General features: G+C 44.3%; 3 protein-coding genes across 5 annotated transcripts in view; all 3 read left to right on the top strand.

The window, feature by feature from the left end:
* Nucleotides 1-16,576: 16,576 nt before the first annotated feature.
* On the top strand, nucleotides 16,577-66,943 carry pik3c2g (phosphatidylinositol-4-phosphate 3-kinase catalytic subunit type 2 gamma; the record flags this gene model as incomplete). The annotated part of the gene is made up of 33 exons (XM_079501210.1): nucleotides 16,577-16,654; nucleotides 18,176-18,400; nucleotides 22,034-22,119; nucleotides 22,704-22,864; nucleotides 24,858-24,972; nucleotides 26,063-26,174; nucleotides 29,093-29,163; nucleotides 29,463-29,526; nucleotides 32,192-32,317; nucleotides 32,616-32,646; nucleotides 34,767-34,950; nucleotides 35,573-35,698; nucleotides 37,921-38,049; nucleotides 38,634-38,748; nucleotides 39,318-39,451; nucleotides 39,596-39,784; nucleotides 41,234-41,327; nucleotides 42,002-42,096; nucleotides 42,607-42,787; nucleotides 43,450-43,557; nucleotides 46,381-46,473; nucleotides 46,998-47,127; nucleotides 48,300-48,436; nucleotides 49,604-49,773; nucleotides 59,789-59,945; nucleotides 60,508-60,617; nucleotides 62,077-62,245; nucleotides 63,863-63,981; nucleotides 64,552-64,651; nucleotides 65,209-65,272; nucleotides 65,442-65,521; nucleotides 65,977-66,102; nucleotides 66,719-66,943. The coding sequence occupies 33 exons, from the start codon at nucleotides 16,577-16,579 to the stop codon at nucleotides 66,869-66,871; spliced, it is 4,032 nt and encodes a 1,343-aa protein (XP_079357336.1). The 3' UTR covers nucleotides 66,872-66,943.
* Nucleotides 66,944-77,489: 10,546 nt separating this feature from the next.
* LOC306923884 (vomeronasal type-2 receptor 26-like) lies at nucleotides 77,490-81,570 on the top strand (the record flags this gene model as incomplete). Its single annotated transcript, XM_079502228.1, has 4 exons — nucleotides 77,490-77,507; nucleotides 78,046-78,315; nucleotides 80,437-80,560; nucleotides 80,657-81,570. The coding sequence occupies 4 exons, from the start codon at nucleotides 77,490-77,492 to the stop codon at nucleotides 81,568-81,570; spliced, it is 1,326 nt and encodes a 441-aa protein (XP_079358354.1).
* Nucleotides 81,571-98,604: 17,034 nt separating this feature from the next.
* LOC306923418 (pleckstrin homology domain-containing family A member 5-like) overlaps nucleotides 98,605-122,500 on the top strand; it is a 123,050-nt gene continuing 99,154 nt past the window's right edge. For 2 of the 3 annotated variants that reach the window (XM_079501500.1, XM_079501499.1), the window contains exons 1-3: nucleotides 98,605-98,803; nucleotides 98,923-98,999; nucleotides 106,972-107,029. In XM_079501500.1, the coding sequence (XP_079357626.1) occupies nucleotides 98,703-98,803; nucleotides 98,923-98,999; nucleotides 106,972-107,029 (236 nt within the window). In that variant the 5' untranslated portion in view covers nucleotides 98,605-98,702. The remainder of the gene's footprint in view (nucleotides 98,804-98,922; nucleotides 99,000-106,971; nucleotides 107,030-122,500) is intronic. The other variant, XM_079501502.1, reaches the window with a different exon arrangement.

Here is a 122,500-nt window from a genome sequence, read left to right as displayed (position 1 = left end):
TATGACACTTTCCCAAAGTTACGTAAAAAATAATCAATCAATATTCTACATAATAATTAAAAACTAAATATAAGATATTATAACAAAAATATGTTCATATTATGTTCTTTGAAATGTTTTTCTGTCTCATGCAATGATGATGATTGCTGGGTAAGTTATAGTACAATATGTTAAGTAGTTGTTTTATCATGTGATAAGACACTGCACTGTGATTGATGGGGCCAGTTTGTCTACACAGCATTGGTTCTCAAAGTGGGGTCCAGGGACCTTGCAGGGGTCCTTGGGGGGTTTCCAGGGGATCCCCAGCTAAATGTGTTAATACAGCATCACAATAATGTTGACCACTGTATCCCTATGTGTTTCTTATTCAAACATCACACCTGTGTGAAGTGAGGGGCGCTAATATATTAAAGTCTAACTCATGTTGATTATAGGTGATGTAATGGTGCAAACTCAAACATTAAACGCCATTCATTGTCTCCACCAGGCCGAAGGCATGGGGAGAGAGTATGTTTTGCACTCCGTCCGTGTGTGTGTGTGTGTGTGTCCATCCGTGTGTGTGTCCGTCCGTGTGTGTGTCCTTCCGTCCGTCCGTTACCAGCTAATCTCCGGCACCGTTAACCCGGTCGATGCCAAACTTTGCACACACACTCCCTGGATGCCAACGATGAACCTCTGCCCCGCATTTTCCAGAGCGGCCTGTTATAGCGCCACCATGAGGCAGCTTTTCACATTTTTTACCTAAAACTGCACCGAACTGCGTGAAACGTTGCATGCACACTCCCTAGAGACCAAGGACAAACCTTTGACCTGCATTTTCCGCATCCGCCTTTTATAGCGCCAGCAGGAGGCCGACTTTTGTAAAACACATTTTTTGATATTACTCCTCCAGATTCTGTCCAAAAAATCTCCCAAATCGTTACACAGTATCTCTATGGTCATGTGCTCAAGTCGGATCTGTCCGATATTTCATATTCCATCCTAATTGGCTATAATTGGCTTTCACAGTTTGCAAGCCCCGTTTTGAACAAAAGCCTCAAATCATGAACGCAGCATGCAATTTACATGAAATCTTTCACACATTTTCTTACTAGGCTGAGGAATATATCCCACCCTTTTCACATTGGCCTGTTATAGCGCCACCAACAGGTTGATTTTTGCAAAACACATTTTTGGAACAAAATGCCTCAAATCATCCAATTGCCATCAAAGGCAAACATGTTTATATTACTCCTAAACATTTTGCCAAACATCTCACACAGTCCTATCCTCCTGGTGGAGACCTGTGCCCAGAAGGGCACTTTTTCTAGTTAACAATAAAGAGACAATATGACGTAATGAGTTACATTATGACTTAAAATTTCCCTTCATTGTCAATGGCGTTTACAAAACAAACATTGAACTAAAGACATCATCATGACGTAAGAAATACACTATGACGTAAAATTCTCCATTGTCAATGGGAATTGCACAATCCCAGGATTGCACATACACCAAAAGCTGGACATAGGAGGGCCCCTCATAAATGGCAGATCTACAAGCTCACAGTGTGTCACTGAACATCCGCTACTGCATTGTTGTTACTATATTGCTATATGTATTTTTTTAATACACATTTTATGAGCTTAAAGGGATAGTTCAGATTTTTTTAACTTAAGTTGTATGAAATACTTGCCATTAATATAGTGGTTGCAACTGTATTAATTGATTGCCCGAGTCCCATGGTGGGAGTTCTGCTCTGGTTTTGGTCAATATTAAGTAGTTCCGGTCATTTTGTGGGGGGCACTGGGGCCACGCAGTAAAAGTAAATGAATCCACAAAACGAACGTAATTTGTATTGTTGACCTATTTCTAAAATATTAGCGCAACTTTCGTTCAACTTTGACCCCTCTATCACATGGAACTATTTTTTGGGCGTAGTGATATGGACACAAAAAACATAGTTCTGTGTGATAGAGGGGTAAAAAAAGAACGGAAGTTGCACTAATATTTTAGAAATAGGTCAACAATACAAATTACGTTAGTTTTGTGGATTAATTTACTTTTACTGCGTGGCCCCCAGTGCCCCCCACAAAATGACCGGAACTACTTGATATTTCACCAAAACCAGAGCAGCACTCCCACCACAGGACTCGGGCAATCAATTAATACAGTTGCAACCACTATATTAATGTCAAGTATTTCATACAACTTAAGTTAAAAAAATCTGAACTATCCCTTTAATACAGTCTTATGTAACTATAGAGCAGTGAAAACGCTTTTTTTGAGTTTTAATGATAATAACATCAATATTTTAAAATAGTTGTGAAAGATTTTTCTGTGATTAACTATAGAAAGGAGGTGTCATTTACTGCCGACATTTTCCTTTGTATCCTATACATATTATAGTTATTATAGTTATTTGTTGATATGTATCACCGTGTTATTTCCGAGGGGCCCTCGGCCCTCCAATGCATGTGTAACCCATTCATTGTAATTAATTTACGTTCCCCAAATGCATACATTTGTAGACGCTCCCTGAGCACAAGAGAGACGCTCCCTGAGCACGATCCCTGAGCACGCTCCCTACCCTAGAAACAGGAAGGAACTTTTACTTTTACTTTCGGTTTTGCATTTCCACCGAAGCAAGAGGCTCACATGACACAGCAGATTTAATGACAGAGCTCAGTGAGATTTATTAGATACTGAAAGGAGTGAGGTGAATAACTTCTGTAACTAGTTTTGCCAGAGAGAGAGAGAGAGAGACAGACAGACAGACAGACAGACAGACAGAGAGAGAGAGAGAGCCATTGGTGTTTTTTCTCTCAAAGTGATTTGCATATCCTGGTGAGTTGACTGACAATGTCAACATTGACATTGTTTTTTAATTGCATTTAGTAACATTTGTTTTAATGCTGCTGCTACTATGAAATATAACATGAAGTAAAAAACAGTCCCAAGACTAGAAAAAGTGCCCTTCTGGGCACAGGTCTCCACCAGGAGGATAGGACTGTGTGAGATGTTTGGCAAAATGTTTAGGATTAATATAAACATGTTTTTGAGGCATTTTGTTCCAAAAATGTGTTTTGCAAAAATCAACCTGTTGGTGGCGCTATAACAGGCCAATGTGAAAAGGGTGGGATATATTCCTCAGCCTAGTAAGAAAATGTGTGAAAGATTTCACGTAAATTGCATGCTGCGTTCATGATTTGAGGCTTTTGTTCAAAACGGGGCAATCTTGCAAACTGTGAAAGCTAATTATAGCCAATTAGGATGGAATATGAAATATCGGACAGATCCGACTTGAGCACATGACCATAGAGATAGTGTGTAACGCAGGCCTGTCGAACTCAACTTGGGGTGAGGGCCGCATTGGTCAAAAGGTCACTTGATGGGGGCCACAGCCAGTTGCGGACGCGCGCTCGATGTCTCAGTCAGTCACTGCTATAACTACATATATGTCTCTTCTTGTTGTTCGGCAGCATATTGAATCTGAATCACAGCAGCAGTGTCTTCTCAGCAGTTGTCAGTGGTGTCTGTCAGGTAGCTTTCAGGTGAATGAATGCTGCAACTGTATTACCTGGACTCTTATTTATGGTGCATGGGGCCATTATAATGTTAATGAGGCATGATCATGGATGGCTTCAAATGGCTCACTTAGTTTTTCTTCCCACAATAGGCCTATATATCAATTTATAAATTGTGTGTTTTTTAGAATAGTAGCTACTATCATTATTGACTTTCAGTATTATATTATTATAATTTGAGAGATGCTAGTTTTGTTGAAGAATCAAACATCTGTATTTATAGCACGTTTAAAACAGAAGCTGACCAAAGTGTTGTAGCCTCAGGCATATAGCAAACAGAGCATATAAATATAAAACCCATGACACAATCAGAAGCACCAATAAACCATTTGAATATAGAATAATTCAATCACCAGAATCATCTTTAATATTGTCACATCACAGTTCTACAAGTAAAACAGTAGGTGCAATCGTTTTTGTGCATAGTTCCCATCATGTTATTTTGTTCGAGTGGGTCGAGTGATCAAGACAATAAAAATAAAGATACATTAAGCTCGTTCCACACAGCACACATTTGCCAAATACTGCCTTCACTTTAAATTTGTAAATGGCTACTACAACCTTTTATTTTATGATTTATAATACAATGAGATTCTAAGCTTGGACCATTTCCTACAACACATGCGTTATCATGGAATGGATCCCATCGCAGTTTTAGGAAAACCCCGATGTGATTGGCCAGTAGTCGCTGTGATTGACAGGGAGAGGGAGAGGGGGGGGGGGGGAGAGAGAGGGGTTTGTGTTCTTGTGAGAGAGAGAGAGAGAGAGAGAGAGAATTGAATTGAGAGAGAGAGGTGTGTGTCTTATGGTACTTCACGCTTCAGTGAGCTCACCAGACAGAGCAATTGGGAGAGAGACCTAGGCTGCATTCCACAAATTCTTGATACTTAACCCCACACAGCTGGAGCAATTAAGGCACTCGGCAAAGAGAAGCAAGGGAGGGGGGGGGGGGCTCCCCCCTCCCTTGCTTCTGTAGCTGCTCAGCCTCAGAGCATTGGCTAAGTCGCTAAAAGGTAGTGTTAAATCAGAAAATCCACCACGGCTCCGCGGGCCGCATTGGGCCGCACTGGCCGCATCGCCAGTTTGACACCCCTGGTGTAACGATTTGTGAGATTTTTGGACAGAATCTGGAGGAGTAATATCAAAAAAAATATTTTACAAAAGTCGGCCTCCTGGTGGCGCTATAAAAGGCAGATGCGGAAAATGCAGGTCAACGGTTTGTCCTTGGCCTCTAGGGAGTGTGCATGCAACGTTTCACGCAGATCGGTGCAGTTTTAGGTAAAACATGTGAAAAGCTGCCTCATGGTGGCGCTATAACAGGCCGTTCTGGAAAATGTGGGGCAGAGGTTCATCGTTGGCATCCAGGGAGTGTGTGTGCAAAGTTTGGCATCGACCGGGTTAACGGTGCCGGAGATTAGCTGGTAACGGACGGACGGAAGGACACACACGCGGACGGACACACACACGGACAGACACACACACACACACACGGACGGAGTGCAAAACATACTCTCTCCCCATGCCTTCGGCCTGGTGGAGACAATAATACCCTAGGCTGATTTTCTAGTTTGTTTTCAACTTCAGGTTAAAAACTACAGCATTCTTTTTTCTTTTTTCCAACAATTAGTTTTTTGTTGCATTTTCAACATACACAGATAACAAAATGTACACTCCAACATACTTCCCTCCCCCGAACAGATACTCAATTAAAGTCATGGCAGACTAGTTGGCAACACAGCTGCACCAAACAAATTATTAATGAATAACTTGAATAAAAAAATGCACGCTAATTAGTCGGGCCGGGCCGAGCCTCGGGCTCTGTGATTTTCCGTGATTTTTATTTTTTATTATAACAAAAATAACAATTCTGTTGTTTGTGTAATGTAGCCTATTTATTTAATATGAAGAGGGCTGAGCTGGTGAATGTTGGCGATTAACTTTTACAGTTTAGGCGATATACTATATGTGACTGAAGGAGGAGGAGGCGATGATCAGCAGCAGCGCAGCGCACTAAAGTGACAGAATAGAACGGTGGTTGTTGAACTTGCTACCGCAGCTGCTGCTGCTTACTGCTCAGCATCAACTATATAACTTAAGTTAACTTGCCATATGCTTAAATGTTTTATAAGACCATCGATTCATCCGCAATAGCTCGTTTTGGAAACGTCGGGGCTTATAACGAGACACTGCTGTCTCGTTGAACCCAGCTGGGTGAATAAGCTAAATTAGGCTACCTAATCAACGTCACCACGGTAAATGCTCCATATAACTATGAAAGCGCCTGCATACACGTAATAGCCTATAGTTACATGATGACCAAGCAATGTTACAGTCACACTGTAGGCTACAGCTATTTGGTTTACAAATCGTATCGCAGCGCGCTGTACAGCTATTTAATTTCCCCATCGCAGCGCAGCGCGCCTCGTGTGCCCACTGCCCAAAATAAAAGATCTGCAAGCTGTCGACAGACTCGACACGCCATCGAGCGGCATGTTGATGGTTTGTATGTCTGTTCTTTTGGTTAGGCAACGCACATTACGTGTGGGTATGTGGGTTTGAGAGGCAATGATTATGTAAACGATGTAACCTAGTAGATTATAGCCAAGTTGACAATTGTCATAATATTGTATAGCTCTGTTCGGGACTGTTGCACAACGATGAATGATGAAAAAGTTGCACTTTGTTAACGGGACAGTAGCCTATTGGACATAATTAACTGCGTCACTTCAGAGGATCGCTGCTACTTTGATTCAGAAGATGTTTACTCACCCCTGGAAATTGCTGGAAACCATTAGAATGTTGGAAATGGAACATTATCAGCCAATTAACGTGAGTTACATAAATCCTTTATTTCGGCGACTAGACTATTAGTGCGTTCTCTGACACGGTCGTCTCAATAATCCATGGCGCCGCGGCCATATAGTGGCATTTTTATTTTTCTCTCTTTTTTTTTACTCGGGCTTTTTCGGGTTTTCGGGTTTTCGGGCCTGACATTATGGTAATTGTTAGGGTCGGGCCGGGCCTCGGGCCGACCCAGTTAGGGTAGGGTAGGGCCGGGCCTTAATTTTCAGGCCCGATGAGAACTCTAGCGCAAATCCACAGGTTCATGTACTTTTTATTTGCATTGTAATCCCCATAGGAGGAGTTTAGAATGCCTCATATAAGAACTGTGTTTGAAAAATAAACAAATCATCCCTGCCGCTTCACTCATATGGATATGAAGAATCAACTGACTGAGAGAAAACGCTATTGTTACTGCTGCTGAATTAGTTACATTTTCGCTAGAAGCAGACTGTATCATATATGAGTGACTGACGGTCGCAAACGATACAGAGACACCTCCCTGACAATAACACAGAGACAGCTTGTTTAGTTTTGGACCACAATGCTTATAGTAGACGATATTAAGATGACCACCTTGTTATTCTCCATAGAGAAATTACTTCCGTGAACCAGAGTAATCGAGGGAATGAGCGAGTGACATCAGGACTTCGGCACTCTATAGGAACGGAGTCCATACAATCTATACAAGCTTGTTATATAGATGCTATACATTTGTTTAACGTATAAAATATGGATAATGGGATTAAAATGATTGTGATGCTCCAATAATACACTTTGCTGTGGACCCCCTAGAACCCCCTCAGCGACAGATGGAGAAGGGTAGACAGACAGACAGACAGACGGAGGGAGAGAGGTAGTCAGACAGACGGGGAGACAGACAGACGGAGGGAGAGAGGTAGTCAGACAGACGGGGAGACAGACAGACGGAGGGAGAGAGAGGTAATAATAATAATAAACTTTATTTATAGAGCACCTTTCATGGCACGCGTGCTTTACAGAAAAAAGTACAAAAAACGAAGCATATCAAACTAATACCGGAGAACTCGCCAGTTTACCAAGTCGCCTACGGCGAAAATTCTTCATCAATGTCTTTATCGTTATGCTAACATTCTGTCTTCATCAGTGTAGTATGACAAACTCACAGATGTTATAGTTAATTTCCAAAGTGATCAAATTATTAAACAACATCAAAATCAAGGCACAGTCAAAGTACATAAAGAACATCAAACAACATTAAAAACAGAGCAAGGTCAATGAAATGCAAAAAACGGAGGCATAAAAGGCATTAAAATAGGCAGAACAGTCGGAATAACAGAGAGATAAAAGCCAAATGAAAAAACATGTAGGTCTTAAACTGTGTTTTAAAAATGTCAAGAGAGGGTGCAAGTCTAAGGTGGATTGGGAGCTTATTCCAGGCCGTCGGTCCATAGAAGCAGAAAGCTGCTTCACCATATTTCTTAAGTGCCATTTTTGGGGGCTTTTCAAGCAGACCAGCAGTGGCGGACCTAAGGGGGTGGTTATGGGATATACCTGGGCAGGCAGTCAAGAAGGTAGGTGGGTGCAAGACCATTTAAAGCTTTATAAACAAGTCAAATAATTTAAAAAATCAATCCTAAAAACAACGTAGGTTACGTAGGTAACCAAGGTTATGTGAGCGATTGGATCACTCCAATATTGATAGTTCCTCCGCCAGGCGGAGCATCGAGCGGACTTACCGATGATCCCGTGCTAAAAGACACGGGAAAATGACGTGCGAGTGAGGCACTGCCTCCGAGGGTACTTTGCCCGTGCACGTCATTTCCCCTACCTCGTACCCTTTCCGAGGCGCGATAGATCTCCGCGACTAGATTGGAGTGATCCAATCGCTCACATAACCTTGGTTACCTACGTAACCTACGTTATGTAGCGCTATAGAGCGTCGCAGTCCCGCCTCCTACCCTGACCCAGGAAATGAAACCCAATGCATTATTCTCATAGACATTTCGTAAAGTATTTATTTAAAGACGGTTACGCCGCGGACAAAGCCAACTCGAGTCGTGACAACTCATGACAACACAAACAATATTTTGGACCAAACAAATAATTAGAAAGAAGAAAAAAACGGCAGGTTACAACACTTTCTTTGTTGTTTTTCTTCTTTGTAATTATTTGTTTGGTCCAAAATATTGTTTGTGTTGTCATGAGTTGTCACGACTCGAGTTGGCTTTGTCCGCGGCGTAACCGTCTTTAAATAAATACTTTACGAAATGTCTATGAGAATAATGCATTGGGTTTCATTTCCTGGGTCAGGGTAGGAGGCGGGACTGCGACGCTCTATATTGGATCACTCCAATATTGATAGTACACTACCAGATCAGTCGGAGACCTATCAAAGAGAACCAGAGCCAGGCCCTCCCTGTGGAAGCGGCCAGCCCCAGCTCAATCACAGAGAGGGGCCCACTGTCTCCGAAGGAGCAGAGGCAACCCTCAAGACGGATTCACATGTCCCACAGACAGAACCTTCGGCAGAAAGGAGGAATTGGGTCGCAACGTAACACTCGAGTTACCAGGACCCATCTGGAGACACTCCGCGCTCATCGAGAGCGCATGGAGCTCACCAACCCTCTTTGCGGAGGTGACTGCCAAGAGAAACGCAGCCTTCCATGAAAGGTGCTGAAGAGAGGCAGTATCCAGGGGCTCGAAGGGAGGCTTCCCGAGTGCTGAGAGCACCAAGCCAAGGTCCCAAGTGGGGACCTGAAGAGCCTTCACTAGGCGGAGGCGCCTTGCTCCTTTCATAAGGCGGGACAGCAATGGATGCTTACCCAGCTGTCCGCCAAGGCCATCAGAATGGCATGCAGAGATAGCGGCGACATACACCTTTAGAGTGTTAGCCGCCATGCCCTCATCCAGCAGTGACTGCAGAAAGTGTAGCACAATCTGAACGTCACAGTGTTCCGGGTCAGCACCGCAGATCGCACACAGGGTGCGGAACCGGCGCCAACAACCTGGTATGTTGCAATAGTAGACGGGGCTCTGGAACTCTGCAACGTATGTAGAACTCCCTCTGGGAGACCTAGACCCGACCACCTGCGCCTCTCAGGGGCCAAGCCCATAGCTGGAGGCGATCGGGGCGGGGGTGCCACAGGGCTCCCCGAGCCTGCGAAGGCAGGTCGGGCCTCTGAGGCAACTGCCACGGTGTCCCCGCGACCAGAGACAGTAGCACCTTGATCCAAGGGTGTCTTGGCCAACGTGGGGCTATCAGAAGCAACCGATGACCCTCCATCTCGACCCTGTCCGGCGTCGCCTGGATCAGAGGAAATGGGGGAAGGCATAGAGCCGCGTCAGCGGCCAATCGTGTGTCAAGGCATCCAGGCCCAGGGGCCCTGGAGAACTTACCAGTCAAAGCCAACTGGGGCAGTGAGTGGTCTTCTGGGAGGCAAACAGGTCCACCTGTGCGCTCCAACCCTGGCCCCCGGTAGTTGCATGACCTGAGGGTGGAGACAATCCCCCCCTCTCGGTCCATCTCTGGACAGCCTGTCCGCCGCGGAGTTCTGGACCCCCAGAACATACGCAGCCCGGAGAGATGTGAAGTGAGCATGAGCCCACACTAGAAGCTCCCGCGTCATCTCGTGGAGACGGCGGGACCTCAATCCACCTTGATGGTTGAAGGCCACAACCATAGTGTTGTCTGACCGGACCAGCACATGCCGGCCTTCCAAACAATGGAAAATGCCATAGAGCTAGGTGCACAGCTCTGAGCTCTAGGACATTGACGTGTTGGACAGACCACGGCGAATCCCAGCGGCCGCTGGCCGCCATGCGTCTGTACACTGCACCCCGACCTACCAGAGAGGCATTGGTGCACAACATTTCTCTGCGTGTCACCCCGCTGAGCGAACTCCCTGACTCCCAAAGGAGCGGGCACGCCACTGGGTGAGTTCGAGCACACAGGACATCGTCACCAAGAGATGACAGCGTCTGTGTTGCCGCTGATTCAGCTTTGAACATTGGGGGCATTGAACCAACACTGCAGCGGCCGAGAAGAAGGAGGCCTAAGGGGACCAACGATGAGGCCGCTGTCGGCAGGCCCAGTAGGTGTTGGTTGTCCCTGACGGACACTGTCCGTCCCAGGCGGAACCGGTGGGGAAAGGACAGAATCGCCTTGACTCTCTTGGCGGACAGACTCATGAGAGACGAATCTATAGCCATCCCCGCAAAGACCACCTCTTGCGAAGGGGACAAACAGCTCTCCCCAGAGGATTGCCTCGCCTGGCAGAAGGGCCCCCACGCCCTCTGTTCTGGCGACGCAGGCTCCCACGTGCTACTCTGCCACTGCCCCCGGGGCTGGGCTTGGTACTGATGGAGCCCGGCTTGGGGCCGGCGAGGAGCAAGACCCTCTTCGAGGCGTCGCTGCCAGCCGGCCGAGAGCCTTACAAATATATAAGGCTTTATCACACACCGTTTAGTGGCCCTTGGCTTTATACGGGTGATGGGACAGAAAACCAATATAGTTACTCTCGTAACATATATACAAAGCTTTAATCACGCACCGTGTTAGCACTCGGCTTACACGGGCGATAGAACCAATACAATATATATACGGACACATATATACAGTCCCTGGTGACTGGTTGACTCGTCGCAGGTCTCAGCAACCATTGTTCTTCTCTACGGCGTCTGACAGCCGGAGTGCCCACAGCAGGGAGACCGCCACCGCCGGTGGGGTCTTGCCCATAATCTTCCACACCCGCAGGTGGGAAGCGGCCATCCCGGTGCCGCACCGGCCTCTAGCCGGGATGCATAGAGCGAGCCAATAGAGCCCGTCTCAGATCGCAGGCTCGACAGCGCATGGGGAAAGGTTGGACTACCCAGTCACAACACTTGGACTACTAAGTCACGCCTAAATGTCGTCGGGATCGGACTCGAACCCGCGACACGCTGTCAGGCCGGGATACCAGCCTAGATGCCTGGACCCCAAGGCCGGCCCAGGCCAGAGTCCTGCCACCACTGGGTGTGCATGCTCTAGACCCAGACAACAAAGCAGACACAGTGCCCATCCCCGATGGGCTGTGGCCAGCCCTAAGCTAACAAGCAGCGAAGGCTATGGCCAAAGCTAGACTGTATAAACCTGTATCACACGTCGTATATCAGCCTTTGGCTTATACGGGCGACAGGACAGAAATATAACATGTACAGTTACCCGTGCACGTATATTATATATAAAGCTTTATCGCACTTATTCAGGCGATAGGACAGAAAGTATAATATACACCGTCACTTGTGTATTAATATACTGGTAACAAAAGGCATCACACACCGTACCTTGGCTGTTGGCACATACGGGTGATAGAATACAAACAACAGTTTAACTGTGCAACGTATAAATATATAAGGCTGTATCACATGCCGTATATCCGCCTTTGGCTTATACGGGCGACAGGCCAAAAAATATAATATACACAGTCACCGATGTAACATACATATATGCCTCAGACTTTATCACACACCGTATAGTAGCCCTGGGCTTATACGGGCGATAAGACAGAAATCAATACACAGATACTTCACTCACCTGTGTAGCGTATAACGTAAATAACTTCATCACACACCGTATATTAGCCTTTGGCTTGTACGGGCGATAGGATAGAAGTATAATACATAGTTACTGTGTAACGTGCAATATACTGGTAAATAAACCTCAGCACCCACCGTATATTGGCCCTTGGCCTATACGGGTGATAGTCTACAACCAACAGTCACCTGTCAGCTGTGCAACGCACGAACACACAAAGCTGTATCACGCACCGTACATTAGCCTGTGGCTTATACGGGTGAGAAGATATTATATACCCGGTTACCCATGTAACGTATATAATATACAATATATGCTATATCACACACCATATATTGGCCTAGCTTTAGCTCATATGGGTGACAGCACAGAAAGAGTTAAATATACAGATAAACAGTTACTATTGAACTTACAACTGTATAAAGCTTTATCACACCGTACATTAGCCTGTGGCTTATACGGGTGACAAGACAGAGAATATTATATACCCGGTTACCCATGTAACGTATATCATATACAATATATGCTATATCACACACCATATATTGGCCTAGCTTTAGCTCATATGGGTGACAGCACAGAAAGAGTTAAATATACAGATAAACAGTTACTATTGAACTTACAACTGTATAAAGCTTTATCACACCGTACATTAGCCCGTGGCTTATACGGGTGACAAGACAGAGAATATTATATACCCAGTTACCCGTGTAACGTATATAATATACAATATACCCTATATCACACACCATATATTGGCCTAGCTTTAGCTCATATGGGTGACAGCACAGAAGAGTTAAATATGTAGCATGCAACGCAGCAATACATGTAACGTATAAATATACCAGGCTGTGTCACACACCGTATATTGGCCCACGGCCCATACGGGTGACAGCACAGAAATAATTAAATATGTAGCCCGTGTACGTATAGAATATACAATATAACCATATCACACACCGTATACTGGCGCTTGGCTCATACGGGTGATAGAATACCAACAAGAGTCAACTGTGCAACGTATAAATATACGAGGCTGTATCACACCGTATATTGGCCCTTGGCTCATACTGGTGACAGCACAGAAGATATTATATACGCAGACCCGTGTACGTATAGAATATACAATATAACTATATCACACACCGTATACTGGCGCTTAGCTCATACGGGTGATAGAATACCCACACGAGTCAACTGTGCAAAGTATAAATATACAAGGCTGTATCACACGCCGTACCTTAGCCTGTGGCTTACGGGTGACAAGCCAGAAAATATTATATACCCGGTTACCCGTGTAATGTATATAATATACAATATATGCTATATCACACACCATATATTGGCCTAGCTTTAGCTCATATGGGTGACAGCACAGAAAGAGTTAAATGTACAGTTTCCATGTAAACACAATATGTGTAAATGAGTATAATATACAGTCACTTGTGCAATGTATAGTATAGAGAAACTGTATCACACCACTTAGTAGCCTTGGGCTTTACAGGGGCGACAGAATACAAATAACCAGTTGCTTGTGAACTTACAAATGTACGAAGCTTTATCACACACCGTGTGTTAGCCCTCGGCTTACACGGGCGTTTAGAAGCCATATAATATATACAGACACTTGTGTTAATATAGTATGTGGAAGACCTTATCACCCACCGTTTATTAGCCTTTGGCTTTATACGGAGGGACAAGACAGGACAAAATAACAGTACCTTGTTTAGTCACTGTAGTGATTGTGCAACTGAAATGTGAATTAGCACCGCAGCCAACTGAGCTTTAGAACTCAGCCGCATGTGTGCTTGGTGTACTGTGAACGGTCGATTTAATACCCGCGCTATTCTGATGGATTTAAATCACCACAGCTCCTCACGGAGAGCGAGTAACGAGGCGGGGGAAGCGGAGAACGCGTGGCGTCTCCTTCTTCCCCTGGGAGAAGAGTCACTAGCTGCCCAGCGGCCTAGCGAGACACGCTCCGCAGCAGTCTAGGGAAGGCGTCCGTTCCCGAAAGTAAGAGCCGGGAGGGACCGGCAACACAGACAGACAGTACAGTACAACGAAAGACAGCTAGTCAACAAGGGCAACCTCCTGACGCCGCGGCACGAGCGACCGTCTCGTGCCACCGTAGCACGGTGAAAGGGGGTGTTTAGCTTTAAACACACAGACAGACCCCGAGTCGAAAAGGCACAGCAGCCAATCGAGTCGGGGCGACAAGGAAGGCAACTCAGAGAGGGGCCAGCAAGCCGGCTACTCAGAGGGAGTTATACCTTCCTACGGTAAACAAATAGTCCTTACCAACCGACGACGCCGAGGAAAGAAAAGAGGTAGGGGAAATGACGTGCACGGGCAAAGTACCCTCGGAGGCAGTGCCTCACTCGCACGTCATTTTCCCGTGTCTTTTAGCACGGGATCATCGGTAAGTCCGCTCGATGCTCCGCCTGGCGGAGGAACTATCAATATTGGAGTGATCCAATATAGCGCTACATAACTGGGAGCCAGTGTAAAGAGGCTAAAACTGGAGTGATATGTTCTCTCATCTTAGTTTTAGTTACAAGTTGTAACTTGTTGTGACTTGTGAAGAATGCTGCAGCCAGAGTTGTAACTTACAACTCTGGCTGCAGCATTCTTCACAAGTTGTAACCAATTGTTTTCTTTGGCAGGCCAGAGAAACCAGAGGTAGAAAACAGAGGTAGTGAAACAGACAGAGAGAGGGAGGGAGGGAGAGAGAGAGAGAGACAGACAGACAGACAGACAGACAGGATGATGGGAAGTCATATATTTCAGGTCTAACAGGTTCCACAATGTCATTCGTTCAGTCAGTGTTCAGAACACAACATCAATCACAGACTGCCTGCCTCCCTGCCTGGTGAGTTCATATTTGCTTTACCTATGAATGGGAACAAAATATATTTTAAACCCATTAAGACCTGAGGGCCGGTTCTACAAAATGCCTTTGTCGTGTATTACTAAACCCAGTAAACTCACTAAACTAGAGAGAAATGAACTAGACTAAAGCAAACTGTAGAGTAGTGAAAAACCTTGTCCTCAGAGTATCAGAATCTCAGATGATCAGACGAAGAAACAGGCAGAGAGGTGAACTGAAGATCCCAGAGTTGACCATTTATTTCAGACCAAAGACACAGAGCTTCGCCGTGGGCCAGGCCAGCCCAGGAGAGCACACGGACTGCCTGACCGCTGGACGCGGCCAGTCTACTACTAACTTTAACATTGACAACATGACAAGATATATACGTTTACATTGAATTCTGGGTGTTGTTAAGATTTACATACTTAATCAACATATAGGAGATAACCAAGTGGTCTCTCAGAAACATCTTGAAGGTTTCTTGAGACAAAATAATGCAAAATTTCTCTCACACCTGGCACACAGCTTCAAACAGTAAAGCACAATGCCTGGCCACAGGGTACTTGGGCTGAGTGATTGCTCTCCAGACCAAGCTCTTCTGACTAGACAATGTGTCTCACTTAACCTGCATCAAATTAGCACAGTGACCAAAATGTATAGTCTAATTATTGACATAGAATATTGCAAATATTGGCTATGGACTATATTCACGAGACCACACCTTCTATCTAATCAGTAGTTCTCAAGCTTTTTCGTAATTCAAAATCATTCAACATTTTCAAGACACTTTCAGAACGTTTTTCAACTTTTTCCCCCAAAAATAGCAGATGTACAAGCTCGCAGCGTTTGCGCCGTGCTGTGAGCTTGTACATCTGCTATTTTTGAATAGCCAATGTATACAATCTAAAATGACAGAGAGAGACCAAATGGACCCTTACTGGTCTGTAACTCTGATAGTGTAACACATGGAACCCAATGGATCCTTTATATTGGTCTGAAACTCGGAGAGAGTATGGAACCAAACGGACCCTTACAGGTCTAACTGAGTGTGCACATGCGGAACCAAATGGACCCTTACTGGTCTGTAACTCTGGGTGAATTCCATTCCATTCCATAGTCTAGGTACATGTTTACACATGGCATACTGTATTGTATGATAGATGATGGTTTTATTGTTCCTTTGATCAATAAGCTCATAATAAATGTATGTGTAAAGTGTAATGTATGTGAGGGTTTAAATGAAAGCTTTGACATTTATTATTATTGTTCTTGAGTTTAATGTGTACACTGGAAACATGGAAGTGCCGTGCTCATGTTATGGTCATAGTGATACACACACACACACTCCCCCTACTTTCTAATTTGTCCGTCTCTCCCTCTCACACACACACACACACACACACACACACACACACACACACACACACACACACAGAGAGAGAGAGACAGACAGACAGACATGCACACGCCCCTGTTACCTTTTGAAAAGCAGTTAATAATTAGACCAACTGAAGTGAAATCCCGCAGTCTTCATGGTCAGAGAGCGTGTGGCAACGTAGCGACTGCAAGCTGAATGAAAACACAACTTTAACACCACAACATTCTCACTGCTTTTTAAAAAAAAATAGTGTAAGCCTACAACACAACACCACGGTGGACTGAGCCGGGTCCCTAGTGAGGAGAAGACACTAGTGGTGCCTGGAGTTTTAACCCCTTGCCACACACCTGACTGTACATGTCATGATGGACCCGCCCGGTGGACATTACGACCAGACGCTGGGCCGACCGGCCAGGCACAGCTTCCTGCATGATTACCTGGAGGTCAGTGCTGGACGAAAGTATACTTTGCTATATTTACTTTTAAAACCCATTTAGACCTGGGAACGATTCTACAAAAAGTCTTCTAACTCCTGACAGTTTCCTGAAAAACCTATGTTTCTATGTCAGTGATTTTCAAACTATTTCATGTCAAGGACCCACAGAATTATATGTATTTGGCCGCCGACTCCCAAAATATGTTGTTCCCCAGAAGCAAATATTCGAGGTGAACACATGCATAGAATGCAGTTCCTCAAGAAACTAGGGTGGCAGGTAAAACAAGAACGTAGAATCTGTCTAAAACAATATATCTAAATCAGTGGTTCCCAAACCTTTTAGCTCAAGCCCAAATTAGACGTTTTAGAATCAGACAAATTACTATTAGTAGTGAAAATAGACAATCTACAAGCTCACAACCATGTAGTCGCTTCGTGTGGAGAGCTAGTAGTTGAACATTTGTTTTCCAATTAATGGAAATTCTTAGAATTTGTATGTATTTATTTATTTACTTATTTTGAAAAGTCGTTGCATTTGTTTTTAATTATTGTTTTTCTTTTTTTAAAAGAACAATAATTAAAATGAAGGGATACTTAACTTTAATAACTTGTGATCCATAAAAATTGCTCCGCGACCCACCAATGGGTCCTGAGTGACCCAGCTTTTGGGAAGCAGTGATCTAAATAATATAGTGTACATTTGAAACTAGCAGGTAAACAATAAAACTCATTGTAACTCCAAACTCCATTTTAACCATGTCCTGACTGACTACCTGTCAGTGGGGAGTGTTGGCTGGGAGGAGGAGTAGGACTAAGGCCCTATACGTCCTCTCTGGGGGGGGGGGGGGGTGCTACCTGTCAGTGGGGAGTGTTGGCTGATGAATGAATATCAACATCCTAATACTGGGGGGTCAAATTATGACAGGCAATTCCTGCTGTCAAAATATGACCCCCCAGTCAAAAAACACTTTGTTTGAAATAAACACTCATGCTTTCCAAGGTGTGATTTGGGGTCCTAAGGATGAATACAAAATGAATATCAACATCTTAAAACCTTGGCTCTGGCAACTGATATCGTCGTTCTAATGTGTGAGGGGGACGTTTTTCTGATAATAATTATACATAATTTAAAATAAAACAGTCACCAGAACCTATAGGACATGTGTTTTCAATTAATCTAAACGCTTAAAATGAAGTTACAATGGGAAGGGTCTGATCAAATGTAGCCTATCTCAAATTTCTGAATACTTGAGCAATTGTCTGAGGTTGAACACAAGAGACAGAGACTTTATATAAAGTTTATATACTTCAGATATTTGAAAATAGCCGAGGTTGTCGATCTGCTACTTTCCAAAGATTTCTATACATTTAGACAATTTGTGAAATGGGAGGTGGGGCATTCTGCCTAACGAATACTTTTCATTTTGGTACTTCTACTTGGGTGCATTCTGAATACCAGACTTTTATAGTAGTATCTACCTTGTGGTATTGATACTTCTACTTAAGTAAAAAACACTTGTTGCCAAAGGTGTTCAGTGAAGACGAGGGTGTGTACGAGTCCTTGGGTGATTTGAACCAACAACAGCGGACCGATGAGCCCAACGGTGCCGCACAACAACAACCCAACCGGTCCGGCAACCTTCCCCCTCCCGTCCCGCCCCGGACGCGGCCCCCCCTCATCTCCCATTTCAGCTGTGACCTCACGGTGCCGGTGAACAAACTGAACCGAAGCAACACTGTAGTCGGCGGTCAGGTGAGTGTCAGTGTTACTTTTGTCGACTGACTAAGCCCCTTATCCCTAAACTTCTTTGCCTTTTTTTTTTTTTTTTTTTTTACTATTTTGCAAAACATTTTTGAATAGTTCAAATGGCCAGTCTACAAGCTCACAACGTGTCAATGTATAGTTGAACTATTCAAAAATGTTTTTCAAAATAGTAAAAAAAAAAAGGCAAAGAAGTTTAGGGATAAGGGGTTTAGCGGTGACGGAAATGGAGCCCCTTATCCCCTCATCTGGTCCATGGTCTGCCAGGGGGTCTCCTCCCAGCGAGGACCTCCCTATAGGGAGACACATGGGAGGCATCTGTACTAGATACCCTAATGCTGCCTCCTATCCAAATCAAAGAGCTGCGGCTCTACTCCGAGTCTCTCACGGATGACTGAACTTCTCACCCTATCTCTATTAGGGAGAGAAAACCCATTCCGGACGCTTTATATATCCGCAAATGTTATTCTTTCGTTCATACAGCTAAATATAAATTATTGGAAATTTCGCCAACAAATAAAAACGACTAAGATGTTAGAGAGAGAGAGAGAGAGAGTCGAGAGACTATAGTGGAGAAGAGATCCAGCAGAACTAAAGCCCTATAAACCACACCAAAGGGTCAAGGCGGTTTTAGCGTTGTCCTTGCGGTGTGATGTCCTGTTGCACGTTGACCCACGTTGACCCTAGTGATTCAACGCATGGACTTCAATGACCCTTTGGATGTTTTAATTGTGTTTGTGCTATACTTTAGTTATTGGAAAATAGCAGATCTACAAGCTCATAGGAGAGCTTGTAGGTCTGCTATTTTTGAAAAATCGTGAAAATGTAGTGCAAATCTTTGAATATACTGTATATTCTTTCAGAGCGAACGTTTTTAACTCAAATCTTTGCTTCTGGTGAGGTCCTTGGAACAACATATTTTCAGATGGGGGTCGGCGGCCGATTACATATATTTTTGGGGGTCCTTGACATGAAAATGTATGAAAACTGTCAGGATTTAGAAGGCATTTGTAGAATCGTCCTCAGGTCGAAATGGGTTAAGACATAATTTTAAATGCTTATAGTTGCGCTCGGGTGTTGCGCTCTGAAAGTAGCAGATCTACAAGCTCACAGTAGATCGGCTATTTTCAGCCTGCAACCAAGTGTAAATCCAGTCCTCAACGAACGAACGGCACCATCGAGGCGACACAATGAACTGTAGCTTTAGTTTTGCTGTCAAAATTAACACTAGTGGGATCCACAACCAGAGGAAGATCCAACATTGAGGAACCAGAATCAGTCATTTTTTTGGGAACCGTTTACGGAACCTTTATTTATTAATTTTTATTATTATTATTAAAAAATATATATCACATTGTCATAGCTAACGTGGACTTCACATCTGCTATACAACAGTGTATAGCAGATGTGAGGAAAACTACATGGAAACTAAATAAAAACTAAGCTATTATGACAAACTATAAGACTAAATATACTGACAATTTCGTCAACATATAAAAACTATATAAAAAAATGTTAGGAAGGAACTAGTGGACAAGAGATCCAGCATACGTCATTTTACACTTGGTTGCATGCTGAAAAAAAATAATATATATATATATGCTATTTTCAGCGAGTGTAAAATCAGTCATTACGATGGCATCAAGGCCCGCCGAAATACATTTTAGTCGACTAAATCAACTGTAGATTTAGTCGACTAAAATCTCATGATATTTAGTCGACTGAAACTAAACTAACACTAAGACATTCCAGGTGACTAAAATGTGACTAAAACTAAATTAAAACTATTCGAGAGACTACGACTCAAACTAAAATCAAAGTTTGCTGCCAAAAGCAACACTGCTGCCGACTCCCACCGGGGTGGACGTCGAGCCTTCGTCCTATACTCCTCCTCGCGCCCAACACTCCCCGTGGACGTCGAGCCTTCGTCCTATACTCCTCCTCGCGCCCAACACTCCCACCGGGGTGGACGTCGAGCCTTCGTCCTATACTCCTCCTCGCGCCCAACACTCCCCGTGGACGTGGAGCCTTCGTCCTGTACTCCTCCTCGCACCCAACACTCCCCGTACCGCTCACAGGCTCCCACCGGGGTAGACGTGGAGCCTTCGTCCTGTACTCCTCCTCGCTCCCAACACTCCCACCGGGGTGGACGTGGAGCCTTGGTCCTGTACTCCTCCTCGCGCCCAACACTCCCACCGGGGTGGACGTGGAGCCTTGGTCCTGTACTCCTCCTCGCGCCCAACACTCCCACCGGGGTGGACGTGGAGCCTTGGTCCTGTACTCCTCCTCGCGCCCAACACTCCCACCGGGGTGGACGTGGAGCCTTCGTCCTATACTCCTCCTCGCGCCCAACACTCCCACCGGGGTGGACGTCGAGCCTTCGTCCTGTACTCCTCCTCGCGCCCAACACTCCCACCGGGGTGGACGTCGAGCCTTCGTCCTATACTCCTCCTCGCGCCCAACACTCCCCGTAGACGTCGAGCCTTCGTCCTATACTCCTCCTCGCGCCCAACACTCCCACCGGGGTGGACGTCGATCCTTCGTCCTGTACTCCTTCTCACGCCCAACACTCCCACCGGGGTGGACGTGGAGCCTTCGTCCTATACTCCTCCTCGTGCCCAACACTCCCCGTGGACGTCGAGCCTTGGTCCTGTACTCCTCCTCGCGCCCAACACTCCCCGTGCCGCTCACAGGCTCCCACCGGGGTGGACGTCGAGCCTTCGTCCTGTACTCCTCCTCGTGCCCAACACTCCCCGTGGACGTCAAGCCTTGGTCCTGTACTCCTCCTCGCGCCCAACACTCCCACCGGGGTGGACGTCGAGCCTTGGTCCTGTACTCCTCCTCGCGCCCAACACTCCCACCGGGGTGGACGTCGAGCCTTCGTCCTATACTCCTCCTCGCGCCCAACACTCCCCGTGCCGCTCACAGGCTCCCACCGGGGTGGACGTCGAGCCTTCGTCCTATACTCCTCCTCGCGCCCAACACTCCCCGTGCCGCTCACAGGCTCCCACCGGGGTGGACGTCGAGCCTTCGTCCTGTACTCCTCCTCGCGCCCAACACTCCCACCGGGGTGGACGTCGAGCCTTGGTCCTATACTCCCCTCGCGCCCAACACTCCCCGTGGACGTCGAGCCTTCGTCCTATACTCCTCCTCGCGCCCAACACTCCCCGTACCTTCGTCCTATACTCCTCCTCGCGCCCAACACTCCCCGTGCCGCTCACAGGCTCCGCCCCATATAGTACTGTCACCAACGTGTTACCAATTCACCCTTTGTCAGCCTTCTGATTGGTCCCTGACTGACTAACCAGCAGGCTCTTTCTGCCTTGTTCCGCCCTGGTTCTGCCTTGTTTATGTTGAATTTGCTAAAACATCATTTTTGGAAAAAAACTAAAAACAAACATGATATGCCCTGCAGTCACCATGCTGCACCTGTGATGTTCCTTTTTACTGACACCAAGTTTAAAATAAGAATTGAGTGCACACAATATCAATATGAAGCAACTGGAAAAACACCTTATTTCAATATAGAGTATACAAAGAGTGAATTAAGGAAGTGAATTGGACCATCGATTGAAAACTTTATTAACACGATTAATTAACAGCACGCGGTGGTTTGATTGACAGGACGATGACTCGTGGAGCATAGACCTGGCCGATGCTCCTCAGGGCAGCACCAAAGACCTGACCTCCCTTTGCACCCTTACCTCCAGGTATACTGTCTGTCTGTCTGTCTGTCTGTCTGTCTGTCTGTCTGTCTGTCTGTCTGTCTGTCTGTCTGTCTGTCTGTCTGTCTGTCTGTCTGTCTGTCTGTCTGTCTATCTGCCTGCCTGTACTGCTGCAATTCGAAACTGGCCCCCGTAAAATCTGAATCCCCCCCCACCGCCCCCCGTCCTTTTCCCCTCACTGTATATGTTTCTTTTCCCTTTTTACCTCCATTATGATGAATTCCTGTACTGTTCTTTGTCTATATAGAAGTGTCTATTTGTACGTCTCTAAATGTTTTTGATGAATTGAACATGGTGGACCATGGTTGTAAACAAGTGTAATGCTTAATTGGGTCGTCCACTCACAGTTAACAGCCTTTGTATTGAGTTTGTGCTTGAAATGTACTGTAATTCTGCAAACTGTTAATACAATTTTCAATCAATCAATCAATCAAAGTACAGTAGGCATATGTATGCATGCATGTCTATCTGTCTGTTTAATTGTGTGTGTGTGTGTGTGTGTGTGTGTGTGTGCGTGTGCGTGTGCGTGTGCGTGTGTGTGTGCGTGTGCGTGTGTGCGCGTGTGCCAGGCTGGTCTCCAGTCTTCCTCACACAGACAGGTGTAATAATTCGGGGGTGGTGCGGAGTCGGATTCTGTCCATCCACCCTGACTTGCTGAAGAGAGCCCAGGCCACCATCACCGTGACGACTGACTGGGACACACACCCGCAGATCCCTTTCCCCACACCCTGTGAGACACGCACGCACGCACATGCACACACACACACACACACACACACACACACACACACACACACACACACACACACACACACACAATTCATCACGTTGATATGTACGATTGTCTAGATGGCGGTTGTAACTCTGACCTCAGAGACTCGGAGACAGGACTTTTGATCGGTCCATCTGGTCCATCTGCTAGGTGCCATCCATCCATCCATCCATCCATCCTTGGCTGTTTTTAAATGTGCTCTATAAATCTCAAGGTGTTCCCACTGCTTCCCAGGCCAGTGTGGAGATATGGGGCTCCAATTTTGTTTCCGACTTTACTCGCAGCGTGGCCCGCAATTCAGTCGCTGCCCGAAAATTACGAATATAGGAGCTTTCTCTGTCCCTTAATGGTATTTTCGTCTATAGCATCACCCGCTATCTTCTTTGCCGACACCGGTATTTGCGCCTAGAGGTGTGGTCATGGGCGTGTTGGCACGCTTTCCCCTAAATTGCTTTTTGGTCACACACATTTGGGAAAGCGATAGTGGCATTTAAAAGCACCCGTAAGCCGTGCCAAATTAGTTTGGTAAAGAGCGGCCACTGCGCGCTTCAATGGAGATGTCCAGGCACAGACTATAGTCAGGCTGCCTCATCTCTCCAATATTCATATTGCATCTCTTTGTTATTTTCCTATAATCAGCTGAAGTGAGTGCCTGCCACTTCCTTGTGTCCATTGTGTTTATATAATTGTATAGTCAAAGAAGTCATTTGTGCCAGCCTGCCAGCCATTGTGCGGCTTGTGCCACGTGCGCGATTCCATTTGCTCTTCAGTTCATCACCAGCGCAGCAAATGGTTTAATCCGACTTGCCGAACTTTCCTTTTCGCTTCATACCGTTCCGTAGAGACGATCTACACGCACAATCTACCAAATGAAAGCCCTAATTTCGTAGTTTACATAGAACTTTGAACATTTAAAAATGGGCTAGATTTGAGTGAGTTGTGACTCAATGAAAAGACGAGTGTTCTTTGCTCTTTGCGTGTGGAAAAAAAAAAGAACGACACGGAGGGGCGGGGGGTGCAGCAAGAGTGAGGCAGCAACGGGCTGAGGCTATGAAGCAATATAGCACTAACGGCCAACGCATAAGGGATCTCTTAAAGGCAATGGGACGTGGACTGGTGATTGGTCTAATTGTGTAACGCCCAAACCACACCTATGCATAATACAACGGGTAACGGAGGTGTTTAAGGGATTTAGACAGGTAACCAAAATACCAACTTTAGTGGGGGAACACCCTTTCCCCACTCCTAAATCCCCAAATAGTGGCTTTAGAAAGATGAACACCGCTAAACACCTTATCCCTAAACTTCTTTGCCTTTTTTACTATTTCGAAAAACATTTTTGAATAGTTCAACTAGCCAATCTACATTGACACGTTGTGAGCTTGTAGACTGGCCATTTTAACTATTCAAAAATGTTTTGCAAAATAGGCAAAAAAGGCAAAGAAGTTTAGGGATAAGGGGTTTAGCGGTGACGAAAATGGAGCCCATAATCCCCTCATCTGGTCCATGGTCTGCCAGGGGGTCTCCTCCCAGTGGGACGTGGGAAGGGAGACACATGGGAGGCATCTGTACTAGATACCCTAATGCTGCCTCCTATCCAAATCAAAGAGCTGCGGCTCGACTCCGAGTCTCTCACGGATGACTGAACTTCTCACCCTATTTCTATTAGGGAGAGGCCGGCCGTCTGAGAAAATTCAGACAGCCGCAAATGTTATTCTTTCGCTCCTCACACTTCATGACAATTAGGTGAGAGTAGGAAAAAAGATTGACCGGTATATCAAGAGCTTTGGCTTCTGGCTCAATTTTTCTTTTTGCGGTACAGTGACTGCAATCCCGCCGGTGTCTTCTTCTGGCTTATTCTTATTTTATTTGTTTTGTGATGTTTGACCTCTCTTCACTCAACTCTGACCTCAAAGCCTGAATGAGTCACCTTTGACCTTTTGACCTCCAGTGAACCAGACAGTGCGGAGCCTGATCGGGACCATATTCAGTCTGATGGACATGGATGTGGCCACCAGTGGGCGCTATGTCCTCAAACTGTGTGACTCCGAGGAGTTCCTGCACAAGTAAGTGTGTGTGTGTGTGTGTGTGTGTGTGTGTGTGTGTGTGTGTGTGTGTGTGTGTGTGTGTGTGTGTGTGTGTGTGTGTGTGTGTGTGTGTGTGTGTGTGTGTGTGTGTGTGTGTGTGTGTAATTAATGCACTTGTGAGGGTCAATATTCCCCACAAGTATAGTATAATTAGAGTAATAGACATTGTGAGGATCATTTTCTTGCTCCTCACAGCCTAAATTGTTGTTTTAATGGTTACAAAAAACATGTTTAAAGATTCAGGTTGGTTGAGGTTAGTCTTAGGATCAGTGGTTATATTATTTTCTGTACCACGGAACGTCACGCGCACGCACGCACACACACGTACGCACGTGCACTCTTGCGTGCCTACATGTGCACATCGCACAGAACAGCTGATATAGGCTAAGCCTAAATTATTAAATCGTGGATGAGTTGTTGTTTTTTTTAGACACACAAACACAAAAGTAGACTTAAAAATAACCAGACAAACGTATTTACTGTGCTCGTGTGCTGCTTAGCGAAACTAAAACGTTTGCTTTGGGACGAATGAATCTGTTCTTTGATGATGGAGGAACACAAGCAGTTAGCCTACTGGAGCCATACTGCTGTGCTATGTTGCTTACCGTGTATGAGAGTGCGCTCAGGTAACAGCTGTTGTTATGCATAGTAGTAGCCTTGAATTCGGCACAGTGCTTGACACAGTGTGAAAACAGGGGGGGTTTTCACAATGTGAAATCAAGACGCACCAAGTGCGTCTTGATTTGATTTGATTTGATTTATTTAGAAAAGCAATCATTCATAATTCATTTTAATCAGCGATTCAAAGATTTCACAGTGAAGTCCTTATTTCCACTGATTGACAGATTGGATGTCAGTTTAACACTGGTTTCCAGGCTGTTCCACTGTGTGGCTCCTATGTAAATGAATGAGCCTTTGCCCACGTTACTTTTTAAAGCAGGGAGCACCACATCTGCAATACTGGCTCTGGTGAGATGGTTGTGTACCTCGTTTACCTGCCTGAAACATGTTCTTAAAACTGTTGGGACCTCTCCGTATTTAATTTTATGGGTTGGTGTTTATTTTACAGTGATGAACAGCTGGGTTTGCACGAGAGCGTTCGGACGTACCACAAGTTCAACATGGTCATCCCCGTTCGCCTGCTGCACGAGGACCGACTTCGACACACGCTGCACAGAGATGTAAGTCACTGATGATGTCACTGATAATGTAATTTCAAACGCGACCTGTCGATCGTTCGCCAGCACCGCTCTCTCCGACAAGCTCCTTCCTGTAGTGTACACGGTCAAATATTATTATTACTTGTGCGAGCAGAGCGTGCAAGTAATAACAGTACTGGCGCCCTGATTGGTGTTGATGACACCCTCGACCAATCAGAGCGCTGCGTGCGTACGTCGGTGACACCCTCGGCCAATCAGGGATTTTATAGAGGGAGGCACAGTAAGTTGACAAGAGTCAAAGATAAGTTGTGTCATTTGGTTCCATGTGTACACTCACTCACTAGCCTGGGATCATTAACAATTTTCAGTTTGTGATCCGGTCTGGAGTGGAAATAATGTTACGTCATCGGGCGGCTGGAACGATTATGACCGGAACCTCCATTGCCGTGCACCTACAAAATGATTCCTTGGTACCTAAAGGTGCTATCTACGTACATGTTCCTTGGTACCTAAAGGTGCTATCTACGTACATGTTCCTTGGTACCTAAAGGTGCTATCTACGTACATGTTCGCAGACAACCGTATAAAGCGGCGACCGTCAATTACCCTTTTAGCATTGCTCCGGTTACTATGGAGAGCCTCCGTCCCCACCAGCTATGGGATTTTTAAATCCATCTTCATTGAGCCTCCATTTATAACAGGATTTTCAAAGCGCTGTATCTCTAGTCTAAAGCTTCGAGTGCTGTCCATGCACGTGAGCCGTCGCGCATCCCGACGATCGTAAATCATTTGTGAGTTTGTATCGCGTCGCTGAGCACATGTAACTGTTTGTAATGATAGCTGGTATGATAGGAGTATGAGCGGGTGGCATTCGTTAGGTGTGCTTATGCTACCACCTAGCGGCAGTAATTGATCTAATGACGCTCTAAAGGTTACTCACTTGCAGTCAGTCAGAGTTATAGATCCATAATAATAAAATAATAATAATCATATCCAGTAAGACGCCCTGAGGGTGAGAAGCGACCGAAAAGGTTGCGTGCACGCATCCGCCTGGGTGATAGCAGACTGCTGGGAGAGCGCTGGCGCTTTGGCATGGGGTGATCAGATCAACATATGGAATTAATTCTGTACTGGCCATATATGGATCGTGTCTTGAGTGTACAGGGTTTGATGAGGTCAGATCAACATATGGAATGTCAGAACTCAGCTCCATATATGGAGATCTAAGGGTGGCAGCGGGGGCAGTGTATTGAGTGTACAGGGTTTAATGCGGTCAGATCAACATATGGCATGTCAGAACAGGTCAGCTCCATATATATCAAGTGAGCACACCTCCACACATTGCGGGGCCAGGACTGTCTGATTCCCAGGCCGACTCGGCTTTGCTCCTTTTGGACCCCCAGTGGTCCCCTGACCCTACACTGAGAGACGGTGTTAACAGTGGTCCCCTGACCCTACACTGAGAGACGGTGTTAACAGTGGTCCCCTGACCCTACACTGAGAGACGGTGTTAACAGTGGTCCCCTGACCCTACACTGAGAGACGGTGTTAACAGTGGTCCCCTGACCCTACACTGAGAGACGGTGTTAACAGTGGTCCCCTGACCCTACACTGAGAGACGGTGTTAACAGTGGTCCCCTGACCCTACACTGAGAGACGGTGTTAACAGTGGTCCCCTACACTGAGAGACGGTGTTAACAGTGGTCCCCTACACTGAGAGACGGTGTTAACAGTGGTCCCCTGACCCTACACTGAGAGACGGTGTTAACAGTGGTCCCCTGACCCTACACTGAGAGACGGTGTTAACAGTGGTCCCCTGACCCTGAGAGACGGTGTTAACAGCGGTCCCCTGACGCTACACTGAGAGACGGTGTTAACAGTGGTCCCCTGACCCTGAGAGACGGTGTTAACAGTGGTCCCCTGACCCTGAGAGACGGTGTTAACAGTGGTCCCCTGACCCTACACTGAGAGACGGTGTTAACAGTGGTCCCCTGACCCTACACTGAGAGACGGTGTTAACAGTGGTCCCCTGACCCTACACTGAGAGACGGTGTTAACAGTGTCTGCAGGTCAAAGCTGATCTGTCGTTATCAGGGCTATAAAACTTTGCTCTGTTTACCAATGACGACATGATCGTTTGACAGCAATAAGGAAACATTCCTTGACTTTACCGTGTGTGTGTGTGTGTGTGTAGGACCATGAATCATGCACGCGCACACGCACGCGCACACACACACACACACACACACACACGTGCGTGTGCGTGTGCGCGTGCGCGCGTGCGCGCGTGCATGATTCGATCATGGTCCTACAGTACATGGGTGTGACCCAGGGAAGCACACTATTTTAGAAAGGTCTGAAAAACCAACATGGTTACACATATGAAATCAATTGTCAGTGAAGCAATTATCTGTTGTCTGTTGATCTAGCAGGGGATCAGATTGAGCTACTGAAGTGATCAAATGAATTGATCATAAACAACCATTATTATTTACTTACTTCTTCTTCTTAGTATTAGTATTATTATGTTTGTTGTGCATATAATCTTTCTCTCCAGAATACCTTTCAGTCTGACTGCTAATATTGATTCACTTCAGTGATGCTTGCGGAACTCTGCTAAATCACTGGTGTGCCAATAATCACGGTAAATCACACCCTCTCGTGTAATATGACTTAAATACAACCCTTGATACTGCCAAGCAGGGATGCATTGGGTACTAGTAGTAGTAGATAGTATTCCGGGGGAATCGAGCCACTGAGCCACTGAGCTGGTGTATTTCCCAGCGTACTGTGTGTGTTTTTTTCAGTACATATTAGACTTATCAAAGGCTTGTATGCCTTTGATCATAGAGCAGTAGTTTGACAGGAAATGGGGAGAGAGAGAGATGGGGAGGCTGTGACACGCAGCAAAAGTCATTAACATTGTGCTTTAATCCCAGGCAGAAGATGCGGCAGCTCCTTGTCATCTCTACCAGCTCCTGGGATCAGCCTGCGCCCTCAACGTCTCAAGGTGACACACCTCGTTTTAGAACATTATTGTTTTCATGGGAAACTATTTTTCATGAAAAGTTCACAACATGTCACGCTGTGGGGATTTTCTACTTTGCAATAGCCGAAGCAATTTATAGAATAGGTATGCTGTTCTGGCTGTCGTCCAGAATATATATATTTGATGGCTTTTCAGAGAGTAGTGCACACCTTCTTGCCTCTGTTAGCCTATTATAATTTGTCTGTGTCTGTCTCTCTGTCTGTGTCTGTGTCTCTCTCTGTCTCTCTGTGTCTCTCTCTCTCTCTCTCTCTCTCTCTCAGGTTGAGCATACAGGATGTTCTGAACAGCTACCGCAGAGAGGTTAAACAGCTCATGAGAAATAAGGTGAGTGAAAGCCAAGCAGCTCTGAATATGATGTCACTTCCTGTCATATCCTGTGGTAAAACCTTACACACCTGGGACTTTAGGAAAAAAAATAATAATAATGATTACAAAGTTAAAAATGTTATTTAGACTTATTACATGGCTTGGTTGAATGCTTGATTCTGATCGGTCAATCGCTTAATTCAGCGGTGAGTTATGTGTTGATAATGACAGCTCCGCTCTATAACAGACCTCTGCCTAATCAAACCCTCTGAGCACCAGCTGCACGGCTGCGCCCCCCTTGATTTACTGCTGTTTCCAACATGACAGCCATGTAAACACACACACACTAGTGATACACAATGCCATTTACAGCTAAACATTGCTCTCAAAATTGTTTTTGAAAACATTTGAGCGAGAAATAGACGAAGCAGTACCCAAAAATAGATTTGATCAACTCACTTCCTTGTTTTCCGACAGTGCTCCAGCCCTGCAGCTGGTCAGACGTATGTTAGGTAGCCATGTAATAAGCGGGATAATATCTGGCTAGGTGGTCATTGTCGGGATATAATTCACCTTCAGGGAGTTAAACTCCCTGTCGAGGCTGTCGGTGAATTATCTCCCGACAAGGACCACCTAGCCAGATATTATCCTTATACTTATATGCTACAGGTTCATTGTTTACCTGGCATCCTATAGGGCGTCCCGCCCCCCGCGAGCGGCCCGGAAGACAATTTGCAATTAATTTTTTCCATAACCGTTTCATAAAGTATTTATTTAAAGGCCTTTAAGCCCGGGGGCACGGTGGCACAGTTGGTAGTGCTGTCGCCTCACAGCTAGAAGGTCCTGGGTTCGATTCCTGCTCGGGACGCTGTGGGTGCTGGCGGCGTGTTTCCTCCTCCGCGTCATCAGTGCCCATACCCGAAGGCGGGGTTGGCGAAAGGGCCTTTCTGTGTGGAGTTTGCATGTTCTCCCTGTGTCCCCTAGGGTAGGTACCCTCACAAAAACATGCAGTAATCCTGGTCTCTAAACTGCCTCCCCCTGGCCAGCCGGGGCGCCTGATGGAGGGGAAAGGAACTGGTTGGAATAACGTGTTCCTTCCACGCGCTACGTCCAACCAGGGAAACTCCCCCCTGTCAGGTGTAAAGGAGCAACTTGGACACTCAGGCATGAAGGAAGCATGAGTTCAAGTCCGTTGCTCTCCCCATGTCCCCCATATATGGGGACTAGGTTGGCGGAGGGTGTGTAGAGCCCAGGATCACATTAGATAATTGACACAGGGGGTGAAAAATTTGTTACAAAATCGTGGGATAAAATAATATATATAAAATAAAATAAAAGGCCTTTAAGCCTCGGACAAAGCCAACTTTGATCATGACAACTCATGACAATAAACACAATATTTTGGGCCGAACAAATAATTAGAAAGAAGAAAAAAAGGGCAGGGTACAACACTTTTTTTTTTTGTTTTTTGTTTTTTCTAATTATATGTTTGGCCCCAAAAAGTATGTTTGCTCGTCGTCATGAAAGGGGGCGGGACTGCAACGCTCTGTATAGGTTCTATTTACATACTATTATGTTAGTGTATTGTTTAGGTTAGATCAGTGCTTTCCAAACGCTTCGGCTGAATCCTGGACCCAAACTAGTGAAAATAGCAGATCTACTACTGTAGCTCGCAACGTGTCACTTCTCTCTACTTCTCTACATTTAGGGAATTCATTTGAAAAAAGTTTGAATTCGTTTTAAACTCATGAAAATGTGTGATTTGTGTGGAACAAAGATTTAGACTGATGCTGGGTTAATTGTTTACGTGGTGTTGAGGCCACTACACTGTCTCTCTGCACAGGGACGTAGCTGACCATTTGGTTGCCCCACTCGTAGGATATTTGTGCTGCCCCCCCTCCCGACGAGAGCACTGCATTTCCTCATTCAGATCGGCTATTTTTGCTGTTTGTGAGGACGCACAAACGGCCGCTCCTTATTACGCAGCGGAGCCGCAGAGAAAATTGTTATTATGATGGTCTGCTTGGCACTTTTTGGCACATTTTGTTGCCCCCCCCCCGGCCTGCCTAATCGCAGTGCGTATTGCGCCTGTACGTAGCGACGGCACTGTCTCTGCATTCATATTGCATGTATATGTTTACCTGGATTATTGTAAGTCAGTCTGGATACGAACTTCGACTAAATGCACACATTGTATACATTGCGATAATGTTGTGGTGGACACGGGTTCACGTTAACATATTTAGACCTGAGGATGATTCTATAAATGCCTTCTAAATCATGACGGTTTTCTGAAAATCCCTGTGTTTCTATGTCAGTGGTTCTCAAACTAGTCAAAACTATGTCAAAAGAGCCCCAGAATTATCTGTAATTGGCCGCCGACCCGGGGGCCCCATCTGAAAATATGTTGTTCCAGGGAACCCCCCTCCGAAAGCAAATATTTGAGTTTAGAAAACGTTTGCTCTGAAAGAATATATATTCAAAGATTTGCACTGCATTTTCACGATTTAAAAAAATACCTACAAGCTCGCTATGAGCTATGAGCTATGAGCTATGAGCTATGAGCTTGTAGATCTGCTATTTTTGTAGATCTGCTATTTTTCAATAGCTAAAGTTTCAATAGCTCTCAAACACCAAAATGGGTTAATGACATGTTAGGGTTGTTTGTATTATTATTCTTCAGACGGGGATGAACATCAAGGTGCTCGTGGACCAGGTGCGGACCCTCAGCAGCCTGATCTGTGGGGTCTCCTCTCAGGAGCTGCAGGAAGCCATCGGCAAACTGAACCGAGTCAAACCCATCGCACTGGTAAGAACGCACACGTGACACACAGTGTTATTTACAGCTAAACAATTGCTCTCAAAAATGTTTTTGAAAATATGGGACACTACAGCAGTGTTTATCAGTGTGATATGAGCCACACCTGTGGTGTTGTTGTGTGATGATGTATGTTACTGTACCTCCTCATTCCATTGAAGCTGCTCTGTGTGTGTGTGTGTGTGTGTGTGTGTGTGTGTGTGTGTGTGTGTGTGTGTGTGTGTGTGTGTGTGTGTGTGTGTGCGTGTGCGTGCGTGCGTGTGCGTGCGTGCGTGTTATTTCCTCGTAGAGTCGTGAGGAGATGTGTGACTGTGAGACCGGTAAGTCTGTTGACATTTCATCTCCTGTATTATTATTATTATTATTATCACTCACAATGCAGATTTTCTCCCCCTTTTTGCGTAAAGAATTCCCCACAGTGATCAATGTATGATGATGTTTTGGATCTCCTCACCTTTTCTGTCAATTAATTTATATATAATTCCCCTCATATTATTTCCCTCGTCTCTGCTGACCCCTACTGGTGTGTTTGTGAGGTACACAGGGGGAACTAGCATCATGAAGACACACTGGTTCAGTGCATAAACTACTACTACTGCAGGCTAGAACAGACAAACAGTATATATTATGTTTTTATTCATATTTGCGATGCGATGCGAGCAACCACACCAGTGTTGTTTTTGGCAGCAAATTTTGATTTTAGTTTTAGTCATAGTCTCTTGAATAGTTTTCATTTAGTTTTAGTCACATTTTAGTCACCTGGAATGGTTTAGTCTGGTTTTAGTCGACTAAATCTGCAGTTGATTTAGTCGGACAAAATTTATTTTGGCGGGCCTTGATGCCGTCGTAAATAGACTATCTACAAGCCCACAATGTGTTGCGCTGCGACACGTTGTGAGCTTGTAGATCGGCTATTTTCAGCATGCAACTAATTGTAAAATTACTTATACTGGATCTCTTGTCCACTAGTCCCTTCCTAACATTTTAGTCTAGTTTTTTATTTGTTGACGAAATTGTCAGTATATATTTTTTTGTTGTCATCATAGCTTAGTTTTCATTTAGTTTCAGCCTTTGTTGATTAAGGAGTTCCTTTAAGATCCCAACTTCCTTGCATTTGGGTCCTACTTGAAAACCACCTCCTGACATGTGTAATTGATACAAAAATAAATAAGTCTCCAAAGCTGTCAGTATGAGACGGAATATTTGGCCTTACAACTCAGATATTCTCCGCGATATTTGGCCTTACAGCCCAGATATTCTCTGCAATATTTGGCCTTACAACCTAGATGTTCTCCGCAATATTTGGCCTTACAACCTAGATGTTCTCCGCAATATTTGGCCTTACAACTCAGAAATCGTTGTGACAGAGATTTAGACATCCCGGTTGGTCTCTCACCGGACACCACTGTGGCGGGTCCTAAACTATAGGACAACCAGCCCTAATTGAGTAGTGTTTTAAACTCCTTTAACCCATTTTGACCTGGGAACGATTCTACAAATGTCTTCTAAGTTTTTCAGTTTTTGGAAAAACCCTATGTTCTCAACATTTTCATGTCAAGGAACCCCAAAAATATATGTAATTGGCCGCCGACCCCCATCTGAAAATATGTTGTTCCAGGGATCCCCCAGAAGCAACGTTTTGAGTTTAAAAACGTTCGCTATGAACGAATATTCAAAGATTTGCACCACAAGCTCGTAGTGCCGCGCTATGAGCTTGTAGATCTGCTATTTTCCAATAGCTAAAGTACAACATAATGCTTAAAACACCAAATGGGGTTCCCGCCCAGAATGGTTTTAAAGACATGGTGGGAAAGGTGAGAGCAGTCAGTCATTATGTTTATATGGCCTTACTGACACATCGGTCACATCTCTGCTGCTCTCACTATCCTGCTGATGCCCTCTGTGTGTGTGTGGTAGCCATGGTGATGACCTTTGCCCTCTGTGTGTGTGGTAGCCATAGACTAGGCTAGATGGCTCAAGGCGGAGTCTCTGACGTAGTTCACCCGGCGGCCATCTTGCTTCGGGACTACAGTACAGTATGTTCAATGGCAGCTCAAACAAAAACATCAAACGTCATAACTCGCTCAAATCTTAACGGGTTGGTTTATTACAAACGTTGTCAACGTGGCTATGATTCAGGACGCTTATCTGTTTCATTTTGTTTTTCATATGAACGTCGTATAAAAGCATATAAGTATGCGGACGTCTCTGACGTTTATAACAAACCAAACCGCTTGAAAATCGCTTGAAAATTTGAGCAAGTTATGGTTATTTAAAAGAACATGCCCCATAGACACAATGTTATGCTGCCCCGAGGTAAGATGGCCGCCACGTAGCAACGGCGCTCTCCATTGGCCAGAGCGCGGGTGAGCCATCTAGCTATATATATATCAATGGTGGTAGCCACGGTGACGACCTTTGCCCTCTGTGTGCGCGGTAGCCATGGTGATGCTGCACCAGGCACTGACGAGGGTGCTGCAGGTCTTCTTCCACAACTTCCAGTCAGACTTCCGTTGTCAGGAGGTCATGCCCCGCCCACCCAGCCGCGACGCTCAACAGAGCCAGGATATCCTGCAATTCAACATCGCCACCCTGTACAAACTGCAGCCCATATGGATTATCAGGTATAACCAATTTGAAAAATTGCGAGAGGGCAACTTGTCTGGCCACGCGAGACTTAAGTTTGTAGTCTCGCGTTACCAGACTGTTGACTCTCGCAATTTCCAAATGCTTCCATCATACAGTCTGGACCAACGGAAGAGCTGTCATGCGTAAGCGATAAAGCAGAAGTGGAGCCTCCTCCCCGCTTCCGTTTCGTCTTTACAGTCGCACAAATTTATTCTAATATAAATAGAAATCATCTAAGCATATATAGCGTGTTGCTTAGCAGAAAAGAAAATACAAAAAATCATACTCCGATTCATACTCCTATTTTACCGCTGTAGTGCCGAAATGATTTCGGCTCGTCAGACATTTTCAGTAGCACCGAAGAGCCGACTTTAGGACGGTACCCGCCCCCCCGAACCTCAAATGACGTCACATTGTAGGCTCTACAGAGCTGAACCGACTTTTATTCTGCTCTAAAATAGGAGTATGAATCGCGCCTTACTCAGCTCATAGCTCATATAGTTCCAGACTCTATATAGCATTCGGAGATTGTGGAATAGTTGGCTGGCTACGCGAGACTACTTAAGTTTGTTGTTTTGACTATAACTTCTCCATTTCCCCGTGTGTTTTATTGTTTAGTTTTGACTACTTCTCCATCTACTGTGAGCTGTCGTTTGGCGGGAAGAAGATCAGCGACACAGCCGTTTCGGAGAACATCTGCAGCGCCCTGCAGTGGCAAGGCAACAAGATCCAGTGCGACCGCATGTAAGGACGGGATGGGCGGAGCCCCTCACAAATATTACCACCTCAATCAACCAGAGTATTGGACTCGAGTCATGATGACTCGACTCGAGTCCGACTCGAGTCATTGATTTGACGACTTGCAACTCGACTTGGACTTCAAGGGTAAAAACTTGAGACTCGACTTGACTTGGAAGACAATGACTCCAGACTCGACTCGACTTGAGACAAGCTGACTCGGACAACTTAGTCCTTTGCAAAGGATGCAAGGCGCATTTGCGCACCAAGAGCTGCGACAGTTATATGTAGAGAATCTGACAGGTATTCAAAAGGAACTCAAATATGATGTTATGTCCTGTAAGTAGACTTAGAAATAAAACTAGTGTTGACTAATCTTTACACGTGACTCTTATTTTGAAGAGGAAGTCAGAGCACAGGAAGTCTGTTTCAGTTGTAAACAAGCTACTATGACACTTTCCCAAAGTTTACGGTGCTCCTGTCATAGTGCTAGTCGCTAAACGCAACCATATTTACAATACAATACAATGTGAAAACCATGCATCTGTCACTTGAACAACACTGGAATTACTTTATTTAAACATGGAACCTGCAGCAGTAGGTGAGTAATTCATTTTATCTGTGTAGGACATTTCAAAATAATTATGTGCAGCGCTGGTTATAAATGCAGGTTTCATGTAATCATGTTGGGTCACGCATGTTTTACACAGTTGAACAATAAGCTTGTCCGTCGGGTGCAAACTTCCTTTCCTACTTTCCTCTTACCTGTCTTGTTTTATTGTTCCAAATAAATTATTCCATTTGAAAAGTCCTTAATTCAGCAACAGCTTCCAACAACAACAACAACAACAACAACACAAGACGCTAACTTAAGATGTGATCATCAAAAAAAAAAGGAAAAGAAAAACATCCACAGCTGAACATGGGGAGTTGACGAGGCGGTCGCGTTGTCTCTCACTCTATCGCCTGTAGTCAATTAAACATCGTTAAGCTTCCCAACGTCTTTAACAAACTACACTACAACAGAACATTTTGATTTCCTATACAGAGCTTAAAATGAACTGAGACAAAATGTGTGGCAGTGAGTGACATGATTTCTTTTTTCCTTAAGATTTAATGCAGACACAGGCCTGTACTTCTGTGTCTGAATGGGAAAGTCTTATTTCTTTATTTTTCCTTTTTAATTGTCATAATAATAATAATAATAATAATAATAATATATTATTATTATTATTATTATTATTATTATTTTATTTTGTATTATTTTTGTACTTGCTTTAGGCCTGTCTGTGCATGGGCAGGGCATCAGTATTATATTCATATAATTAGACTGGATATTGTGATTTTACATATTGTAATTGGCATAAGTTTGATATTGGCATTTTGAGTGGTGCAACCACTATAGACAGCTATGTGTGACTTGTGTGTGTCCCTGTGTCCCTGTATCCGAGCACGGAAATAGCATAATTATTGTCACCACCATCAAGTGTCACTGTTGTGCAGCCTAACACACAGACAGAGGCCAGGGAGGAGAGCTTGTACAGTACAGTACAGTACAGTACAGTACAGTACAGTACAGTACAGTACAGTACTCGACAATCTTGTGACTCGACTTGACTTGACATAACCTTGTGACTCGACCCGACTTGACTCGACAACCTTGTGACTCGACCCGACTTGACTCGACAATCTTGTGACTCGACCCGACTTGACTTGACATAACCTTGTGACTCGACCCGACTTGACTCGACAACCTTGTGACTCGACCCGACTTGACTCGACAACCTTGTGACTCGACCCGACTTGACTTGACATAACCTTGTGACTCGACCCGACTTGACTCGACAACCTTGTGACTCGACCCGACTTGACACAACTTTGTGACTCGACTTGACTTGACTTGCCCACAACAGAAAAACTTGAGACTTGCTTGAGACTTGGACCAAATGACTTGCTACTCGACTCGGACTCGGATCGGAGGGACTCGTGCAATTGTCTGCAATCAACCCCAGCATCCGTATGCCTTCCCCCAAAAAATCGCCCATCTCTCTCTGTGTGTGTGTGTGTGTGTGTGTGTGTGTGTGTGTGTGTGTGTGAGTGTGTGTGTGTGTGTGTGTGTGTGTGTGTGTGTGTGTGTGTGTGTGTGTGTGTGTGTGTGTGTGTGTGTGTGTGTGTGTGTGTGTGTGTGTGTGTGTGTGTGTGTGTGTGTGCGTGTGCGCGTGTTTAAGGATGGTGTTTCCAGTCCCTGTCAATCAGCTTCCATATGAGTCCATGTTGACGTTTCGCCTGATGGCTTCGAAACAGGGCAAGAGTCCTGAACTGCTGCGCTGGGCCGTAATGCCCCTGTACAGTCACAGGTCATAACTTTATTATAATACCACCATACTGTAGGTACAGTCACAGGTCATAACTTTATTATAATACCACCATACTGTAGGTACAGTCACAGGTCATAACTTTATTATAATACCACCATACTGTAGGTACAGTCACAGGTCATAACTTTATTATAATACCATTGCATGTGACGTGTCAAACTTAGGTGTTTTTCATGATTCTGAACCCATTCCAAGCATTAGTTTTGCACGAAAAATGCTGAAAACGGCCTAGCCGTCATCACAAAATGTGATGAGGTCAGCACATTTGGGCACATTTGGGCAAGTGGCTATGGCCGAATTTAGGCCAAGGAGTGTTTTTCAACTAATGCTTGGAATGGGTTCAGAATCATGAGAACCCCCTAGTTTGACATGTCACATAGTACTTAATGCATAATGACATTTGGAAAATGTTGCTTTTATTGGTTGTCTATGGTGTGGTATACCAAAAATGTCCATAACTTTTTTTTCGCGATGTTTCTGGCAGAGCAGGCCTCTCATTCTGTGGACCTTAATGACTTATAGTGGAGTAAAAATACAATGTGTATGTGCGTGTGTGTGATCAGAACTCTGGTGAACGGGACAGTGTTACTCAGTATGTCCATGTTGCCTGACGTGCCTCCATGCCCCGCCCCCGCCTTGACGGACAGCCACAGGCAGCCAACCGAAGTGCTTCTGCAGGTCTGTTTTTTTTTTCACCGCTTCCGATACAAATTTCCAATTTCGCTCTTAACTCATCTGTAGACCTGAGGACGATTCTACAAATGTCTTCTAAATCCTTTTGAAATACCTATGTTTCTATATCAGTGGTGCTCAATATTTCATGTCAAGGACACCCAGAATTCTATGTAATTGGAGGCCAACCCCCATCTGAAAATATATTGTTCCAGGGACCCCACAGATATTTGAGTTAAAAACGTTCTCTCTGAAAGAATGTATTCAAAGATTTGCGCCACAATTTCACGATTTTTCAAAAATAGCAGACCTACAAGCTTGTAGTGCGGCACTCAGTGCCACGCTATGAGCTTGTAGATCATTTTTGTGAGTCACTCACTGCCTCTATTTGTGAGTCACTGCTTCTGTCTGTGAGTTAAGTAAGAGGTTTCTACCTGACGCCGATATATTATACTGCTGGCTCCAGTTTTGGGCTAATATATTACTGTCTTTAGAGACTAATTCTCTGTATGTCTGTGTGCCTGTATCACCACAGATCTAATCTCGTCTCATGCTATATGCCATTTCATCTCCAGCTGGAGTTTCCAGATCAGACTGAGTGGAGATACCAGCGACCTGTGGCTGTCCCAGACTCCACGGTCTTCAGTCCGGCATGTGAAGAGCTCCGCAAGAAGCTGTCGGAGGTCTCCAAGAAGCTCTGCCTCTGCTTGTGAGTCAGTGCTTGCAAAAACGCAGGTCTCATTGAAAATGAGCTATAGGCGTGTTTTATCGGTCCCCGTTTGCAAGGCCATAAACATTGATTAAATCAGGTCTTTCAGCCTATCAGAGAGTGACAATAAACCTTGCCTTTCAGCCTAACGGAGAATGAGAAGGCCTTCCTGTGGGAGAAGCGCCACAACGCAGACATAGGGAACACCTTCCTGCATCTGGTGCTGGGTGGCGCCCCCCGCTGGATGCCTGAGGACCTGATGGAGATCTACACCGTCCTTGAACACTGGCCTCTCCTGCAGCCAGAGGAGGCGCTGTTCCTGCTCACTGACAGGTAGAGATTCTCTCTCACGTCACAGAACAAGAACCATGTTGCTTTATGACATGCGTCCAAAGCAGTGTTGTTTTTGGCAGCACATTTCTATTTTAGTTTTAGTCATAGTCTTTGGAATGCAACTTCATTTAGTTTTAGTCATATTTTAGTCACCTGGAATGTTTTAGTGTTAGTCTAGTTTTAGTTGACTAAATGTCTAGTTTTAGTTGACTAAATGTCATAAATTGTGCCTTTGTACCGCGACGCTGCCGCCATGTAAAAGCTTCTGACGAAAGGTAAACAGTGTGTGCTTCCAATGTGTAGCGAGTGTGTGTGTGTGTGTGAGGGGGGGGGGGGGGACTCCGTCTTTTAAAGTGAACGCGACACATATGGTGGCACTGGGAACTGGGGTTTATGCTAACAGCTAGCCGCAATTATAGAGTTAATGATACTTCCGGCAGTCTTCCGGATGCTTCAAAACGCCACTGAGCAACTTCCATTGAAATTAATAGCGGGGGGGGGCGGGGCTGGTCCTCCGGTCCTCACTCTATCCTTTATACCTCTATGCATGTCCTCAGCGTTACAAATCTTTGTGTAATAGGACGTTTTTTTTTTCATATATATTTTACATTAACCACCACAAGTCTCCTACCGAAGATGTTTTTTTCTTTACATTTTTATCCTGCGATTTTGTAACCCATTTTTCACCCAGTGTCCCAATTATTGCTTAAACTGTAATCCTGGCCGCTATAGAGCGTCGCAGTCCCGCCTCCTACCCGGGACCAGGAAATGAAATCCAATGCATTATTCTCATAGACATTTCGTAAAGTATTTATTTAAAGACGGTTACGCCGCGGACAAAGCCAACTCGAGTCGTGACAACTCATGACAACACAAACAATATTTTGGACCAAACAAATAATTAGAAAGAAGAAAAACAACAAAAAAAGTGTTGTAACCTGACGTTTTTTTCTTCTTTCTAATTATTTGTTTGGTCCAAAATATTGTTTGTGTTGTCATGAGTTGTCACGACTCGAGTTGGCTTTGTCCGCGGCGTAACCGTCTTTAAATAAATACTTTCCGAAATGTCTATGAGAATAATGCATTGGATTTCATTTCCTGGTCCCGGGTAGGAGGCGGGACTGCGACGCTCTATACTCTCCCTCTGCCAACCTGGGGAGAGCCCTGAACTGAGCTCATGCTTCCTTCAACGCATGAGGAGTGAGCAGGCCGCTTCTTATCACCTGACAGGGGGGAGTTTCCCCGGTAGGACGTAGCACGTGGAAGGAAGGTTATTCCAACCAGTTCCTTTCCCCTCAATCAGCCTCAATCAGGCAATATAGAGACCAGGATTACTGCATGTTTTTGGGTATACCTACCCTAGGGGACACGGGGAGAACATGTAAAGAACTCCACACAGAAAGGGATATTGCATTTTGCGTTGACGTCAACGTTGTTTCCGTCTCGCAGTTTCCATGACCATACAGTGAGGGACGCTGCCGTTCAATTCTTTGAGCAGATCAGTGACGGAGACCTGGAAGAGTTCCTGCCGCAGCTGGTCCAGGTAGGGTCCTCAACAGTCATGGTGGTGGAATAGGTACTCATATTTTTGAGGGGCGCTATACATGTATGTTTAATGTTTGTTTTTCCTAAAACAAACATTAAAAAAACGCCATTGACATGGACAGAGTTTAATGTTCGTTTGGTCCATGTTTGTTTTGTCTGATAACTACGTCATAAAAGATGTAAATATACATTGGTAGGACAATATTTCAGAGGCCTGAGATGTAATGGAGTAGAAGTAAAGGTATTTCAAATTGGAAATACTCGCGTAAAGTAGAACATACTTCAAAATTATACTTCCATTCTGGACGGTGTTTTAAGCATTATGTTATGCTTTAGCTATTGAAAAACAGCTAAATCTACAAGCTCATAGCATGGCACCGAGTGCCACGCTACGAGCTTGTAGGTCTGCTATTTTTGAAAAATCTTGAAAATGTGGCGCAACTCTTTGAATATATATTCTTTCAGTGCGAACGTTTTTAACTCAAATCTTTGCTTCTGGCGGGGTCCCTGGAACAACATATTTTCAGATGGGGGTCGGCGGCCAAATACAGATAATTCTTGCGGCCCTTGACATGAAATAGTTTGTGCACCACATGACATAGGAAACATAGGTTTTTAAGTCTTTTTCGGGTCTAAATGGGTAAAGTAGCGTGTCCTGTCCTTGTCCTCCAGGCATTGAAGAACGAGTGGCAGTTGGACGGTCCTCTGGTCAGCCTGCTCTTGACCAGGTCAATGAAGAACTTGAGGATCGGCCAGCAGCTGTACTGGTGAGGAGTGCTGATTCAAATCACCATTTTTCATAGTATCAAAAAGAATATGTGTTGCGGACGGTATCTGTCGCTATATATATTTGGCATATATTTGTCTCTGTCGGGGTGCGAACCTCATTATGTCCCAAAACTGTTGAAAAAAAGGATTCAAATTAAAAAAACAAAAAGGCAAAAGTAGCAGATCTACAAGCGCAAAACATGTCACTTCGAGCCTGCAGATATGGGGAGACAAGTCAACAAAATATATGTACACAATTTATTTATATGTATTGTGTACATGAGGTCTAGACATAAGTGTTTAAAAGTTGCGTGCGTGTGTGTGTGTGTGCATATTGTACTGTGTGTGTGTGTGTGTGTGTGTGTGTGTGTGTGTGTGTGTGTGTGTGTGTGTGTGTGTGTGTGTGTGTGTGTGTGTGTGTGTGTGTGTGTGTGTGTGTGTGTGTGTGTGTGTGCGTATTGTACTGTGTGTGTTTGTGTATGTGTGTGTGTGTATGTGCGTGCGTGCAGGTTGCTACATGACACTCTGGGAGACCCCCGGTACCAGGGCTGGTACAGTAAGGTTCTGGCCGCTCTCAGGCACAGCGCTGGAGGCGCGCTCAGGCAGGAGCTGGAGAACGAGGCCCGCCTGGTGTCCCTGCTCACGCAGACCGCTGAGAAGGTCCATAATGCCGACAAGACCCGACGCAAGGTACACCCCGACCCTAAACCCCTTACCCTCACGCCTTACCCATCCCGAAAACCCCTAGGGGCTCCATTTTCGTCACCGCTAAACCCCTTATCCCTAAACTTCTTTTCCTTTTTTTTTTTTACTATTTTCCAAAACATTTTTGAATTGTTAAAATGGCCAGTCTACAAGCTCACAACGTGTCAATGTAGATTGGCTAGTTGAACTATTCAAAAATGTTTTTTAAAATAGTAAAAAAAGAAAAGGCAAAGAAGTTTAGGGATAAGGTGACGAAAATGGAGCCCCTAACCTTTACCCATACCTAACCCTCACCCCTAAACCCCTTCCCCAAACCTAAACCCCTACCCCAAACCCGACGCAAGACCATTTATCACTTATAAAGTCATTTATATCATTCATCCATTCATACAAAGTAATATCTGGAGTCATTCAAGACCACGTTAATGATGACTAACAACTTGGATGTGTATAGCGCTTTGTCAAAAAATGTTAGTTCTTTACAAAACAAATGGCAGAGCTATAACCATAAAGAGATCAAATAAAGAAATCTGATAAAAAGATAGTCGATAAAAATTAATTAAAGCGAGCATCATCGTTCTTTCATAGCACCGTTGTTATGTGTCATAAATAATAAATGACATCTCACATGTGTTCCGTGTACGCAGGAGGTTTTGAAGGAAGAACAATGTAAGCTGGAGTCTTTCTTCAAAGACGGGATGACGTGCCGCCTGCCCCTGAACCCGGCCGTGCACGTGAAAGCCCTGGACATGGACGTAAGAACAACGTCAAATCACTTTGTCTAAAATCACAGACGACTAAACGCTTCATACAAATTACAATTTACAATTTACAATTTAGGCATTTAGCAGACGCTCTTAATCCAGAGCGACTTACATTAAGCAATAACAAAAGCATGGCATACATCACATATATAAAAAGTAGTTATCATGAATCATGCGTAAACTAAGAACGTAACAGTGGAGTATCTATGTTAACTATACATACTATACTATATAATATATTATACATGTGTACTATAAAGTGCTATGACTACATAAAGTGCAGTTCTAGAGCTGTCTACGTAACACGCTATAAGTCTGTTTAAAATACTATCTAAGTCTACATAATGTGCTATCTAAAGGTCAACATGTTATATTCCAGGTTTAATTTCAGAAGAGCTAGATCAAGCTCACGTGATGGCGTGATCTGTCTCAAAAGACAAGATGTTCTAGGGAAGATTGCACTTATTTACATGGGTAATTATGGGTTGGAACCATGATCTCGATGTCAGTCTAGATGCCATTCCATTAACTTCTGGTTAACAAAAAAATTACAGGCTCGGTGTAATGACATTCTTGGATGCAGGCGCAGGTTTCAAGGATGTTTAAAGGATGTTTAATAAATCCAGGCAAAGGTACAGGGGAATAGGCAAAACTTGTAGTCAAAGGCAACGTTAGAATAAGCAACAAACACTGACAAAAGCTATAAACGGACGGGACCGTGTAGAGTGGCTAGTGTCTAGTGCAGGCAAACAATACTGACTGTAGTGGAGTGGCAGAGGGGGTGATTATATAGGTGTGGTGGACTAATGAGGAGCAGGTGTGTATAGTTAGTAGGTTGGAGATGATGTTCTCTATCGTATCGAGACAGGCCATCTCTCCACCCAACATATTTCATATGTATGGGGAATGACCCCACCTCACTCGTGACGTGGATATCTCTTTAAGACACACCAGTTGTACTGGCACGCACGGGGCCCAGGTGTGCGTGATTACACTGATTTTTTGATCTCCACCGAGCAGTCCAAGACGTGGTCTCCTCGACAGAAGTGCAGAGCAAGTTATCAACAATAACTGCATTTTTAGACATTTTTGGAAAGCAAAGTTACTCACGAGTTCTGGCATCCGGATTAACCCACTGCAGGATGCAGGTTAGAGAGCTGGCATGGATCGCTCCTCTCTGGGTTGCTGTCACACTCGTTTGTAGGTATACAACAAACAAAAACAGGGTAACCGGCCAAAACACCATTACAGGCGCATTGTTGACGTGGCGTTAGCTCACGCGTCCTGTGGTGTATAGCCTGTCTGTCGACCTGAGGGCAGGGACACAGACAGGACAAGTGGCGCGGTAATCCTTGATAAAGGCAGCGGAATAAAGCGCTATACGGGTGTATTATTGGCATAGCGTCAATTCACGCATCCGTGGGGCATATTCCGTGGGCTGGAAAAAATAAATAAATAAACTATAAAACTATAAAATGGGAGAGCACAGCAACACATGATTTAAAAAGGTGTGGGGGGGGGGGGGGTATAGTGTTAAACGGCCAGGGAGAACATGTGTGTTTTTAAACAAGATTTAAAAATGTCCATAGAAGGTGCAGCTTTCAAAACTATAGTGGCAGGGCGTTCCAAAGTCTGGGTGCAGCGAACCGAGAACGCCCGGTCGCCTTTTGATTTCAGGTGAGTGGGAGGGATCTTCAGGGCCATCTGGTCTGCTGATCTGAGTGCCCTATAGTGGAGTCGGGGGGAGTGATGAGGGCAGATATATAGGGAGGGTCCAGACCATGAAGGGCTTTAAAAACAAACATTAAAACCTTAAAATGTATTCTGAATTTCACTGGCAGCCAGTGAAGGGAAGGCTAGGACGGGGGTGATGTGTTGTAGTCTGGAGAGAGAGATGAGGCGGGAATTCCTGAGTAGAGTGAGTTGCATTAGACAAGTCTTGATGAGATGAGGGCATGGATGTCTTTTTCCAAGTCAGGTGTGCATGGAGAGGAAGGGCTTTATTTTGGTGATTTGTCTGAGATGGAAAAAAATGGCCCTTTTACTTTATAGTGAATGTCGAGCGAAGACTAGCTTCCTTCAGCGAGTCAGGTAGCTTGATGGATGTTTATAGCGTTCCATCCATCTTCAACCGCTTATTAGTGACTTCCTCCTGGGGGATTCCGAGACGTTCCAAGGCCAGTGAGTCGATGTGTTTTCTCCAACTGCGCCTTGGTCTGCCCCGGGGTCTCCTCCCAGTGGGACGTCCGTTGAGGACCTCCCTAGGGAGACGCCCGAGAGGCATCCTAACCAGATGCCCGAACCACCTAAGCTGGCCCCATTTCCAGGCAAACGAGCAGCGGTTCTACTCCGAGTCTCTCTCACGTGACTGAACTTCTCACCCTATCTCTAAGTGAGATGCCAGCCATGCACCCGTCGAAGAAAACTAATTTCGTCCGCTTGTATTCGCGACCTTATTCTGTCGGTCATGACCCACACTTCATGACCATATGGTGAGAGTAGGAACGAAGATTGCTTTTCCTTCTGGCTCAACTCTCTTTTCGTAACAACAGTGCGGTACAGCGACTGCTTATAGCGTTGACACAGGTAATGGGACGTAAATGCTACTTTATACCCCTGTTTTATATCACAGTGTACTGGACTATAGCCCAGAAGGTATGCCGTGTGTATATTTTGGGCTGTTACACCGGATTCGACTGTTTTTTTAGTGTCAGACATGGGCTTTGTTGCAAGTGTGTTCATTCATATCATGTGGAACTTGGGGATGCCAGCCATGCACTCTTTACCATGCTCTCTGTCTCTCCCCCCATGCAGGCCTGCATGGTCTACAACTCAAACGCCGCTCCACTGGGGCTCACCTTCATCTGCAGCGACCCCCTAGCCAAGAACATCAGTGTCATCTGCAAGGTCAGGTTTCAATGACCACTTTTAGTCGACTAAATATCATAAGATTTTAGTCGACTAAATCTACAGTTGATTTAGTCAAACAAAATGTATTTTGGCGGGCCTTGATGCCGTCGTAATGCCTGTTTTTTTCATTTGCTGAAAATATCTGATCTACAATTCTATGTTGTGGGCGTTGTAGGCACAATTCTACTTTTTGTGTGTTTTTGTAAATGGAATGAATGTCCCGTATACACCATCATAAAGAGTGTCACACAAAATAAGTAGCGAAAATAACCCATCCTAAAGCTCAGTTTGCTATTTATTTTTAAATAAGTTTAATGTGACAGTGAAAGTTAAACATTGAACCAATGAAAAGCATTAACAAGGACTTGTGACTGTCATTGTACTGTGTGTGTGCGTTTGTGCGTGCGTGTTTACGTGCATGCGTGTTTTGTGTGTTAATGTGTGTGTTTTGTGTGTGTGTGTGCGTGTGTGTGTGTGTGTGTGTGTGTGTGTGTGTGTGTGTGCGTGCGTGCGTGTTACAGACGGGGGACAACCTGCGTCAGGACATGTTGGTCTTGCAGATCGTCCGGGTGATGGACAGGGTGTGGCTTCAGGAGGGGCTGGACATGCGCATGGTCACCTACAGATGTCTGTCCACCAGCACAAACCAGGGTCAGTGTGTCTTAATGTCCATCTGCGAGAGTGAGGTCTAGACAACACACCCAACTCGGTCTCCTGGATCGCTGCCCTTCACACTTTCCTATCTAACATCAGGTTCTTGAGCTCTGCAGTGTTGTTAGCTAAGCTGTCTACGTAGCGTAGGTGGTGCATTTCTTTCCCCTCCTGGCTTTGCCCTGGGTAGACCCCACATATAGTGTATGTAGTCAATTTACTTACCGATACTTCAAGTTCTGGGTGCCTGACGCAGTGCCCTGCCATTCCTCATCCTTCTCTCTCTGACTTTGTCCGTGACCCGTGGTAGGTCCCCATTCCCCTTTCTGATGCGGTCCGTCCATGTGACACCTAGTGCCATTCGTAGCATTCTTGTGTAGACTCCATCCAGGGCTCTTTCCTGTTGTATACTGTGAGGGTCTATGTCTCGGGCCCCATACAGCAGTATACTGACTCCACAGTAGCTATGAACAGCCGCCTCTTAAGGTCTTCTTCCATGTCTGATTTCCACACTCCTCATCCTATGCAAGGCATTCCAAGGCAAGGCATTTTGTCTCAATGTCTTTCCACCAGATCAGGGTCAGTTTGTCTTAATGTCTAACAAGGTTTGTCTTCTGTCTCAATTTATACAGTTGAGACATTTAGCAGTGGGGAAGGGGTGTTCCCCCACTAAAGTGGCTATTTTGGTTACCTGTCTAAATCGCTAAAACACCTGCGTTACCCGTTATATTATGCACAGGTGTGGTTTGGGCGTTACAATAATGAAACCAATCACCGTGCCACATGACATTGCCTTTAAGAGATCCCATATCCGTTGCCCGTTATGCCCAGTTCTATATTGCTTCATAGTCTTACGGTCTATAGCCCATATGGAAGAGTGATGTGTTGCTGCCTTGAGGTCTCACTTGTACTGAGGTTAAATGTGAACGCTAGGGAGTGTCAATTACCATCCCCATGGACTCCAAATGATGCCCATGTTCAAATGGATAGTGCAGAGGGATCAGTGTAATGATGTACACCTGGTAAACTATGATCCTATAGCATCTGTCTAAACAACGTGTATGCGTGCGTGGTGGTGGTGCATGTGCATGTGCATGTGTGTGTGCGTGTGCGTGTGCGTGTGCGTGCGCGTGTGCGTGCGTGTGCATGCGTGTGCGTGTGTGTGTGTGCAGGTCTGATAGAGGTGGTCCCCAACGCGGTGACGCTGGGTAAGATCCACCAGGAGTGGGGTGCTGGGGGTGTGCTGCGCGAGGACACTCTGACGAAGTGGTTCCACATGAAGAACAAAACGGAGGAGGACTATGAAACGGTCAGAGGTCACACAGAGGTCACCCATAGGTCACACACGTCCAACACGCGACACAACTGTAAAAATCCCTGAGTTCATTTAAAGGAGCACTTCGCACATTCATTTTCAACCATGGACCCGGATGAAGGCCCATGAGCCTGAACGCAGTGGGGTTTTTTTTTTCTTTCTTTCTTTCTTTCTTTCTTTCTTTCTTTCTTTCTTTCTTTCTTTCTTTCTTTCTTTCTTTCTTTGCTAAACTAAAAGCCAAGAAAAAGGCTTTATACAACAACTCCACAGAGTGAAGCACCTTGGACAAATAATTACAAAGAAGAAAAAAAAGGGCAAGGTCCAACCCTTTTTTTGCTGTTTTTCTTCTTTGTAATTATTTGTTCGGCCCAAAATATTGTGTTTGTTGTCACGATCAGAGTTGGCTTTGTACGACGCTTAAAGCTGCTATAAGCAATAATATGTCAAAATTGTAATGACCTTTTTATTTTTTTATTTTTTGGTATTCAGACAGCCATCAATGGGTAGAACGCTCCCAAAAAATGTTTAGTCTCTGTGACACATCTAGGGGCCGCAATCTGCATTCAAAGATTTTCCTAGAAGCTTTGTCATTGGTCGATTTGCCTGTCTGCTTCCTGATTGGTTACGCCAGGGCTCCACCGGACGCGTTGCGTCTCCGTCGCATGCGTCAAAAAACGCACCGGTTCAATTTGAATGCACGCGTTAATGTCACGCAACGCGGACAGTGGAGCCACCCTTCATTGATTAAAAAGGGAACATTCCCTGACGGTGACGGGGACGCGACGCTGATGTGCCCGGTGGAGCCCCGGCGTTAGTCACTGCGACCGGGTTTTTTTCGGCCAATGAACATTGCGGCCCCTAGATGTGTCACAGAGACTAAATTATTTTTGTGAGCGTTCTACCCATTGCTGGCAGTCTGAATACCTAAAAAATAAAAAGGTCATTAATATTTTGACATATTATTGCTTATAGCAGCTTTAAAAGGTCTTTAAATAAATTATTTTTGAAATGTCTATGGGAAAAATGCATGGGGAATTATTTCCCGCGGCCTGTCGTCGTCATGAAAGGGGGCAGGACTGCGACGCTCTATAGGCTGTAATAAACTCAGTGTTATTTTCCTACAGGCTGTATAAACTCTGCGTTGTGTTATCTCCCTCCCAGGCGGTGATAAACTTTGTGCACTCGTGCGCGGGTTGGTGCGTGGTCACGTTCATCCTGGGCATCTGTGACCGGCACAACGACAACATCATGCTCAAACACAGCGGGCACATGTTCCACATCGACTTCGGAAAGATCATGGGCAACGCACAGAAGTTCGGCAACATCAAAAGGTGTCTGTCTGTCTGTCTGTCTGTCTGTCTGTCTGTCTGTCTGTTGATTTATGCGGGGCGGGGGGTGGATGGTGGGCGGTGGGGGGGAGACATAACGACTAGGGATTTCGACGGGTAACCGGATAGCCGGTTAGACGACCGTTAAGAAATATCTGAATATTCTTATCGGCTTTACGGTTAATTTGCATAATAATAAATGCGTGTCCTGATCTTAAATCCCTTTATTTTAGATCGTTTTTTTGTAATAGTACAACATTACAGAGACTTTAGTTGTCACTGTACAATATTTTAAAACAGTTGTCATGTTGCACACATGCCTACAATTGCTGTTATTTGCGCCGCCCGCATTGAAAACAATGTATTTCAATCTCCAGCTTGTCACACTCCGAGCGCTGTTTTCGGACCCCTCAATGGCGCAAAGTTCTCTGTCGTTAGTGTCGTACTTCAATGGCTCTGCACAACGGTAGCTTTGCGGTTGTCAAAACTAAAAGCGAGTGACAGCGAGACAAACATGTTGACCGTATCGGTGTATCAATGAAGTGGAGAGAGCATACTTGGCATTATTAAAACCAATTGGCCTGGATAAAGTTTACAGCCCGCCGCCTCCTCCGTCTTCCCACACTGGGAAGGCTAAGTTAGCCATGTGCTATCTATGTTTACCAGACGAACTGAGAGGCTTTTCTCGTAGTCAGCGAACACGTTGACATGCATGTTGATCTTCCTTAATAATAAAAAAAGGCTTAGCCCAAGCGGCCAAGTGGCTTTATAGGTAGGTAGCCAACGTAGGTTGCTCAGATATGGAATGGAAATATTTATTTATGTTTTGGACTCGCAGATGCATGCATGCAGATCACGATGCATTGTTTATTGCCTAAACAATTTATTTGTATTGTTAAATGTTGCTTTTTTGTTTGTCTTTTAACCCATATACTGCCTCCTGCTGGACGCAGAGCCAACCGCAGACTGCCAAGCCGATATCAATGTACAGTAGCACAAGCTGGACTGACATCCTGTCTGGACGTCCATCTTTAATGCTAAATAAATAGCGTAAAAGCTAGCGAGCTAAAATGAAGCCATCCTTGCTCTAGAAAGCGCCAATGTTTCCATTCTAGACCATCAGCAAAGACCTCCGAACATTGCACGTTTTATCCAAACCACGGAGAGCTCTGTAGATTCCGAGTTATTCAGCTTTTTAGGCAGCCTGTATAATGGGAGGTGGACGGCAGCGCGGTTGCGCAATCCGGTCTAGGATCGCTAAAGAAGGAAAGGCCAAGCCAAAAAAAATAGAAAGAAAGAGAAAGAAATCAGCGATCCGGGTTGATATCAATAATAAAGCTTATCAGACGGAACATTACGCCAGAAGCAGTTGCCGGTTGGATTCCTCTCCTCTGGGTATAACTGTACGGTTTTACTAAACTACACCTCAATTTAGCAACTCCCACCGCAAAGGGGTTATTGACGGATGAAAACAGTGCCTTACTCAAGCATAGATGGAACACACAGTACTGGCTTAAGCACGTTTTATTTCACTCACACATTCACACAACAACTCAAATATGCTAATGCTAACTGAAACTACCACTTTGTACAGTAACCCTGTTGTTTTCCAACCAGTATCCAGCCAGGTAATCGACTGTAGGGACACAAAAATATACACAAACACAACATCAATAATATGAACATATCAGTGATTGTATCCGACACATATCTGAAGCATTTATAGTAGTTATATGCCCAGTAAATAAACAATTATAACCACATTTCGTCACTCACCAGCTCAACTTCACCCGTCAACAACAATGTCGATTGTCGAACTGAACTGCGGCCAGTCGACGCATGCGCAAATGAGCCTACCTGATGCAACACACCTAAAATTAACAAATATGCACTCCAACAATAGACACAGGATGAAAATGACCACACCATTAATTAAAACCATTTAACTCCTTACAGCATCTGTATATTACACTAATTCGTTTGGGTCTAACTATCCCATAATTACTAAATATATACGCCAAATAAACACCAGAAGCGATACATTGTGCGTGACCACTACTACCAGAAGAGGTCACTATTACACCACTCAATACAAAAAAGGTAATAGAAAAAATAGCAAGAAATGTTTATATCAAAAATGGGATAAAACCACACACCTCCCACCTGGGCTATTGGGCAACGACCAAGTAGGCCATCATAAACACACAAACAAGCGATTCTTTCACAGCTCCAAATCCTGCTTTGTAAACAAATTAGACAAATCGTAAACATTTAAAAGAAATGGAAAACTTCAAAGTCCGTGGAGGTAGAAAAATAATCCAACAACTTTCCAAACAGTAGCTAACTGAGTCCGGCATCACCTCCTTGCTCCTCAACTGGAATCAGTACCACCAGCCTCCGCACGTCCCTGTGGAGGATGGTGGAAGAACAAGGGGCCCCTTCCTTCTTCACGCGGGACCAGCTGATCGGAAGACTGTGGCAGGTTCGCACCTTGACGTCCCGAACGACACCTTTGCCGTCAGGGAAAGCCTCCACGACCCGACCCAGTCTGAAACGACCCCGGAGGGCGTTTTGGTCCGCCAACCAGACCAGGTCTCCAGCTGTAATATTCCTGGCAGGAAAGTGCCACTTTTGACGGACGAACAGGTGAGGACCTGCCAGCTGGCTCCAACGCCTCCAGAATTTGTCGACTTCCACCTGGACTGCTCGTAGACGGCTGAAAGGATAAGCAGGGAATTCAAATCCCTGGGTGTCACCTCCGGGCCCCGCCCGCCCCAACAGCAACATGTTGGGTGTCACAATGTCCACAGTCTCATCTCGAACTTGTGCTCTGGCACCGATCGGCCTCTCGTTCGCGAGATTGGCAGCCAGATAAAGGAGGGTCTGGAACTCTAGAGTGGTCAGCTCACCACCCTCACCAACGCTGCTCAACGCTCTCTTCAACACACGGACAGCCGCCTCCGCTGCCCCATTTCGGTGTGGCGAGTCCGCTGGGCTAAACTCCCAAGTCCAGTCGGTCCCAGCCACAGCCGCTCTCCTCTGTATCTCCTCTTTGTTGAGACCCGCCAGGAAGCTGTAGAGCTCTTCAAGTGCTGGTTTGGCCCCCACAAAATTGGTGCCCTGGTCAGACCAGAGCTTCTTCGGATGGCCTCTCAAGGCGGTGAATCGCTGATACGTTTTGAGAAAGCTGTCAGTCGACAGGTCTTCAACCAAGTCTGCATGAACCGCTCTTGAGGCCATACAACTAAAGACCACTCCCCAGATCTTCCTCTTCGTTCGCCCTTTCACCACGCTCCTGACGGTGTACGGGCCAAACAGGTCCAGTGTTGTATACTCAAAAGGAGCCGCTGGACTGGTGCGTACAGGGGGGAGGTTGCCCATCACTTGTGTGCTTAACTTGGCTCTTCTCTTCCGGCAATGTATGCACGCGTCGACCACCTTGCGGGCGACTCTAGGGCCTTGCACTACCCAAGCCCTTTTTCTCATCCGAAGGAGGGTTCCAGCAACGCCTTCGTGGTTGGCACGGTGGGCTTCTTCGGCGAGAAGAATGCTGATACGATGTTTGTGGGGTAGCAAAGGAACCCCACGTCTCTCCTCATCCACGGACTGGACACGGCCGTGGCACAGTAAGAGTCCTGTTGCATTGTCTTTGTTCACGACGAGCCGGTTAAGAGTCGTCGTGGGGAAGGCTACACCGGCTTGGGCAGCGAGGCATAGGTCCTGGAACGCTACTTTGCGCTCCTCGACTGTGAGCGCCGCCTCCCACCGTTCCCGCTTGCCGGTTCGATGTTTCACACTCAACCATGAGTGCACATATCTGCGGACCTGTCCCACAGCGCCACAGAGCTTGGTCAAGGTACTGCTCCTTGAAAGATCCACCTGATCCACGAGAGCTGAACCCCACAGTCTCTTCATACTGCAGACGTCCGATGCCGTTGAGGAAGACCTTGTAGTTGCACCTGGCAAGGACTTCATGATTCCGACCAGGGAAGACCCTGCAGTTGCACCGTCTTCGACCATGCCACCGACACCGCTAGGACCACCTGGCGTAGACAGCTCCTTCACCTGGGACCTGGTAACGACTGCGGAGAAAGCTTTTCTCTGTAGCTTACTCACAATCTCCCTGGTACCAGAGGCCACCTCTGCTGCGGACTTCATGGGCCATTCCTTCACCGGTCTGGTCAAGAACTCAGGACCTCTCTGCCACAGGGAGTCACCGTCAAGCTGTTCAGGTGAACACCCTCTTGTGACCAGATCGGCCACGTTGTACTGACCTGGAATCCACCACCAATCCGTCATGGGTCCGGCCTTCTGTATCTCTCCAATACGGTTCGCAAAGAAGGTTTGGAAGCCATAGCTCTCCCTCTGGATTGCGCCCAATACCGTCTGGCTGTCGACGAAGTGGTACCACCTTTCCACCTTCAGCCGTCCATGTTTCAGCAGGTAGCCCTTCAGTCGCGTGGCGAAGACCGCGCCACAGATCTCCGCTTTAACTGCGTCGCCCTTCTGGTCGAGGGGTGTCAACTTGGCCTTGGACTCCACCAGCCGGGCCACAACTCCGCCAGAAGTCTCCCAGAGCAGGTAGAGGACCGCTCCATAAGAGTCACAGCTCCCGTCAGAAAACGTAATCCCCCAGGGCTCACCCACCCAGCCACGGGGAGTAATGCACCTGGGGAAAGTGATGGTACTCAGCCGAGCATAGTCTTTGAAGAGCTCGACTGCTTTCCCGCGTAGCTCACCAGACAGCGGCTTGTCCCATGTATCCTTGGACAATGGTCCAGCCTCCTGAAAGGCTCTCCGGACCAGAATGACGCCCTTTTGTTTCAGGGGCGTCGCCAGACCAATGGGGTCATAAAGTCCTGCTACCTGGCTTAGCAACACACGGCGGGTGAGAGGATCTGGCGTTTTGTCCTCCACGTCCTCTAAGGTGAGGTTGAGTTCGGTGCGCATCTTCTTCTTCCTCGTGGAGAAGTTGACTGACACCATGAGGAAGAGTTCGTCTTCCTCCACGTGATATCCAACTCCCAGGGCTTTGTTGTCCTCGTCACGAAGCTGGTTGGGCAACAAAATAGTCTCTGGTTTAGATGGACCAACACCTTGCCTCCCACCTTGGCCAGACCGGACCCAGGGCTTGAGGAAAAACCCGCCGGTTGCCAGTATGGTCTCAACCCCCACCAGGATCTCGTCCAGCCTCTGGGGGTCGTTGTGAGAATACAAAAAATCATCGACATATGCACTGTCCACGATGACATTTCTCTCCTCCACCTTGTCGGCGAATTGTGGCAGGTGGGCGGTCTCACGCATCGCGACCTGGGCAATGCAGCCAGCTGGCCGATCGCCCATATTCACCCTCACCACGGCGTAGTCCTCAATGTCATCGGCCGGGGAGTCCCTCCACAAGAAACGGTGAACATGCACCTCCTGGTCCTCCAGCCACACGGAGTTGTACATTTTGGCCACGTCTCCAATCGCTGCGTGTTCTCCCTCCCGGAAACGAAGCAGCACCGCCCTGATGGGGTTCAAAACGTCTGGACCCTTCAGCAAAATGCCATTCAGGCTCACACCCTTATATTCCTGGCTGCTGTCCCAGACAAGTCTCACCGGAGTAGTAACGGAGTGGGGGTTGGGGGCTGTGAGATGGTTCACCCACCACACCGCTCCGTTCCAACTGTCCATCACATCCCTGGAAAGCTTGATGGCGGCCCCTCTCGCGACCATGTCGTGCACCTGTCTCGCGTAGGCTTCCTTCCACACCGGGTCCTTCTCCAAGCGTTTCTCCGACCTCAGGAACGCTGCCTCGACAGCTTTGCGGTTATTGGGCAGGGTAGCAGGGTCCTCCTTCCAGGGGTACTTGGCGTCCCAGTGGGGTTTGTCACTGTGCTTGTCGCTGACCTTAAAGGTCAGTCCTCCCCTGATGATTTCCAACTCTCTCTCATCAGCAAGTGACATTTCCTTCCCACCGGGGGCACACTTCCCGCAACGGCATCCACCACATACTGGGTCGCAGGCGGCACCAATGCTGTCCCACTGAAGCCATTTAATAACCTCAGCATTGCACGCAGCCGTGGTTCCGACCTCCACGCCGCTCTCCAGCTCCGGGCAAACGCGGAGAACATCAACTTGTCTGGCCTCCGCCCTCATGGAGCATGCAAAATGGGTCGATGACTGACGCACTGTCACTTCAATGCCTTCAAACAGTTCTGGATGTAAACCACTGACGACTTTCCCAAGAGGTCCGTCCCACAAAACCAAGTCGCCGCACCTCATCATCCGCTGTGGTGCCAGGCGCCCTTCCCGCATGCTGATGAGTAGCTCAACTTTGTCTGGGCGGATCAGCTCCCCCGGTTCGACACCGGGGAAGTACTTCTCCAGGCGGCCAGAGTCAACTGCGTGGTCCATTCTGGCTATCTCGTCCAGACCATAACAGGTCATCTCATGAAGTCGCCATGTCCCCTTCTTCGTCGCTACTTTCAAGCTCAGGAAGTACCTCGATGTCTTGACCTTGGCCTCCATCCCCCCCACACCACGTATGACTAGCATGATTGGTTCACCAGTCAGTCCAAGTCTCTTCGCAGCCTGGTGTGTGATATAGTTAGTATCCGAGGCCAGGTCGATCAGTGCTCCTATCCAGTCTCCTCGCTTTGTTGTGACGTCCACCAGCATCATGAGGACGGGGTGCTCCTTCGGTCCGCTTTCGTCCACTAGACCCTCCACGGCACAAACAGTCGAAGATACTTTGTTGGTGCAGGCCTTACGAACAGCATCCAGTTGCGCCGGGGTCAGACCCAGATTGGCAAACAATGTCTCCTGCTCTTCAGTCGGACCACGAGGTTCTCTCCTCCTCTCTCCCTTGGTCTCCTCTCTGGCAGTGTCTCTTTTGACTGGTGCTTTAAGGCATAGGAAAAAATGATGGTCTGCTGGTGCATCACCCTTCTTGCACTCATCCTTGCGACACAGAAAGTTCTTATTGCACAGTCCCTCACTCCCATGGAGATCCAAGCATTTCAGGCAAGCATTCAACTTTTTGGCCTCGGCCCTCCGTGCAGTCGGAATGGCCTTCCTAAAAGTCTTGCAGCGGTATAAACGGCCAGTATGACCTACTTCACCACACATGCCACAAGAACCCTGCGGGTGGTCGCCTCTTGCCTCGCTCGCCGTAGCCCTTGTGGATGAACGCTTCTCCTGCATTCTGCCGCCTGGTCTTTCTTTTGGCTTCTCGCGTGGTTGTGGGTCACCCGCCCTGGCGGAGGTTGGCCGTTTGGACTGTAATTGCTCCATCTGCACCAGAACAGTCTTCTGGTCTCTCAGGAACCGCCACAACTTGTCGAACCGGTTACGCGGGATGACATTATTTGCGGTATCGCACCGGTACAAAAGCCACCTCTCCTGCATACTGTCCGGCAGCTTACTTTCCAGCGACCGGATCACCAACTGATTCTTTAAAGCGTCCTCACAACCCAAGTCCATAAGGTCCAATAGCGCCCTCTCCACCGCTTGGATCAGATGCAAAGCCTCTCTTGGTTGGTTGTTGCGCGCAGCCGGTAACTCCTGTAACTCCATTACGATGTCGTCCGCTATTTGCGACATGTCTCCGTAACGGTCCTCCAAAACCCGGAAAACCTCGTTCGCATCACGGCAATGTGACAGCCGGAGTTCACTTTTCACCTCATCATTAATGCTGTCCAGCAGGTGAAATAGCCTACACTCCGGGGAGCCTGTGGGTTCTGCTAGTCCCTGGAGGGTCCCCCAGTTCACCTTCCAGCGCCAGTAGCTCCTCCTGTCCCCAGAGAATTTCGGCAGGCGTAGTGGTGCGAGCGCTATCCTAGGTCCGATTGACCCCAGGGAGTTGGCAGACACGCTCGAAATGTTCATTGGCGCAGCATTTGCCTGCCGCGCGCTGCCTCCATCCGCCGGCAAAGCAAACGATCTCTGCTGCCGCGGTGTGCTGAAAGTGTCTGGTTCAAACCGTGGTGGTGGTGGGCGCTGCGGTGGCGCCTGGTGAGACGTTAATGGGGCGCTTACGCTTTGCGCAGGGAGGTTCACATTACTATCCGGTGCGCCGGTCTGGTTAGCGGCCAGGCCCGCGCCTCCATTTTGTGGGTGTGCCGCTGTCAAGCCACCGTCCCCACCACTGCCAGTGTGTCCGCTGGTTGCATCAGCGGTGGCCGTTCCGCCACTGTGCGCCTCACCTTTAATGTCCCCCCCAACTGCACCACTGTGCATGTGGTCAGCCCATGCAACCATAGTTTTCCTTTTTTTCTCTTTGTTTTCATTGAGGCAGGTCCGGATCTCGTCCACTTGTCCCTCGGGGACACATCGGGACCATTCTCGCACAAAGTCCTCCAGCGCTTCAACTCTGCTCTCCAACTCAGCGCACGCTGCTTTATATTGTTCATGAGGCAATTCTTGCTTCAGGAGTGTGTCGGCCTGATCAAAAGCAAACTTGAGATTGTCTTTCAGACCGTTAAACCGGTCTACTGCACAGCGGGACCACAATGTCTTTTTTAGTCCAAGCTCCGTGGCAACAAACTTTGTGCGGCACTCTCCCAGCTTTACCCTAACTTCAGCCACATCTGATGCGTATGCGCTTTCATCCTCCTCCTCCAAGGCACCAACATAATCAAAACTAACATTACATAGTTTCTCATAATCTCCCTTGATAGCATTCAGTTCAGCCAATAGATCATACTCAGTCAAGTGGTCAATGTTAAACGCAATGGTATTGGCCCTCCTAGTGAAAGCCCCTTGTAGAGCAGCACGTTTCTTCTTATATTCATCAATATCCCCCATAGTCAAATGACGTTTTGGTACGCTCCCGTTTGACGCTGTTTTGACCCACTTCCGGTTTTCCGCCTCACCTAAGATGGCGGCCGCTCCACTTCCGGTCCGGCGGGAGCTAGCTTAGCAATGTCACTGTTAGCTAACAGCTAGATAGCAAAGTCAAAGAGCAGCAAACGGCTTATCCTACACCGTTGCAATAAACAGGCCAAACACAACACACTCAATCCCACAATGAATGTTGATGCAATGTTGACGTTGGCTTGTTTGGTCCTGAAGCGACGTCGAACGGCCGGGATGCTCCGCCTGGCTCAGATGCGACGTTAGCTTTGTTGTTGTTAGACACCGTCCGGTCCTCGCTTCTCCGTCACGGGACTGGTTTGGTGTCGATTACTGTACGGTTTTACTAAACTACACCTCAATTTAGCAACTCCCACCGCAAAGGGGTTATTGACGGATGAAAACAGTGCCTTACTCAAGCATAGATGGAACACACAGTACTGGCTTAAGCACGTTTTATTTCACTCACACATTCACACAACAACTCAAATATGCTAATGCTAACTGAAACTACCACTTTGTACAGTAACCCTGTTGTTTTCCAACCAGTATCCAGCCAGGTAATCGACTGTAGGGACACAAAAATATACACAAACACAACATCAATAATATGAACATATCAGTGATTGTATCCGACACATATCTGAAGCATTTATAGTAGTTATATGCCCAGTAAATAAACAATTATAACCACATTTCGTCACTCACCAGCTCAACTTCACCCGTCAACAACAATGTCGATTGTCGAACTGAACTGCGGCCAGTCGACGCATGCGCAAATGAGCCTACCTGATGCAACACACCTAAAATTAACAAATATGCACTCCAACAATAGACACAGGATGAAAATGACCACACCATTAATTAAAACCATTTAACTCCTTACAGCATCTGTATATTACACTAATTCGTTTGGGTCTAACTATCCCATAATTACTAAATATATACGCCAAATAAACACCAGAAGCGATACATTGTGCGTGACCACTACTACCAGAAGAGGTCACTATTACACCACTCAATACAAAAAAGGTAATAGAAAAAATAGCAAGAAATGTTTATATAAAAAATGGGATAAAACCACACAATAACGCTGGGCTGGCCTGTGGTGCCGTCCTCCTCCTCTCCTCTCCTAACGCTGGGCTGGCCTGTGGTGGCCCTCCTCTCCTCTCCTCTCCAGGGACAGGACTCCGTTCGTGTTCAGCTCGGAGATGCAGCACTTCATCACCGGCGGAGGGCAGAGGCCCCAGAGGCAGCAGCGCTTCGTGGAGCTCTGCTGCGACGCCTTCAACATCATCCGACGCCGCTCCGCCCTGGTGCTCAGCCTGCTGCAGCTGGTGAGGTGCACGCACGCACGCACGCACGCACGCACGCACGCACGCACGCACGCACGCACACACACACACACACACACACACACACACACACACACACACACACACAGTCACGTGTAGGTGAGGTAAGAACCCAAACGCAGGACAGCCAAGCATGGTAGTGTTCAAAACCAAGAATTGGTGTTTTAATACAGAAGACAGGATACAATGACTCAACAAGGACTGACTGGGGAACAAGTCTGATATACACATGAGGGTGATTACAAAATGAGACACAGCTGGAGAAAACAAACATAAACCATGAAAACTAGACCAGGGAACAAAACTTAGAAGTACAAGACCTAGACTGTACAATAAATGACAAAAGTCTGTGAGTGACACACATGCACACACACACACTTGAGTTTTAGTTATAGCGATAGCCTTTTGGATAAAATTCCATTTTGTATTAGTCCCATGTGATGTGAGTCATTTGACATGTTTTGGCTTTAGTCTACTTTCACTTTGTTTGTGTGTGCGTGCGTGCGTGTGTGCGTGCGTGCGTGTGTGTGTGTGCGTGCTATAGATGTTAGATGCAGGCATGCCAGAGATGAAGGACACTCAGGCGCTGCAGTACGTCCTGAACAACCTGAGACCACATGACTCCGCCCTGGAGGCCACCTCCTACTTCACCAAGTATGATGTCATCATCGTCATCAGTACACCAGCACATTTTGATTTTAGTTTTAGTCAGTCTCTTGAATAGTTTTCGTTTAGTTTTTAGTCACATTTTAGTCACCGGGAATGTTTTAGTGTTTTTGTGTCTAGTTTCAGTCGACTAAATGTCATGAGATTTTAGTCGAAATCAACACTGGAAGATACACTGTTTCCACACCTAAGTGCAAAACGGTCGACAGCCGCGCACGTCTTAAGCTTATTTTCCGAGTTTTTAGACAGCTGGTGGATGGAAATTAAGCTCCACCTCCGCGGACGATTTGCGCGGAGGAGAGCGTTTCCGGGAATCTGGCCGTCCGCGGAGGTGGAGCTTCTTTTCCATCCACCAGCTGTCTAAAAACTCGGAAAATAAGCTGCACACAGCTTAAGACGTGTGCGGCTCTTTTATAAGTGTGGCAGCACCTATAGTCCATCCCAATTGGAGCCACTATAGAGGCTAAATAGTATACACAAATACTACAAATGGTCTCCTAAATGGGTGTGGTTTGCTTCTCCCCTGGCAGATTCTTTTTTTGAGTCTTAAAAAAAAAATTGGTCTTCAAATTCCGTCATCGTATTAGTTGGTTAAGTTAGTTAAGATTACAGCCTATACTGCTGCACAAAGTGTTGGCATTGTGACGGACTGAACCAATAGACTTTGTGGTAAGCCCCGCCCGCTCGCGCACCTGCCTCGATACCGTTGTTAAGCAGGACAAACAACCACTGCTATCAGCGATCCTCCATTGAGGACCGTGTTATGTCGGCATTTTTCCGAAGAGGAATAGAAGCATTCCTATCACCAACATTCATACTATAATAACGCCATGGTGAAACGTTGTTGTTGGGCGTCCTGTAACAGTGCTTCAAAGGTACCCAGAACGTTTAGGGCATTTTCTTTTTATTCCTTTTCCCGTGGGTGCGCACATGTCAATGTTTACATTCTGGAGGTGGAGGACGCGGCGGTCACTCATTCACCCTCCCTGCTACTAAATCATACTATTAACGTCAACTTTTACTAAACAATGTTTAAATCAATCGTCTAATAAACAACAAACAACTTACCTTGGAGCAAATGGTGTGCTTTGTAACTTTCTCCACGCTCAGTTGCTTGTGTTGGTCGGATGGCAGGAAAATAACTTCACCCACAGGCTCCAGCCTCCAGTCACGTCCCCTCCCACTGCGGTTAGCTTGTTTAGTCATGAGCCGCTTCCATTTTCTTTTCAAGGAAGTTGTGTTGTGCTTGTGCGTGTGCATGTTGACTGACCTGGAGTCAGTTGGAGAATTTAACCAGGGGAGGCGCTAAAGCATTTCAACGTCCTTGAAAAAAATGGAAGCGGCTTCCAACCGTTTAAACTTGGATTTTCTTTGCCTCAGGTCTAACTGGGTTAAAAGACCCCTGCTCTAATGTATACTTGTGCGTCCTCTTCTGTCCTCCGACCAGGAAGATCAAGGAGAGCATGGACTGTTTCGCCGTCAAGCTCAACTTCCTGAGTCACATCCTGGCCCAAGGCAAGATTGCTGCAGGCTCCGCCCCCCAGACCGCCAAGGCGCCCGACAACAACATACGGGAGGCCGTGATCCGTTGCTTCAAAGGCAGCGGCAAGGACCTGGTGAGACCCCTTATGGTGTTTTAAGCATTTTGTTACTTTAGCTATTGAAAAATAGCAGACCTACAAGCTCATAGCGCGGCACCGAGTGCCGCGCTACGAGCTTGTAGGTCTGCTATTTTAGAAAAATCGTGTCGCAAATCTTTGAATATATACTCTTTCAGAGCGCAAGTTTTTAATTCAAATCTTTGCTTCTGGGGGGGGGGGGGGTCCCTGAAACAACATATTTTGAGATGGGGGTCGGCGGCCAATTACATACAGTATATTTTTAGGGTCCTTGGCTCCTTGACATGAAATTGTTTGAGAACGACTGGTTTTTCAGAAAACTGTTTGTAGAATCGACCTCAGGTCAAAATGGGTTAAGGACCTGGTGAGACCCCTATACTCCCTACATTTAACGTTTAAAGCACCGTTTCCCAAGTCAGTGGATCGGGACCCATCTTTGCGCCGCGGAGCAATTTTTATGGGTCGCAAGTAAAACCTATTTTTTTCCTTCATTTCCTACATTAAAAATCACAGCCGTTTGAAGTGAGGGGCACTCTTATACATACGTACATCATCATGACATAAAATAGACACTATGACTATTTTGCTCAGACACTATGACGTAAAATTCTCCATTCATTGCCAATGGGAATTTAATGTTTGTGTAGGACAAAGTTTGTTTTAAAAACAGCGCGTGGAGGGAACATGTTATATAGACCAGGATTACTGCATGTTTTTGAGAGAAATATAGCATAGAGTTTTTTTAAAGAGTCAAATTAAAATAAAAAATCACACCCGTGTGAAGTGAGGGGCACTCTTATCATCATACATCATCAGGAATCATCTCATACTGGCCAATCAGAATGCCTGTTGCCTGTGATTGATTAGCTGATTTGCTCGTTTACGACGTACATTTTCACTTCAATGTCAATGGCGTTTAATGCTTTGATGTTTAATTTACGTCATATTTAGCAGACATTTTGACCTAATTTCTCCGTTCATTGTCAATGGCAAAATCTTGAGACGTGTGCGGACAAAAGCTGTTTATAGGAGGGGCCCCTCAAAAATCACACCCGTGTGAAGTGAGGGGCGCTCTTATCATGATACGTCATCAATTATACATCATCTCATTCTGGCCAATCACAATTTGCGTCCCTACTTTTGTCCTCAATGTTCGTGTTCACACACTTTTGTCTTCAATGTTTGTGTTTACACAGACCCTCAAGGCTGGACCTAGGAAAAACACTGCAATAGGATGATGTTTTAGTCCATGTTTCATTATTCTGTTTTCATTATTATCTGATTATTTGGTAGGTGTATCAGCTGCATCATCATGTGTGTTGATTGGTAGGTGTATGAGCTGCATCATCATGTGTGTTGATTGGTAGGTGTATCAGCTGCATCGTGTGTGTTGATTGGTAGGTGTATGAGCTGCATCATCATGTGTGTTGATTGGTAGGTGTATCAGCTGCATCGTGTGTGTTGATTGGTAGGTGTATGAGCTGCATCATCATGTGTGTTGATTGGTAGGTGTATCAGCTGCATCGTGTGTGTTGATTGGTAGGTGTATCAGCTGCATCATCATGTGTGTTGATTGGTAGGTGTATGAGCTGCATTGTGTGTGTTGATTGGTAGGTGTATGAGCTGCAGGTGTCCATTGATGATGGCATTCTGAACCTTGAGAAGACCTACGGGCAGTTTGAGCTGATTGACAAGCAGCTTCAGAAGCACTTCATCGAGTCTTCTCTACCACAGTGAGTACCATATCAGTGTTGTTTTGGCAGCACATTTTGAATTTTAGTTTTAGTCGTAGTCTCTTGAATAGTTTATTTAGTTTCAGTCACATTTTAGTCACCTGGTATGTTTTAGTGTTAGTCTAGTTTTAGTTGACTAAATCTACAGTTGATTTAGTCAACTAAAATGTATTTTGGCAGGCCTCGATGCCATCGTAATGGCTGATTTTACACTTGCTGAAAATTGCCGATCTACAAGCTCACAACGCGGCGCAGAGCGACGCGTTGTGAGCTTGTAGATCTGCTATTTTCAGCATGCAACCAAGTGTAAAATGACTTGTACTGGACCGTTTAGTCATCATAGCTTAGTTTTCATGTAGTTTCCATTTAGTTTTCCTCAGTGAAAAAAGGTATAGTCGACGAACATTTCTCGTTTTAGTATTAGTCGACGAAATCCATAATTTCATAATATCCACATGATATGTTGTCGATCTGTTCTGCACCACCATGCAGTAAGTATAGGTTTCCGTCTGATACAGGAAGTGATGTAAATATGTAACAGGAAGTGATGTCATATTTAAAATGTTTTAGGTTCCCGTCGTCGTACAGTATGTCGTTCACAGCCAGCAGGAGGATGGTTCTTCTCAACAAATACCTGAAGCAGATGTTTGATGGTCCTCCATGCAAAGGAGTGAGTCTGTCTGTCTGTCTGTCTGTCTGTCTGTCTGTCTGTCTGTCTGTCTGTCTGTCTGTCTGTCTGTCTGTCTGTCTGTCTGTCTGTGTCATGTCTTGCTCTCTGTTGTCTTAATGTCTGTCTCTCTGTGTAACTGACTGTCTCTGTGTCTGTCTCTGTGTCTTCCGCCGTAGTCTGAAAACCCACCTCTTCAGACTCCACCATGGCCCGTAGCACTTGCCCTAGCCTAGCCCCTTAGATAGCACATTATGTAGACTTAGATAGTATTTTAAACAGACCTATAGCTTGTTACGTAGACAGCTCTAGAATTGCACTTTATGTAGTCATAGCACTTTATAGTACACATGTATAATATATTATATAGTATAGTATGTATAGTTAACATAGATATTCCACTGTTAAGTTCTTAGTTTATGATTCATGATAACTACTTTTTATATATGTGATGTATGCCATGTTTTTGTTATTGCTTAATGTAAGTCGCTCTGGATTAAGAGCGTCTGCTAAATGCCTAAATTGTAAATTGTAATTGTAAATTGTCTGTCTCTCTACAGAATGAGTTTGTCTGTAGTTTATTCCTGGACGGACCCAAGACAACGGGCAACAATGTGGTGATAGGTAAAGTTGTGTGTGTGTGTGTGGGGGGGGGGGGGGGGGGGTGCTTGCGTGTGTGCGTGCGCGCGCGCCATGCACATGTGTGTTCCTTTCTTGACCGATGGCAGTGTGTGTGTGAAGATGACGTCGTCACAGTGTGTGTTTATGACATCATGTCCTCCGTGTCTTCCAGAAGAAAGTCCTCAGATCCAGCTCTTCATATCCTACTCAGAGCGTACGCTGTCTGTCCTCGTCAAGTACATCAAGAACATTGTGAGTTCAACCTCATTCAAGACTCCATTAGCCCATTTAGGCCTGATGTCGAAATTAAAAAAATGTCTTCTAAATCCTGACAGTTTTCTGAAATACCTATATGTTTCTATATCAGTGGTGCTCAATATTTCATGTCAAGGACCCCAGAAACTATATGTAATTGGCCACCGAGCCCCATCTGAAAATATGTTGTTCCAGAGACCTCCACAGAAGCAAAGATTTGCGGGACATTTTCACGATTCTTCAAAAATAGCAGACCTACAATCTTGTAGCGTGGCACTCGGTGCCACGCTATGAGCTTGTAGATCTGCTATTTTCCAATAGCTAAAGTATAATATAACGCTTAAAACAACAAAAGGGGTTCCCGCCCAGAATGGGTTAGATTAAAGGAGCACTTCACCCATTTTCAACCTTATCTTCACAATACGAGTACTCCTCTACTAATCCTCTGACAGCACTTGGCCAACGGTTCGAACCCCGACGCTTACGTGGTGACCCGTCTGAGGCCGGACCCCAGCAAACGCTCCAAGAGGAAGACCAAGGTGGACCGCAACAACGACAACCCCACCTTCAACGAACTGGTAGGCAGGATTAGAAATGCACATTTTGTTTTGGAGCAGGCTTTTTGCGAAAAAATAATAATAATAATCTTGAAGAGCTGGAAAGATGGGGAGACTCCTTTTACTGAACAAACACACACTGTTTAAAGATGGAGTGCCATGATTTTTTTTCCACCCTAAAACATGATCATCAGGTCTTATTGTTATATAAGGAAGAAGAAATGTTTCAAAAAAGTGTACAGTATTTGTTAAAATGTCGTTTTTATGTGGGCACCCCCACCAGTTCATTAAGTATGCCTGGTTTGCCTGGTGGGTGGTGATGGGTGGTGATCCACCTGAACTTAAGCCGCACCCACAGCTGTAGTTGTATGATAAAGGGGGAGGGGTTAGGGGAGGGGCTGATAATGTGATGTCACTATATTACTGTTTTTTTCATTGGCACATTTGACTGTCAAGGGTTCAGCCTCCAGGAAGAAACCCTAAATACAAAGTTATTACAACATTGCACATAAAAACGACTCCAGGGTGTCTAATGAAGTACTGTCACCTCATAGACACATGAAAAACTGGAAAAATACAAAAATTGTGGCACTCCATCTTTAATAATTAAAAACATGTGTCTCCTGTGCGTTGACAGCTGGTGTACAAGGACGTGACGTCTCTTCACGAGAAGGTCCTGGAGGTGAAGGTGAAGAGCAATAAGATGTTTGTGGCCGGCGCCAACATCAAACTGGACGAAGAGTGGCTCAACCGAGAGCAATGGTTCGCTCTGGGGAACTGCCCCTTCTGACCACTAGGGGGGGGCAATGGTTCGCTCTGAGGAACTGCCCCCATCTGACCACTAGGGGGAGCAATGGTTCGCTCTGGGCAGAGCAATCTAATAAGACAGTGGCGACACTATAGCGTTGACTCCCATTGTTAACAATGGAATGCGGAAGTGCTCAGTCATTCTATCTCAATGGGATAGTTCCAATGTTTGGAACTATAGCCCCATAGCACCCCGCTTTGCGGCGAGATCAAAGCGCGTCGCCACTCTCTTACTACATTTTCTCTGGCTCTGGGGAACTGCCCCTGCCCACTACGGAGAGCAATGGTTCGCTCTGGGGAACTGCCCCGTCTGACCACTAGGGGGAGCAGTTGTTCGCCCCCCCCCCCCCCCCTTATGACTTGCACTGACTTGCACTGACATGTACTGACAACCTGAATCCACTGGGGGGTGCAATACTTATGAAGTATAATGTATGTGTTTATAATACCAGTGGTTCTCAACCTGTGGGCCCCCAAATAATATTTTAATGATAATAACATACATTTAAAGTCAAGCGGTCAGATGGGTGGGCCGCGAACCCTTTTGGAGATTTTCAAGTGGCCCCTCATCCAGAAAAGGTTGAGAACCACTGTGTTATACCATACTGTACCATATACTGTAGCCTATATGTGTATACTGTATGTGTGTTTTTGTACTCTTTGGATGATGTTACAAATCCGAGTCACAGTAAGACTCAATAAGATGGTTTACTGTGACCTAGCCTGGGCACCATTCCATTTCGGGTTCATGAACCGGTCGGGAGCGGATGATATCGCTACGTCATGTTGTAGTATTGTTTTGTAGTCGGCGATCTTCCGGAACTTCCTTTTCCCTCCAACCGATTTTTCTCAATAAAAGCTACGGGGCTACGAGAGCTTTTATTATTATTCTTCCGGTTTAAGGGAAAAGGAAGTTCCGTTTGATTGTTCCTGCCTGTCAACTACAAAACAATACTACAACATGACGTAACGATATCATCCGCTGAGTCCCGACCGGATCATACAGACCAGGCTTTCCTTTCCTTTCTTTGTACGTCTCTAAATGTTTTGATGAATTGAAGGTGGACCCTCTTGTAAACAAGTGTAATGCTTAATTGGGTCGTCCACTCACAGTTAACAGTCTTTGTATTGAGTTTGTGCTTGAAATGTACTGTAATTCTGCAAACTGTTAATAAATATTTAAATCAATCAATCAATCAATTCCTCCAAGGTGGAAAGCCTGGTGAGGCGAGGTTAACTGTGACCAGACTGTGACTCTGCTGTCTGTCACAGTAAGACTCAATGAGATGGTTTACTGTGACCAGACTGTGACTCTGCTGTCTGTCACAGTAAGACTAAATGAGATGGTTTACTGTGACCAGACTGTGACTCTGCCGTCTGTCACAGTAAGACTCAATGAGATGGTTTACTGTGACCAGACTGTGACTCTGCTGTCTGTCACAGTAAGACTCAATGAGATGGTTTACTGTGACCAGACTGTGACTCTGCTGTCTGTCACAGTAAGACTCAATGAGATGGTTTACTGTGACCAGACTGTGACTCTGCTGTCTGTCACAGTATTTTCTTTACGGCCATCAGTGCCGTCAGGCTCTATATGCACAGCAGCCATATTGGACAGACATTGGATTGTTATTGGTCTTTTTGTTCTCTCCCCTGATTGGACGACGATTACACCCCTACCTTTTTCAAGTGCATACAGGATCGACTTTTTTATTGGACAATAGACTAGGGTATGCGCGTGACATCATCATCATACCCGGAAGTTATGCTGGAACGCCTACTGACGTGGCAAGAAGCTATACTTTCTGGCCTTGACAGCCCCATACATCCAAACCGAAAAGTCCTATCTGAATGCATTAAACGACGTTAAACTCACTTTGCCACTTACTGTACATGTGTATATGTCCTCCTCTGATTGTCGTCGTCCTCCTTTTTCTGGCCACTCAGAAGAATCTTTTGCCTCATCTGATTGGACAATAACTCCACCAATGGGTAAATAAAGTATTGAATGCATCAATGTTTTTCCCAGTAAATGTATTGTGGTATTGTGGCATATTAATAACTACATGGTTAGTCATAATTGTACATTTTAACTGTAACTTCTGCAAGCCATTTCTCCCTGCATCTCCCTCCAGTGTCTCACCAAAGTGCCTTAAACTGAAGTCTATTTGCATATCAATTGTTCCACAGGCAGGAAGCCAATCTATGGCATTCCAAATTGTAGGTTTTACTCTTTGACTTCTCAAGATAATTCTTGGGAAGTGATCTTTCGCCCTTGCCAGTATACTGTCTAAAGTTCTTGAAAGGATATTACTAGACAGGATAAGTGATTTGATCCACACCACAGACAATCAATTTGGCTTTAAGGCTAAACACGGCACAGACTTGTGTATCTATGCCTTAAAAGAAGCAGTAGAATCCTACAGAAGACATGTGACCAGATTTGACTGAGAGACTGCCATCGTGCAAATTCTAGCTTTTCACCAGAGGAGAACATTTTCTTTTTTTTTCCCTTTTTTTTTTTTCAAAATGAGTTAATAGCACAGGCAGACTCTTCACATACTAGAGGATGTCTGAAATAAGTGTCAGAGCTGAAATCGACATGTAAATATGAAATAAATGCTTAAACATGTAGCTAGGTGTAATGTTAGAGACCACAGAAGTGAACCTTTCAAGCCTGTTTTCTCAGCTCGCTGTTTTCTGCAAGACATGACTCTATAAGCCATATCTCCAAAACTGGTGGGTCAACTGAACAACCAATATTTCTATTTGAAGCTATGATTCCCTGCTTTCATGACATGAAAAAACGAAAATTCAAAAAAATCCAATGGCAGTCCCTCAGTCAAATTTGGTCACACATGGCTCAACCATGCTGATAGGTTTTATTGACGCTTCCCGGGCCTTTGACAGAATTAACCACTATAAGCTCTTTGTCAAACTGAAGCAGAGGGGTGTGCCTGGATGCATTATACGCATCCTGGCATACTGGTATGCCAAGCAGAGTATGCAGGTAAAATGGGGGAACAGCCTATCTTCCCCCTTCAGTGTAGGCAATGGGGTGAGGCAGGGGGGGCTGCTGTCCCCCGCCCTCTTCAATCTGTATATGGATGACCTGTCAAGGCTGCTGGGAGGGTGTAGGACTGGCTGCATGATAGGTAACACCTTGATCAACCATTTTATGTATGTCGATGATTTGGCCATTGTTTCCCCGTGTAGTGCTGGGTTCCAGCAGCTACTGAACATTTGCTCAGTAGCAACATATTAACATATTAGAATAACCTATACGAAGGAAGTGGCAGGCACTCACCTCTGCTGATTATAGGACAATTACAAAGAGATGCGTAGGAGAATAAGGAGATGCAGCCTGCAGTCGGGGTGCATACTTAGTTTAGACTAGTCTAACTAGACATGTTAATTAATTTTAGTGTTTTGAAAAGATCTCCAGCGGGACTCATTACCTTCATTAGACATGGAAACTAATTATCTTCGGGCTATTTCATCATCCCTGGGCCACATGTCATCATCAATCAGTGATAAACACACCGCACCTTTGCTTGCCCAGTTCATGTTTAATTGTCATCCACCCATGGGTACAGCTAGTTTGTTGTTGTCAGAGTCAGACGATTAGAGATGTTCTGCCTACAGATGCGTCTGCAGGACACTTCTGAATGCAAGGTAGTTGCAATAACACAAAGCTATACGCCCACTGCTTTATACAAACCAATCATAACACCAGCCAGGGTTGTTTTTGGCAGCAAATTTAGTCGACTAAGGTGGCTTTTAGACGAGGATGGTGTTCATAAGAAACGGCAAAATAAAGTATCGTTTGCTGGGGTCCTTTTAGACGAGAAGGGTGTTCTCAGGAGGTGAAAACGCATCAAAGTGAAACCACCTCCCAGAGTGGAAATCTTTGAGAACGCCGTTTTATCCCTTCTCCGTGTAAACAGGCAAAACGGTGAATCCGCAAAACTTATGACATCATGGCTCGTGTTGGCTCACAGCGCATATATTATTACATTGATGCAGAGCCATATAATTATGATATAATGGAGTTCCTGAACAAGCCTCCCTCCTCGCCTACAAAGCGCTGCTCATCAGCGATGGTGAATGTAAAACCATGATGTAAATAAAATGCCTTAATTGTGATAGGTGGCAGCCGCGGCAGCAGCGTTTATGTAGCCTAATGTATTATAAAATATATAACCAATTCCCGTGGCGCACTCTGCCTGCATGCTCTGGGCTGTCTGTCACCACCATCACCCTCCCTGTGAATGAAAATAAAAATCCTCCCCAGGTGATTAAACAAAAAGGAATCACCCTCCCCTATTAACCTATTGTTTAACATTACATTTACCTCTGTATTATTTATTCCTAACTTTAAACTGGTAGCGTTTTTAATATGTGAGAAAATAAAGTGACCGCAAAAATCGCGAAAAACTGTCCGCTCTGAGGCTTGAACTCACGGCCAATGCAGACAATGGTCTCGTAGTCTAACACCTAACACAGCAAGCTATGTAAGTCATTGAAAAGTGGGGGTTGGTGTGTGTACTTGTAGTGTGTGTTGTAGTGTGATTGACACGGGGAACAATGAAACTGTTGCGTGAAGGTGGAGCTGGCTCTTCTTCTTGTGCATAACGTGGGTGACTGGTCTATTTGGCAGCCCGTTACCGCCACCTAGCGATATTATAGCGTTTTCATAAAGTGTGCGTTCTCGTGTAAAGGGTCAATAAAAACTGAGAACGCAACGGGACTTTGCCGTTTTATCTGGAGATGGTCGCCGTCTAAAAGAGGCCTAAATCTACAGTTGATTTAGTAGACTAAACTGTATTTTGGCGGGTCTTGATGCTCATTTTACACTTGCTGAAAATAGCCGATCTACATGCTCTACATGCTATAGCATGCAACCAAGTGTAAAATTACTTATACTGGATCTCTTGTCCACTAGTCCCTTCCTAACATTTTAGTCTAGTTTTTATTTGTCGATATATTTAGTCTTGGTTTTAGTCATCATAGCTTAGTTTTCATTTAGTTTCCATTTAGTTTTCGTCAGTGAAAAACGGTAGTCGACGGACATTTTTCGTCATAGTTTTAGTCGACGAAATCAACACTGACACCAGCCCAATGTGAAGGACCGCTCCCTGGTTCTGCAATTTTCTCCTAATAGTTTCCTCAAATGAAGAATGAGGGATTATTGCATCATTCTCTAGCTGAGTGAATTGTTTAGAGACTCACTGGAAATAAACTCAAACAATCTGTTGCTTTTAGGGGAGGCCGCCAAATCTTTGTGTGATATTATAACCACTTGTACCCTCATTCTGGGGAAACATTAGCTGAAAATAGTAAAGGTCAAGTATAGCCTATTGAAAGTGTATTAATAAACAAACAAACACTGATGATAGTGCTGTCAAACAAGTCCAGGGGTCATCAATGTGTGGCTTTTGACTGTGGCTTTTTTAACATTTATACAATGTTCTTATTTTGACCATAAGACCCAATTACTGAATGTCAGTCTCCAGCTTTTTATGTGCAAGGACGGACCCCCATAAAGTGGACCTGTAGGGTCCATTTGGTTCCATGTGTACACTCTCAGAGTTACAGACCTGTAAGGGTTAGAGCTAGCTCTTTGTGTTTGTCTATACTCATTTTGTATGTTTTATTTATTTATTTTTATTTTTCCTTTTTTGCTTAATCAAACAAATTGGAAATTAGATAAACACAAAGACATATTCAAAAAATAATTAGCATACAAATGGTAATAAATATATAGGTACATACAAGACAGGTGTCAAACACAAGGCAAGTCTGCACAACATGTAAGCAGTCTAGAATACTACTATTAGCTACACTAGTAGATTACTACTAGTATACTACTATTAGCTACACTAGTAGATTTTATAACTGGATTGTCAGACCTCCACTGAGTCCACTCAGCCTTCAAGTCTAGTCCTTCATTGTGCTGATCAGAGCACCATATGGCCATTTGATGTGCTAAACACTGTTATGTGTGCATTCCCTATACATACAGTACATGTACATTCTGTGGTGTGGCTGTCAGATCCCTGAACACTCAGGAGTGTCAAGTTTGGTGTGGATTGGAGCAACGGTTGCGCCTGGACAAATATGGCCCCTGGAGCCCTTGTACAACATGTGGCCCTTAGAGCCCTATATGAGACAGTAAGCTGCATTGTAAAATGTGGCCCCTGGTGTGACTATAGTATACTGTCATGGCAGACCCCTGAACAATGTTTGTGGCAAGTATGGTGCGGATCAGAGCAACGGTGCGCCTCGCAAATCCAGATGGATGGTCTGTGTTACGTCCACCAAAAGTAATGTACCCTTCCAACCAGCAGGCCGGTCTTATTGACTATAGGCAAGTGACACCTCCGAAATAGTGTCCTGGACTAGTGTGTTAGTACTCAGTGTGAAGGTAGTATACGGGGCTGTGCCACCCTAGAGCTCCAGCTCAGATGGGCGTTGTGAAAGATTATGCAATGCTATTGGCACAGGGGATGGCACAGCACTGTGTATAAAACGTAACAACTGGACAATGGGTTTAGAGAAAGGGGGAGAGTACAGAGCGGGACAGTCATGGGGGTTTCTCTAGACACACACCTGCTTTCGTACTTGATATTGTTCTCTGCCTTCTCTCCTCTGTGTTCCTCCTCATCGTCCTCTTCTTGTGAGTTACAGGCACCGTTTAGTCATAACAGGATCTACAAGCCTGGGGACTTGGTTCTGGGCGGCTTGTTCGATATCCACCTCTCCTCTGTCTTCCCTGATCTGTCTTTCACCTCCAAGCAACAGGACCCCATTTGCCATGGGTGAGTTCACAGATCATATCCAAAGCAAGAGAACAGGGACTTTCTTTTGATGTATGGCCCATCCCTGTACCATATAATTGATTGATGTATAACAGAGATGGCAAATGAAAGCTTAAAGTGGCATTTCTTTGTGATAGTTTCTTCATTAACGCGTTCAGACGGGCCCAGACATTGGCTTTTGCCGTGGCAGAGATCAACACAAACCCCAGCCTGCTCCCCAATGTCACGCTGGGGTATCTTCTCTATGACACCTGCTTCACACTCGGAGTGGCATTCCGTGCAACACTCTCATTGATCGGTGGGAGAGAGGAACAATTTCAATTGGACGAGAGCTGTGTCGGCTCTCCCCCAGTGCTCGGAATTGTGGGTGCTGAATCCTCAGCCAATTCCATTGCCATCTCTAGTGTGTTAGGTTTGTACAGAGTGCCCATGGTAAGTGCACTAACATGAAGCCCCCTGCTACCATCACCTATTGATGATTTTGTTGTTTATCAAATATATGATGTACAATGTTATGTTAGTATTGTTAAAGCTTGAAAGACAAGTCAGGGTGCAATGCATTTGTGTTCCACGTTGAATGAATGAAGAGTTTATTTCAGTGCTGTACAGTTACATGGTAAGTTTCATCATTTGCATTTAAGTTTTACAAAGAGGTGGCACCGAAAAGGTCTAGGCTGAAGCCAAAGCTTATTTTGCCTAGCCTTTTTTTAAGAAAATAAACAAAGAACGTTGAGAGAAGTTGAGAACTTTCAGATGGAGAACGGTGGGAAGTTACAATGATCATTTGATTCATCCTGGACCCGAGAATAGGAATTCTAAGGCCCTGAGTCTCATGGTCACATATGATATGTCTTGGTTGGGGAGTAAGCTATTTGGTTTCATATTCAGAATGTGTTATGTTGTGGAAATTGAACATTTCCTTGTGAGAGAATGAAGAGTTGCTACTAATATGCATTTTAGAAGATTTATTCAACACAAAAGATGTCAATAATATGACAATAATGACTATGTAATATAATAATGAGAACTATAATAATGAGAGAATAAGAGTGAGAGAGTGAAAGGAACAAGGAAAGGGGTTGGAAGGAGATGGTAGAAGGAAAGGTGGACAGGGTCCGGCAGCTCCGGCTGCCTTGGAAGCAATGGAAGGCAACGGGAGTCTGACACCGATCTGGATGTTGGGGCAGCTTAAATACAGATCCTACAAGGATACATAGTTGGTATTCTGGCATTCTGTCTGTCTGGCCAAAAGATGTGTTCTCAGTAGGGATGCACGATTAATCTGTAGCAAAATCGGAATCGGCCATATCGGCCATAAAATTGCCATATCGGTATCGGAATGGTCTCAAAATAATACAGATTATTTAATTGTTTTTCACCAGCAAAAACATGAAAAATTATAAAGAAATCTACATTTAATTTGTGTACTCATGTCATTCAGTAGTCATTCAGTTGTGAAAACAGACACTTGGAAAAGAGTATAATGCTATTTATTGAATGATTGAATACTTTATTAACAGGCTTTGGGCCAAGCCCAAGCCCCTAGAGCCTATAGGCTTGTTTTCATTGTGGTCCTCTGTATAATATCGGAATCGGTCAGAATCGGTATCAGCAAATTTGACCTGCAAATAATCGGAGATCAGATATCGGTCATAATTTCATAATCGTGCACCCCTAGTTCTCAGCACTTGAGTATGGAAGGTCAATTCGGCCTGACTATGAAATGTGCTGCTCCACGCTTGGCGTCCGAGAGCGTACGTTGGTCACTACCCTTACCCTGACCAACTTCTTCCATTCTCATCGACTGCAGAATGGAATGGCCTCGACATACTGCTAGTATGTCGAGGCCATAGTCACTGCCCTAGCCAGAATACATGACGCCTGATACGAGAAACATTCTCCTTGCGTTCAGTTCATACAACCTTAGAACTTGTGGTCTTGCTGCCAGGGTCTGAAGCTTGCTACAGAGGAATAGCTGCTTGACTTTCCTGTATGAGCCCCAGTGTTGTTTTTGGCAGCACATTTTGATTTTAGTTTTAGTCATTAGTCTCACTGTATCAGTGTTAGTCTAGTTTTAGTCGACTAAATATCATAAGATAGGCGGCTAAATCTACAGACGAGGGGCGTCTGTGGCTCAGGAGGTAGAGCAGGTCGTCCAATGATCCATGGGTCGGCGGTTCGAATCCCGGCTCCTCCTGTCTACATGTCGAAGTGTCCTTGGGCAAGACACTGAACCCCAAATTGCTCCCGATGTGCTGGTTGGTACCTTGCATGGCTTCCGCTGCAATCGGTGTATGAATGGGTGAATGTAATGCACAATCTATGTAAAGCGCCTTGGATAAAGGCGCTATATAAATGCACCATTTACCATTCATTTATTTACAGATGATTTAGTCGACTAAAATGTATTTTGGCGTCGTAATGACTGTTTTAATACTGTTTTAGTGTTTTTCCTTTTGCCGTCGTAATGACTGTTTTTGTGTTTTTACATTTGCTGAAAATAGCCGATCTACAAGTTCACGCGACACGTTGTGAACTTGTAGACCTGCTATCTTCAGCATGCAACCAAGTGTAAAATGAATCATACTGGATCTCTTGTCCACTAGTCCCTTCCTAACATTTTAGTCTAGTTTTTATATGTTGACGAAATTGTCAATATATTTAGTTTTAGTTTTAGTCATCACAGCTTAGCTTTCATTTAGTTTCCATTTAGTTTTCATCAGTGGAAAGAGGTAGTCGACGAACATTTTTCGTCTTATTTTCAGTCGACAAAATCAACACTGATGAGCCCGCTACCTAATAACTAACCTAATGAGGGTGTGCTAAGACTGATAATAAGACATATTATCAGACTCATTTACTTCCCTTGCTAAGACATTACACATTTCAGACAGCAGTAATACAAAAAAATCACACCTGTGTGAAGTGAGGGCCACTCTTCATCATCAATCATACATCATCTCATTCCTTCCTCAATCATGTAAAACCATAAATGAAATTCCGGCCCATCACAATTTGCGTCCACTCCTCACTTTTATCTTCAATGTTTGTGTTAGGACAAAGTTTGTGTTTACACGCGCACTAAAAGCTGGACATAGCCCTCAATAGAAAAATAGGCTAAAAGGAATATGAATTGTATTTCTATTCTGTTACATACAAATCACACTCGTGTGAAGTGAGGGGCACCAACTGTATTTTTATCAGCCACATGACTTCTTATCTCGTCATTCAGTTCAGTGCCCTCAACAAACGTTAAGTCCATAGACTTGGCTGACAAACGATTTAATGTACGTCATAAGCGCGCTCTAAACAAACATTGTAATATCCTCAAAGTGCATAGGCTTGGCTGACAAAGGATCTTTTGCCAGGATGTTTGTTTAGAGTCTAAACAAACATCGTAATATCCTCGAAGTCCATAGGCTTGGCTGACAAAGGATTTACGTCATAAGTGCTCTAAAGTTTAGAGCACTTATGACGTAAATCTTTTGCCAGGATGTTTGTTTAGAGTCTAAACAAACATCGTAATATCCTCGAAGTCCATAGACTTGGCTGGCAAAGGATTTACGTCATAAGTGCTCTAAACAAATATTAGAAATCCAATAGACTTGGCTGCCATATGACATAAGCATCAAAAGTAGTGCATTGGTATTTTTTTCTCTTTCTTTTTCTTAAGAAAGTTGTATAACAGAACAGATGTTTTGTGTGTTTTAGGTAAGTTACTATGCCATGTGTGCGTGTCTGAGTGACCGGAATCAGTACCCTTCCTTCTTTAGAACCATCATGAGTACCACCATCCAGGTGAACCTCTCTATTAAAGTAGTACATGTTCCACACAGTTGACAAATACTTCCCTCTAGTGAGTGTAATTGATATTGCATATTTCACCTCTCTTTGCTTGTATGAAACTACTGGAGCCTAATAAGGTCTTGAGTTGACAGCATCAAGATAATCATTAGACCTTTTCATTATGGAATCTGTACAGGAGATTCATCAGACAGACAGACAGACAGACAGACAGGCAGACAGACAGACAGACAGACAGACAGACAGACAGACAGACAGGCAGACAGACAGACAGACAGACAGACAGACAGACAGACAGACAGACAGACAGACAGACAGACAGACAGACAGACAGACAGACAGACAGACAGACAGACAGACAGACAGACAGACAGACAGGCAGGCAGGCAGGCAGGCAGGCAGGCAGGCAGGCAGGCTGGCTGACTGACTGACTGACTGACTGACTGACTGACTGACTGACTGACTGACTGACTGACTGACTGACTGACTGACTTTGTGAATAAATCAGTTGAATCATTCTTTGTCCATTCAGGTGCGAGCTATGCTCCAGATCATGAGACGGTTCGAGTGGACCTGGGTAGGATTGCTGTTTAAGAATGACGCCTATGGTCACGATGTTGCCCAAATCTTCCAGCATGAGCTGGCCCAGTCTGGTTGGGGTTGCCTGGCATATGTGGAGGTTCTGCCCTGGGACAGTGACCCTGCTGAACTGCAGAGGATCGTCTCTGTCATGGAGAAATCCACAGCTCGTGTGGTCGTTGTCATTGAATATGGGACCCGTGCGATTAGACTCATGGACGAGGTTAGGGGTTATACTTGTGATCCCATGTTGACCCATTTAGATATGAGGCCGATTCTAAAACAAAAACTTGCATACATTCAGCACGCACGCACGCACGCACGCACGCACGCACGCACGCACGCACGCACGCACGCACGCACGCACGCACACACACACACACACACACACACACACACACACACACACACACACACACACACACACTATATATATATACATATATATATATTCAACAGGTGGTAAAGCAGAAGGTGACAGGGCTGCAGTGGATAGCTGATGTGGCCTGGACAACAGACTCAAACCTCCAGATTCCTCGCTACATACCGTACCTGAGAGGCACCCTGGGTGTTGTAGTCCGTCGTGGAGAGATACCAGGCCTCAAGGAATTCTTGTCGAAAATACATCCTGAACATTACCGTGACAACAGCCACGGAAACATCATAGTGAGTATTTTGGTTACTTTCAACGTTCAAGGTGATCTTTACTGTTAAAACCGTGTACAGGCCGCCTACATACCTTCTGCAGGGCTTGAGAGCGGGGTTCATTAGCGTTTCTCAAGCTTTACTTTGGCTAGTTCATTCAATTGTGTGATTGTCCTGGAGAAGAAGGAACTGCCACTGGCCTTATTTGTGGTATTAATGGTAAATAGTGCATTTCTATAGCGCTTTTATCCAAGGCACTGTACAATGTGCATTATAGCACATTCACCCTTTCACACACCGATGGCAGAGGAAACCATGCAAGGCACCAAACTGCTGATCGGGAGCAATTGGGGTCTCATGCTTTGTCTTGCTCAAGGACACTTCGACACTAACTCTGGGGGAGCCTGATCAAGCTTGGGAACCTTCCGAATTTCGTATTTAAGCTGCAATTTCAATCTCACGTGTTTTTGAGTGGTGTAAACCACTCCTACAACTGGCTTTGTTAGTTTACGTGTCTGTTCGTACCAAAAAATGAGCATGGTTGCTATGGTCACCCAGTTCACACGGGTGTGATTTTTGAAATACTCACAAGGTATTATATTTCTGTAAAGTCTTGATTTTTGTTTCTTCAGGTGAGGCAGTTTTGGGAGCACGCATTTCAGTGTAAATTTGCACCCCTTCCGTCAGAGTGGGTGGATGCTGGTGGGAGGGTGTGTACTGGACAAGAGGACCTAGGAACAGCAGAGACTACCCTGCTAGATGTGTCTGACCTCAGGATAGAGTACAACGTGTACAAGGCTGTGTATGCTGTGGCCCACGCCCTCCATGACATGTTGCAGTGTGTGCCAGGAAGAGGGCCTTTCACTGGGCACAGCTGTGCCAGTTTGCAGGCAATACAGCCATGGCAGGTGTGTGGTATTAATTCACAGTTCGCAAGAGTTTCTAGTTGGACTTCATTTTGAATAATAATTAAAGTATATTAAAGTATAATGTTTACCAATGTCAGTTGTTTGTTTATTGATTGATTGATTGATTGATTGATTGATTGATTGATTGGGTGGGAACTGGGAAGGATGTATTTTTCTGTGCTGGGAAAGCATTTGCCAGGTTTGAAATGGTGTCAGGTTCAAATTGGCCTCATTTCACAAATCAGGTGTGTGTGTGTGTGTGTGGGGGGGGGGGGGGGTTACTTTGCAGGGAAAGATCAGTAAAAGTGAACACAGGTGCATGAAGAGGGCAGATGTCACGTCTGTAGTAATCTGAGTTCCCAGAAGTTTTTTTTCTAGCCACTAGGGGGGGGGCGAGAAATGTCTGTAGCAGCTTGTTTAAAAGTCTCTTCTTCATCATTTTGTTGTTCACCGTCATTTCCATAGCTTGTGTATTACCTCAGGAAGATCAACTTCACCACATCATTTGGTGATCACGTATTATTTGATGAGAACAGTGATGCCTTACCCATCTGTGATGTCATGAACTGGGCGTGGTTCCCTGATGGAAGCGTAAAGGTTCAGAATGTAGGTTTGTTCAAGAAGTCAGAATCCGCGGGTGAAGAGCTCCTCCTTGACGAAGACAGCATCTTCTGGAACTTTGAAACCAAAAAGGTCACTTTGGCTGGCTAAAATACCTAATGTATAACTCATGATGTGAATGTATAGTTTAGACTGAATTGATCAAAAGTTGTACTTACTTACCTCTGTAGCCTCCTCGGTCAGTGTGCAGTGAGAGCTGTTCCCCTGGAACCCGTGTGGCCAGAAGGAAAGGAGAACCTGTCTGCTGCTTTGACTGTATTGCTTGTTCTGAGAGAGAGATCAGCAACCAGACTGGTAGGTTTAGGTTTACATTATGAATGTGTACAGTGTAGGTTATCTTTAGGCTGACACTGTACTTGTCTGTCCCTTTAATATTCTCTCCTTTGTTAGACTCTACAAAGTGCACCAGTTGTCCAGAGGACTTCTGGTCCAGTCCCCAGCGTGACCACTGTGTCCCTAAGAGCGTGGAGTTCCTCTCCTACCATGAGGGCCTGGGTATCTCCTTGACAACCATCTCATTGTTAGGCACACTTATTTGTGCCGTTGTCCTGGGGATCTTCATCTATTATCGAGACACACCCATGGTACGTGCCAACAACTCCGAACTCAGCTTCCAACTCCTGATGTCACTCAAACTGTGTTTCTTGTGCTCACTTCTGTTCATTGGCCGTCCCAGGCTCTGGACTTGTCAGCTGAGGCATGCAGTGTTTGGGGTCAGCTTTGTGCTGTGTGTCTCGTGTATCCTGGTAAAGACTATGGTGGTGTTGGCTGTGTTCAAGGCCTCCAAGCCTGGGGGTGCAGACATTATGAAGTTTTTCGGTGCAATACAGCAGAGAGGAACAGTTCTGGCACTAACTTCCATCCAGGCAATAATTTGCATAGTCTGGCTTGTCTCTGCCTCACCAACTCCTCATAAAAACACACAATACAACAGTGGTAAGATAGTCTATGAGTGTGAAGTGGGCTCAACAGTTGGTTTTTCAGTGTTACTAGGTTATATTGGTTTACTGGCACTCCTCAGCTTCGTCTTAGCATTCATGGCTAGGAATCTTCCAGACAACTTCAATGAAGCCAAGTTGATCACCTTCAGCATGTTGATCTTCTGTGCCGTGTGGATAGCCTTCATCCCAGCATATATCAGCTCTCCAGGCAAATATGCAGATGTAGTCGAGGTATTTGCTATTTTAGCATCTAGTTTTGGTCTATTGGTGGCGCTGTTTGGACCAAAGTGTTATATAATCATTTTGAAGCCTGAGAGAAACACTAAGAAGTCCATCATGGGTCGAGGTGTCACCAAGATGTAGAATAATTCAAAGCTAATATTTTTCTGACTGTTTAGGATTATATGGATATATTTGATTACTGATCACTTATTATTATTACTTTTGCGCAAGCAGAGCGCGCAAGTATTGTGGTCGTGCTGGTACGAATGCACGTGTATGCTTGGTAAGTATTGATGGTGACGTAGTTAAGATATGTATCAATGCCGGGTTATAACTGGCTTTTGATGGTGACGTAATAAAGATAGGTTTCAGATTACATGCATGTACAGTATACATACAGACATTACCTTTAATTAACCCGACACTGAAACATATCCTAATTACATCACCATCGACAGCCAGTTATAACCCGACATTGAAAAATATGTTAATTACGTCACCATCAACATCAGTATATATATACCTACCAAGTATACGCACGTAAAAAAGCCAGCCGACCACAGTATAGTACTTTCAACTTACAACTTACTATACATGTTAGTATACATACGTTACCAATATTGAACCATATCGTAATTACGTCACCATTGACAGCCAGTTATAACCCGACTTTAGTATTTCATTTCAATGTTTCACAGAGAGGCTGAGATTTGAAAGTCCATAGCGGTCGACAGTACTTGCGCGCTCTGCTTGCGCACTAGTAGGCCATTTATGGCCTACTAGTGTGCAACACGCAAGTAGGCACTCGAGAGAGTGCAGTTCTAGTTTATCTTGTTATCACCTTGTTATTATTATTTATCTTGTTATTATTATTATCTATCTTAAATAAAGTTGTGAAAGGTTAAAAGAGTATACGTTTGGTGATATTAGACAATGTGCACCTCTTCATTGTCTTTGAATAAATCAGGTATGTCGCCTATTACGTAGGTTTAAAAATGGGCAAATCTACCCGTAGGCTATTCTTTTCTAAATACATTATTTTGAAGGCCTCTGGTTTCAATGGGTTAAATATGCTTTGTGTGCTATTTTCATGGTACAAATCACACCCGTGTGAAGTGAGGGGCGCTCTTATGCATTGTACATCATCATGACGTAGAATAGACACTAGGCCTATTTGCTCAGACACTATGGTGTAAAATTCTCCATTCATTGTCAATGGGAATTTAATGTTTGTGTTTGTGTATAAGACAAAAATAGACTGATTTACTGATTTGCTGAGACACTATGACATATAAATTCTCCATTCATTGTCAATGGGAATTTAATTTGTGTGTAGGACGAAAATCTACAGTAATAGCTGAAAATATAGGAGGGAAAATCAATATTTTTCCCGCAAAGCTCTAGTGGAGTAAGGATACGTTTTAACAGTGATACAAATCATACGAGTTGCATCATGATGGTGATATGGTTGACGATATGATACATAGGACGATATCCGTTCATTTATTGGACGATACCCAATTTCAGGAACCACAGTGGAGGACAAATATATTTACCATCTAAATCTAAAATGAGTTTAAATAACATCACGTCATAATCATGAAATACAATACCTAATAAGTCAGAGTTGAAATCGGCATGTAAATAATAGCATAAATAGCAACTTTGCAGTACATTGATCCTCTATAATACGTCATAGTAAATTAATTTGGCTACAGTCATACTGTAGCAGTGGCGTCCATTTTGCGGAGCTACAGATTCACATTCATTTTTCCCATAGCATTTTTCGACAATATTTATATAAATTATTCTAAGCCTGGCACCCAGCCATCCAGGCTCCAGCCAAATCATGACCATAAAACACTTGATTCTGTGTCAAAAACGGTTTGAAAACAGCAAAAAAGGGTATTTATTAAATATCATTTACCAGTAAGACGCCTGAGGGCGAGGTCTCATGCACGCATCCGCCTGGGTAACAGCAGACTGCTGGGTGAGCGCTGGTGCCTTGGCATGGGGGGTCAGATCAACATATGGAATGAATTCTGTACTGGCCATATATGGAGCGTGTCTTGAGTGTACAGGGTTTGATGAGGACAGATCAACATATGGAATGTCAGAACAGGTCAGCTCCATAGAGATCTAAGGGTGGCAGCGGGGGCAGTGTCTTGAGTGTACAGGGTTTGATGAGGACAGATCGACATATGGAATGTCAGAACAGGTCAGCTCCATATATAGAGATCTAAGGGTGGCAGCGGGGGCAGTGTCTTGAGTGTACAGGGTTTGATGAGGCCTTAATTTTCGGCCCTGTTGAGAACTCTAGTTCTCACCGGCTGCCGGGCGTACTAATAACTTTGGGGCAGGCCCGTCTAGAGTTTAAATGGACAGGTATCAGTCAAAAGGGAGACATCGAAGAGGAAGGATGGATGGGGAAGGATCAACATATGGAATGTCAGAACAGGTCAGCTCCATATATAGAGATCTAAGGGTGGCAGCGGGGGCAGTGTCTTGAGTGTACAGGGTTTGATGAGGCCTTAATTTTCGGCCCTGTTGAGAACTCTAGTTCTCACCGGCTGCCGGGCGTACTAATAACTTTGGGGCAGGCCCGTCTAGAGTTTAAATGGACAGGTATCAGTCAAAAGGGAGACATCGAAGAGGAAGGATGGATGGGGAAGGATCAACATATGGAATGTCAGAACAGGTCAGCTCCATATATGGAGATCTAAGGGTTTGAGGTCAGATGTAGAGTTGCTGGCCAATATTGATGACATCAGGGATCTCCATATATGGGCATTCCCATATGGGCTTAATATTGATCTCCATCCCTGATGATGTCATGGGAAATGGACGTTCTCATAGTAAATGCGGTCGCAATAATTCATTTTTCAAATATGTATTATTGTGGGCTCGAGAAGCGAGTCCACTATTGTTATCATATTTCTTCCCGTAATATCAAAATGTGTTTTCCCTGGATGCCTTGGATTGTGACCATTTGTCAGACTAGATTTCCCCCCATTTAGTGTTTTCTTCAAAATACACTTCTGTTGTCCGAAATTCGCAGAGTGGGGAAACTGGTGGATTATCTCTGGAGTTGTGTGATCAAGATGTATCGCTCATAATTTCCCGCTCCAATTGTCGCATGTTAAACATAGCAGATCTACAAGCTCAAAACTTGTCAAAACTGTCGTGCAAAAGCGTAACTTTTCACTTTAATATTCCCTCACACGCGACAGAAAAAAGAAAAAACGAACAAAAAACAGGTTTCCCTTTTTTCAGTCATATTCTCCGTAATCTACCTCGCTCACTCACTCTCACTCGAGGAAGTACAGCTACACAGATGACCTGATCATTCTACTCAGCAAGCCATCCTGAACATCCTGTCTTCATACCTGAAGACCTGGAGCTTCAAGCTCAGCATTGATACGTCTGCATCAACAATGTTCTCTCACATTTACAACAAAGAAGCAAACACACAAAATGAATGTCATGGTTGACAAATGTCCGGCTACAGTTCCATCCCTTCCCCACGTACGTCGGTGTGAAGCTCAACAGAACTTGTGTCGTACTGATACACCATCTAGCTGGTGTTACATGTGCAGCCACCATAAAGACATTGCACATTTACACCGAGGCCCATGGCATTCAATGCCACCTCGTATGCCGTAGATCTCAAGTCAAGAGGCTGGATGCTGCCCTCAACACCGCCCATACCCTCTGGAAGCCTATACGAGTCACTCCAACTATAACCAACTGCCTGTCCTCACTGGAATCGCTCCGGCAAAGGTCGGATGGGAAGCAGCCATGAGTCTCTGCATGAGATTGTTATGGAGACACCACAGTGCATGCGCCTCAATTCCCAGAACCCCTTTGCCACACACGTATTCCCAAGAACTGGTCTATGCGGAGTCCACGCAACAAATGACACCTCCAAGGCTTCCTGGGTCAAGGCATGGATGTCAGTTCCCACCTGATGTTGTGTGGGAGTTCCGACTGATCCAGGTCGTACTTAATAACTGCTACTTTGCATAACGTCTTCAGACTAGGACTTAAGTCTAATATGAACAGGTCATCAGTGGCTGTGTCAGATCCTTTGTATCCAGCAAAGAAGATAATACGATCTCCGACCATGCAACATCGCATCAAATTAATCTGAGATGGGCCTTTCCCCTTGGGCTGAACCTTCCTCCAGGAGAAGGTATCTGTATTGAATTTCCACATGTCATTGAAGGTTCGGGACGTCTTAAAGTTGTTGCCACCAAATATGTACAGCTCTCCATTGTAGATAAAAGCTGAATGAGCCTTGCGTCTGTCTGGAAGGAGCTGTGCAGAAGGCATGTTGAGCCAACAGTTGGTCTCTGTGTCAAATACTCTGATGCTGTTGTAGTAGTCCCACCCAGGGCCCTCCCAGCCCCCAAATACAAACATCTTTGTCCCGATGATGGTGGCAGAGTGGCGTGACGAAGCAGGTGGCGGAGAGCCTGTGGTGTTAATCAAAGACCAGACCATTGTGGTGGTGTACAAATTGTAGAGGTCATTCGTGTAGTATCCAGTCAGAAGAGTGTATCCTCCATACACATACATGACGTGCCCTAAGACACAGGCAGAGTGGCCGCATCGCGCCACCGGAACCGTCCCGGAAGCCTTGACCGTGGACCATCTGTGGACGTCGACGTCAAATGCGTAAAGGGCATTGCAATGCTCCCCCGTGCAAGTGCGGCCGCCCCAGACGTAGATGCTGCCTTCTATCAGCACGGCTGTGTGGTAGTAGCGTGTGGAGGGAACCTCGGAGGAGCGTTCCTTTCCGGTCGCCTCTGGCGACAGGTTCATCCAGTGTAAGGACACTGTGTTGAAGATGTGCACCTCGATCTGCTCCTCGTTGGTCATGTTCCTGAAGCCTCCGATGACGTATACCTCGTGTCTCACCGCCACAGCGGCGTCGTTGTCCTCGTCCTTTGGCGCTCCGTTTAGATGCATCGTCCAGCAAAACATATTGCACGACAGGGAAAAACCTCTGACTCGACTGAATCTCTCAAGGTCCTGCTTTCTATATAAAGAATAATATGGCACTGCTTCACATGCTGCTGCTGTATATTGGTGCGGCTGCACAATGTCACGCGAAACTTGGCCAATTATCTGCGAGACCGACTGGCTGGGTCAGGTTGTCCAAGCAGTGAATTTTGTTCTTTAACAGAATCTCTGTGGGTGCGTCTGTGTCCTTTGTATCGTCTTCATGTATGTTACTGCCGTGGAAGGGTCCACGAGTGCAAGTTCCTTGTAGTACCTATCGAGGAGGAGATCAAGTGGGACACACACCACACACGTGAGGAAAAAGGCCCAGCACTGGCAGCGATTATACTGGTTCCTCGGTCTGAAAAAGCACATCCTCAGATTGTACTACAACAGCTCTGCTCGCTCCAGGAACGGTAGCCTACAATGAATTAGTTGTGCATTAAATAACACAGGTTCGCATTTAACTGCCTGTGATTCTGTCTAATGTTTGTATCTGCAATAGGCCTCATACATGTTGTGATGAAAACTAAACGTTGATACTAGTTGCATATTTAGGCTATTTTATTCACGTGTGTGTGTGTGTGTGTGTGTGTGTGTGTGTGTGTGTGTGTGTGTGTGTGTGTGTGTGTGTGTGTGTGCGTGCGCGCGTGCAATAATGTATTGATGTGTGCAGTATTAACAGTAGGAAAGCACTTACAACAAGTACAACCCCCCCCCCCCCCCCCCCCCCCCCCCCCCCCAGTACGCATGCACACTTCCCCATAAAGTGTTCTGTTAATGAGATATTTCATCTATGGCTTTAGAGAGAGACAGAGAGAGGAGCAGCCATTAAAGCACATGGCCACCATTCCTGCTTCCATTTTTCTCTTTCTTTCTTTCTTTCTTTCTTTCTTTCTTTCTTTCTTTCTTTCTTTCTTTCTTTCTTTCTTTCTTTCTTTCTTTCTTTCTTTCTTTCTTTCTTTGTTGTTCTGGAAGTTAGCCTCCAGAAGATACTTTGCAGCATCTTATTGCGACCACGCCTCCATATATGGTCACGCCTCGTGACGTCACGTCTCCATATATGGTCACGTCTTGTGACGTCACTTCTCCATATATGGTCACGTCTTGTGACATCACGCCTCCATATATGGTCACGTCTTGTGACATCCCATGGCCGTCTCCATATATGAAGCACTCGCCCAGCAGTCTGCCGTCATCCAGGCGGATGCGTGCACGCGACCTCGCCCTTTTGACGTCTTACTGCAGGTAATGCACACCCTGGGTGGTGTTCGTTCGTTATAGTGACCATCTTATGGTGAGCCTAACCTCAGAATTATTACAGGGGGTCCGCCTTTGAGTGATGGGGAACATTAGCCAAAAATAGCCAATCTACAAGCTTTAATTGAGCTTAATTTAGCCATGAATCCAACATATTAATGGAAACACAAATACAAATGTTGAAGACCCAATATAGAGCTATTTAACACTTTTTTAAAACACTTTAATAGTGAAAATAGCAGTCTCTTCTGAAAATTGCATTTGTTGTGACGTGTTGTGAGCTAGACTGGCTATGTTTGGTGCACTTGAACCGTGTGTGCGTGTAGTCCATCTGTCAGGCTGCCTTTAAGACAAGTGGGGAATCAATAATTATTGATTAGAGACTATTCAATATCCCCCCGTAAATGCACACGCTCGCGCGCACGCACGCGCACACGCACACGCACACGCACACATTCTCTCATGATGTGTAATTCAAGTGTCTAATGTGCAGAAAACAGTAAGTACTCGTGCACACCGACATCACTTGAACATATGCACACGCACGCACGCATGCACACACTTCTCCATTAATTGATTAATCTAAAAGCTAATCCATAGAATTAATTCCTATAGTAAATGATGTGTAGTTTTATCTGTAGACCAGAGAGGGTTGGTACATTAAATTTATGTCGGTGTCAGGTGAAAACCTTGTATGTCAAAAACCACGTTTTTTTTCTCATTATCAAATAGCCTATATGACGTGCTGTGAGCTGCATGTAGATCGGCTATATTCTCACTACTTTTGTGCGACACTCTTGTAGGACGAAGCTAGCAGGGCATTAATTTGCGACAAAAATACAATACATTAAAAAAGCGGAAACATGGAGACACGAGGTTTCTGCCTGACGACAATGATTTTTTTTTTAGAGCAGCTCTTGGCCCGAAGTGTCTTCCTTGGTCCTAATCTATAATGTGCTACTTAAGCATAAACGCTGCGCAGCCAGGCGATGTCGCACACGTGCGCGCAGTATAGATCTGCACTCATGAAGATGAGAGCCCCTGGGATGTGATGTCAGCACTGGTCGGCTTATTTATGGTCATCGGCCAGCGCAGAAACCTCATATGTCCAATCCCATATACTCCAACTTTTTGTGTTTAAAAAAAGAAAAAAAAATGTAAATGAATGCCCTACTTTGTCCGAAAAGTGCGTCGCACAAAAGTATTAAAAAATAATGCAGATCTACAAGCCAGACGAGGCTTTGTGAGCTCGGACATCTTGACATTTGGAAGGCTTGTAGATCTTGAAGGCAATATTTGTTTTGCCATTTTCTAATAATAGTGAATAGTGAATAGTGAATAGCAAACACGGTTAAGTTTCTATATGTGTGAGTATAGGTTTTATAAATATTGTCATATTGAGCTGATGAAAATTAAAAGCATTAACAAAGAGCTTGTGACCAGATACCACACTGGATCCAGTGGAACACAGGTTCTCTTTCTTTCTTTCTTTCTTTCTTTCTTTCTTTTCCATTTCTTCAAAAAAGTAAGGGTTTTTGGACATACGTGTTCTCCGTGCCGACAGAGGACGGTATAAGCATTAAGGAGTGTAAATCAATGCTAAACAGTTGCACACTTTAATCATTCATCTGTTTCATTACTTAACCACCCGAGCAGGGAGGTCGGAGGAAGCCATAGCAGCCTGCGGGAGTCCGGACAGCAATTTACTGCTGATATCATGATGAGTCAGGAATGTGGCGTACGTTTGCTGTACTATAGCCTACTGTACCAAGACCTACTGGGGTAATATACAATATAACCTTTATGGTGAAGACATGGTCAAATATCCATGTTCTGTACCTGTTACTGTTCTATTTTAACCTCATGTATGTGTTACTGTATTTGTTAAAATCTAGTTTTTATGTGGACACGCCCACCAGTTCATTAAGTATGCCTGGTTTGCCTGGTGGTGGGTGCTGATGGCCGGTGCACAGTGAATAGTGATCCACCTGAACTGAAGCCACACCCTCAGCTGTTGTTGTATGATAAAGGGGGAGGGGTTAGGGGAGGGGATGATATTGTGATGTCACTATCCCAGCAAGCACGGTCAGGACCTGGACGAATTAGGGACGTCTCGATTGGGGCCAGATCAAGTCAAACCAAGACTAGTCACATCTGGCCCAGAATATCACCTGATTTCAACCAACATAAATTTTACCCACTAAGACGGACGTCCCTGGATGAATCAGAGAGAGTCTGATCGAGGCCAGATCAACTTAAGTCATCATAACTAGTCAGATAAGCTATATTATTTAAACTGGTGAAGACGTCTTGAAAATGACATAAAGATCATCCCCATATGGGCTGTGATCTGGCCTAGTCCTGAACGTCAGCGGAGTCACTGGAGGACGTCATCATGACGTCATTTGGCTTGCTGGGATATCACTGTTTTCATTTTTCATTGGCACGTTTGACTGTCAAGGGTTCAGCCTCCAGGTAGGAACCCTATAGCTAAATACATAGGGAAGACATCATTGCACATAACAACCACACCAATGGGTCTAATGAAGTATTGTCAACTCATAAACACATGAAAAACTGGGAATGAATACAAAGATTACGGCACTCCATCTTTAAATTGCCAAATGGTGATAATATCAAACATAATCGGACAGTCTATATATTTCCCAAAAGTAAATGCATGTATTTCAGAAATACTGTGCGTGCGTCTGTGTCTGTGTGTGTGTGTGTGTGTGTGTGTGTGTGTGTGTGTGTGTGTGTGTGTGTGTGTGTGTGTGTGTGTGTGTGTGTGTGTGTGTGTGTGTGTGTGTGTGTGTGTGTGTGTGTGTGTGTGGTAGTGGCACCCTTGTGTGTATTACTTGTGAGGGCCAAATGTCCTCCTGTGCGCCGTGCGTGCGTGTCTACAGTGAATTGTGTGTGCAGGCTTGATCTCCTGCATGCCAGGCAGAGGCATTGTACCCACTGTACCCAGTGAGCTGCATGTTTCCACTCGGCTGTTGGACAGCTCTGTGCACAGCTCTGTGCCATGCTTGGCAGCGCAGGCACTCAGCTTGGAACTTGGACGTCTTCTAATAATAATGCAAATCTAACAAATCAATCTGTGACTAAAGTTTTCAAACAATATTGTAGTGCGCAGTGTGTGCAATATTAGTACATTTCCCTGTGAGATGTAGTGGAGAAGAAGTATAGAGAATTGAAATATGGATGCACTCCAGCAACGTAGTTCAAATATGATTATTTTTTGGGGGGGGTCCCCATTCAAATATGATTATTGAAAAGGTTGAGAACCACTGTACCTATACAGGAGGGCACAGAGTTGTAAACGTATAGCACCACCTGGGTCTGCAGCTGTACTGTACAGTATGTGCCCCAGTACAGTCAGATGATTATGACTCTCATAACTTCATGGTTGCTTGGTCATTCTCTTCCTCCAGGAATATGAGGCACAAGTTAACAAACAGTGTGTATAGATGAGAAATGGACCATGATGTGTATATTTGCACAATACTAATTCATTTCACATCGACGTTTTGTGCACACATGTGTGCATTGTCAGCCATACTGTTTTTCTTGCTTCATGGGACTAGTCTGCTGTTTTTTCCCGCTGTCCACATCATATATGGTCCACAATAACCACTTGAACCTCAGCAATATATGATTGATTGATTGATTGATTGATTGATTGATTGATTGATATTTTAATAAGAAAACATTTTAAACTCAAATCTAAATATACCCCCATATAAAATTATGTTTTTATATGGGGGTTCGCAGCCAAATACTGTACATACTTTTGAGGTTTCCTTGACCTGACAAAGTTTGGGAACCACTGATATACCGCTAGTGTTTCATATGGATAATGGCATGCTTCAGTAAGGCTCACACACAGCATAGTGTTTCATAGTGTTTCATATGGATAATGGCATGCTTCAGTAAGGCTCACACACAGCATAGTGTTTCATAGTGTTTCATATGGATAATGGCATGCTTCAGTAAGGCTCACACACAGCATAGTGTTTCATATGGATAATGGCATGCTTCAGTAAGGCTCACACACAGCATAGTGTTTCATAGTGTTTCATATGGATAATGGCATGCTTCAGTAAGGCTCACACACAGCATAGTGTTTCATAGTGTTTCATATGGATAATGGCATGCTTCAGTAAGGCTCACACACAGCATAGTGTTTCATAGTGTTTCATATGGATAATGGCATGCTTCAGTAAGGCTCACACACAGCATAGGTAAGGTGTTTCATATGGATAATGACATGCTTCAGTAAGGCTCACACACAGCATAGGTAAGGTGTTTCATATGGATAATGACATGCTTCAGTAAGGCTCACACACAGCATAGTGTTTCATAGTGTTTCATATGGATAATGGCATGCTTCAGTAAGGCTCACACACAGCATAGTGTTTCATAGTGTTTCATATGGATAATGGCATGCTTCAGTAAGGCTCACACACAGCATAGTGTTTCGTAGTGTTTCATATAGATAATGGCATGCTTCAGTAAGGCTCACACACAGCATAGGTAAGGTGTTTCATATGGATAATGACATGCTTCAGTAAGGCTCACACACAGCATAGGTAAGGTGTTTCATATGGATAATGGCATGCTGCAGTAAGGCTCACACACAGCATAGGTAAGGCAAAACAATTGTATTCGTATAGCACATTTCAACACTGCAATTGTGTTATACAATATACATCAAGCAAAGGAAACACAATTATAAAATGACATAGGATGCATACACTTTGTATAGAGCGTCACAGTCCCGCCCCCTCGAGAGACCCGGAAAATAATTCCCCGTTCATTTTCCTCATAGACTTTTCAAAAAGTATTTATTTAAAGACCTTTTAAACCTCGTACAAAGCCAACAATTTTTTGGGCCAAACAAATAATTAGAAAGAAGAAAAAAACGGCAGGTTACAACACTTTTTTTCTTGTTTTTCTTGTTTGTAATTATTTGTTTTGTCCAAAATATTGTGTTTGTTGTCATGATTTGTCACAACTCGAGTTGGCTTTGTAATAAATACTAAATAAATACTTTTTGAAATGTCTATGGGAAAAATGCATTGGGAATTATTTCCTGGGCCTGGCGTCGTTATGAAAGGGGGCGGGACTGCGACACTCTATTGCATGGCCATGTTATGTAGACAGATGGCAGGTTCATTTGTTTTGACGTGGCATCAAATAGTTTACAGATGATTTCTTCTTTTTATGTTAGACTGATGATAGGTTCTTGGTTTACCTGCAGTATGATCCTACAGTATATAGTTTCTATATGTATTACCTTGTGTTTATCATGCTTGCTCTGGAGTAAGAGCTTCTATTAAATGCCTACATTGTAAATTGTGAGAAATTATCACATAATATATAATATCCCATATTATGGGATATGGGATAAATTATCCCACATCCCATTGTGATATTTAATAGCCTTAATGAAGCATTGGGGACCGGATCAACATATGGAATGTCAGAACAGGTCAGCTCCATATATGGAGATGGAGGCGTGATGTTACGAAGCGTGATGTCACGGGGCGTGACCATATATGGAGGTGTGACGTGACACACAGGAATGCATTTTTTTTAGGGGCGCTAGCCCCTCCTGGTTTAATGTTTGTTTTTAGTTCAATGTTTGTTTTAAAAACGCCATTGACAATGAAGGGAACATTTACGTCATCTTGTCCTTAACACAAACAATAAAGAGAATGTAATGTTTGTTATGACACCGTTTGTTTTACATCATCATTACATCACCTAAGAGCGCCCCCTCACTCGTGTGTGATTTTTTTTGTGATTTACAATATTATTATTTTTCACCAGGAGCCTGGATGGCTTGGTTCCAGGATTAAAATATATATACTTTAGGAAATCTCTATGGGGAAAAAAATGAATGAGTGCCATAACGCTTCTTTAACCTCATGCCATCTGGACAAAGATACAGAACCTTGCCATGGAAAAAGGTCCGTTTTAGTAGGAGTTTTGTCCCCTCAGCCATCGCGGCGGAATTAAACAAACTGCCCCGCTGATAGGATGGTTCTGTACACAGTGGGGGCCTCATGTTTTTGTATTGTCTTGGTGTTATGTGATACCTATGTGTTGTTTTTGATGTGGGTGTTGAACAGACTGTGAAGACGAATATCCTTCGGGACAATAAAGATTGTTATTATTATTAACCACAACATGTAACCACAACATGCTATGCCCTATGGTGGAAACAAACAAACAGGGGACTCCTCTGTCAGATGTCATATACAGAGTACAGAGTCCAATACATTAGAGGTCAGATTACAGGCCGGAGCTCTGTTCTGTTCTGCCGCAGCCATGCAGGGACAAAAGGGCTCAATGTTTGTCATTTGAACAGGTACGCTATTAGAAGCCCCCCCCGGGGGACCTTCTAATAATGGAGCCCTCTGGGGTCTTTCTCTAAGGCTGTGACCCAGCAGCAGCTGGAGGGCCTCCTGGGTTAAACCCTACCCATTCACCTACCCTGTGCTGCTGTACAGTACATCATGCACCTTATGTCTACCCTCAGGTATATAACGCATTGGATAGCAGTGTTGTTTTCCTCGACTAAAACTAAGACGAAAAATGTTCGTCGACTACCTTTTTCCACTGACGAAAACTAAATGGAAACTAAATGAAAAACTAAGCTATGATGACTAAAACTAAGACTAAATAAAATATATACTGACAATTTCATCAACATATAAAAAACTGAAATGTTAGGAAGGGACTAGTGGACAAGAGATCCAGTATAAGTCATTTTACAAAATAGAAGATCTACAAGCTCACAACACGTCGCGCTGCGACGCGTTGTGGGCTTGTAGATCGCCTATTTTCAGCAAGTGTAAAAAAAAAAAGTCATTACGACGGCATCAAGGCCCGCCAAAATACATTTTAGTCGACTAAATCAACTGTAGATTTAGTCGACTAAAATCTTATGACATTTAGTCGACTAAAACTAGACACTAAAACATTCCAGGTGACTAAAACTAAATTAAAACTATTCAATAGACTACGACTAAAACTAAAATAAAAAAAGTTGCTGCCAAAAACAACACTGATGGATAGATATCGTCTCTGTCGGGTGGAAGCCTCATATCCAAAACTGTTACTGTATTTCAGTATTCAAATTCAAAAGTATAAAAAATAAAATAAAATAAAAAATAGCAGGTGGAAAAATCCTGATGCTTTTGTGTGACACTGGCATATGATCAAGTGGGGATATTTATTTACAAACATGTTGAAATGAATATAGGCCTACAGTACTGTATATGGAGGTTTCTTTCTATAACAGCACGGGAACGATACACTATGTGTAACGTACAGTAACGTTGTTTCTTTATTGATCTCTCTCTCTCTCTTCCCCTTAACACATGTCTGAGAGGTCATTTTTTTAGATTTTGAAGTTGATTATCTTTGCCCATGAAGGTTCCCCTTCCATGACCTTCATCATCCATCATCATTCCATCATCTCAGAAATGTTTGACATCTGAAACATTTTCTAAATATGAATTTAAGCACATACTACTTCTGTCTCTGTCTGACTTACTGTCTTACTGTCACTGTATCCTTCCCTTTCTCTTTTTTATGAGGACATTTAAAAAAAAGAAATATATATATATATTATGTGAAGTAAAAGTATCTCAAAAAAGTACAGCACTTGATTAGGTGTACTTGTATTCAGCACACCACACACAAAGTAGCCTAACACAATGGTAGCGCACACACACACACACACACACACACACACACACACACACACACACACACACACACACACACACACACACACACACACACACACACACACACACACAGTGGTGTTGGATAACTCTGCTTTTGTATTGGTGTGAAAGGCTGACACTGTGTGTGTGTGTGTGTGTGTGTGTGTGTGTGTGTGTGTGTGTGTGTGTGTGTGCGCGTGTGTGTGTGTGTGCGCGCGCGCATGTGTGTGTGCGTGCGTGTGTGTGTGTGTGTGCGTGTACACGTGTGTGATGTGCGTGCGTGTGTGTGTAAGGCTGACACTGCATTCCTATAGGAATACAATGACAGGGGGCGGAGACCATGTACTCAATGCAAAGGTGGTATTGGAAGTGTGTGTGTGTGTGTGTGTGTGTGTGTGTGTGTGTGTGTGTGTGTGTGTGTGTGTGTGTGTGTGTGTGTGTGTGTGTGTATTTGCAAAGGCCAAATGTCCCCACAAGTACAGTGGCATTTGATAAAACAGACATTGTGAGAGACAATTGTAAATAGCTCTGGGTAGCACTTATATTGTAAATGTAAGGGGAAAATCACATTTTTGAATTACTCAACTAAGCCTTATTTCAAATATATATACATATATCATTTCTATGGACTGGGTTGTTCAGTAACAGTAACACAAGGGCCCCTGGGCCGGTAATTTTTGCAGGGCCCCCATGGCGTGCGTGCAGGTGACATTTTCGTGTTTTTCTGTGTTTTTATCATCTTTTTAACCTAAATTTAACAAAATCAACAGCTAATGAAGGGCCCCAGGAGCCCTTTTTAGGGCGACAAACCTATAGTACCTCACGGTCCAATTTCCCCGAAGGGCCCCTGAGAGCCAAGGGCCCCTGGGCCACAGCCCCACTGGCCCAAAGGCTAATTTGTCCCTAGCCTGGTTTCCAGCCCATAGACCCCGCCCACTCGACTGAGCGAGGCTAAAATCAGGCTAATTTGTCCCTGCTCTCCATGCACTCCAGCTCTTTACTAAAAATACATTTTATTTTCAGGTCTGGTTAGAAATGTTGTCCAATCAGGAGATAACTCACATGATGGAATACAGACAAGACAAGTGGAATTGCAAGTGATGACACAGAGTCACAGACACACACACACAAGAAAAACAACAGACACACAGTCACAGACACACAGTCACAGACACACACAGAGTCACACACACACACACACACACACACACACACACACACACACACACACACACACACACACACACACACACACACACACACACACACACACACACACACACACACACACAAGAAAAACAACAGAGAGTCACAGACACACAGAGTCACAGACACACAGAGTCACAGACACACACACAAGAACAACAACACACAATTGGAGCTGGGACATTATAAATGGGTACTCTCTCCCGGTTGGCTGAAATTGGCAACCGTTACTGAATAAACACTCTATGGCAATTATTACTATCACAAAATATATCTATTTAACACTGTTAATGACATTTGCTTTAACCAAAAAAGTGTAGGCCTAATTCATGTCACCTTAAATGATTTGTAAAAGCATATACTTTTGACTATTTAAGTATTTTGTAGTAGTAGTTTGGCGCAAGTAGGCCTATGCATACACATTTTACTGAGGAACTTTCACAAAATGACCAAGAGTATATTCTAATAGGCAACTTTGACTCAATTACTGGAGTTGAGAGACTTTGTCCTCCACTGCAGTGTAGGCTACACAGGGATGTGATAGGTGGATTCAATTACACTCAGGTATAATTCCATAGATGCGATTGGTGGATTCAATCGGTGTCACACTCAGGTAGTAGGCTATAATAATAAATCCCCCAGATGATCCACTTTGCTCCACTTGTCAGCCGTTGCCAAGGTTTCAGCCGTTACACCGACATCGGTGGCCTATTGGAATATGTCACCACGGAGGGGCGCCATTTGTCAACAGTACGAGTGTAAAAGTAGCCTAATCTCCACCATTTGGAATAAATCAGGGGTCTTCAACGTGTTTCAGCCTGAGCCCAAGGACCCCCGAGCTGTGAGAGAGATAGAGCAGAGACCCCCCACTGTATATTGTATAACATTGTGTTGTAGATTTAGACAGCTTCATCAGTGTTTGATATAATGTTCATGTGTATTTTCAGACAATTAACCAATTAAACCGATAATACTTATTAGTAAACTTGACCTTTAACTAGTTTGCTCGTGACTCGTGAGCTTGTACATCTGCATTTTTGTAACTTGAAGATCAGTTATTCCTATCCCTCAGAATAGGTACAAAAATACCCACTGTTGAAGACCCCTGGAATAAACCCATAATGAGTAGCCTACAGTAGGTTATAAATTAGGACAAAAAATTAAATAAAATAAATTAAGAAAGAAAGAAAGAAAGAAAGAAAGAACGAACCCTCCTGCAATCATGAATTCAGGTTTCAACATTTGTGTCAAAGTCATTCATACTTGATTGATTGATTGAAGAATTTATTAACAGTTTGCAGAATTACAGTACATTTCAAGCACAAACTCAATACAAAGGCTGTTAACTGTGAGTGGACGACCCAATTAAGCATTACACTTGTTTCCAATAGGGTCCACCATGTTCAAATCATCAAAACATTTAGAGACGTACAAATAGACACTTCTATAGACAGAACAGGAATTCATCATAAATGACTTGCAGTCATTCATACTTGCAGATGAAATGAAATGAAATGAAATCTATATTTACCCAGGGTATCTGGGCTAAGCTCAAGAACTTGTTTCCAGCCAGGCCCTGCTCATAGAACACATTTCATCGTAGTGGTTGATGCCTTGTTCAAGGGCATTTCAGCGGTGGTAATTTTAACGTGTCGGACGGCTGGTTCGAACTGGGAACCTGGGAACCTGGGACCTGGGAACCTGGGATCTACCTGGGAACCTGGGATCTACAAGGTCAACTAAGTGGTGCGCTGCGGTGAGTTGTGAGCTTGCAGATTGGCTATCTTCAGTTTATAAAGCTGACCTGCTGCTTGTTGATCAGTTATTTCTAATAGAAATACATAATTAAATAAAATAGAGACTAGGGAGGAGAGAGAGAGAGAGAGAGAGAGAGAGAGCGAGAGAGAGAGAGAAATGAAAAACAGCGTCCCCGTGCGGTCACGCAATTGTCCAGGTCACAGGTGTGTGCGTAACCGGGTGTGTGTGTGTGTGTGTGTGTGAGAGCACACCGGCGGCAGAGACCGTAGTAGACACTAGACAGTAGGCAGTGCACAGAGCGACATGGCGGCGGTGGACCTGCACCAGCAGCCGGACTGGATCTCCGTTCTCCCCAAAACCTGGAGCTACGGAGTCACCAGGGACGGACGCGTCTTCTTCGTCAAGTAAACGAGCCCATATATAGTCTGTCTGTCTGTCTGATGAATGAATGAATGCAGGGGTTCGGTCAAACAGTGGCTGTATTATAATGTTGTTGTTTCTGTCTCTTATTTTTTCCCTATAGTGAGGAAGCTCAGAGTACAACCTGGCTGCATCCTGTGAGCGGAGAGGCGCTGATCACCGGACACCGCAAAACTCCAGGTGTGTGTGTGTGTGTGTGTGTGTGTGTGTGTGTGTGTGCGCGCGCGCGTGTGACTGTGTGAGCGTGTAGCGTGTGTACGCGGCGCGCGCGCGTAATTGTGTTTTAAAAACTATTTTGAAAATAATATGACACTTGTACACCTGAAGCAGCGCGAGGAGAGTCAAGTGTCGCGACACCCTGGTTTCTCTTCCTGTGTGTGTGTTGTATGTTTTGCTCGCGAGTGCGTGCGTGTGTGTGTATACTGTGTGTCACTATTCTATAACTTTGACCAGAGAACTTGTATTATTGGCAAATGTTCACTTCATGAGCACATTGAGAAGTATCACTATATTGATAATACAAATCTGACACTGAGCTTATAGGTCTGATATTTTCAAATATGTTAGGGTTTCAACTTAATTGGTTGAAGTGATTTTGTATTAATTTATTTTGCTGGGCACAACCTGGCATCTAGATAGGCTATATTTCCACACTGGCTGTATAGCTGCATTTTATTCATTAACGTGATTTTGTACTCGGATGATGCAGTGATTTATTAGAACTCAAGCGATTTTTTTATTACTGCCTTTCAGTTCACTACTGCTCTGCCTGGCAGTTTATGGGGGTCCCACCCTGCCACAGGCTCCTTTCAACAGGGTGGTCCGGGGGATAGATACATATCAATGTGGGGGTCCTTCGTTGACATGAACAGGTGCAGTTTCATGCAATTACTTGAGAGATAGTCTTGGAATATACATTTCTTACCAATAATTTTCTTCACCAATGTGTTTGTAAAGGTGTCTATACTAACATATCCCACATTGGTTTCTATTCAACCACCCTATAGGGGAATTTTTGACAGCAGCTGAAAGTTGTGGTACCATCAACAACCAATATAAGGCAAAAATGTTCTATATTTCACTATGCTTTAAGTAGCATATGACGTGTCAAACTAGGGGGTTTTCATGATTCTGAATCCATTCCAAGCATTAGTTTTGCACGAAAAATACCCCTTGGGCTAAAAACGGCTATAGACGTCATCACAAATGTGATGAGGTCAGCACATTTGGGCACATTTGGGTTAAGTGGCTATGGCCGAATTTAGCCCAAGGAGTGTTTCTTTTTTATTAATATCCCCCACTACATATTGTATAACAATGTGTTGCAGATTAAACTTTTTCATAGATTTCATAGATGGCTTCAGTTCAGTGGTGTACATTTCTGTGTTATTTAGCCTACTTGAGTCCTACTAGACCCCAGGAAATGACATATGGCGTGTGTCTGAACAAACAACTGGATCAGAGACGAAATGTTTTTATAATCGTCATGGGGGCGCCCCTCCTCCCCCCACTAAGGCCCCCCCCCCCCCCCCCCCCCCGCAACGGGGGGAAAAAAGTTGTTGTTTTTTTCTTTCCACCCTAAACCCAAGCATTTTGGTTCTAAACACTTATTTGTAACACTCTTTAAACGTGTCACAGTGTTTAGATTATAAGAGCATGTTTGTTTAAATGCCATGATTGCAGCACTGAGTTATCTGGTAGGCTACTCCTTTTCATTGTGAACAAGTAGCCTAAGCAGAGTACAGTACTCTACTACAGTACAAGATTAGCATTTGAATGCCTGATCTGCATGTGTACAAGGGGACAGGCAACGCGGCCCACCCGGGCCCGGACAAAAGAGGTGTTAACGTGCGTTCAGACTTGGATGGTTAGAGCTGCGCGATTACATACAAAGTCAATGCAAAGACGAGAATTGCGCGAACGGGTGCGGGAACGGGACGAACCGACTAGGCGAATATACTGTACATATTCAGCCTGGTCAATTCATCATGGGGGCTCGAGCCCCGCCGCCCCCACGGAGTCTACGTCACTGAACTGGATACTAGGGGGCTGCCACACTGACACTGTGGCCCCTTTTCCAACAAAATACTTAATTTGGTTCTAGAACTGGTTCCGTTCAAGATGGTTGGAACCTTGGTGCTGAACCGGTGGCCATTTTTTGGTTCCTGTGTTTCGAACCAACTTCTAGTGTTCTGAACCAATTCATTTTCAACGGAAATACTCTGAACTGGTTTAATATCAGGCGGGAAAAGAAATAACTGAACCGGTTCAAACCTGCTGGAAATAGGCTCAATATGTCAGTTTTGTCACCTCCCCCTTCACATTCAATAGATCCCATGATCTTTTGTAGATCTACAAGCTCACACCATGCTGCGTTGTGAGCTTCCCAGCAAGCCAAATGACGTCATGATGACGTCCTCCGGTGACTCCGGTGACGTTCAGGACTAGGCCAGATCACAGCCCATATGGGGATGATCTTTACGTCATTTCCAGGACGTCTTCACCAGTTTAAATAATATAGCTTATTCTGGGCCAGATCTGACTAGTTATGATGACTTAAGTTGATCTGGCCTCGATCGGACTCTCTCTGATTCATCCAGTGACGTCCGTCTTAGTGGGTAAAATTTATGTTGGTTGAAATCGGGTGATATTCTGGGTCAGATGTGACTAGTCTTGGTTTGACTTGATCTGCGGCCCCAATCGAGACGTCACTAATTCGTCCAGGTCCTGACCGTGCTTGCTGGGTTGTTTCTGTCTCACACTCTCTCTTTCCATTCTGCTACTCACACGCTGCGTTTTGAGCTTGTAGATCAGCTATTTTGGGGCGACGTACAGAGTCAAATGATGTCCGGTGGCGTTGTGTGACTATAAGGACAGTTTCACGCCTGGTACAATATTTAGTTATCCCTTTTAGGACTGAGGCCGATTCTAAAAAAAAAAAGACTTCTAAATCATGAAAATTTTCTGAAAAACCTCCTGTTTCTATATCAGTGGTTCTCAATATTTCATGTCAAGGAAGGACCCCAAAAATGATATGTAATTGGCTGCCGACCCCCATCTGAAAATATGTTGTTCTAAGTAACCCCCCAGAAGCAAAGATTTGGGTTAAAATTGTTTGCTCTGAAAGAATATATATTCAAAGATTTGCGCAAAAATAGCAGATCTACAAGCTCATAGCGCGGCACTCGTGCCGCACTATGAGCTTGTAGATCTGCTATTTTCCAATAGCTAAAGTATAACATAATGCTTTAAAACACCTAAAGGAGTTCCCGCCCAGCCATAATGGGTTTAAGTGACAATGGTGGGGCTAAAGAATGGTTCTGAAGATGTGTTCACTTTCACTTCTCCCGTTGGAATTAATATACTACTACAACCTGCTTCCGGTCTCCTAAAAAAAAGAGGCAAACGACTGCTTCAAATATGTGGATATATGTGGAACAACTACACATACTGTACATACAGGAAGTAAAAGACAGTTGGGCCAGTTTGTTTTTATTTTGACTTCTCTAGGTATCAACTAAGATGTTGAACGAGGCTCTGAAACAGAAGTAACTATGTGTGAGGCTAGATTATCCGCATCATGTGTGCAATTGTGTAATGTTGTGTCTCCCTCTGTCTGTAATGTCTTTTTGTTTGTCATTGATGTTTTATGTGTGGCTGTAGCTGGGGTGAAAGCCAAGAAAGAAAAATTCCCTTGTGGACAATAAAGTTTACCTTGACCTTGACCTTGTCCTCAGACGAGCCCTACATCGTTGCTTCCAGTCATCCCGGTTCTCCATAAATCTTGCCAGCTTGTTGGTGCTTTGCGCTCCTGCGTCTTTCTTGAGTACATCCACATATTTGGACGTCCTCTTGATCGATGCCCATGTGTTAGTTCCCACAGCACTACTTTGCTGCCTGGCAGTTCTTGATGTCTTTGGCAGTGTCCTGCTATAGTCTCATTCTCTTGGCTGCTACTTTCTGGCTCATCCTTGGTATTCCCTCATACAGGGTTTTGTTGGTTGCTGAGGTTAAGTACTGCACACAGCATTCTGGTGTAGCACCCGTCTAGAGACTTCTGCAGGGTTGGCTTCAGGGCCCAGCATTCGCTGCCATATAGATAACGGATAACAGATTCCACCATTGCATAGAAGAAGCTGCGTTTGATTTGTCGAGGGAGATTGAGAGTTCCATACACTGGTCATGCCATTCAGGGCCCTTCTTCACTTTTAGATCCTGCTCTGCTGAGTTGACCCAGGTACTTGAAGTCCTTGACTTCCTTCAGCACAGTTTCTCCTGTTAACCCATTTTGGGCGGGAACCCCTTTTGGTGTTTTAAGCATCATGTTATGCTTTAGCTGTTGGAAAAATAGCAGATCTACAAGCTCATAGCGTGGCACCGAGTGCCGCGCTACGAGCTTGTAGGTCTGCTATTTTTGAAAAATCGTGAAAATGCGGCACAAATCTTTGAATATATATTCTTTCAGAGCGAACGTTTTTAACTGAAATATTTGCTTCTGAGGGGTTCCTGGAATAACATATTTTCAGATGGGGGTTGGAGGCCAATTACATATCATTTTTGGGGTCCTTGACATGAAATATTGAGAACCACTCATATAGAATCATAGGTATTTCAGAAAACTGTCAGGATTTAGAAGACCTTTTTTAAATTTCGACGTCAGGCCTAAATAATTGTTGCCTTGGTTACAATTTAAAAAGCTGCAGAGACAAATCCCGCTATGAAAATGCATCCATGGATATGTTATGGGAAGTGTAACGCAGTGGTTCTCAAAGTGGGGTCCAGGGACCCCCAGATGTCCTTGAGGGGGTTCCAGGGATAGGGGTAGGGATGGGACGATATCAAAATTACATGTCAAAATTGTGGCAAAAATAATTGCGATTAACTATATTATCGCAATAATGAAAATAAGGATGACAATTTAACAATAAATTACAATCTCTGTGGAGCAGTTTTTTATCATAATAGACGATCCCTACCAGCGGGTCCCTAGCAAGATTTGCATCACAATCATTTTAACCCCATTATCTATTTTATACGTTGGCTATTCAAAAATAGCAGATACTGCAAGCTTGTACTTGTATCTGCTATTTATGAAAAATATACATAAAACAACGTTTGAGAACCACTGGTGTAACGTATGGAATCGTTCTACTTATCCCTTATGCCTAATCTTACGAGGCATTTTCTATTTTATATATATATATATATATATATATATATATATATATATGGTGAAAGAAAAACTAATCTTCATTGCCATGTTATGAGCTTGCAGATCAGCAATCTATTTTGCTATTTTAAAATGTTTTTCAAAATAATAATAACTAGAAAAAGTTCTGGGCACAGGTCTCCACCAGGAGGGGGGGGGGGGTGGTGGTGGTGTGTGTGTGTGTGTGTGTGTGTGTGTGTGTGTGTGTGTGTGTGTGTGTGTGTGTGTGTGTGTGTGTGTGTGTGTGTGTGTGTGTGTGTGTGTGTGTGTGTGTGTGTGTGTGTGTGTGTGTGTGTGTGTGTGTGTGTGTGATGCAACTTGGCCTGTTGTAGCGCCACCATGAGGCTGATTTGAAAACTGTCAAGTGGCATTTCTTCCTCAGCCTAGTAGTGGGAATAGGCATGCACAGTTTCACCGCAATCGGATGCTGCGTTGAGGAGTTGTGGCGATTTGTACAAAACGGGCTACTCCTGAAAACTTTAGAAGCCAATTGTAGCGAATCAGGATGGATAATTACGAGAAATCAAACAAATCACATGATCACATGACTATGGAGAGCATGTGTACCGATTTGCGTGAAATTTGGATAAAATCTGAAGGAGTAATATTAGAAAATGTGTTTTACATATGTCGGCCTCCTGGTGGCGCTATAAAGAGCAGATGTGAAAAATTCCAGGCAAAGGTTTTTCCTTGACCTCTAGGGAGTGTGCATACATGGTTTTACACAGATCGGTGCAGTTATAGGTAAAAACACAAATCGGCCAGTTATAGCGCCACCATGAGGCTGAGTTGAAAATATTCAAGTGGCATTTCTTCCTCGGCCTAGTGGAAATGTGCGTGCAAATTTTCACGGAAATCACACGATGTGTTCATGATTTGCAGCATTTTGTTTGAAACGGAGCACTCCTGCGAACTTTGGAAGCCAATCGTAGCCAATCAGGATGGAGTCTGAAAAATCTGAAAGACCCGTTTCGTTGAATGGCTCTAGAGAGACTGTGTACCAATTTGCGTAAAGTTTGGACAAAATCTGTAGGTGTACTGTCAAAACATTTGTTTTGCACAAAGCGGCCTCCTGGTGGCGCTATAACAGGCCAATGTGAAAACTTTGGAGCAGAGGTTCAGCTCTGGCATCCAGGGAGTGTGTGTGCAGAGTATGGCTGCGATCAAGCCAACGGTGCCAGAGATTAGCTGTTCACAGACGGACGGACGGACACACGGACGGAGTGCAAAACAACTCTCTCCCCATGCCTTCGGCCTGGTGGAGACAAAAAGGCGTCGTCTAAGATGGGGCACACAGTTTGCAGCTAGCTCTGTTGGTACCAACATACACTTCAACAGCATGCTGAAGTCAGCCAGAAAGCTGACTGCGCACACGCACACGCACACACGCACATGCACACTTCCAATCCGGATCAATTTTCAGTGTGATAAAAGACCAGGCATAGACAGCTTGTTTTATTATCTCTGAATTTGTAGAGAAACTGTAGAAGAAAAAAAATGCACATTACTTTCAATAATTCTGTTCAGATAAATAAATCGGTCCTCGTGTTTTCCGGTTCATCAGCGTAAGAATGTGACGTCGTTCGTTGTTTCACAATGATTGATCACCTGTCATAGAAACATGATCAGCTTCATTATAACACGCCAGTGTTGATGAAAGGAATTGATTATCTCGTAAACATACAATGTTGATTGATTCCGTGAGTTAATGATTCTGATTCTTGATTCTGATCCCCTGAGGTGTAAACATGATTATGATTATGCACTGCTACATGATTACACACACACACACACACACACACACACACACACACACACACACACACACACACACACACACACACACACACACACACACACACACACACACACACATTTAACATCTTTATTTGCATTCACATTTTACAAGAAATTATTGAACACAAACAATAGTGGATGCGCAAACTTGGAAAACTCTACAACAAGTGCTTCAGGATACAGATCACGGGTACAGAAAGCATCGCCTTCTCCTAGCTCTGGTCCATATCCTTCTACTGCTTCTACGATTCTGCCCTGCAGTATAAGGCTATGGGATTTTAAATCTCAAATCGAAATCAGACCAGCCTCTCCTCTTTAGTGGAAATCTTTGTTTTGGTGAGTAGCAAAAACGTTCTTTTAAAATACGCTAAAGAGGAGAGGCTGGTCTGATTTCGATTTGAGATTTAAAACCGAAAGTCCCATAGCCTTATACTGCAGGGCAGAATCGTAGAAGCATTAGAAGGCTATGGACCAGAGCTAGCCTTCTCCATATATGGCGACTGCCAAAATTGCAGACACTGAACAGAATTTTGCCGATGCCTTAGCTCTCGGCTTGGCATGCCTGCAATCTGCAGGCCACACACACACACACACACACACACACACACACACACACACACACACACACACACACACACACACACACACAGTGGAATAACGTCCCCTGCACCTAAGGGTTGTGCCCTCTATTGATAATTAAAAATAAAAATGGCATGCCATAGACCCACCTGTTCAGAGGATCTGCTCGGAATTACAATTGCGTGCGGTTAGGGTTAGGGTTGGGGACAGGCTTAGTAATGGAGTGAGTCGTACCAACGCGCCGTCAGAATAATGACGCATATTGTTTACGTAACTTTTGGGCATGTCCATAACGTACTTGCGATGCCCTTATATGGATGTTCGATTGCTTTGTTTGTTTGATTTGTTCTCTGTTTTATACTGATGTTTTTTTTTATGATTTTAAACCTGTAAGGCTGTGAAAGGTTGCACTATGAATAAAATGATCTTACTTTCATTCTTGCACGCACGCACGCAGGCAAGCACGCACGCACGCACGCACGCACGCACGCACGCACACAGCCTCTCTCAGGGCAGTGCTCCAGTTAACAGTGTGTCCATCTGCTTGTTGTGTTTGGACCCACACAGACCTGCCAACGGGATGGGAGGAGGGCTACACGTTCGAGGGAGCGAGGTGCTTCATCAAGTGAGTGGCAAACCCCCCCCCCCCCCCCCCCCCCCCCCCCCCCCCATGTCACTAGAGACCAATGAGTACAATACTGTTCCCGATTTTGGAGAGCCCTAGGTCAGCCGATCGATTATCTTATAAATCCCATAAGCCCCTATTTCAGAACTAGCCGATCGACAAGATCGTACTATGTGTTTCGCGAGCTGGAAGATCTGCAAAATGTTTGATACAAAGTTTAAAATTTTTCCTATGATGGCCAAAAATCATGCCCAAAACAGTGACGTCAGGTTGAACGCTTAGTTTGCACTGATACTGGGACTGAGTGAGTGGTGTTTCTAGACTCTTGATCTTGGGTTTGTCGAGTATGCCTGTCGACTCTTGAAGTGTCTGAATGTATCCAGTTTTTTTGCTCTTGGGCCTTGAGTACAGTTGTTCCAATAGTGATGCCAGACCAGTTTATGGCAAAAGCTGCCGATACTGCCTAAAATGCTGGTACTGTATCAGTATCGGCAAGTATCCCTTTGCCAGTGTATGCCATTCCGATACCATGTCATTAATCACATGATATGTCTTTTACAGTCATATTCTGAATGCTTCAGTTGATGTTGCAACTAACTGCTTTATATTCTTACTGAACTATTTACTTTACTATTATGAAGGTTTGGAATCGTGGTGACATAGATTTGAATTAATGTCACCCTGCACTATGTCTTGTAAAACCCAGCAGCCAAGGCTGAGTGAATTAGGACACGCGCGCGCACACACACACACACACACACACACACACACACACACACACACACACACACACACACACACACACACACACACACACACACACACACACACACACACACACACACACACACACACAGTACGACTATGTAATCCTTGCCTTCTTGTTATCAGTGTTAAGTTAATATTTAACATTACGGACTATTCAAACAGACACAGGCTCTCATTGTGTTGCGACTTTAACCCCGTTCACACACTTGACTGCTGTGAAAAATGCTGCCATTTTATTGGTGGATTTTAAATTGGGTGTTCGTTTGCATGCCGACATTGGGATGAGCCCTTTGGTTGCCGCAGTGTTGTTTTTTTGGCAGACCATTTTAGTTTTAGTCAGTCTCTTAAATAGTTTTAATTTAGTTTTAGTCACATTTTAGTAACCTGGACTGTTTTAGTGTTAGTCTAGTTTTAGTCGACTAAATATGATACGATTTTAGTCGACTAAATCTACAGTTGATTTAGTCGAACAAAATGTATTTTGGCGGGCCTTGATGCCGTCGTAATAATTTTTCACTTGCTGCAAATAGATCATCTACAAGCTCACAAGCTTGTAGCTTGTAGATCTGCATGATGCAAATAATTGTATACTGGATCTCTTGTCTACTAGTCCCTTCCTAGCATTTCTGTTGACGAAATTGTCAGTATATTTAGTCTTAGTTTTATCATCATAGCTGAGTTTTTCTTTAGTTTCCATTTAGTTTTCGTCAGTGGAAAAAGGTAGTCGACGAGCATTTTTCGTCTTTTTCGCTTTAGTCGACGAAATCAACACTGGTTTGCCGGCACTGTAAGATGTGGTCAGCCTACTTACCTGGTCATAGCCTCGGTAACCAGGCTTTCATTTTCGTCGGCGCAAAAAAATGGAAAGCCTGGAGGAGCGCATTGCCCGCTCTGGTCTAGAAGTGGGAGGAGTCAACCCTTCCGGGTGGGAGTCGCTCCAAATGATGTGACGTAGCGCTGCACTGGGGGGGAGAGGAGGAGCCGGGGGTGACTGACAGATCGGTGAGATCCAATCAGGGCGTGCGCAAATCTCTGCCGCGACCCAAAATAATCATATTTTAACTAGGGACGGCCCAAAATAATCATATTTTAACTAGGGACGGCCCAAAATAATCATATTTTAACTAGGGAGGGCCCAAAATAATCATATTTTAACTATAGGGACGGCCCAAAATAATCATATTTTAACTAGGGACGGCCCAAAATAATCACATTTTAACTAGGGACGGCCCAAAATAATCACATTTTAACTAGGGACGGCCCAAAATAATCATATTTTAACTACGGATGCCCCAAAATAATTATAATTAATAATAAATAATTAATTTTAACACATTGACTGCCAATGCCACCCACAACACCAATGACATCTTTTGACACTAATATGGTGCTCTTCACTAACCTATGAGTCACCATTTGTCTCAGCCACAAAAACAGCCACGTTCATGTCCTTTGTAATGGATTTGGAGAAATGCAATTTTATCTGCTTCCTTGTTTTCTTGTTTATTTTTGGCGAGACATGCTATATTCAACTGACAATAACTAGGGAACGGAGGGTCACAATGATTTCTTTATCGTTGGAATCACAGACACACCTCCGTGTCTTCCAACGCTCGGTGCCTCCATCGTACTGAAGCTAAATCGCTGGGCAAGGGGCTTGATTTATTTATTTTCTCAAATCATGCTGTCGTGCTGTTTCACAAATCACAGGTTAGGACTTAACCCATTCTTGGCGGGAACCCCCTTTGGTGTTTTAAGCATTATGTTATACTTTAGCTATTGAAAAACAGCAGATCTACAAGCTCATAGCGTGGCAGCGAGTGCTGCACTATGAACTTGTAGGTCTGCTATTTTTGAAAAATCGTGAAAATGTGACACAAACCTTTGAATATATATTCTTTCAGAGCGAATCTTTTTAACTCAAATCTTTGCTTCTGGAAGGTCCCTGGAACAACATATTTTCAGATGGTGGTCGGAGGCCAAATACATATAATTCTGGGGGTCCTTGACATTAAATAATTTGAGAACGACTGACATAGAAACATGGGTTTTTCAGAAAACTGTCAGGATTTAGAAGGCATTTGTAGAATCGTTCCCAGGTCAAAATGGGTTAATTGACCTGACAAACTCGTTCAGTTGTGAGATTTTATTTAGCTTTTAATCCATGTGTTCAGCCGAGGGTCTGATCATGTTTCCTCATTCTTGTTGTCTAATGGAAAGTGGAGGTCGAATCGGAGGGCGTCGAGAGATGCAGTTACATCCACACAGCTAAACCACACATTGTGTTGTGTGTTATGTTTCAGCAGCCTTTTTTTTTTGAAGAGCCTGTAAACAGTAAAATGCCCTGTTTTGGGGCATTTCCTGATGAGAGAAGGGTTTCTGGGCGGGGCTAAACATCTCACCTGATGACATGCTCAGGTGTGTTTCAGTGATGGCATCATTGTCACTGATGGCATAACTCCTAACTACGCCAGTCTTCTGCCAAGGCGTCTATGCCATACCCAGAGCCATCTAATAGAAGAGTTACGATATAGAGGGGGCAGAAACCGAGCACTCGAGCGCTGTTCATGCAGCCTGAACTGAGCCAAGCTGGAGTTGGAAATACATTGTTTTCAACGAGGGTGGCGCAAACAAAAGCTATTTGTGCAACATGACAACTGTTTTAAAGTATTGTACAGTAACAACTAAAGTCTCTTTAATGTTTATGTTGTACTGTCTATTACTACAAAACAATTTAAAATAAAGGGATTTAAGATCATTAAAGCTGGGCTGTTGCCTGAGTCCAATGCATTTCTGCCTACTTCCGGTCCAGGACTTGGCCCAGTTGGTTGTCCCCACGCTCAATAGAAGTCTATGTAGGAGAGCCGCCATTGGACTGGCCCCATGAAGTGAACGCAGTTTGCGTAACTCTGTCTATATCTAAGGCTCTGGCCATACCCATCTTTTGGCTAGAATCATTCTTTCACTGCCTTTAGTAACTTCACTTGGGCGGCGGTGGCTCAGGGGTAGAGAGGCCGGATGGGAACTTTGCCGGGCTCCCTCAGAGTACGTGTCCTTGAGCAAAACTCTGAACCCCCAATTGCTCCCGATGTGCAGGTTGGTGCCTTGCATGGTTTCCTCCACCATGTGTGTGTGTGAATGGGTGAATGTAAATGCACAATCTATGTAAAGCGCCTTGGATAAAGGCGCTATATATATAAATGCACCATTTACCATTTATTTAGAAATGTGCAGATGCACTGTATAGTGTATACACTTACACACTATATTGTTTTGTTTACTGTTGAGAGAGAAAACAATGTTGCACATTGAGCTAATCATCTGGGGACGCCCCACACATAATTTGGGGACCTCCCTGTAGGTCCCTAGTATACACAGGTTTGGGAACCACTGGTTTATAACATATGTCTGTGGCAGACATATTGTTTTACTTAAGTAAAAGTACCAATACTGCAATTTAGAACTACTCCGTTACAAGTTAAAGTACGGAATTGAAAATGTACTTGAGTAAAAATCGGCTATTTGAGTAAAATAGCCGATCTACAAGCTCACAATGCGTCGCGACGCATTTTGAGCTTGTAGATCGGCTATTTTCAAATGGCCAAAATGTATAGGGTTGAAGTGGTTGATGTATGTTTACATCAACCAAAGTAAAAGTACAAATTTTGCTCTGAGGGAAATTGAATTTACTCAACTAAAGTACAAATACCTCAAAATTGTACTTAAGTACAGTACTTAAGTAGAAGTACTTAGTTACTTTCCACCACTGGTCTGTGGTCTCACAACACTTGAATACGAAATACTGCTTCTAGGCCTAGCTAATCATACTGGGTTAGGGTACTTGCTGACTGTTGACAGGGTCTTTAAACTTCAAAGCTCTTCTCTCCTAAAACACATTTTTAGTAGCTATAGCACGTGATTGGAAACATATCTCAATATGGCGGCCAAAGCCTCATTCATGCTCTGTTGCGCAGAGAATGGCTGAGAATAGCAGATCTGCAAGCTCCCAATCAGTGTTGGCAGCAAATTTAGATTTATTTTAGTTTTAGTCATAGTCTCTTGAATAGTTTTCATTTAGTTTTAGTCACATTTTAGTCACCCGGAATATTTTAGTGTTAGTCTAGTTTCAGTCGACTAAATATCATAAGGTTTTAGTCGACTAAATCTACAGTTGATTTAGTCGACAAAAATGCATTTTGGCGGGCCTTGATCCCATCGTAATGACTGATTTTACACCTGCTGAAAATAGCCGATTTACAAGCCCACAAATCGTTGTGAGCTTGTAGATCGGCTATTTTCAGCATACAACCGATTGTAAAATTGACTTATACTGGATCTCTTGTCCACTAGTCCCTTCCTAACATTTTAGTCTAGTTTTTATTTGTTGACAATTGTCAATATATTTAATATTAGTCATCATAGCTTAGTTTTTATTTAGTTTCCATTTAGTTTTCGTCAGTGGGAAAAAAGCTAGTCGACGAACATTTTTCGTCTTTTAGTCGACGGAATCAACACTGCTCACAATGTGTCACAGACTCACAGCCGCGACGCGTTACAAGCTTGTGGATCTGCTGGTCTTGGCACAAGACGGCAGCGTGCGTATTTATTAATATCTGGCTTTATGAATCAGAATGTGAGCTCTTCACTCTGTAGACTTGCTGCCGTATAGACTTGCTGCTGTATAGTATGTTGAGCGTGTTGGTTTGGCAAGCTGCCAGGAGCAGCAGTAATTAACTGAAAGACACTAATTAGATCTTTACCTTCTAAATCACCGCATCCTCACAGTGCAACAAAAAAAAGGAAAAAACAATAAAAACCCCACTGTAATTAAGGAAGCTCTACCAAGCCGCAACTTTCACGGTCATTACATGAAACTATGTCTCAGAGCACTTGTCTTTAACCCATTCTGGGCGGGAAGTTCGGAACCCTTTTTGGTGTTTAGCTATTGAAAAATAGCAGATCTACAAGCTCATAGCGCGGCACCGAGTGCCGCACTACGAGCTTGTAGGTCTGCTATTTTCGAAAAATCGAGAAAATGTGGCGCAAATCTTGGAATATATATTCTTTCAGAGCGCATGTTTTAACTAAAATCTTTGCTTCTGGGGGTACCCTTGAACAACATATTTTCAGATGGGGGTCGACGGCCAAATACAGATAATTGTCGGGGTGAAATATTGAGAACCACTGATACAGAAACATGAGGTTTTTCTGAAAATTGTCATGATTTAGAAATATTTTAAATGTCGACGTCATGCCTAAAGGGGTTAAACTGGTTCATAATGTTCTTGCCAGCCAGGCTACTGGAGAACAAATCCTCCATGATCCAAGGCTTCATGGGGGGGGTGTAATTGATACAAAAAAAAAGAAAAGACCCAGTAGGTTTTCGTAATCACATACACAGAGCCCTCCATTGTCAGGCTGGTACCTTGGATTGGCAGAACGCAAATCCAAGAATGAAGTGACGTGCTGTGAGCTTGTATATCTGCTATTGGTATGACATATGTATACAACAGTTTACAAAAAAAAGTATATAAAAGTATATACAAAAAATGTAATCACATTTTTGCTTCATGGCGTCCCTGGAACAACATATTTTCAGATGAGGGTTGGCGGCCATATAGTCTACATCTAATATTGGGGGTCCGGTTCTTGACATGAAATGGTTTGAGCACCACTGATATTTATAGCAAGATATGTGACCAGATTTGACTGAGAGCCTGCCATCGCGCAACCTCCAGCTCTTCACCAGAGGAGAAAAACAATTTTTTTTTACATCCAAAAGGAGTTAATAGCACAGGCAGACTCTTCACATACTAACTAGAGCATGTCTGAAATAAATGTCAGAGCTGAAATCGACATGTAAATATGAAATAAATGCTTAAATATGTAGCTAGGTGTAATGTTCGAGTCCACAGAAGTGAACCTTTCAAGCCTGTTTTCTCAATTCGCTGTTTTCTGCAAGACATTACTCTATAAGCCATATCTCCAAAACTGGTGGGTCAAATTGAACAATACATATGTCAATTTGAAGCTATGATTCCCTGCTTTCATATGACAATACAATCCAATGGCAGTCCCTCAGTCAAATTTGGCCACATATGTTTTCCAGAAAACTGTTAGGATTTAGAAGATATTATAGAATCGGCCTCAGTTCTTCTTTAAAATATATTTAAAAGACTGTTAAGGACTCACCTGTTCAGACAGACATTTACATAACGTAGATATATCGTGATTGCAGCTCATCGCGTTGTCTGAAATTGTGATTTGCTGGATTTGGCTTGATTTGACTGGTTTGTTTTATTTGGTTCGCAGGGAAATACATTTGAATTTGGGGGTCCTTGACTAGGACAGCGTTTGAGAACCATAGTGTCAGTGGACAGGGAGGTACGTGTGATGCGCGCATTGGAGCGTGCTGCACATATTTCTAGGTCGTGTGTGTGAGATGTAAACAACTGCTCCTAAGGCCTAACACGCATCCCAAAATAGGCGATCTCATCTCACACTCGCAACGTGCCACGGTTCCGCCATGTTGTGAGCTTGTAGATCGGATATTTTCTATGTGTGACAGTAGAGTTAAGTAGTAGTAGTAGTAGTACAACACAGTATAAGAAGGGCTGATGGTTGCTGTGTAAGACTATCCTCATATATTACTTTATTCAGATTAAGGGGCTCAGCACAGCAGCCATATTGGAATGAAATAGGGCCTCTTCCTTAACGTCATTCACAGGTTTTATCAAAGATTGTGATGAAGAAAAGGCTCTTTTCCATTTAGTGTAGCATTGTGGTTCTCAAACGTTTTAATTTCAAGGATCACCCATTATTCTGAGAGTGTACAAATGGAACCATGCAACTTTCTGTACTTTCTCTATATGTGTATTGTGCAGAAGCTGGATTGGAATGTTATTGAAATCCGGGTGGGATTTACGTTGGGAGGCTATACTGCTCTTACCAGGAGATTGGAGATGAACATGACTGAATGGACTACTTTAATTACCATAAACAATTCAATCTAAAACCAATCAAATTGTTGGGGGAGGGGCGGGTGGCGCGAGACATGGCCAAAGCATTTCCGGGGGTCCCCAGCCAAAAACGTTGAGAACCCCTGCTTTAGTGTACGGTAAATGACTAGAGGTGTGCATTGGCACTGCCCTCACGATTACATTCGATTACGAGACACCAGGTAACGATTCGATTTGATTCTACCATGCATCACACTTTTCTATATTACTACACAACATGGGACATTTTTCATCAAAGCAGTCAGATATACTGAACAACATTTTATTTAGAATTATATATATTATATTATATGTAGTATTATAAATATATACTTTTTTTTATAGGCCCTTTGGGCAATGGCCTACTTTGAACGATGCAAGTTGGAAATGCATGCCCCACCCAGTTATTATGTCTGTGTCCCTTTTATGCCCATATATGGAGTTCTTTGTTAGGCATGCCCAAATATGGAGTCTATGCAGATGTCATGACATAACAATCATTGTGATGTCAGAACAGGCCAGCTCCATATATGGAGATATATAGGGGTGATCGGGTCCAGATCCTGGGCAAAGGCTTTTGTGCTGGTTCTGGACAACCGGCTATCCGACGGACCGGCTATCCAACACTGGGCACAGCACTCCCTGTGGGGGTGTGGAACGTGTGTGTCGAATTTAAGTGGATGGGGCGAACGGTTCTCGAGTTACGTGGTTTACAGACGTACGTACGTACATATGTATGTATGTATGTATGTATGTATGTATGTATGTATGTATGTACGTACACACAGAGACTTGGTGCATTTATAGACTAGACCGGTGCCCGGCTGTAGAGCACCGAGTCGGTAACGATGGAAGTTGGAGATCCATGTCCCACCCGGCTATGCAATACCCACTGTACCCGTGTCAGAGTACCCGTTCCACCCATCTGTCTGTGTCCCTTTATGTCCATATATGGAGATTTATTTTATTTTTATATTAATTTAAGAGATTTAAATACATTTAATAAATATTAGAAATCATCTAGAAAAGCTGGGGAGACAGAATATATTAGATATACAGAGAAAACACTCAAAACACTATGAAAGGTAAATAAATTAAATGGAACAGGGCAGTTCTTTGGTCAAACTCCTGAAAGAGAGAAGGCCGAATTGGTAGGGCACCTGAGGGTCTGTTATATTATAGACCATACTTATTGAGTGGTGTAAACCACTCCTACGACTGGCTTTGTTAGTTTACGTGTCTGTCTGTCTGTCTGTGCTCAAAAAATTAAGCATGGTTGCTACGGTCACCCAGTTCACCCGGGTGTGATTTCATTACGTCAGACATTACGTCAGACCACAGCTGATCAGGCTATATAAGACCTTACACCACTCAGTTCACACGGGTGTGATTTTTACAATTCAAGTGGCAAAAAGATACATTTCAATATCATAGATAGCATAAATAGAACCCATATTTTGTACAGAGTCAACAATAATTATACTTGCAGTAAACACTGGAGGACACAGGTAGAGGGGAATGGGTTTGAAAAAAAGGTTTGCAAACGTTAAGCTCTACCAGCTGTCACAGGAAAACTCTTAAATCAATGTTAAGGCCGTTAGGGGCAAGGGTGTTGAGGGTTGATATCCAGTAGGATTCTCTCTTCAGCAGTGCTTTGTCATGATCACCCCCTCTTCTGTTGGCAGGGACCTTTTCGATGCCTATATAACGGAGAGCAGAGATATGATGGCCAGCCTCTAAAAAGTGTGTAGCAATAGGAGAAGTAAGATTTTTTCATCTAATGGCACTGCGGTGCTCACTAATACGGGTCTTAAGGGCACGTGTGGTTTTGCCCACATAGTATTTGCCACAAGGACAATAGATTATATATATCACCCCTTGTGTAGTACTGTACCTGTACATGTGATAATACTTTTAATGGGAATGCTTTTACCTGAATGTGGGTGCTTGAAACTTGTGCATTTTACAGTGCTGTTGCACTGGGCACAGGCACCACATTTGTAGTTTCCCTGTGGGATGGGGGTCTGCTATGTTGGATAAGGCACAACATCAAGCAGCACAGATTGTTTTGAGCCAGGTGCTCTGCATCTTTGATTAGACTGTTATTTGAGTTCAGCAGTCATTGTTCAAAAATAACACACTGCTGAATTCAGTTATTACCTGAATTCAGTTGTTACCTTAATCAATCATTCAACTAAGCCACATAACCCTTGTGGAGGAATAGATTGAGAAGGTGAATGAACGCCTATTTTAATCCTTAGCAAATCTGGCCAGATCTCAGGGATTTGGCTGTGTGATCTTGGCCGTCCATGTCGGCTTCAACAGTGTGAATCACCCATCAGCAGATTGTGCTGACGTTGGTCTCTGTGATGGAGAGGGGGAAAAGAGGAGAGGGGGTAGAGGAGGGGAAGGGGAAGAGGAGGGGAGGGGGAAGAGGAGGAGAGGGGGAAGAGGAGGAGAGGGGAGGGGGAAGAGAGGAGAGGGGGGAGAGGAGAGAGATGGGGGAAAGAGGAGAGGTGTCACAGTGTGGACTGAAGATTTGGTCCGTCCAGCACATGGAGTGATTGATGGTCTTTAAAGGGGCATTCCACTCATTTTCAACATTGTACTATGTCATTAATATACCTTAGAGCTGTTGTGTGGAAATAATAATAAAAAGTCCCTCCATTCTGTGTTTCCTAGAACTGGAGGTCTGAAAAAAAATCATTAACATGGTGAATCACATGTTGATGATGACATCAAGATGTTAATGATGAAAATGAGTAGAATGCCCCTTTAAGTGCTGAACCAGTAGAGCTCAGAGCAGATGTTAATGGAACCAGTCCTCCCAGGTTGAAGGCTCTTTTAGGTGGTTCAGCTGGACCCGTGCCAACATTAACCATGTCAAATATGGTTAATGTTTGAAGATACACCATCCCAATAATAGCCACTAGAGGCGACATGGTACACAAATCCTACAAATGGTCTCCTAAGTAGGCGCCGGTGTATTTATAAGCAGCTTTGGGCTAGTTTTTCCTGTAAAGTCACTTGTAAATATTGGTAGTTGTGGATTGCATTTTTTTGGGGAGCTTGTTTCTATACATGTAGTTGTTTGTTTGGGCTCGCTTCCTGAATGTTGCTTATATCCAGTGGTTTTCACAACAGTTTAATGTCAAGGACCCCCATATTAATTATGTGGTCAATTATTTGGCAATTATTATTTCAAAAACATATTCCAAATATTTGACTTATTGCAGACCAATTTTTGTTTTGAAAATAGCAGACCTATATAAGCTATCAAAGCTTGTAGATCTGTTATCTTCAAATAGCTGATATACATAGCAATACATTGGTAGAACTGATTTGAATGCTATACTAAGTTAGCTTGCGCGTGTGTGCGTGCGTGTGTGTGCGCGCGTGCGTCAGAGAGGGCTTGTTTTCGTAGACCCGGGCCGCTTGTTTCTCTGCAAGACCGGCAACACCTGCGCCCAGTGCCGGGCTGGGTTTGACCGGTGCCACTGGGTTGGACCGGTGCCACTGGTTTGGACCGGGACCGGTGCCACTGGGTTGGACCGGGACCGGTGCCACTGGGTTGGACCAGTGCCAGTGGGTTGGACCGGTGCCACTAGGTTGGACCGGTGCCACTGGGTTGGACCGGGACCGGTGCCACTGGGTTGGACCAGTGCCAGTGGGTTGGACCGGTGCCACTAGGTTGGACCGGTGCCAACATGAAGCGCTAAGCCCTCTGAATGTACAGAGCATTGTGGCATTTAGCCAGCGCTGTGTGATGTTTAAATGTGTGAACTACAAGCGTATCAATTCACCTTTAGCTAAGACCCGGCCTCTCCCACTTAGACACTCCCACTTGGACACTTTCCAGCCGGGCTCATTCATTCCAATGTTAAATATCATGGATTTTACACATTAAATACTGGTTCATTTCTTGAAGCAGACCTTCAAAATATCTTCCAAATCCAACAACAAGGCCTGCCATATGCACTGGAAAATATTGTGCGTGGCATTTCTTTTTTTAAAACAATGTTTTGTCATATTGGAAAACTATTGGTGGAGAGGTTTGTCTAACCCATGTTATGCTTAGCTGTGATTGGACCATAGCTATAGGTCAATTCTCTGACCACCTCATATCAGTCACCCATACAGAGAGGCATCTGATCTTTACCTGGTGCCATTCAGGACTATAGGGATGGAGCTCGTTAATTTGCATTGATAACGAGCAGCTTGTCGATCAGGCTTATCGAGCCGGGTTCTTATCGAGCCCACTATCGAGCATTTTATTATTATTTTGTGGAAAGACGGGAGACGACGACAAATTCTGAAAAGAACCGGCATCTTTTACTAAGGGGTAGTAAGGGGCCTTCAACGTTTCCAACAGACAGAAGGCAATTGTCCATTTTACTTTTGGAAAATAATATTGAAGAAACTGTTATTGTGTGTAACAGTCACTTTAAAAGCCTTTGTCTTTGCCGGTGCTGGTTTGCAGGTATTAATACACTTTTAAACTGACATGTTGACAGCTCAAGACCCACCTCTTTACTCTTGCCTTTAGTTGAGTTTTTAAACCCGTTTGTTCTTGTGTGTGTGTTCCTACTCACGCTTACTGCCTTACCTGTTTTACTGCTGTTTTTCTTGTTTGTTTGCTCTTTGCTATTGCTTTTTATTGTTGTTTTTATGCTCTTTGCTATTGCTTTTTTATTGTCGTAAGGCCACTGTGTTTTTTGCTTGCTTTATTGCAACTTCATTCTTATCTTCTTTTGCCTTGTAAAGCACTTTGCATTGCATTTTATGACATGAAAGGTGCCATATAAATAAAGTTTATTATTATTATTATTATTATTTTTGCCAGCATGGGTGATTATATATTATTTCTTGATCGTTTAAACATGACGTCATGGGCCACTATGCTCAATAACGTAATAATAATAGTGTATTGATACCGGGTACTCAATAAGCTTGTTATCTGGTTTTTTTTTCTCGGGTATCACGCTTCGAGCTCCATCCCTATTCTGGACGGGAACCCCTTTGGGTCCCCAGCAAAAGTATATATCGATCAATTTATCATTTGGGGGTCCTTGACTTGAAGAGGTTTGGGCATCACTGGACTGTAAAGACATTTAATTGATGCCAACCACTGTTTCTGTGTCAGCATATTTAGTATTGTTACTGCATATTGGTCACATTCTTTATCGATTGCTGATCAATTTCCTGCGTGGAAAGGGAGAAGGCCTACATATGTTTTCAACGGTTTTTATTCTCTCTCTCTCTCTCTCTTTCATTCTGCATCTTTTTCTGTTTTCTCTCTCTGTTGAAATGTATTAATTGGAGAGATAGAGTGTTTGCTTACATCAAACAGAAGACAACCTGTCGATAGACATTTGTTGAATTTAGTGCATGCACGTTTGTTAGCTCAGGTCGCTTTAAACACTCACGCACGCACGCACGCACGCACGCACGTGGACACGCACACTAGCTAAGCACAATTAATGCACTACTGCGGATCGATAGTGGGTCTAATTGTGTCTAAATGGACTGAATTAAGTTTTCTTTTTGATGACTGTGTGTTGGCTGTCCTGTCTTATACAATATACATCATATACGGTATTGATGCTTGCTGTGGATTAAAAGGATTTAACATGATTAAAATGACAATTATTTTGCATAATCGTCGTAATTGTTTCCATGTTGAAATGTTATTTCCTCTTTTTTTTTTTTTTTTTCTCGAAATAGCTGATCTACAAGCTCACAATCGCAACATGTTGTGAGCTTGTTGATCGGCTATTTGCACTGTTAATGTTTTTTTTTAACCCATAAAGTAAATAAATATCCGAATCGGCTTGGAGTGGCAGACGCTCCAAGCAGCTGCTGCTGTGCGGTGGAGCCTTTCATCAACATTTAAAATTTAAAAGGTGAAAGTAAAATGAGTAAATATACATATGTTTGGCTCAGCCTCGGCTATCTATCAGTTATAAGAGCTGCTCCAGGTGCTGATAAAGGTGGTCATCAGTTACAAAGCAGATCAGGCCTCAAGTTGTGTTGGGTTAATACTAGACATACTGTACATTTGGCACGCACACACGCATGCGTGTCGCATATCACACACTCACACATATCACGCACGCACGCACGCACGCACGCACGCACGCATGCACGCACTCACACTCTCTACACAGAGCTGGCACTGAGCCCACAGCAGCGGCTTAAAACCAGAACCTCTCTGTTTCTCTGGCTGTTTCTCTACGTAAATCCTTGAACCCCGTTGGGACAGGAAGGACACGGAACAAAAAAACAAAAAGATTTGCACTAAATTTTTACGAAAATAGCAGACCTACAAGCTCGTAGTGCGCCACTCGGTGGCGTGCTATGAGCTTGTAGATCTGCTATTTTTAAGTACAACATTACGCTTAAAACACAAAGGGGTTCCTGTCCAAAATGGGTTAAGTACAAGTTTGAGGTACTTTTACTTTATTGGAGTTTTTTTCCCAATTTTCTGTACTTTCTACTCCACTGCATCTCAGATGAAAATATTACACTTTTAATTGTTTGACAACTTTAGTTACTTTGTATTATTAGAATGATTATCATTACAAAACATATACCACTTCAACTCTGTAAACATTTCGGCCATTTGAAAATAGCCGGTCTACAAGCTCACAATGCGTTGCATCTTAACACATTGTGAGCTTGTAGATCTGCTATTTTCAAAGGATTTTTGTTCATTTCATAGTACATTTCAAAACTTGTGAAATGGGACATTCTGCATGATACTTTTGATACCAATACTTTTGTACTTTACTCAAGTAAAAAAGTAGTACAATTTGATTACCAGGCTTTTACTTGTATCATAGTATTTCTGTATTGCAGTATGGAGCCAGGAATTCTTTGAGTAAGGCATAGCCAATACGAGGTAGGCACTACCTAACTACAATAGTTAGATGAGTGGTAAATGATGACAATATTGACAACTTGTACTTTCATGAACCACAAGCACTGCACTAGTCAGATACAGCTCCATCTCAATGAATTATTTTTTCCCCCTATAATATAATTCAAAAAGTGAAACTTTCATATATTCTCAATTCATTGTGCATAAAGTGAAGTATTTAAAAAACGTTTTTGTTTTATCTGGATGATTATGGCATACAGCTCATGGAAATAAAAAAATCCTATCTCAACAAATTAGAATATTTTACGAGACCACTAAAAAAATTAGAAATGTCGACCATCTGAAAAGTATATTAAAAACACCTTAGTAGCCCGGAACTATTTAATCCATTTCATCCATGTGCCCATCATTTATAGCGCACAGACCACTTTTACCGGCGCACCGGAAGTTGGTGTACATGTCTGTGTAGCAGCTAACAATAGCCACACCACTCTAGAGTCGATCGACAACAACGGGAGACAAGAGTAAATCTATCGCGACTAGCGACTGGACCGCGGAAGGCCGTCAAACACAGGATCTTTTTTCAGAATTAGACGGGATGATTTAGATCGGGAGTTATGATCGTTTTAAGATTTTCGTTTTCGTCCGCTAAACAGGCAGGGAACATTTTCGATGACGTGTCACTTTTTGACACGTCATCGGATCGGGCAACAAGCGCTCCTAGGCTCTAGAGCGATGTGAACGGTTTTGTTATCATTAATCTCCGTCCTATTTATCAATCTCCGGTTTGGGCACTTGACCATGACCTTGAACTTGACGGAGAAC

Source organism: Electrona antarctica, assembly GCF_951216825.1.
Source record: "Electrona antarctica genome assembly, chromosome: 5".
NCBI classification, from domain to species: Eukaryota; Metazoa; Chordata; class Actinopteri; order Myctophiformes; family Myctophidae; genus Electrona; species Electrona antarctica.
Note: the sequence above shows the minus strand (reverse complement) of the source record. Positions and strands in the feature narration are given on the sequence as shown.